Below are 144179 nucleotides of genomic sequence, written 5' to 3' on the forward strand. Positions count from 1 at the left end.
ATTATTCCCATAAAGTTCACATGATTAAAAAAAAAGTTTTGCAGCTGTGCCAACTCAAAATGCATAGTACCTGCCTTTCATTTTCTCTGGATTTATTTTTGGTATTAAAGACCAATATTCACTTTGGCAAACAGAGCATTTGCTAAATTGAAAACTTCCTTAAAACACTTGAAACTTTTGACATAGATTGCCAAAATCTCATGGTATTTTTGTTAATCTCACAAAACTTTCTTTGTTCTTTCTGGCTTCATCAAGAGTAAGACATTTCTCGATTTACCTCCAATCCCATCATAATCTTAAATATTGTTGAGCTAGAAGGCACTGCAATATTAATTAAAAATACAGTCTAATTATTTACCCTAGTTGGTTCATACAAACCTCTATAGTATAATCAGTGGACTCCCTTAAGGGGTTTCATGATATTTCAGAGTGAAGTGGGAACGTCTGCTACTGACTTACTCTTGGCTGGCGAGTGTAATTAAGTGTAACCTACAATTCACCTTTCGGTCACTAGATCAAATGGAACTTACCTGGGCAATGTCCAAAGGTATGTGCTGATATTGACTGAATGCCGGTGGGTGGCAGATGTAAATGAGAAGACCTTTTCATTTACCTCCAGGAGTCTTGGAGAACATTCTGCGTGTTTCTGAGAGACAGAGGGAAAGCAGAGGGCAGCCAAATAGGTCATTAGTTTTAGATAGACTCCAAGACAAGGCACCCTAAGCCAAGCTTGGGAACAGCTCAGATGGCTGCAGGTGTTTGGTGACAATCTCTTCTCACCTCTGGCCTTAGCACTGACCTAGTGTTACTGGGTGTGCCTGGGGCTGAATCTTCAGGGGCAGCTGCTCTTTGTAAGCAAAGCAGAGACACCCTTCCTGGTCCAGCATGGGGCTCAGGTTTTTTAAAACTCTTTGGGGCCCAGAGTGCAGCTCAGTGATAGAGCACTTGCCTAACATGTGCAAAATCTGGGTTCTATCCCCAGTCTCGCAAACAAAACATCACAGAACCTTATGTTCTTGGATTTAGCTGGCATAATGAGGGAGAACATTCTTTCTAAAGAAGACTCAAAGGGTCCATAGGCATCCCCCACAAAGATGTTTTGAAAAAAGTGACAGTAACCAAACTGGCTTAAAGGCAGTTTTAGGACTGGAGCCTGCTTTAAAATAAAAGCCTGTGTCTGAAAGTTCCCCTCAATGTGCATCATGGGAAGAAGTAAGCCCCACAGGAACAACCCCATAAGGGAGCAAAAGAGTTTGAGCAATGGCAAACAGTAGTGAAAATAAAATGGTGTATGATTTTTGACTGAGAGTGACTGAGCTGTATGCTTATTGAGGGATAGTGTAGAGTGTATGAAGAAAAAGGTAACTTGGGCTATGTCTTTGGATACCTCGAGTGTTCTTTTAAAAAGCAGAAATCCCCTGGCACAGTTTTTACATATGCAGGCAATTCCATAGCTCACTCACCCTCTCTCCTCCACACCTTGTTCTGTGTTTCCACTGCTCACATTCCCAGCAGCTACAGCAAGTATCTCCCTTCTCGGACACCTCATTGGACTGTGAGCTCCCTGGGTCCAGGGCATGTCTGGTTTTGCTGACCCAGTCAGTGAAATTGACTTCTGTGCGTTTTCATCCAGCATCCTCATAGGACTTTCTGGAAGCCTAATATCTCCCTACTGCCCATATAGATAGGGTTTTCCAACAACCTTAGAAAATTGACTAGGGCACAAGAAACTGCTGTGAAGATCAACTGGAGGAATAGAAATGGATCAAGAGATGATGTTTTCCAGTTGAGTTTAGAATCTCCGTTTCACAACTGCATTGTCTAGTATCTCTTCTTGAGCTCCTTTGCAGAGCAACATAGGCCCCTCCTCGGAATGGTCCCTGTCGATCTACTCTATTAATGCCTGTGAGTTTTGCACAGCATCATTTCCCAAAGTGGTTGCACTGAATGCCAGTTTAATGAGATTTCAGGTGCCAGAAAAAAAGTGAAGGGGAGATAGAAGAATAAATTTGTAAATAAATTTGTAAAACATAGAATATCCTTGCTCTCATTGTGATTCATAATGCAGCTGACCTCACTAAAAGCTCCAAGGCCTGCAAGAATTTGTTTAACTTAACACTTTTCAAGCATGATAAATGCCATTCTCTTTTCTGTACATAACCCTGGTCATCTTGTTAAATAGTTTGGGAAATCCTGCATTGGCTAAACCCAAAACTTTTGCCAGGTTTAGTCAACTTAACCACAAATGTGCCTTTTGAATTTCTGTCATGGCTTTCTCTCTCTGCTGTTTCTCCCTTTGGACAAATGATAATTAGTTTCTCTATCCTTCCAAGTTCATCCAACTCATATGTTACATCCTTTGTGAAGTCCACTTTGACTATTCCAATTCAGATTGGTGCTACATTTTCTCCTAGGTTTTTAGGCAATTTTCAGCTAGTCCATGGGGTATTTATTTACTGCTTTATCATTTTTTAGTATTCGTTTACTACTGAATTGCTATTTTTTTTTTTACCATTTGTGTTTACAATGTTATTCCTTCTGTCTTTACAGTAATGCAATGAACTTTTAAGTTTCTCAGAGGGATTGATGATTTTAACTTTCACCTTAGGAGGTAGTCATGAAAGAATACAATTTTAGAATAAAACAAATGGGTATTCAGCTGCACTTTAACCAACCAGCTGCAAAACTTGGGGTAAGTTACTCAATAGCATCAGTTTTCTCTTCTGTTAAAAAGGAATAGTAAGTTATCCACCTAATAAAAGTGTTGTGAAGATTAAATGAATCTAAACATAGTGTCTGACATATTTAAACAATTGATATATTTCAGTAGCTATTGTTATTATCATCATTACTTCTAATGTTTCTGTAAAAATCTCCTTTATGTTATGATGACTATAGATGCTCAATACTTAGGATATCAAACTTCTGAGGATTCTGATCTTTTGGTATCCAAAGAGGCTGCCTGTTTCTCTGCAAAGGCAGAGAGAGATAAGTCAAATGTATCATTGCCTGGAAAGGAATGGTTGGTCTCTCAGACCAAGGGCTATGGCTGTGCCAGTCACCATCTCTGGACTTTCTGGTTCATCCAGATTGCAATAGTAAAACCCACGTGCAAATCAGGGATTAGTCCAAATGTATCCTGACTTCTAGTTGCTGTGACTTGCATGGAAGGGATGTGATTCCTGTGGGGGCTGACTTGTATGCCTGCTGTACAGAACCTGGATGTGAGGGGATATGCAGCCATAAACCACAGGCTGGAGAGAGCCAGACTTTTAGTTGTTTTAGGTTAGTTCTCTTGCTTAAATCCATGTGATTGCCTATGCTGTGACAGTTCAGCAAAATCAGGTGTCAAGAGTTCTTTTATTTTTATATAATAAATACACATGAATGAATAAAAATTACTGTTCATTCACTAAATGTTTATTGAGAGCTGGGCACAGTTATAGACAGTTATATAATAGAAAACAAAAGACAGACCTCCCTATCGCAGTGAAGTTTAATTTTAGTGGAAAAAATCGGAAAACAACCAAGGAATCCAACAAATATAATATATCAAGTGGTGGTACGTACTAGGAGAAAATTCAAGAAGGGTATGGCCAATACAGAGTTGGGAAGGTCAGGGAAGGTCTCTTGGATAAGATAACATTTAAGTAAAGGGACAAAGGGAATGTGGGAAGAATGTGGAGTATGGGTCACCTAATAGGCAAGAGAAGAAACCAAGATAAAGGGAAAGAGTGGCTTGAAGCGAGCTCAAGAAACATGTCAAATATTCCAGCTAAGTCAGCATATTTTGTCTGTAAAAGGATTGGGAAGCCATCAGTGATTTTAAAGGAGAGGAGTGAGGAGTGGGTTGACAGAATAAAGTCGAAGTGGAGAGATGGCCTGGGAGGTCTAGCAGTAACTTAGGTAAAAGATAATGCTAGCTTTGATTAGAACAGGGTAATTCATTGTTAGATTAGCTGGATAATTCTTATTGTGGAACTTTCTGTAAAATGTTTAGCAACATCTCTGGACTCTACTGAGATGCCAATAGTATCTTCTGTCTCCAGTGTGACATGTCCAGACCAATGAGTATTGCTGACCTATATTGTTGGCAGAGATGAACAGAAGAGGTCAGATTTGAATAATTAGGTAATCGAGTTAATGAGAGGTGGTGGGTTAGGGTGACAATGAAGGAAAGGAAGAGGATGGGGAAGAAGCCCAGGTGACTGCCTGGTTTACTGCAGGAAAACCAGTTGAGTGGTTCTGGAGGAGGAGCAGGCTTGCTGGGGAAGATGCTCATGTAGATCAGTCTTTAGAAGTACACAGTTGGGGCAACCCATGAGACCCCTCCAGTGGAGAATGGAGCAATGAGTTGAATTTTCTGTTCTGGAGTAGAGAAGAGAGACTGCATGGAGGGACAGGATTTAAAATTAATGGCCCATGGACATTGCCTGGGGTCATGATGGAAAATTATGGGATTGATTAAGGACCTCCTTAAGAGTGAGAAAGGAGAGAAGAGGGCTGAGGATAGTGCCATAATTATCCTGAAGATCCAAGACTTGAAGAAAATGCCAGAAAGAAATTAAAAAAACACCCTGCAGCCTGTGATAGCCTGAATATGAGATGGCATGGTAACCACAAGTAGGGGCTCTGGAGTCCAGTGGCTTGGCTTGGAATCCGGATTCCACCACTGAAACTTATATGACTTTGGCCACATTTCTTAACTTGTCTAAGCATTGCATTATTGTTGGGAGGGATTAAATGCAGTATTGTGTTTAAAATCTTAAGCACAGTGCCTGTGTTGTGGTAGGTGCTGTATAAAATGGTAAATGTAGGAAGAGAGGTGGAGAGGCACATCCTATAGAGGTAAATAGAGATGGAGATATTCTATAAACACGTTCAACTGGAAGCCCTTGGCAGTGTTAACAGAAGGAGCAGAAGCATCTCATCTAGCATGCTTGAATAGGATCTGCTGTAACTCTACACAGCCCAAAGCCTGTCATGCCCTTGGGTAATGTAATGAAAGGTGTGTTTCTCCCTTCGGGACAGGCGCTCAACTGATACAATTTAGAGTCTCAAATTCCAGAGCTTAATTGTTTGTTCTACATATAAGTTAGCCCAGCTCAGAACACCTGTGGACTAAGTTCTTTTGATGCACCAAAGCCTGTCTTTTATTAAGCTCTTTGCAAGCAGTCAAAATAAGACCAAACTTCCATGTGTCACTGTTGATACACATGGACACGAGCCATGTGGGAACTGCACAGTAAGTGCTTAAAATAGCAAGTGAATCCTTGGGCTCTGGAAAATATGGCTATGTGATTAATGTAACCAGAGTTAGATATGAAATAAAATTAAATATTTTATATATAGAGAAACTTGCCTACACACACATAAAATTCCCTATTAGTTGTACATGAGGTTTAGCCATGTTGAATAGATAAAAAATGATTTAGAACGGATGGTCTTCAACAGCTGGTTGCGCTTTCAGTCTTCCATAAAGAAGTTAAAATTAATTTTAATATGTTGATGGTGCTTATTGATGATAATATTCATAATAAATATCCATTGGAAAAATCCTCTGGCACATCCATGTGACAGAGAGGTCAAGAATGTTAATGACGATCACCAGTACAAAACGCAATTCAGTCAATTACTTTAATTAAATCTAAAGCTACTTTATGTCTTCTCATTTATATAGTAAACTGATAGTGGGGAGAAGGGCATCATCTTCCTGTGGCTCATTCTAGAGTCTGAAGATGTGGTACTGCGATTATGTTTTAACATTTGTAACTTTTACATCCTTGATATTCCTTGTGGAATAGTTAAAGTAATTGTGGTCTTATACGTACATAATAAATGCTCTTTCTTTTATAAGGGGAGGAAGAAGCGAGGATTTCCCTTTAAATGTGCGTTTCTAGAAAGAGAACTTTCCCTCCACCGATGCTAATCTTGTATTTATAGACTGGGTTATATCGGCTGGAGCCAACATTCCAGGTAAATGGAAGAAATGTCTACATTTCAGTGAATTCTTTTGCATTCCATTGTTTGGGATCAGAAGAAAAAGAACACAGCTATTTGAACTTCTCAGTACCGCATGGGTACAAGTGTTTATAACTCACTCAGTCACTATCACCATATAAAATGCTCTTTTGTGGATTGTGCTGTCATATAAAACTTTATATTCCTTATGTATTTATGTTGTTAAACTTGGAGAATATAAAGGTGAGCATTTTAGAAAATAAATCTATCAATTAAAATTCATTCGCTTTTTCAACAAATTGCTACTTAGTGCCTATTATGCTCCAGGTTGTAGTATAGGCATGTGTACATGGAGGGGTCTTACATTCTAGTTTGAAGGAACTGAGGAAACAAATGAAAAAGTAAATTAAATAATAAGAGTAGTAAGAAAATAAGCAGGATGGTAATAGGTGTCCAAATTTTCCTGTTTTCCCCAGACTGTCCTTATTTTAGAATACAAAATCTTTCAATCTTATCCCGGACATTGGGACAATTTGTTACCCAGTACAGGTTGATAGTTCTCTTCTGAAAATTTGAAATCCAAAATGCTCCAAAATCTGAACACTACACCACAAGTGGAAATTTTTACATTTGACCTCATGTGATAGGTTACAGCAAAAAATGCAGGTATGCTAAATACATTGCATAAAATTACCTTCAGTCTATGTGCATAAGGTTGATATAAAACAAATTATTTTTTCTTTAGACTTGCGTCCCATCCCCAAGATATTCCATTATGTATATGCAAATTTTAGTACAGATGAAAAAAAATCTGAAATCTGAAACACATCTGGTCCCAAGTACTTGGGTAAAGAATGCTAAATTTGTAATGGGAAAAAGAATAACTGGGAGTCAGGGTTGCTTTGGGTGGTCAAGGACAAATTTTCTGGAAAGGTGATATTTGAGTTAAGAGTGATGCAAGAGTTGTCTTCACATAGGCATCAGAATGAGACACATGCCCCACTGGAAGTATTCCCAAGGAAGGAATCCATGCTTCGAGAAGAATAAAAATATATGGGATATTTTCTGTGAGCCAGAAAATGGAAATATCTTATTTCATTTAATTCCTATAACTTCTAGTGGTGGGCATTATTAATCTCACTTCACATGTCAGACTTAAACTGATTAATATCTTCTAAAGTCTAAACTAATATAGAATGAGGGTAAGACATTTACATCCTGAATTCAAAGTCCTCATTAGGAATATAATGTGAATTTAAACTATGTCTGAAAAAAAGAATCACTTCATCAGAGTCAAACTATTGAAAGACAAAAAAAAAAAGAATCTTGAAAGCAGCATGGAAATTATGGTATCCTCAATAAGATTAACAACTGACTTCTTATCAGAAACCATGAAGGCCAAAAACCAATGGTTCACATATTCAAAAGGATGACTGAAAGATGATCGACACAGAATTCTATAACCTGTGAAAATATCTTCCAAAACGAAAAATAAATGAAATCATCTTCATATACATATATATAAACACAGATTGTGGCTCCAGATCTACTGTCTAAGAAGTACTAAAGGAAGCCCTTCATGCTGAAATGAAAGGACCCAAGACAGTAACTGGGAAATGAAATCATATAAGTAAATATAAAAGGTAGTACAAATAAATTTTTGCTTGAAAATATTTTCCTTTCTTGTTTTATTTAATAGTCAATTGATTAAAGCAAGAATTATAAAACTGTGTTGGTGGGCTTATATTGTATAAATATATAGGTTATATGGCAATGATTTTACAAAGGATGGAGAGGAAACGAAGCTATGTTGGAGAAAAGTTTTGGCATATGATTAAAACTAAGTTAATATTAATCCAAACTAAATTGCTATAATGTTAGGATGTTGATTATAATACCCAGGGAAACCACTGAAAAAACAACAACAACAACAAAAATAGTAAAACAAACAGCAAAGTCATTAAAAGAGCATAGTATAAAATTTTTATTTACCACAAAAGAAGGAGTAAAGGACAAGCAGAGAAACAGAAAAAGACATAAAATATATAGAAAGCATAGCAAAGCAGCATATATAGATCTAACCTTATCACTTCAGTTAAAAGGCAGAGACACTGGCAAAGTGGATTAGCAAAAACAGGATTAAGCTCTATGCTCTCTACAAAAGACTAACTTTAGATTCAAAGGCAAAAATATGTTGAGAGTAAAAAGAGAGTGAAAGTGACTCTATGAATTCAAGTGAAATAGACTTTAAGACAAAAATGCTGCTTGAGACAATGAGGGATATTTTATAAGGTCAACCTACCAGGAAGACACTACAGCTATTTATATATATATATATATATATATATATATATATATATATATATATATATATATATATATCCAGACTGGAAAAGAAAAATTAAAACTCTGTTTGAAGATGACATGATTTTATTCATAGAAAATTCCAAGGAATCCATTAAGAATTTGTTAGAGGTAATTGGTAGATAAGTTTAGCAAGGTTGCAGAATGGATGGTCAATGTACAAAAAAATCAGTTCTATTTTTATACAACAGCAATAAACAAGGACCTAAAAATAAAATTAAGAAATCAATTCCATTTTTCTGGGCATGGTGGTGGCACAGGCCTATAATCCCAGCTACTCAGGAGACTAAAGCAAGAGGATCACAAGTTCAAGGCCACTCTTGGTAACTTAGTGAGGCCCTAAGCAACTTAGTGAGACCCTGTCTCAAAATAAAAAAATAAAAAGGGCTGGAGATGTGACTTAGTGGTAAAGGGACTCTGGGTTCAATGAAATTTTAAAAAAAGGAGAAAGAAAGAAAAAGAATATCATTTTAACAGCATCAAAAAGAATAAAATGTTATTATTTAGGAATAGATAAATATAACAAGATAAATGTAAGTATTACACATGAAAAGCTATGCTGACATCACTGAGACCTAAAAAGCTGAAAAGATATCTCTTATTCACTCATTGGACAACTTAGTGTCATTCAGATATCAATACTTGACAAAATTATCTACAGATTCAATATAGTTCTTTCAAAATCTCAGCTGTATTTTTTTCTTCCACTAATCAACAAGTTATTTCTAAAAATTAAAAGGTAATACAGGAGACCGAAAACAGTGAAAACAAAGCAATCTTGAAAGAGAACATTTACCAATTTGAAAACTATAAAGGTAGAATAATCAGGAAAACATGGTTTTGGAATAAAGATAAATATTTAGATCAATAGAATAGAATTGAGAATTCAGTAATAAACCCTTATATGTAGAAATAATTTTTATTTTTGTTTTGTGGTGCTGGGGATTGAACAGTCAATTGATTTTTGATAAGGCTGCCAAGGCAAATCAATGGAGGAAAGCATTATCTCAAAGTAAAAAGCTGGGACACTGGACATCTGCTTGTAAAAGTGTGGACCACCATCCTCAATCCCACACCATGTCCTAAAAATCACCTCAAATAGAACTAAATGCAATAGCAAAAACCATAAAATTGAATGAGTTATTTTGTTGCCTAGTATTAACACCAAATGTTGGGGACCGCAAAACAAGTCAAGATGGCACCTGGCAGTTGCCAGGAGGAGTGGTTTGTTAGGCAACGCCACCAAGCCATTAAGATGGTGGGGATTCCTTGTTGGCTGACTGCTGTATCTAGATGATGCTAATTGAGTCAAACTCTGTTGTTCCGTAATAAAGCAGTTCCCGCTTCAACCTTCAAGTTGCTTGTCACTTCTCGGTTATTTTGCCCAGCCGGACTGTGGCAACCAAGAGTGAGAGCAACTAAAGGAAAAACATAAGTAAATTTGACTTTATTAATGCTAATAAAACCTTTTGTACTTCAAAAACACCATCAAGAAAGCAAATACACAACTTGCAAAAATGTGAAGAATTATTTTCAAATCATGTATTCAATGAGGAACTTGTATCCAAAATACAAAAAAAAAAAAAAATTACTCTTGCAATTGAACGATAAGAGGACAAATCTTTAATTAAAAATGGGCAAAGAATAGGAGTAGACATTTCTTTTTTCTGAGGAAAACACACAAATGGCCTATAAGTACATGAAAAGATGCTTGATATCATCAGTCTTTAGGAAAATTAAAATCAAAATTACAGATTTCATTGCACACAGTCACTAGGGCCGCTAAGAAGAAAGACTGACAATAATAAGTGTAGGTGAATATGTGGAAAAGTTTGAATTCTCAGGTATTGAGTTGATGGAATAGTCAAATACCACTTCAGACAATGGTTTGGCAGTTTCTCTAAATGTAAAACATAGTGTTTCCATATGATACGGTAATTCCAAACTTAAGTATATTTCAGGAGATTGGAAACATGTCCACATAAAAACTTCTTTAGGAATATTCTGAGCCACTTCATTCAAATAGCAAAAAAGTAAAACAATTCAAACACCCATCAACTGGTAACTGGATAAACAAAATGAAATATATCCATTATATGGATATCATTTGTCTTTAAAAGGAATAAAATATTGATAGATGATATAACACAGATTAACCTTTAAAACATTGCCCTAAGCAAAGGAAGCCTGGTACCTAAAACCAAATATTGTGTAACTCCATTTTTTTTGGTGGGTGATACTGGAGATTGAACGCAGGGGTACTCGCCCACTAAGCCACATCCCCAGCCCTATTTTGTATTTTATTTAGAGACAGGGTCTCACTGAGTTGCTTAGTGCTTTGCCATTTCTGAGGCTGGCTTTGAACTTTCAGTCCTCCTGTCTCAGGCGCCTGATATAATTCCATTTTTATGAAATGTTCAGAACAAGCAAATTCATAGGGGCAGAAATTATATTAGTGCTTTTCATGAATTGGGAGGAGAGAATAGATACTCACTGCTAATGGGCACAGGATTTCTTTTGGGGGCCATGAAAATGCTCTGAATGTAGATAACAGTGATGGTCATGCCATTCTGACTAAACTAAAGCCACTGAATTGTATATTTAAAAGGTTACATTTTATGTATGTAAATTGTATCTCAGCTGCATAAAAACACTAAAACACTTTGCAGGAAAAAGTCTGGTTAATTTTCCTAAGATAAAAAAAACTGTGGCAGGGAATCAGAATTGCTTTCTCATGAGGTGGTCATAAGGCCATTTCACTGGCCTATGTTTCCCAGTCATCTGTCCCTGTAGATGAAACCATTTGACTTAATTATGGCCTACAGCGTAAGAATAAACTGTTACGTGAAACTGCTCTTTTGCGGCCTTAAGAGGAAGTTTCTGGCTCCCTTTCTCCTCCTTGCCATTTTGTTCAGGCTGAGACACGCCCATGAGGCATTCAACCATCTTTGAATAGGCTGTCCAGAGCAATACCCTAGGAAGCTGGGTTGCTGGGCCAACTGGAGGAGCAGAGCCTTTGGAATCTGTCAAATGCAGAGAGAAATAAACTCTCTACCCTATATTGGTCATTGTTATTTTGGCCACTTTTAAAATGTCCAACCAATCTTTTAATTTATAGAATAACATCTTTGGAATCATGATAATTTTTTTTAAAGATTTTTTTTTTCTTTCCATGCTCTATGCTCAAATGGTTTCAAATGAACCACTGTGAGGGTATAAGGATTAAATGAGTACAGTCCTTATCTCTTAGAACTTGAAAGTATAGTGGAGGAATCTGTCACACGCATAAATAGCTAATAGAAAATATGATAAATATGACAGCAGAAATTCAAATAGTACTGTGTAAAAAAACATTTGAAGTTGTAGAGAGTGAAGGAGGGTTGGAAGGAGACTTAGAGAATGGGGGTGGGTCTGGAACCCCTATCCCCACCTGAAGGGTAGTAAAGAGTTTCAACAGGCAGGTGGGTATGAGTGTGGGGGGGAAGCATTAGTTAAAGTTGGAATGTTGCAGAGTAAATAAAGAGAAAAATCTTTTGAGATTATGCTGAGCTCTTTGGGTTGACTGGTATTGCAGATGTTTATAGATTGAAGCTCAAGACAGAAGTGCAACTCTGAAATTTGAATTTGGAAATCATCTGCAGAAAGATGGTAATTGAAGGACTAGGAGAGGCTAAAACTTCAAAATCACATAGAATTAGTTCTCTATTTAACTCCCTGTGAGCTGTTTATCTTTTTTAAAAAAATAATTGTTCATTTTATAAAATAAAATAATTAAAATTTATTTTCCATGTTAACAATTTTATAAATAAGACAGTGGTAAAGAGTTCACATCATATATGTATTAATTAGAAATACATATTTTATCAGGAGACAAAAACAGTAGAAAACATAAGAGCATATAAAATTGGAATAAGAAATCATTCCCTTCATCCTTACAAATGTTTTTTCTAACTACTTGATGGCTGGTTAGTTCAAAAAAATCATACTTCGTTTTCTTCAGTAATATTAACTTTGAATCATCTGAATGCCAATGTGGCACAATTTATCAACATTTAAGTAAATTCGTTATTTTCTAAAGGTTTTTATTTTAAAATAATTTTAGGTTTACAAAACAATTCAAAATAGTACAAAGAATTCCATACGCCCCTTCACTAGACTTGCCCTAAGCTTAGCCTCTTGTATAACCATGATACTAAGAAATTAAATACAATGTTATTAAATAAACTCCAGACTTTCCAGACTTCAGCAGTTTTTTTCCCGTTTTATTTTTAATCCATTTAAGGATCTAATCCACGATCTACAATCACCTATGATCTTTTAAAATCCTACTGAGTCAGATTTAGAAAATCTAGGGGTACAGACTGTCTTTCTCATCCATCTGAAGTCAAGAAGACTGGAATGGTAGCTGCAAAGTGTCCAATTGAGACTAGGGTTAGTCATAATGAAAACTTGGGCTTGTCAAGTAGATGGTCATGAGAATCAAACATGAAAACGCTTGGAAAATCATAAGTACTATACTCCTTTAGATCACTTATACATTCATATGCCATTCAGAAAACATTTGCTGAGCACTGGCTGTGTATTAGATACTGTGTTAGGCACAGGGGCCATGCAACAGCCTCTAGTCCTTGCTTGCTGGCTGTTCTAGCCCTGTAAGCTGATCAGTAAGTATTTATCAAATGCCTATCACTGGCCTTATGATACCAATTATTATCTTTCCATTAGAGTGAGCTTGGTGAATTCCATTACAGACCTGAAAGAGTTAATGTGCTTCAACTGTCTCCCCCATGCCTGAGGAATTCTGCACCAAATCTGTCCAGACTGCCCATGCATTAAGCTCCAAGTATGTATTTTCTTTTCCCCTCTGTTTATATCTCTGTTTTCTGTAAAGTCTTCTAAACTACAGCAGTATCTTCCAAGTTCTCTGACAATGTTATAAATTTCATTAAGAAGATGAAGCCTTATGGGGCAATTAACTCCAAAAGTGGTACAAAGCAATAGCAAGGAGATACTGGCCTGTAGTACTTAGCACTTAGCTCTGAAATTGAGATAAGCCCTATCAACCCGGGGTTGTGTTTAATGTTCACTGCCGCTTCCATACCACAGCTACAACCCAGCGGTCACCGTGTTAACACTCCCCAATATCTATTACAATTAGTTTTTGATTAAGAGGCCTAACATGGCTTTTGAAGCTTTTTATGTTGTGTCAAATGGCTAGTGATGGAGTGAGGTGCCCAGACACCTCCCTGTAACAAAGCGTATTGTAAAAGGTTTCAAGTGAACTATTTTATCATCCTAATGGAAACCAGATGACTCTAACTCCCCCCTTAATTTCAACTATTTACTGAAGAGTCCTTGTTTTGAATTACTGAAAGATTTATTCTTAAATGACTACCTCATGCATTAAGAATTGCTAATAACGAAGCCATTGGAAATTTAGGAAAGCTTTTAAAGATGACTGAAGCAATTTTTCACAGAGGAGAAGTTTTATTTTATTCTTTCTTTAGATTTTTAAAAGTGCACATGTCTTTGCCCTTTTCTGGTATTTAATTATTATTTTAATTATTGTTTATGGATCCTTTCTCTGTCGAGTTCTGCTTTTCTTTACTAAGGTTTTGGTCAATGAGAGTGGGCTCATTGGTATTCTGTGAGGAAAGAGAGACCTTGGTTTTTTATTTTATGTGAACTGAAAAATATATGCTATTCTTATAAAAGTTTAGATGAAACAAAGTGTAATCATTTAAAAAATTTATGCATTATATAATATACTTATAAATTTAATGAAAAAGGCATATAAAATATGTCATAACTTGTGAATGTGAAACATTCACTTTTTGAAGATATTTTAAGCATTTTAGCTGATACATAATTGCATGTATTCATGGGCTGTGGTGTAATATTTTAATACATGTATACAATGTGCAATGATTAATCATATATCCATCCCCTAAAACATTTATCATTTCTTTGTCTTGAGAGGATTCAAAATCATACTAGCTATTTTGAAATATACAATTAATTGTTGCCAACCACAGTGCTGTAGTTTGGATATTGAATGTCCCCAAAGGCCCATATGTTAAAGATTTGGTCTTCATCGTGGTGCTATTGGGAGGAGCTGGAAACTTTAGGAGGTGGGGTCTACTGGGAGGTCCTGAGGTCATTGGAGGCTTGTCTTTGAAGGGATTGTGGCACCCTACTCTCTTCCTCTTCCATGTTGGCTTCCAGGCCCTGAAGTAAGACGTTTGCTCTTTATAAGTTAATTATATGAGGTATTTCATTATAGTGACAGGAAATTGCCTAAAACATTTATGCAACTGTGCTATACAATGTTACAAGTTATTTCTCCTTTCTACCTCACCCTTGTACCCATTAGCCATCCACTCTTCATCTACTCCCATCCCCCCTTTCCCATCCTGTGATAACTAATATTCTTCTCTCTACTTCTCTGAGATCAACTGTTTCAGATTCCACGAGTGACATCACATGATATTTTTCTTTCTGTGTTTTCTTATTTCAGTTAACATAATGTCTTCTAGTTTCATCCAGGTTGCACAAGTGACAGAATTTCTTCCATTTACCTGTTATGCATACGTTGGTGGATTCCTTATCTTGGCCATCATAAATAGTAAGCCTTTTTTTTACTTGTTTTTGTTTTTGTTTTACTACCTCTCTTTTGTGTAAACTTACTTTAAAAAACAACTTTCTCTGGCCTTGGTTATCAGAGGGTTGGACTAGTTACTGAATTTGTTCACCTTTAGAATTTTTCAACATTGCGATGTCAGATGTGCTAGGGATTTATTAGCTTCTGGAGCACAGGGTCTTGTCATGGGGAGGCAGTGTGGTGTGCTGGGTCAGAGAGTTACCTCTGCCCATGATTAACTGTGTGTCCTTTGGCATCATACCTGATCCTTGAAAATAAGATTCTTTCTATGTAAACTAAGGGCAATGGTACTTCATAAGTGTATAGGAAATCACTTATGAAATAAATAAAACCAGGCATATAAAGTACTGAGTAAATGACAGCCTCTCAATAGTTTCTCTCTTCTTCTTTTCCTCCATGTTCTGTGTTATTTAGTGGTGCCTAGCATAATTTTCATGAACGAAATTACTATGATGTTTCTCATGTTCATTGTAATATTATAAACATTTAGTGAGCATTGCTATGTGGTGGGTATTGTGCTAGGTCTGGGAATCCTGAAACTAGAGTCAGGGTTCCTGCTCACACACAAACTGATTCAAAGACAGTAAGTAGAGAATTTTCACAGATTCTGACAATCAGACATGAGCAGAGGAGGCATTGTTGAGGAGGGTCGGCCACTCTCTCCAGATTGCAGTTGGGGATTTACACTTTACAGATGATTCTTCTCATATATGATCACACGCAACATTTCAAGTAGTCTTCTCAGCTGCCTCAAGCCTAGCAAGGTAAGCGTTATCATCTCTCATTAGAGGTGAGGAAGCTGGCGAACAGAATCATTACTACGTTTATTACTATTATTAAGAATATCTGTTTGATATAAAACTTGCTATTAGAAATGTAGTCATAGTGAGCATGTGCAGAAGTTCAGATGAAAGAAAAGCTAGATAGGTGAATTCCCTAATATTTTATTTAGTATTTGCTTTTCTGAATATTATTGCTTGGAGGTCTATTCATAGGCAGTCATACAATATTAATGTGCTGTTTTCTAAGCACAGGTGTTATGGTTTGAATATGGTTTGCCCCTTCCAAAACTCATGAGAAGTTTGGTGCCCATGGTCCTAGCACTTCGAGATGGGACATAGTTGGAAGTGATCACTTCATGGGAAGGGAGCCCTCATGAACAGATTAACACTTATCTCTCAGTTTGGGTTTAGCTATCATTGGAGTTCAGTCCTATTTTCTCTTTTGCATTTGCCCACTTGCCCTTCTGTTTTCTGCCATGAATTGAAGCAGCAAAAGTCCTTACCAGATATACCTCCTGATCTTGGGCTTCCCAGCCTCCAGAAACCTGAGCCAAAATAAACCTATGTTTTTATAAATCACTCAGTCTTCAAATTATGTTGTAGCAAGAGAAGAAGGACTAGGTCCTGGGGAGAGATGACTTGTCCACCCTGATTGTGGTTCAGAGGTGCATACTAGACTAGAAGTTGGCAGAGGAGCCTGAGGAAACCAGAGGCAGGCCCCCCTCTGGGCACTTGGACACTTGGAGAGTGTCTAGGTGAGAGGCTCGGGGAGAGGAAACATATGTACTCAGCTGAATTAAAGAGGGACTTGCCTGGGTCAAAAGCGAGGGTGAGGGACTGGGAATGCAGCTCAAGGATAGAGCATGTGTTCAGCACGCAGGAGGCCCTGGGTCCATTCCCCAGTACACCTGCCCTTGCCAAAAATGAATGAAGGTGATGTGGAGAAGGGTTTTAGGTGAAGAAAGGAGAGGACAGATGGGAAAGCTGTCTCATTGGACCTACTGTCCATCATGAGAGGCAGCCCCTGTGGTGGGGATATGGCTGGGGAGAAACAGGGAAGGACCAATGCCTCTCATTCAGCAACAGTTCAGAAACAATTCCCATGCACCCTCTGCCATTTGTGTATGTTAAATTCTGCCCCATGTTTAGCTAGTAAACAAGCCTTGTGTCTTGTTTCCTCCTACCCCCTCGCAAGCCATCTCATTTGCTGCCTCTGGCTAGTCTGGTTTTATCGTCCACCTTAGCAGTTGGTTAGAGGCTGTTATTAGTATAACCAACCTTAAATAATTTGATTTTCAGGTTGGGTACGTCACAATGTCTCCTGTGGGCTGGATAGTCAAACTACACATTTATTGTAAAAATTGGTTTCTTCACATTATATTTGAAAGCAGTGCTACTCACTCATCTGTAAGCCATTAGGCCACACATATAAAAGTGTTTCATCTGAGTTTTATTCACACAGTTCTGAGGTTCAGTTTTAAGTCCTTGCATATATTCTAGTTCTCTATTAAGTCTATTGTCATATTTTGATAGTTTTCTAAAACATTCTAATAGAGGACTATAGGAATGTATTTAAAGGAAAGAGAAGTTGTACAATAAGTTTTGAAGATAGACTCTCCTTTTCCTTTTTTCAAGGATTTTTTGTTGTTATTTTTATTTATTTCTTTTTAATGCAGGAAAGACATTTAAATTGACCTGATGTGGCCTACATTAGATGCATGTTATTTTGTTCAAGCAGTGTTTCAATGAGTTGTGAATGTCTAAAGTCCAGAAAGGTAGATATTTCATGTAAAATCTGGCTTCTTTAAAAACATCAAAAGATATGATGCCCCAGCTCCTAAGGTGACACTGCATGGGACTCAGGGACATTTACTCCCAGGTTTACATAGTCCCTGGGGGAATCCCTTTTTCTCACCAAGTTTCCCTGGCTGGCCTCATGCCTTTGCCTTCATATCTACAGATCTGAATTTGACCCCCCTGACCCCCCCCAAAAAAACTGGGGTGAATGCCAATCAGCATGAGCAAAATGTAATCCTCTCAGCTCAGAGGTACAGGCAACATGATGAAATGAGAAGCTAATATTTTTAGAGAGACATTGTAGGTTAGTGATCAATTTCCTGAGCAATCCATGTTAGACCAAGTGTAATTGATCAAAGAAATGGTTATACAGAAGTTTTTCCTCCATTATTCCACTTATTTACTTATATTTTTTTTATCATGACCATCTCAAAACTGTTTTAGTTGTGTTTGGTTTGGTAAGAATATGAGAAATGTAAATATGGAAAAGTGAGTTTTCTACTCTCTAGCTACCAGAAGTCACTTCTGAATTTTTCTAGTTCTCCTCTGGGGTTTCCTTGTGGGAACCCACTTTCCTGAGCTTGGTTAAAAGTGCTGGTTTCTCCTGCTGTTAATTATTAATGTGACCTGTTTATGTACCAGTTATCCAGCTAACCATTAATATCTGTTTACTCATTGATGACCTCTGCATTGTGTACCCAGCTCCTGGCTGTAAATGTCACCTTTCATTTAATTTTTTTTTTCATATGCTCAGGAATTTCCTCCTATCTACTCAGTACCCAAAACAACTCCTTAAGAAAGTGAAATAATATCAAACAATACAAATATAACCTTTATGTATGTGGAAAGAAAGACAAGCACTGTTGTTTTCAGAAGATTAATACACAACTTTCCTTTCTGTAATGAGCAAGAGATGTACACAAATGGCAAATGAAAACGGTCCCTGGGGGGCAAGATTAAAAAAAAAAAATTGACAAAGAAAAAGTTCTTTCACTTCTGGGTTTAGGTGGGGGAAAAACAAGGAAGGAAGGGACTCAGAGCTCGTCTTGGGGAATGGAACCCAATTTTCCTTTTTCAAAATGTCAGTGTTAAGCACTTGCCCATTCAAGCAAGCCTGCAGGATTTATCTCTAGTTACCCAGTCAGTCTACATTAACCCCAACACTAGCAAGACATTTCCATTCCACACAGTTGTAATGGCTAAAACCGAGATTAAGCAGTGCAGCTGGATTAGGGCTGCAACTGGTGACCTTAATTTTACCCATCATTGGAGCCTGTGTGTATTTGACTCTTCTTAATTGCATTTGCCTAACTTAAACAGACAATAACAGCCTAGGACATCCCCCCCCCCCCCATAATAAAAAAAAGGAAGAAGAGCTTTTTCTTAGAAATGAACCACAGGACAGTTTGCTGTGACTGCTGCTTGGGTAACAAAAGCAGTGTTTTTATTTTTTACATTTTCTTGCCCCATTAACATACTGGCACAGGGAAGGACCCATTGAAATATTATTATCTTTGCATAACAATACAATTTTAAAGTCTCACAGCGCTTCTTTAGTGAAATCTTTTAAAAATATTAATATTATCCAGGCCATAAATAACCATTATGGCTTTCATAGAGATTAAAGTTTTGAGATATGCCCTAGGTGTACATTCACATTTTCTCGTTCATTGAGTTCTAACTTCAGTAAAATTAGTTTTTTTAGATAGAGCTCTGAACACTTGCTGTGACTGTCACTTCGTGTTGAATTTATCATATAGAATTTAAGGCGGAAGACTGGGGAGCAATCTGTCACAAACGATTGTATTGGTAATCTTTGAGGGTTGGCATGGGGGCTGGGGAGTTGATAAGCATTCTAGAACCGCTCTTGCTGCCCACCCCTTTCATTCAGCCCCAGTCACTTCTGTGGCGAGGGGATTTGCGTAGGCCGGGTGTGTAATGTGTTTCCTTCCAGCCTGCCTCGGTGTCTACGGCTGCGTCGCACGTCATGCACATAAATGCCTCTCAGGTTTTCTCCGCTAAATGATAACTCAGCTTGTCTCTCCCAGTGAATGCAGTAATAAATAAATATATGGGCTAGATGTGGGTTGTTCTGACTTAGGTTGATTCTCTCGTGTCCTAGAATAGACAAGTGGACTCAATCATCATGCTAGCAAGAAAATACTGCTTTCCAAGGAAACACAGGGACTGGGGGTTTATGCTAAGTTTATCATGAGATGAACTGAAAAGCAATCCGGAGTCAAGGTTGGCATTGCAAGCTCCTTCAGTCTAGTGCATCTCTTGGGAGTGGGCTGTGGGGAGTCAAATTGCACATTATTTTCTTTAAAAAAAATGAATTTCTATTAGGGGAATTTGGAATGATGGGGAACTAGAACAGTTGAGTTGCTTCTCAGTCTCATTGAATTTGTACATTTTGCCTTGGGGACTAAGTATTTCCCAATACTGCTCTTCTAGGCTGTATTTTCCTCCTTTTGATGTGCCAAACAGGCATTTCTTCTCAACCTCTGGGTTTTGGAAGTCGAGTACGTATACTTAATGGCTTGCAGATCTCTATCTGGGTATCAGGATCGGAGGTTTTTGAACTTTGCCAATCAGAATCCCACATTTACATTTCCTTTTTATGTCACGTGGTCAATGAGCTTTATTGATACATGGAAAATTTCCTTTACACATCTCATTCAAGGCAACACTGGAAATTTGGGTTTGTGGAATGCACCAACAGCCCTGAGGTCTCTTGGCTTTTCCTCTGCTGGCTTGGTGCAGGGCCCAGAATGATGCAAGTTATGCGTAGCTCAGAATTCTCAAATTTGCTGTCAGGGCAGTGTTTGGAGAATGCTTGGGTCTAGCAGCCATTCCTGTTGGTTGGAAAGGGAATAGGAATAGTTGGTTAGAAAAGGCCCTAGCTCTTCCCTCATGGTGAAGTAGAGGTTACTGCTGTTTGCAAAGACTTGGATTTCTGCAGGAAAACTGCCCTCATTTCCATCCTGCAGTATGATTAGGGGCCCTTATCCTGGGCCCCTGTAGGATACTGCATTATTCCAGTTATAGCACTTATCCTTTAGCACTGAGGCCATCTCTTCAGGTAGCTATCATCTAACTAGACTCTGGATGGCTGGGCAGCTTATCTCCAGTGTCTGATATACAGAGTTACTCAATAAAGCAGCCAGAGAAGCTGGGCAGGCTATAGAATTAAGCACAGGATGACAATAATCATAATTGTAGCTCCCAGTGATCACCCAATCACTGATAATTCTAACAGCTGTGCTAGGTGATCCCTTTATCTCCATTTTAAAGACGAGAAAAGAAAGACTTAGCAGATCAGACAATGTTCACAGGGTAAATCAGGAAGCCAGGGAACTGAAGCAGAACTGGAACTCCAAGCCACCTTTGCTGGATTCTTTGTGCCCTCAACATATGCACTTCTGCTTCACAATATTTCCATTCTCACTGCACACTGGAGCTGCAGTCACAGCTCTGGTGTCAATCTAGAAAGACTCCAGGCCTGGCTGCAGGTGCACAGTGTGCTTTATATTTTTCATTTTCAGTGTTGTTATTTTATTTTGTTTATTTCATGCCATGCAGCATTTCATTAACTTTTACAGTAAACCGATGCCTTCTTTCAGTCTGTCTGACTTCACCACATGCTCGCTGTGTGATCTTGGACAAGGTGCCTCTGTGGGACTCAGTTTCCCCTCTGTGTACACAGGATCTGGGCTGTCTTGAGGAGTAGCTCTTCTTATCCTTGCATGGACCCTGCAACAGGGTTTGGCACATCCTGAGCAGGCAACAGATGTTCCTATTATAATTTACAGTTTTACTCTGTCCCTGGCTTTGGCTTTCCACAGTACTGTCAGTATGAGCATCCCTATCCCCTGGCTCTCTGCCCATGGGTACATTGGATGCTGGAAAAGTCTGATGAAATGTTTGTTGAGTCTGGAGGCCTGGGTTCAGAGGCCAGTGGTCTGGACTCCCCTAAAAGTCTTCGCTGGGGGAATTAAGTCCATGGTAGTGGTCTGGCCCTCTGGCTGCTGCTCCTTTTCCATCTACCTAAACCCCTTTCCCATCTCCCCTCCCCCTCTCTCTGTCCCTGTTCTTAAGGCCCATGAGCTTGTGTCCTCTTTCCCCCTGCTGGCATTATCTCCCCCCCAGGATTTACACTTTGGGGAAACAAAAGCCAGGTGTCTTGTCTTTGGTCTCTTAAAACAAACCTCCCCTGAGGCAGGGGCACAGAAAGTCCTGGCTTCCTTTGTAGAGCTGAGAGCCAGCAAACACTGAGATAAAAACACAAATTAATATATCAGTAAATTATCCTGCCACACTGACATGCCCTCTAATCAGGAAGACAGTGAAAACATGGGAGCATGCCAGAGAAGAATCTGGAGGAGGAAGGAGGAGCCCCAGGGGCCGCGGTAGAGGGAGGGGCAGTCCTCTGGATGCTTCACAGTCTGAATTTTTCCCCTGAGGTTTTTCTGGGTATGTGGGAAGCAGGAGCTCCCGGCACCACTGGGGGTGACAGGAGGACAGAGATGGCTGAAAGAGATGGAAAATGGAGGAGCCAAAGAAGAAGAAGGAGTCAAAAGCAGAAAGGCAGGTAGTGTCTTCTTGTGCCAGGCTGCATGTCTTTGCCTCTCCTACACTCACCACGACCTCCTTGGGGAGTGACCATGCTATCATCCCCATTTTAAAGATGAGGACACTGAGGAAATAAAGGTTAAGTGGACTTCCCAAATTCCCTACACCGAGTAGGTGAAGAAGCCAGGTTTTCAGCCAGAATGTTGGAGGTTCCGGGGGTGAGGATCCCTACTGACAAGCCCACATTCTGATGGATCTGGGCAGCTTGGTGGAGGTGGGTGGAGAAGTAGCAAATACCTGTTAGGACCAGAAGAGATTAAGAATATAAAAAAGAATGAAGCTCTCCTCCTAGTATTTCAATATGAACAAAGTTTCCCAGTGAAGGAATGAAGCTGTCACATACTAAAAATGATGAAGAGGGGGAACAAATGTGGCCTCGGTGGCTCCAACCAACCCTGCAAGATCTATCAGGCTGAGGGCATAAGAGATGCAGAAACTGAAGCTCAGGAAACTCGCTGAATAAGAGATGGGGCTCAATATTGAACATAGCTCTACTGGCTAGAAATCAGCAGTGATGAGATGGTGGGCATTCTTTGTCAAGAGGGCCCATAGCCTGTAGGGTTGGCCAGAGAAGGCAACTAAAGCAATCTTCCTTCACTCCACGCAGGCTGGTGGGTTCAGGCAGGAAAAATGCATGAGGAAGATAAAGTGGCAGAGATTGTATGGATTGGGAGACAATAGGGATTTTCAGGTGGCTTTCAGCGTAAGCACTAGATTTGGCAGAACAAGAGAGGTAACTGGGATTCAAGATACGAAGTAAACATGCTAGAGGGAAATAAGAGCAGCAGAAATTGCAAAGCTGTGAGATAAAGAGGAAATGCAGGAAGGATTTAAAAGTGGAATCCAGGCAGAGAATGGTTGGCATTCAATTTGGAGAGGAAAGACATGGGAAGAGAAAGTAGGAAGTGAAAGTTAAGGGGAAGGGAACACATGGATGATTGGGACATTGTCCTCAGAAACCAGAAATGTTGTTTGGAATTTGGACAAAACAAAAGAGAATATAAAGTTTGGGACAGGAAACATCTGTCTAAAAAAGAGTGTGGGAGAATCCAGAGAGCCACATCTACACCAGAAGATTCAGGAAGATTGATGAATATCATTATGATGAGAATAGAAAACAGTATATATAAGTTTAAGTTAGAAAAAAATAAAAAGTGAAATGGGAAAAAGGAATACCAAGAAAACCAATGTTTTAGAATTTGCTAGAATCACAATAGGAATGTTGAAGCATGACCAGACCAATATTTCGTAAACCTATGAGAAAATTAATCCTCCTCTTCTTTACTTTTAAAGACTGTCTTTAGCATCTTGAGGAACTACAATTTTAGGAACAGTGTGTGCAAAATGGTATCTTGGTGCCTGTATCAATAGGCTTTGCATCACTGTGGCAAAATATTTGAGAAAATCAACTTAAAAGGAGTAAAGGGTTATTTTGGCTCTTGGTTTCAATCCAGGGTTACTTAATTGAATTGCTCCAGGACTGAAGCAAGTGAGTTCATCATGGCAGCAGGATCACTGTAGCAAGGAAAGACTGTATACTTTGTGGAGGCTGAGAAACAAAGAGCAAGAAAGAGGAAGGGGCTGGGGTTTCAATATCCCCCTAGGGCATGTCCCCAATGACCCAACTTCCTCCCAGCAGGCCCGCCTTCTACAATTCTTACCACCTCCGAATAGCACCTCAAGCTGGTAGCCAAGCTTTCAACACATGGGCCTGTGGGCAGGGGTGGGGGGCATGTATAGTCCATTTTGGGTTTGGAATGATGGCCACTAGTTCTTCTGACTTTTGCTGTTTTCACCATGTCTGTCTATATGCAATCTAATCTCTCTTAGGATCTAAACTGGAGATCTTGGCTTGTTAGAATGTTGCCTAATTAAGTGTGATAGGATTTTAAGTGTTGGCTTTAGAGACTCTTCCATGAGTAAAGGCAGAAGTGTTGCGCCTTGATGCTTTCACAGCTATTTTGACTGCTCTCGGGGTTTTTCTTGCTTACTTCCTTGATTCTTAGCTTCCATTCAGAAAACTGAACTTTCCAGCTAATTGAACTCCAAATAGTTGAAGCATGATTGTGTTATTGCTACTAATAATATTGGCATTGCATAAAAGCAACAGAATCAGCCTGCAGATTATACACTGCAGAGACCCTTTAAAGAAACAGTTAATCCACAGATTAGGCTGCATATTTTGAGGACTTTTTCAAATTTTTATCATGCACACACACTCAACTGATGTTTGTAACAGTGGCAGGCACATTGTGTGTCAAACGATAGAAACCTCAACATGAGAAATACATGACAACCTCTGGTGAGGTTAAAAAGGCCTGGAATTCAGCTGTGATCAAACACATTCCTCTTCCTTCTGTGCATTCATGAGACAAGAGTGCAAACTTACTTGTGGAATTTTATTGTTTTCCACAAGTGGATTTTGTGGAGGCATCTCAGTGAGGCTGTTTCTGTGTCTGTCATCATCTGTACTCTTTTATGATAAGACTTAAAACGGAAAGACGAGAATTGTTTTTTGTTTTTGTTTTTTTGCCATGGAGTTAGATTCTATTATATATACTCCCATCTCTAGTCCCAGCGGTTACTCCCAAGATGTCCCTTTGGTTAAGTCTAAGGTAGGATACTTTAGGATCTAATTGATCACATTAAAGGAAAAGAAAAGCTGACATGAAAATGGCCAGGGAAAGGGCATAATTGAGTCACTTTGTGCTGCATTTAGAGGAGTTTGCTTCATATCCATTCCTGAAGGTTCTAATTTGGGAGCAGCATTAGTTGAGCATTTCTAAAATAATAGTACGATATATTATGAGCTCACTTTTTAAAAATGTCATTGAAGTATCATTGATATACATAAACCACACATGTTTAAAGCATGCAATTTAATAAGTTTTGACATAGGTATATACCTGTGGAAATATTGCCAGTTTCAAGATGGTAAAGATAGAAGATTTATTTTGAAAAATAAATTTTACTATGGCAAAATTTAAACTTAGAAGTTGAAAAAATTAGACAGTGAACTCATGTACACCCATCTACTTTCCACAGTGAATATTTTACTCTTCTTACTTTACTATGCATCTTGCCATCCGTCAATCGCTCTATCCAGTCATTCAACCATCTTGAATTTTAGCTGAAGCATTTCAATGTAAGTTGCAGGGATTGATACCACTAAACATTTCCTCATGCTGGCCATTAGCTAAATTATTTATTACTATTTATAGCTTTATTTAAGAGGGTTTTTTTTTGAGACAGATATAGTATGATGTACAAAATCTATGCGTGAATTTTGATGAATTATGGTATGTGTATACAATATGTCACTTAAACAATTCTCAAAATCTGAAGTGTTTCTATAAACTCAGGAGATTCCTGTAGGCCCATCCCAGGCAACTACTCTTCCATTTTCTCAAAATAACCATTATTCTGATATATGTATATCAGAATATATATATATATATATATATATATATATATATATATATATATATTTTAACCACAGGTTTGTCTCATCAATTTTACAATTTTGTATTTGTACAAGTACACAGTGAGAACACATTGACACATTGTGCTAGGCTTTTCCCCCTCAGCATAATGGTTTGGGGATTCATCTTGTTGTTGTGACTCAATAATGTATTCCCTTTTTATTGCTCAGTAATATTCCACAGCATGAATGTAGCACTGAGTGCTATTTTAAGGGGATAGAATATGTCTCATCAAAGAAATGCCAGGTAAGAGTTTCCAGGATGATGAGATGATGACAGGTTGGGAGGAATGAGATATTTTACCACAAAAAGTAGTGCATGTAGGAAAGGATATGAGAACTACCTTCAGCTACTTCAAGCTGGTGTTAATAAACATTTTTGGTAATGGGCCAGGGAGTAAATGTTTTAGGTTTTGCTATGCTACATCATCTTTGTTGCAATTATTTAATTCTGACCTTGAAATAGAGTGAAAGCAGCCATAGATAATATGTAAATGAAGTATGACTGTGTTCCAATAAAACTTCATTTATGGACACTGAGATTTGAATTTCATAGGATTCTCATGTGTCACAAAATATTCTCTTCTTTTGATTTTTCTTTCTCCTAACCATTTGAAAATTTGATATCCATTCTTAGCTCACTGCCCATACAAAAACAGATGGTGGGCCAGATTTGGCCCATAAGCCATAGCTTGCCAATCTCTGATATAAAGGAGTAGCAAACTGAAGAAGGAATATTTATTATTCTCTTTAAAGATAGTGGGCAACATGAAGACTCAAGGAGAAAGCTTTTGCTCAGAAAACTGAAGATATTTCTATTAATTAGGATAGTGTTCAAATGAACTCTAATTCCTTACCTTGTATCATTACTGGTAGCACAAGGTAAAAGGGGCAGGTTGCAGGGCCGATCTGGATAGTTCAATTCTCTAACATCTCTCTGTCTAGTATGATATTGTATATGCAATTTAACTCCTTTGTGTTTCTATTGATTCATCTTTAAAATAAGAGTAATAATTGAACCTACTTCCTACAGGCATTTTCAAGATTTAATAAGTTAGTGTATATAAAGTCTTATAAGCAGAGCTGATTCACAACCCATACTTAGTATGGTGTCTGACACATGGTAAGTGTGAAAGACATGTTTATCATTATCCTCATCATTCGTGTTCTCGATCTTATCACTGTGAGGCTGGACAGAGATGTGTGTTAGCTTTTGTCACTGTGGCAAAAATACCTTAGACATCAACTTTTTAGGAGGAAATATTTATTTTGGCTCGTGGTTTCAGAAGATTTCATCCATGATCCACGCGGTCCCGTTTCTTTAGTTTTGTGGTAGCATAGTCCATCATGGTGGGGAGCCCATGGTGGAGACAAATGAAGAGAGAGCTGAGCTTTCAAAATCCCCTTCAAAGGCACCTCACTAATGACTTGAAGACTTCCCAACTAGGCCTGATCTCTTAAAGGTTCCACCACCTCCCGATAATACCACAGGCTGATGACAGATCCTTTAACTTAGAGAAGGACACTTAAGATCCAAACTTTAGCAGCATGTGTGAGAATTTGGTTGAAAGAATTCCTCTTCTTATGAACTGGACTAATAGCTTTACTTAGATGCTTTATTATTCCAATAATCAGCATTATTTCTAAGTTAGTTTCCAATGCTTCAAACTGATGACTCACTGTTGATGAAATCTCAGAAGAAATGCACCATATTTCTACTCATTGATATCAGCATAGCCTACATCATAAGGCAAAGTATTCTGTTTCCACTTGATCTCTCTTGATCTCAGATCTTAGACTGACCTCTAGGGTATCTTGTTAACTATTAAGCCTTATGTAGATGCTGCTAATTGTAATGCTGCTTCTTTCCTCCATTGGAGAAAGTGAGGGGAGAAGGGACTTTGATTTTGAAAGGGAAATGTGTCAGATTAAAAGCATTGAGCTGGACAAGGTTGTTCCCACAGGCTGCATTCACCTATTAGGTGATGCTGAATAACTGGATGGCTTTGGGAGCATTAGGTAATTGCATCCCAGTGTCATGTGATGATATGTGGATGGTGCTCTGAACCCATGGTGATTGCTATTGTGCATCAGAAAGAGAGGAATTAAGGTAGAATTGACTTGGGAAGATCTCTGTTCATGCCTCCTCATCTCCTGGTTATAACACATACTACATTGTATGTTTGCTCGGTCTCTGGCATTTGTTTACCCAAGCCTGTTCTTCTTTACTGGTGCTTTTAATTATGTCATCTTTTTCTCCATTAGGTGGCTAGAATGACAGCCATGGTATCTAGGCATGATAAGCACAATATGAAGTCACAAAATAGCACTAGACCTGTGGAACAATTTATGGGGATATTTTCATTTTCCACACGAGAAGCCAAGGCACAGATATGATGGAACCTCATGCCTCTAGTCCAGTGCTCTTTTTATTACACCACATTAGTCTTTGTCTATAAACAGGACTTGATGTGAGGGTGTGTTGCAGAGGATGACAGGAAGGACAGATGGACCCGAGCCCTGCCTTCATGACTAAAAGGTAGAGTTTTGACATTATTTCCAAATAGAAATACATAACTGGAATAATATTCTCTATTCTATTGCCTATTTCCTGATATCATTAATAAATATTAGGTATTAAATGTGAGTCCATTTTTAAACTGTGCTTGGGGATGTCTTTATGTTTTAATATTGCAATCTCAAAATGTGGCATTGGGAAAGGGGAACACACTGGAGAATAAATACTGGCCCAATTATATTATTATAGTGCATGTAGGTCTGAATGTATAACAATGAATCCTGCTGTTATGTATAATTATAGTATACCAATAAAAATATGGAAAGAAAAAAAATGTGGCTTTGGACTCAGCTTTTCTATAATTCCAAAATGCCCTATTGATAAGAATGCAAAACCACAGTATTTAAGTGGACAAATTTAATACCTAGGTATTCATGTGAACAGATAATTCTAAGAAGTGCCTGTAGGGGAACAGAGCAATATCTATATAAACTTTGACTAACATTAAATTGGAAGTTTAAAAAAAAACATGTCAACATGGAAGCAAAGAAAGAATAAGAGAAAGGTAGAGATGTTAGCTAGGGGGAAAGGAAGGAGGTGATACAACTCAGCAATTCCAGGAAGTTAAGGTGAAGAGGAAAGTTCACAGCTGTTTGGTGAAGGTGAGGCTCTTTGCCTTTTGACAATAGAAATGAGAGTGTTCCTGTTCCCCCATCACTTAAGGAAGACTTTTTAAATGTCTTATGTGTTTTAAACAAGACATGAATTGATTCTTATCATTTTTCAGTTTGACTTTGTAAAATTATCCTATTAGCCATGTCATGGAAATTATTAATTTGTGAAGTAAAGGTGATTGCTTCCTAATTGACTTTCAGAACTCTTTGGATTTCCTAAATATAGCTTTGAATGCAAATATGTGCTCTACATATTTAAAAAATGCTTTTTGAGACCATAATATAAAATAACACACTGACAAGAGCTAAATCCATGATTGACCCAAATTCTTTAAAAAATATTCCATCTATAAAATTGGAAAACTGTTTCACCTCTTTGTATAATGACTACTCTAATGCCTTACTCATTCATTTAAAGAAAAAAAAATCCTTGAATGAATCTGCTGCAAAAACAAGTTGAAGGTTTAAAACTTTTTTATTGCAGAGAAGTCTCCAAGATCACACATGTCCATTAGAAGTATTCAGTGTGGGGTCACAGAAGGGTCTACACGAGACAGCCACTTAGATGTCTGTTTTTCCTTTCAAAGTCCTTTTCCTTCACCCTCTTCAAAACACCCTTAAGTAGACATAAATATTATGAGGTTAAAAAAAAAGGAAAGGGGGGAAAAACTAAGAACAATGAGAGCTTTCTTTTATTACCCAATAGTCATATGCATCTTAAATACCCATCATTATCAAGAGAAAAATGAAGCCAAATGTCTGATAAGAAGATGGGTCACAAGGTAGAATAATATTCCATTTTGTCAAGACTTAGGCAGGAAAAGGGAGTGAAATAGCTGGTTTCCCACTGTGGAAGAAAGACGGCTTCAAAGTTGCAGCCAGGGTATTTGTTTAGAGTGGGGAGGATCAAGACTTTCTGGTATTTACAGCGAAACAACAACAACCACCCCGTCTATCTTTTAGGAAAGGAATGCATAGTTAAATTGGCTCGGCCCGTCCTTAGCAACCTGAACTCAGAGGCCACATTTTTTCCTCTCTAAGAAGCAAGTGGGAACTTGAAAAGTATGTAGCATGTCGTGAAAAGGGAGCAGTGAACTTTGCCCAGGTCTGCAGCCAACTCTGAAATCTGAACCTTCAGAAGTTCCAGGACTGGTGCTTTCCCTCCCCCTCCTTCCTTTTTAATCCTGTGCATCTAGTGGTTTAGCAAACTCCCTGTGCCTGCAATCAGAGGAGTCTGTCTCACTGCTTAGAGAAAACCTGTTCTCTGATGTCATTAAAAGGAAGTACCAAACACACACACACACACACACATTAAACCCAACTTTATTATTATTATATTCAGTCTCACTTCATACGACTGAGGGACATGTAGAAAGATTTTTTTTTTTCTTTTTTGCATTGGTTTTAAAGTTAACTTTCAAAGTTTTGAGGTACAGCTATTAGCATTGGAAAGATTTCCCTTACCTTTTTGGGGAGGGAGGAGAAATTACTAAAAGTCCAGGGCTGAGGCTGCTTTCAGCATGAATCTTTCCACAGTAGCAAGTTACTTGGTAACTTGAGCTGTGCTCGGTCCTGAGATTCTTCCGCATAATTGAAGATTAATTTGATTCCCCAGATTGTTGAGGGTGGCTGACAGTGGGGGGCTGGGTGGGTGGAAATAGATTATTCAAATCACAAAGAAGTAGGTGTGCCCTAAGTGACTGCTCCATTACTGCTCATAAATGTTTTCCTTCCCAAGTATTCATCAAACTCGGTGCTGCCTGATCCTGGGGCGGGAGGAGACTGCCCTGCCAACAGTCAGATAGCAGGTGAACCTTAGAGAAACTTAAATATTTTGTAAAGAGAGTTATATGTGGTAATGGCTACTCCAGAGTCCATTAACGCCGAAACAAGCTAACTCAAGGGCTTTGGCTTTCTCAAGTGTCTAATGTAAACAATATGAAAGTCAATAGTGGGGGACATTCCAAGATAGTATTAACACGATTGATTTATTGATGGTTACACAATGGGAGGTTATCTTTTGTTAATTGACTCAGTAAATAAGCTCACAGGCGTCAGTGCTGGTGGGGAGGCAATCAGTGAAGGGAAAGGTGAGTTACCTGAATTATAATTATTATTTTTTTTTCAATTTAAGCCCATCTTGGTAAATTCCAGGCCGCTTTCTCTGCCAAGCTCAAACACAGTTTAGGAATGTTAATTCTGCCCAGAACTTGGCATTTGTCCTCCAAAAAGGGAAGGCTCAAAAGTTCTGTATTTCTGTCAAACACTATATATATGTGTGTGTTTTTTAAAACTTTTGCTACCAGAAGATAGAGAGAGGCGGGGTAGGGGGAGAATAATTTACAAATATAGAAATAGTGGGGAAGATGCATGCTCAGCCTGGGTGACCCTGAGTAGTGACTGAACCTCGTGGAAAAGGCACTGTTGGCTGTGGACAGCACTTCAGGTTTCATGTAAGTGTTAGGGTTATGGTTAGTGTTAAATTTAGGGTAAAGGTTAGGGTTAGTGTTAGGGTTAGGTTTAGGGTTAGGGTTAGTATTAGGGTTACGTTTAGGGTTCCTGTTATAGGCTACTATAACTTGATAGCTCTTAGTGGGAGAACAGAGGGAGAGAAAAATAAAACAACTTTATAAATTCTGGACGATTTTGAGCATGACATCATTACAAACTTCTCTAGATGGATTGCTTTCTGGACTTTTCCACTTTCATCAGGGATAGCTTAAAAATTAAAAATTTCTCGCTGTTCATCCCGTTGTGTCTTCCAGAATATTTGAGAAACATCAACTTCTCTTTTCAAGCTGGCCTCCCCTGACCCCTGACAGCTCTTCTTGTTTGACCTCAGTGTTTTGCGTGCTCTGATCATCCCTTTTCTCTTTCCTCTGTCAACTCTCCCAGACCTTTTCCAGCTACTGGCGGTGTTCACTGCAGGACAGTGCAGAGTGTGTATCACACCTGCGCCAACTCCAGTTCCCTCTCCACCTGTGAACTTGCAGTTGGCCACCCCTTAGCCTTCTCTCTACCTGATTTTTCTCTGAGCATAAACCTGTCCCTTCACACCCCATTCCGCCCTCGTTTATAGCCCCAACATGGGAGTCCACCTGACTTCTTCACTTCCTTTTTGGTACATCCTGTAAGTTCCCAAGCCCTACAGATTCTGCTTCGTTTATTTATAGTTCAGAGGCTCTGTGTTGTGTCTCCCAACTAAAATAAACTGGCCCCGCGGATTGGCACACTGTAAGGACGCAGGCAACATGGGTTGAATGAAGTCATGACCTCACCTTTAATCAGGTTTCTGATCCAAAAATAATCCTACCTATCTTCATTCACTCCTGTGTTCTTCTTCGTGACACTCATTTCTGGTCACATCATTTCATGGCTCAGAAGCTTTCAATAACCATGATATTTCTGAATCTAGTGTAATGGCTCTTTTTTTTTTTTCCAATACCACCATAATTTATGTTTCTTGGACTCTCTTCCTTCAAACTCCTAAATATCCTATGCTCCATACGAAGTACAGGCAATCGCTGACTGAGGATGGTTTGACTTATGATTTTTTTTTTTTCAACTCCATGATGATATCAAAGGGATATTTTGGTAGAAAGTACTTGGAGTTTTAAAGTTTGCTCTTCCCAGACTAGCAGTGTGTGGTGCATGCTCTCTCATGGTGCCTAACAGTAGCAAGTCACACCTCTGTCAGCCACATGATCAGGAGGGGAAAGAAACCTCTTTGTTGTGTTGCCAATATATTTTTTTTGATACTTGTATTTAATAAGTTACATGAGACATCAACACTTTATTATTAAATAGGCTTTGTGTTAGATGATTCTGCTTAACTGTAGGCAAAAGCAATTTCCGAGCATGTTTAAGGTAGACGAAGCTAAGTGTTGGTGTTAGTAGGTTAGGGGTATTAAATGTGTTTTTAATATTTTTGATTTACCTTGGGCTTATTGGGATATAAACCCATCTTAAATCCAGGAGCACTTCCAAATTCTTTATATCTCTCTGCTTCCATATCTTAGCTTATCTTCATTTCTTCAACCAGAAGTCTTACTCAACTATTTTTTTTTAATATTTATTTTTTAGTTATAGGTGGACACAATGTCTTTATTTTATGTAGTGCTGGAGATCAAACCCAGTGCCTCACACATGCTAGGCGAGCATGCTAACTCTGTGCCCACAACCCCAGCCCTCAACTGTCTTTTAAAGTTGGATTTTTACTGGCTTTTTAAGGTTCATCTCAAATCATACTCTATCTATGGAACTATTTTTTGTTCCATAGTTCTTTCTCAGCTAAGTTGGATGTTTTCTTCTTCATGGGACATTTATTATATTCAGTCTGTTCTATAGCTGTTTCTATAGTTGGTTTATTCTTTCCTGGAAGGAAGTGAATACTAGGGAGACATGAGCTAAATTTTCTTTTTATTTCTGCTTGGACCCTTAATGCCCCCACATAATACGCATACCAAAAGCTATGGTTGAGTTACCTCCATTTTTGTTTCTTTGTCATCATTACAAGATTTTTAGTTTCTCTGTTATTTTTTTTTAAATATTTTGTTTAGTTGTAAATGGACACAATATCTTTATTTCGTTTATTTATTTGTATGTGGTGCTGAGGATGGCATCCAGTGTCTCATATGTGTGAGGCAAGCGCTCTACCTCTGAGCCCCAGCCCCAACCCATATTTTCTCTGTTATTGCATATTGGTGTTCAGCAGTGTGTGTGTGTGTGTGTGTGTGTGTGTGTGTGTAAGCGCGAACGCCTTTCCCCATTGACTAACCCACTTAGCTCCTTTGATCTTGAAGTATACATTTATTAACCTTTATCTTAAAGTATTCTCCGGGATGAACCAAGGAATGGGAGGAAAGCTACTTCAGTTTGGATCCACTTTGAATTTACCCGGCTTCATGTTCTCCCTCTGCCCCTTTTAATGTCTAGGAATTAGTTATACTAAAGTTCCACTGCACACGGAGTTGTTTTTGCAACTCGAGATGCAAACTCCAACACTATGGAAAACCTTTTAAAAGTATGTGATCATTCAAGGAACAAGGGTACTCCTATTTCCTCTTCTCAATAACAATTAAGACATTAGGTTACTAGAATCTTTAAGTTTTTGAATGATGCTTGAAGAATAGTTTGTGTTTGCTTAAACACAAAAGAATACTGTCTGAACCGAACCCTAAAAGTCACCCAAGAAGAGAGAGAAAGCTTATGAATCCATGTTTGTGCGGGTAGATTTTTGGAGAATAGCAGTGTGTTCTGGCTTTGGAGCTATTGGTATGGTAGTACTCTGTGATTTACTCTGGAGAGTCATTTCCTGGTCAAGGAATCCCCTGTCTTCAAGGGGCAGGTCATTAGGAGAGGAAAGGAAATTGGGGTGGAACATTGGAGAATGGCTTCTCAGTTCACATTCTAGCATTCACTTAATGAGTGTAATGTTCTTGCTAATGGGATTTAACCACAATACCTATGCCTAACCTTGTCACCAAAAAGGTAGTCTACATGCCCCTTTTTTTCAATACAGTCTGCCTGGTGACTGTGTAGATGTCTGTTCTCCCAATTTTCGAAGTGGTAATCCTAGAATTATCTTGGCTCGGAAATAAATGAAGAACTCATGTACAGGACTCAAATTTCCCTACCAGGGTTGTAACTGAAACAAGGATTAAGTGCCAGTGTACAAAACCTCTCAAGCAATGGACAACATGTCAATTGCTGGACATTCTATCATAGAAGGCCCTCAGTTCTTCTCTTTTATAAAGCTAGAGATCAAGTTTTGGTGGGAAGTAAAATGAAAGGCAATTTAGCTCCTTAAAAGGGTTGCTAGTTGGGAAGGAGAGAGCTATATTTAGCTTCATGCTTGTCTCTCCAGGAAGCTAGAACAACTAGGCAATTAAATGGTGAATGGTATGTGTGTAGAGAGGTGTGCAGAGGAGGCTGGGTGGGGAGGAGATAATCAGGCCTTAGAAAAGAGTCTGTTCAGGACAAAAAATTTTTAAACAGTTGCATAGCACCACGGAGATAAAACTGCCTATCGACTGACTGACTACCTGTTGCATGTATTTATTTTGATGTGTCACAGAATCCCAATGACTTTAAGTTAGCTAATCACACCCCAGGCTCCTTATTTAGAAATGGTAGTAATAAACTAGTGTGATTAATCGAGTATCTACTATATACCGGCTACATGTTTCACTTCCATTATGTCATTTAATTTTGACAACTGTGCTCTGAGCAGACAACAAGAGGATTTTGCCTAAGATTACCTGCTATTTGGCTGAAGTAGATTTGAATCTAGTTCTCTTTCTGACTTCTTTTAGTTACTTTTATATTTTTACTTCTCTTATTATTCCCGACTGCTCTGAAATTGCATGAGTTTACATTCATGCACTGTGACCTTTTGAAGAAAGGCATGAAATACACACACACACACACACATACACACACACTCATGATATATTTATACATAAACATATGTGAGTACACATCAATCTACATTTAAATCTACTTTTTAAGTGGAATAGTATCACTGAAATGGAAATAATAAAGCTGGGTGCACTGGTGCACACTTATAATGCTAGCTGTTTGGCAGGAGGATTACAAGTTCAAGGCCTGCCTTGGCAATTTAGGAGACATTATCTCAAAAATTAAAAACAATAAATAGAATTTTAAAAAGAGCTGGTATTGTAGCTCAGTGGTGGAGTCCCCCTGGGTTCAACCTTTACTACTGCAAGGAAAAAAAAAGAGAGAGAGAAAGAAGAAAGAAAAAAATAACCAGGGACTTTATTCACATTTTAATTTATATTCAGATTTCCTGGAACTATAACTTGTACTTCTCTGTTTAAAAAAAAAATCCCCTTTCTTTTCTTTTATGTACTATAATCCGGAGATTGTTCTGTGCCTATGTCTAAGATGTGGGATCATGGGGAAGGGCAGATATCAGCAAGATCGAAAAGTCTTAGAAAAAATAAACCAAATAGCTCTTGGTGTTCATTTTTCTTCCATTTTGTATGGCAAAACTAAAGGGTTTTCAAATTCGCATTTCTGTATTTAAACCCTGTGCACACCAGGTACGTGGCAGCCAATGATCCCAGCTGGAAACTGCAAATTTGTAGGAAGGCAAAGCATTTGACCTAATCTAAACATAAAGTTCTTTTTCTAAGAATGGAGTTTGAAATCTCAGGGCATTTCAGGGCAAAGTGATTTTTCCTTTACATATTTATCCTCTTATTGAGATAAGTGGGAATCAAAGATTGCCTCTTTTGAAAGAGTAATTAACATTCCTTCTGAGAAATAAAAACTATATAATTAAGTACATTTCCTTAAGTAATATTGTTATGGTTTGGATGTGAGATGTCACCCAAAAGCTCATGTGTGAGACAGTGCAAGGTTTGGAGGAGAAATGATTGGGTTATAACCTTAGCCTCATCAGTGAATTAATCTCTGATGGAATTAATTGAGTGGTAACTGGAGGCAGGTGGGGTGTGGCTGGAGGAAGTGGTTCATTGGAAGCCTGGCTCTGGGGTATAGGAGTTTGTATCTGGAGAGAGGAGTCTGTCTCTCTGCTTCTTAATCACCAAGTGAGCTGCTTCCCTCTGCTACACTCTTCCACCGCGATGTCCTGCCTCACCTCCAGCCCTGAGGAATGGAGCCTGCTGTCTACCTCTGAAACAGTGAGCTCTTAAGTAAATTTTTCCTCCTCTATAATCATGCTGGTCAGGTCTTTTAGTCACAGTAGTGAAGAAGCTGACTAAAACAGATAAAATCAAGTATTTAATGCCTTATATGAAGCAGGGATTCAATAATTGTTTAGAAAATCGAATTTAGAAATGAACATTCATAGATGGAGGACCTGTCAGTGCTTTTCTCAAAGTAGGCAAAGGGATACTTCCAATCTTATTGAACCTCTTTGGACAAGATCCTGTCTCAGGGACTGTTGAGTTTTAATGGTCTATGAATCAAGAACAAGCAAATTTCCTTTCATATCTAAGCCCATTCCTTGAGGGATCAGGATAAAGTCGTCAAAGATACCAGAATCAGCTGTTGAGCCCTGATGTAGTTGTAGATATAAAACAGAATCTCCTCCTGCCAAATCAAAGGGAAAGAATTCTTAGATCTGGTCAAGTTTGAAGTAGGTAAAGAGGAGGATGAATACCCAGCATCAAAAATCATGTTGAATATAAAAACTTAGGCTTATTACAGAGACCTGGGAAGCAATTCTCAAGGAATGGTCCTGCTGCCAGTTACCTGGGATTATTTAATTACAGGGAACTCATGATTATCTGTGGAGAGAGATGGAGTGGAAAACTCAAGCAATGGGTGTTGCAAAATTATATCAATTGACTTGGGGATATTCTGTATGAATTTCCCCCTTAGAAATGTGCCTTCCTAATTATGTTTTGCTTAGTCCAATATTAAAAATTAGTTGGTTTCCCCAGAGTTCTGAAGTTAAACTGAGGAGGGAGTTGGTTCCAGAGTATGCCAATTGGAATATGGAGGATGAAACGTTTTCTGGCACTAACGTAACAAAAAAAAAAAAAGAAGTTATTTTAGTCTTAAAGGAAAGCATAATCTTGTAAGCTTTACCAGCCTTCCCATACTGCCTGAAAGGCTGTAAACATTTGTAATGATTATGCAAATGAGATAATTTTTACTTAGATGTGTGTATTTTCACCTGAGATGGTTGTGTTCTAATCTCCATCCCTCTTGGCAGCTGTAGCAAATAATAAACCAAATCTCTCTGTTTTAAGCATAGTGCCTAGAAGATTATGGGGTCAGAAATACTTGTTGAGTAAATAAATAATCTTGCTTAGAAGGGGCTCATGTAGTCGTAACATGGAAGCAATAGATTAGACTAGATTTGAAATAGTTAGTCGAGGAATCTTGGGTCCAAAAGCTATAAGTTTTTGTCATGGGGATTCTTGATTGAACTTGTCTGTTTTTCCTTCCTTCTTTCCTTTTTCCTTCCTCCTTTCCCACCTTCCTCTCTGTCTCCCTCCCTCTCTCCCTTTTCACATCTTTTCCTTTTCTAAATTTATTTCATTTCTGATGTTCCTTAAGTATATACAGACTCAAAAGTAGGCCTACACAACTCTTAAGCCATGGCTCTTATGCAACTGTGAATCCAAAACAAATTTACAGACTCAGTTCAAACAAAAGGACAAACTCAACATCCAAATTCACAACACTGATTGAATGTGATGCATGATGGTTTGCTAGCATCTTGTTGCCACCGGTGGCACAAGAGTACTGTTCCGACTGGTAAACTGAAGATTCTCTGATTTTATCATACCTATCTGTCCCTGTGATGTTAAGATAATTGTAGCACAGCACTGCAAAACTTTGGCCCACATAGTGTGTGCTGGGACATCATTTTACTTTCATTTAGTGTGAATTCATAATTCATTTACTGTGGTGGGTTCAGGTTTTGTGGGGCTTGATGAATATATAATTTCAAGGACTATTTTAATTAAAAAATTAAAGATTGTAAAAACAGGATTGGTAGAGCCCTTCTTAGGACATGGGGAGAAATCTGTGGACAGAAATACTGAAGATCAGTCTTCGTTATTTTTCCAATAAATTTATCTGATTCATGGACCAAGCTCAACTTCACTTTTATCTTATTACTAATAAAAGTGTATAGCCCAGCAACAATAAGCGGTAGTATTTTTTTTTCATTTTAGGGATATAACTTCAAATTATTTATTAGTACTTTTAAATATGATTTTTCAAAGAAAAATAGAAAATTAAATATTTTCATGAACATATAAATTGTTGAGAAATATCTTTGTATCAATTTTTTTTTCATGTTACATTTCCTAGGAGGAGGTCTGGGAAAAAAGTTTTAGGGCTCTTGTCATATATTTTGTTACATTAGATTTACAGAGGTCAAAATCTGGAGTGGAAATAGAAAGGTTAGCAACGTGTCAGAACATCTTTCCCCAGTCTGCCTTATGTCTTAAAGTTTGATCCTGGTCACAGCTGCTAGGAATGCACAGCCCCTGGATCCGGATCTTGCCTGGCTTCTGGCCTAATGACCAAATTGTAAGAACCCATGGCCAGGTAGGGCCAAAGTGAACCTCAGGCTAATATTTCTCTGAGAGCCAGAGGGACAAACAGAAGGCAGAGGTCAGAACCTGCCTGGGGGGCAACATCTCAGAGTCCAGTACTTGCAATCAGGTGTGTTGTAAGTCAGAGCTGGGAGGCAAACATCAGGCACAGGGGATATTGAAGGTCAGATAGGCAACAGAAACCACAATCAGGACACATTCAGAGCTATGATATCAGTTGGCAGGGCAGGGAAGATATAAATATCACCATCAAGCAAAATGCATTCTTTGAGACCCAAGGTCTTTCTGCCTTCCTTTTCCTGGTAGCTATCACATGTATGAGACCGCTCCTGAGCTCACGGATACTGGCTCTGAAACCATATATGGAGACAGCAAATGGGTGTTGCTCTTCCCAGTAAAGGAGAGTCTGAAATTATTTTTATCAAAGTAGATTGAGAATAAAGTAAGACAATCAAGATCCAACCTGCTCTCAGGCTGTTTTCCATCTGAGACAGGAGAATTCTTACAAGAGGGCTTCTGCAGTGTCGGCTTTAGGATACATGTTCTGATTGGAGCTGAGTTCTCAGAAAATGTTTTATCTTGTGACAGTTTGAGGCGTGCCATCAAAGATCTTTAACTTTCTAACCACTTACCTTATGGGGTTACTGTGAATTTCAAGTGAGATTATACGTTATGTTCAATCATGTATGTAGACATATGCTTTCTAAATGGTGAAGAGCTAACATATACCAGGTTATTAGATCCCCCTTTCTTTCCATTGGAGATGCTGATTTTCATCCTACCTGAAAATTGTTCTCAACTGAAATTTTCTCTCACCTGATAAATACCAGCCCGCTGCTGTTTTGTGGCAACAAATGATTCCATTGGAGATTTTATATGAGAAGAAATGTTTTCAGGCAAGGGAGGGTTTCTCAGATTTAGGAGACCCTTTCTCTAAAACCCAGAGCTGTTATTGCTACTAGGTAAACCTTTTTGTCTAATCAATCAGGTCTTTAATATAATACATTCAACTGATGTTTGGGAAGAATACAAATTCCCAGTCACATGAGGTCTCATGAGTTAAAATACTGAAACAGAATTAGCCATTTGGTTTTGATAAGATGATACCTATGGGCTCATTCATTTTTCTAGAAATATTTGGAGGATTTGAAAGCTTAAGAAGTAAACAGGTTGTTTTGTTTGGGGGAAACCTTCTCTGAAAGAGTTAGCAGGGTTCATCTGATGACATTAGCTTTGCCAGTCATTTCCATGATGTCAAGGGCACACTGGAGATTAAAGGGGATTAAGTCCTACTTGCACAGTCAAAGCATCACAGTAAATTGACTTGACTTGGCAGGCGGCACCTCAGGTTGGCACCTTTTCACCACCTAATCATACACAATCCAGGTTTGTGGTGTTAGCAGGGTTCTTTTCACAGAGGCCAAGAAATGCTCAGCAGGCAAGGTGGGAGGCGGAAGAGGCTGTGAAGGAGGGGTAGGCGCCCAGGAGAATACTCCAGACCCACCTGCCCAGGAGGATCAAGACATTAAGGAAAAACAAGTTTTTCATTCTGTTTTTTTCAATCATGTTTTAAAAATGAGTTTCATTTTCTGTTTACCATCCTTCTTCCACTCCCAGGTTTTCTAGATATGCCTTTCTCTTAAAACCTTTTAAATCCCTCATGTTATCAACTCTTCAGCAAAAGGAGTCCACTTTGCCCAGGAACTTCACTGAATAAAGATGAGTTTACATTTTAAAACGGAAACAGCTGGATGGCCAAAGCCAGGCTGGGAGGCAGCTCTTGTTTCATTAGCAAAGGGAAACTCAAGGGCCCAGAGAGAACAACTGGGCCGGCGGCCATGGCGGGGAGAAGAAAAGGAAACACACGATCATAAAGAACTAATCATGAAAAATGGAAAGTGAGAAAGAGCCAAGAACAACAAGCAATAAATAGATTTGGAAGGGGGAAAAGGGCCAAGAGGAATGCAAAGCTCTGCTCGGGAAAGGGGTAGCAAGATCATGTGTGTTTCTTAGGAAAAAAATTTAATAATTCTGAAAATCATTAGAAAGTTCTACAGAAATATTTCAAGATAATTCTTCAGACCCAGGTTTTAATTCTCTATGTCATTTCAGAGCCTATTTCAGTGCATGGGGAAAAAGAAATAAAAAACCTAAATGGAACTAGGGGAGAAATTTAATGTAAAGTGTGCCAGAGAGGTTGGTTTCATTCTTTCTGCTTTTTAAAAACAAATTTAATTTCAGGCTGATGATGGGGAAAGGAAGCAGTTAGTTTGGCTCTAGACGTTCAAAGACTACATCTCAATGGATAGATCATGGTTTTCTAAGAGTAGTTTGTATAATTCTACCTTTAATTAGAAATGCTGTCTACATTTTTAGCTGTGCAGTAATTATCTAATGTCCGGTCTGTTTGTCTGTCTGGTCTGTTTGTTTGTCACAAGGTGGTGATGGTTCAGGACTCCCAAGTATACCTCTAAATATTTTCACATGAAATTAGCATTGATTTAAGAAGGACCTAAGAAGAAAACCAGACCCTAGTCTGTCACTCATCTTGAAATCTGCTCAACATAATAAAATTTACAAACAACACCAACAGTTCAAGTCATCCTAGAAAGAAGGGCTTTTAAGAAATTATTTGAAGTTTTATATCAGTTGTAGATAATACCTTACCATGAGATGGTACTGACCTTTCATTGGGGAGGGGATGCTTATTAGCTTTTTTTTTTTAAATTAGTTTTTAATAGCAGCATTTGTTTAAGGAGGAGAAAAATGCTTGGTGATGCCTTCTGGAATGTACATTAATCTTGTTAATGACAACACAGTTCATGGTTGGCAGAACAGGACTTTCAAATCAACTTTTTTTTTTTTGGTAGTTATGCTTGAGAAATAAAGCCAGGGTACTAAAGATACATGAAAAGTACATGAAGACAGGATACAGGATTTCCTATGATTTTATGTTGTTCTTAATTAGGAAGCATATTGGCAACAAAAGCTAACATGTGTTAGGATGTTTAGTTGTAGCCAAATAAATGTTTTCTATTACAACTCTGAATTCCATGCCTAGTCGGAAACCATGCTGTTCTGCTCATGGCTTATAGAATCCTTGTACAAGTCATCTCAAGGGCCAATTTTCTGTTGGCTCACAAAGCAAAACTACTTTTGCCACATGTTTTCCTGAAGGGTCATCAACAACTCCAGGTGGAAGTCAAAGATTGGAAGAGGATGACCTCTGATCTTGGAACTTCAGTGCTTGGTGATAATGAGTGGTCCTTAAATCGTCACACTCAATTTGAACCTGGAGTAGGAAATGAGAGTCAACAAGCCAAGGCAGCATCCTCTTGGCTGTTTATTTCTGTCTTGGTGGAGGACAAGCCAAGAGAAGAAAATGGAAAAAAAAAAAACTAGCCAAAAAAAGTGATGAGGTAAGCTATCTGCATTAGAGAAATATATACCCATGTACACAAGTCACAGTGTACAAGTATATTCATTTACATCATTATTTGCAAGATTGAATATTTGGAAATGAGCTAAATATTCACCAAAAGGGAATGAATAAATATGTCAGGCAAAATGGAAGACTCAAGAACAATGAAAAGAAAGGAGTTGGGACTATTTGTAATATTGTTTGTAACATTATTAAGACTATTTATATCTATGATAGCTTTTAATAATGTTGCCCAAGGGAAAGTAATTATACTTCAAAATACAAGATGCATTATGATGTCATTTGATTATTAAAAAAACAATAAAACAAGTGTATATATTTTCTAGGGTGTATGTAAGAATTTCCCATAAATTCTGGAAAGCCATGTATCTAAAATTATTCCATCTCTGAGGAGCTAGAGAAGGAACCAAGGCAGATAATAAGGTCAAAGAGAATCTTTTATTTTTAATAGTACACGATTTTAAAGAGAAAATATTTATTTTCTACTTCTAAAGTTAATTAAAAAAGAAAAAGTGAATGGTGATGAAGTTGTTGCCTAGAATTCAATACCAAAGCACCATCTCTGTTCTGGGATCTCACATTGTAAACTGACTATCATATCTGCCATGCATTTAAGGATATTGGTGCATAGATCATTCTGTGTCTTAGAAAGTCTTTTTTTCTTTTAAGATTTCTATCAGTGTCTTTTTCACTGCTGGGTCACAGAAATTGTGTACAGTCTCCTATGCACAGCTGCAATGAGGCAGGAACTCCCCATACCTGCTTCTTGGCAAGAAACCACTCTCATCTTTTAATACCAGTAAATCCATGAAATGTAGGTTTTAAGGCAATCTTGGGTTGTCCATTCTCCATGCTGTGACTACATTGCAATTCAGCTTTTTCTTACTTTGGAGTCTACATATTCCCTGGCCTCAGTAAGGTCTTTGCTCTAATGTTCCCCCTCTCAAAGTTTTCCCTCATCTCTCCATCATTCTCTTCCCTATTTTCTTATTTTTTTATTTCCCATCCTCTCCTGTAAGACATGCATTTCAAGAGGAAGGGATTTACCCCCACCCCCATTCCTATGCCTCATTTCTTAAGACTGTGTAAAGAGCATATAGGGTGCTCAATTAGTAATTCATTCACTGAAATAACAGTCCTTGGGTGTTATTTCTTATACACCTATAAGAAACATTATAACATTGAAACATTCTCAGAGCCTTGAGCTATTTAATAATTTCTCTGCATTTTATACATTATTCTTAAAAAGATACAGCCCATAGACTTCAACAGCCTTTGCCTTATCCCACTCAGCATATGCCACCCCCCAACAAAAAAAATTAATAAAAAAATTGAGGATGTGCAAAGCAGCATTTGGGTATTGAAAGGTGATGGGTTTTTTTCCCCCTATATTCTTAAATGAAGGCTTTTTAAAAACCTGTATATCAGATCTTTTGTAAACCATGAAATGAAATGACTGGCTATCAAAACTAACTTTGAAAGAAAAACTGTCATTTCCAAAGCATTAAAATCTCTATACAATTGTGTAAACTAATTACTAGGTTAAGTAAAATCGCTGAATACATCAGGACCATCTTATGTCTCCAGGGCAGATATAATACATTAATTCTCCAAGAGTCACTCTGGAAAGATTCTGTAATGGGCGAGATGAAGTCATTGTAATAGTCTCACTTAGTTTTGGTCCTGAGACTTATAAAGGGAATATTGATGGCAGATCACAGCACAGAAGAGATGCCTGTTAATTTCACATGATACCAGTTGGCCTTTCCAGGTCCTGAGCTCAGAGGAGCGCAGATGGGGAGTGCACACATGAGTATTCAGCTCAGACAATGGATACAAAACTTAAAACCCACTCAGATATTTCTCCTCACTTCTTTCCATCAAAGGAAGTGAAAAATATTTTCATAGTATTTTTTATTTTAGGTTATTTAAATGCCCTTGTGTTGGAAGACTATATGTTTCCTTGGATTACTAAAAAGCACTATATTATAGGAAGGCACATTGATAATCCAAAGTAAATTATAGCAATTGGGTCAACTCATTGGAATATTGAATGTTTGTTGGTTTATTTTTTGTGGTGCTGGGGATTAAACCCAGGACCTTGAGCATGCTAGGTGAGTGCTTTACCACTGAGTTACATCCTCTGCCCTGAATGTTTATTTTATATATATATATATATATATATATATATATATATATATATGACATTATTTTCTCAATATCAGTCTTAGAATCAACATGGAAGATGGTCATAGCTAGTTACTCTAGAATACAATTTACTGTTTGTAATATGTCTTTCTCATGAGATTTATCTACTCCGAAGAGAAGGACTTCACCTCATTTGCTTTATTCCCCGGTATCCGGTGTGTTGAATTGATGAATAACCCTTAAAAGAGACCTCTTAGTGGTTCCCTCACTTCTACCTTTTTTCAGAGGTATAAATTAACCATAGATATATGTTCAAAGTATTGCTGTTTCTTGGAAATATATAATTTTGCTAGAGATAGAAGTTGATTTCCTCATACTCTGTTATGGTTATTTCCTCCCTGGCTCAGGGCTATGATGCATAAAGAGTGGTGAGTTCTAGGCCCCAAGCTCAGGGGATAATCCACACAGAGTAAAATTGAGAGGTCACATGAGCATTTATTTCTCCAAATGGCTTCTGCATTAAAAACTGAGGTCCTCCCCTGCTCCAATTAATGCAGAGGGATATTTCTGAGCTGGTTCCGTTCTTTCCTCTGTCTGAGCCTGCCATTGCCTGGTTGGGCTGTGTGTCCCTTTGGAATTGATAATGAGGTTCAGGAGTGAGGTACAGCCCTCACTAAGCATGTCACCCCTATTTAGCACCTTTTTCAGGATGGCAGCCACTATTGTTTTATTATGTCCCTGATCAGCTGTCACTATTCATAAAGTAATCACTGCCATTAACACATCACGCCTCAAGCCATCTGCTGCAGGATGGCACACACCAAGCTGCTGGCTGCAAGCAAAGCAGGTGTCACCTAAGAATGGCAGTACCCTGTAAAGGTGGGAAGTCACCATGGTGAAAGAGGATATGTCTTGTCAAATAATTCTATTTTTCAGGTTTATTAGTGCAATAGGCAACATTTTTTCTTGCCCAACTTGCAGATGGCTAAAAGGAAAGGTTCTTCTTTGGGATATCTTATTTTTATATTGGTCAGTTATGGAGACAAAAAATGTCATGATTACAACGTCTTGATTGTGAATGGAATGGACAATTGCATTAAATTTGTAGTAGAGTTTAAAGCATTTTTGCAAAAACCTTCTGATCCATTGAATCATCTTCTGACAAGCATTTACTGAGCATGTACTTAGTCTCACTGCCATCTGGTTTTATCTGTCAAAATGTAAAATTGCTACTTAAATATTGTCAAGTAATGCATGGGGTGGAGACTCTCGATGCCCACTATGCTGCTGACCCTCCTTCTGTCCCTCACATCATTCTCAATTTTTGGACAATTTAAAGTTCACTGTTAACTTGCCAAGTTGATTGGATTTAATGTGGACAATGAGCTTGAATTGGAAATATGATTTAATACCATTTATTAAGTCTGTATATGTCACATAGGATAATCAGTTATTCCTACCACCCTCATAATGAAAGAGATTTATAGTTATGCAACTGAGAAAGGAGTCAGAAATTTAATTGAGGATTTGAAGTGCTGTTAGAAAGTGAAAGACATGCTGGGTGCAGTGGCCCATGCCTGTCATCCCAGTGGCTTGAGAGGCTGAGGCAGGAGGCTCAAGAGTTCAATGCCAGCCCACCAAAAGCGAGGTGCTAAGCAACTTAGTGAGATCCTGTCTCTAAATAAAATATAAAAAGGGCTGGGGATGTGGCTTAGTGGTTGAGTGCCCCTGAGTTCAATACCTGGTACCAGAAATAAGTAAGTAAGTAAGTAAGTAAATAAATAAATAAATAGAAAAAATAAAAATAAAAAAGAAAGTGAAATATGTGATCATGCTTGGATCCAAGTAATCTTCCAGCCCCCTTTCCTCCTGCATATACAGTAGAACTGCATTCTAGTTAACTTTGGAAATATGACCTATTTGAGGATGTCCCCACTCCATTCTCAACAGAGGAATATAAAAACATAACTAGGGTAGCTAATTCTGCCCTCCACTACATTCCATGAGTTTTACTTTTTCCTGGGAGCAAGAAGTCTTAGATGAAAGTTTGGATATGTCAGGTGCTCAGTTATTCTTAGCAATGCTCCCACCCTTCCCTTGCTCCTGGGGCAAATAGATGGCTGTGTGAGTTGTGACTCTATGCACAAAAATGCACCATTCAAACATCCTATGTGCTGATGGTGTAAGGGATTTTCAAAGGCAAAGTTGACTTTATGTTTAGAATCTAACCTCTAGAGTGATATGTTAATCAAGTAAATACCAAAATTATGAAAGGTTACACAATCTCCAAAGTCTATAGAAAGAGAAGATACCTATCTTCTATATCAAGATTTCTCAATTGCTTTTGAACCTGACATCCTTTGAAAGATGTGGGAAATCTCAAGCTCAATTCCTAACCTTGAAGTTGTATAGATCTATTGTAACAAAAGCAATACAACCATGATTTATTTTTGTAGTTTAAGAAAAATACGTTTTTTTAATTTTGAAATCTAGGATTATGATCTCTCTCTATATATGTGCTTTGCAAAAGGAGTCCTCCTTTCTCTTGGAGATTATGATACCCTTTGCTCTTCAGTCTTCCTGAGCCCCGAATCATGCCCTGAGAATCTTGGGTATGGGTTTCAAAAGGGAAATAGAAAAGTTTCACTAGAGAACAGTCACTCAGTTAACCAAAAACAAGGGCCATTTTAAATTTAAGAGTAAAATTTCAGAATCTGAAATTTGTGCTTTTAAGATAAAAGGGAGGAATCAGAGGATGAGCAGGAGTATTATTTCTAGTGTCTGACTGCCTATTTCTAAGGAGATGAAGTGTGGTATATCTGTGATTATTGTCTGTATTGATAACTTTATATCTTAGGAGTATTATATAATGATTTTTAAAGTTTTATTCATCCCAAACCAACTTCTCTATTCTCCTCTTATTATTTTTTTACATTTTTCCACTTGTTTTTAATTGGTGCAGATTACAGTTGTACATAATCATGGGATTTGTTGTTACATATTCATACATGTACATAATATAACAATATAATTTCACTATCACTCCTAGGATTTTCCCTGCCTTGCTTCTTCTCATCTCTTTGTCTCTGTCTTCCATTTTACTGATCTCCCTTTGATTTTCATGAGATCCCCCTGCCCACACAACTTTCTTTTCCTTTTTCCTCTCTAGCTTCCACATATGTAAGAAAACATACGACCTTGACTTTCAGAGTTTGGGTTATTTTGCATAACATAATGGTCTCAAGTTCCATTCATTTTCCTGCAAAAGACATAATTTCATCTTTTTTTATGGCTGAATAAATCTCCAATGTGTATATATCTATTCCCTTTATCTACTCATTCATTGATGGACACGTAAGGGTTGGTTTCATAGTTGGGCTATTGTGAATTGTCCTTGTGATACAAATCTGGATATGCGTATATTAATATAATATGATGACTTTAATTCTTTAGTATAAATATTGGAGTAGTATAGCTGAGTCATGTGGGGGTTCCATGCCTAGTCTTTTGAGGAAATTCCGTACTGAGTTCCATAGTGTTTGTACTAATTTACAATCCCACCAACAGTGTAAGTGTTCCATTTTCTCTACATCCTCTCCAGCATTTATTATCATTTGTATTCTTGATGACTGCCAATTTGACAAAAATGCACCGTTCAAATATCCTATGTGCTGAAGGTGTACAGGATCTTCAATGACAAAGTTGACTTTATGTTTAGAATCTAACCTCTAGAGTGGTATGTTAATCAAGTAAATACCAAAATTATGAAAGGTTACACAATCTCCAAAGTCTATAGAAAGAGAAGATATCCATCTTCTATATCAGGATTTCTCAATTGCTTTTGAACTTGACATCCTTTGAAAGATGTGGGAAATCTCAAGCTCAATTCTTAACCTTAGAGTATTATTTCTGGTGTCTAATGCCCATTTTGGCTGTGTGAGTTATGGCTCTGTGCACAAAAATGCACCATTCAAACATCCTATGTGCTTATGGTGTAAAATTGCAAAATCATATTAAGCATTTTTTATGGTTTATATATTAGCTGAAATCTCAGTGTAGTTTTGATTTGCATCTCCCTAATTGCTAATGATGCTGAACATTTTTTTTTCATGGCCATTTGTGTTTCTGCTTTTGTGAAGAGTCTATTAATTCATTAGCCCATTTGTTAATTGGGCTATTCTTTTTGGTGTTAAGTTTTCTAGATATTAATTCTCTGTCTGAAGAGTTGCTAGCAAAGATTTTCTTCCATTCTGGAGGTTCTCTATTCACATTCTTAATTGCTTTCCTGTGCTGTGCAGAAGCTTTCTCATTTGATGCCTTCCCATTTATTAACTCATGGCATTATTTTCTGAGTTTAGGGGTCCTATTGATAAAGTCGTTGCCTATGTCTATATGCTGAAATGTTAACTCTACTTTTTCTTCTAGGATTTGCATTGTTCTTGGCCTCTCCTTATTATTGACCCAGCTTTTTTTTTTTTTTTTTTCCTTCAGTGCTAGGGACTGAACCCAGGGTTGCTCAGCCACTGAGCTAAATCTCCAGCCCTTTTTGATTCTTATTTTGAGACATGGTCTTGCCAAGTTGCCCAGGCTGGCCACAAACTTGCAATCCCCCTACCTCAGTCTCCCAAGTTTTGAGGATATTGGGTGTGTGCCACTGGTCCCAGCTAATGATCTACTTATATTTAATTAATTATTCCTTTTTTTCTCTTCTCTTTTCTTTTTTTTTTAAAAAAAATAAAAATAAAAAAACTTATGGGGAATGGAAATGGAGGGAAGACAGGGAGAGGAAGCATACAATTAGAAAATATTGTATAGAACTTCTGGATAATTTTTTATGAAAAAATGAAATTTGAGACCTCAGAGTCTAAAATTAATTTGCAAGAGACTCATCACTTTATTAGAAAAAGAATCAGAGTAAGTCTGCTTTTCTGTCAGACTTAGTAAGTATCCATTGGTTTTGTTTGTCATCCATTTTTGCATTTAGGAGGGGTGCCCCAAATTTTCATTGGGGAGCCACCCTGCTTGGTCTTAGTCCACTAACCCCTTTAGTTCCATACCAGGCAATGGGTAGAGTCTAAGCTCAGCCTCTCGGTGTCTCTCTTTTGGGAAGCTACATTTTGAGTGGAAAGACACAAAAATGGGAATATGTCTGGAAGTAATTGTTCTCATGACAGCATCCAGCAGAGATTGTTTATTAATTCCTACTACCTGGAGCCTGAAGCTCTCTGGTTCTCTCCTCTGTCCTACTATCACTCAAGTGCCCAGATTTTTGGTTTTATGAGCTGCTTTACAGCCTTCTGATAATTTTCTCCTTTTTTCTTGCTTAATTTAGTCAGAGTCTAACTGATAGACAAAGGGAACAACAAAAAATCCAAACACAGGAAGGATATCAATAGATGACTGAGCTCAGATTCCTAGAGAACATTTTCTCATCGAACACACATTTGCAAACAAAATGGTAGGCCCCAGACATTGTTTTGGGAACCCGATTCAGCAACAAATAAAAGCAAATATTGAGACTAATAGAGGTTATACCATATATGTCAAAAACTAAATTAATAGGTCAATGACATCCATTCAACCCTGTTTGAGTCAATTTTTTTTTTCTGCTGTGACCAAAACACCCAACATAAACAACATAGAGGAAAAAAAATTTATTTGGTTCTCTCAGTTTCAGAGGTCTTAGTCCATAGATGGCTAATTCTACTTCTCCAGGATTAAGGTAAGGCAGGACATTATTTGGAAGGGCATGGTGAAGGAAAGCAGCTAGACATGGCACCAGGCAGGGGAGGGAGAGTGAGAAAGGGAGAGCTACTTCACTCAACAGCTCTCACAACCCAATCATTTCACCTCTAAACGTTCTTGCATTGTCTCACACATGAGCTTTGGGGGAGATCTAATATATAAATCATAAAAAATGCTTAAGATAATTTTGTATATGATCTTCTGTAAGAACTTCTAATAAATATTTTACAAAGATAGTAAGAATATTAACAATAATGCAGGTGAATCTTTTAGAAAAGAGTTTTTTTTCCCCCGTGTGGAAAAGCAAGTAGAGTGTTGATTTAAATTTCTCAATGATCAGAGTGTTTAAGTAATATGTTTTGAAAAGAGCCATCTATAAAACATATCCATATAAACAACAAAACTTGTAAGTGTGTAATGGGCAAAAAAATAAAACTATTGGAATAATGCATTTTCTTCATACTCTATCCATTATTTTTTTACAGTTTTCTGGCATGTAACATTACCCTTCATAAAAATGATATTTTAAAATGAGATGGGGTTGGTAAAAGAAACAACGGGTAGTTAATGGAAGGAGGATTGCAAAGCTGTGCTCCGCTGGAAGAGGGAGAAGAGAAAATAGAATTCATCTGGGCTTTTTCTGAGCCACAGGCCATGGTCCATAGCCTTTAAAGGGGTGAGCAATGCTCAGAGCCAAAGATTTTTATATCCCTATTTTGGTTATTTGTTTCTTTTCTCTGAAAGAAATCAAGTGCAAGCTATTTGAAATAATGAAACTCACTTCAATATAATACTTCATAAGCAGAGTTGTGAATCTTGCATGTATTAAGCATTTAAAAATTCTTCATAAATTCTTGGATGTTTATATTCTCTCTAAATACAACACCGTTTTTGCATGATACATCTTGATGTAGTCAGAAGAACATGAATTTCCATTCCATGATCAGAGCTCTAGTCCTGATTTTGCTATATTCCTGCAGCCACGTGACCTTTGGCAAGTTATGTGACTGCCATTTGAGTAAAGAGAGGTTACAGTTTCTAGCAGCAAGTGGTAGGTACTTATTTCCTTCCCTCACTTCTATTCTTGATTCTGGTAGTCCTTCTAATTAAGAGAACAGCTTACTTATAATTAGTAATAGTTATAGAATTATTAAATACAAGGGAGACTGTTAGAAGGAAAGAGATAGGGAAGGGTAGAGAAGGGAAGGAAGGGTAGATATGATCAAGGTATGTTATATGCACATATACATGTACCACAATAAAAACTATCATTCTGTGTAATTAATATACACTCATGAAAAAAAATCACACTTGGAATCCACTGATATTACATTTCAATTAAGAAAAAAGACACATGCTTTCAAGTCCTAAAAAAAAAAAAGGGAGGGGGGAGTTTTAAATTTTTATACTTGTGTTAAAATGCAAATATATGCTATCACAAAATTTTAGAAAAGGGAATCATTTGGGATATAAATTTTTATTTTCCCATTTATTCAATAGACATGGAGTACCTATTCAGTGTGTGTGCTCTGTGCTAGGCATTTAGAATGCAAAGATTTATGATCCCGAACTTCAAGGAGCTGGAGTCCAGGGTGAAGCTTACATGCAGAGCATCACACACAGAAATGTAGAGGGGAGCACAGAATAGGGGAATATCCTTCCCGAGAGTATGGTGGACAGTGACAGGGGATGCTTTCCAGGGGAGGAGGTGATAACATCAACTCAGTCTCTAAGGCTTTAAGTAGATATTATCTATGCAGACTAGAAGGGGATACTGGAGTGAGTAATATGACATTTCAGTCAGAGAGGGGCAAGACTATCACAGGCAAGAGAGATGAACCCACATGGTGTATGGATGAGGTGTGTGTGTGTGTGTGTGTGTGTGTTTAAGGGACTACTCGCAATTAGTGCCATGGTGCACAGAGCTGGGAGGGAGGTCTAATGAGACTGATGCTATTGGAGTGGAAAATGGGTACCTGATCATGGCCAAGTTGCTTAAGATTTATGCAGAAGAACAAAAGGAGCCATGGGCTGAGTGGAAATGTCTTTGCTGAACCCTGTGAGAACAGCAGCGAGGGTGGGGAAGCCCATGCTGTGGTCTGTGGCACACAGATAGTGTTTAAGGGTTTGAACAAGGTCAATTGCAAAGGGACAAAGAAAAGTGGGACGTACTGAGTGCTTGGTCCCCAGTCCATGATTCTAATGGGGGTGATGGTGGAATCTTTAGAAGGTGGGACTTCATGGAAAGACGTTAAGTCATTGGGGCTGTGTCCATAATCGGGATATTGAAGCCTTGACACCCTCCATTCTCATGCTTTACTTCCTGGCTTTCCTGAGGTGAACAGCCTCCTTTGCTACATACCAGAATGTACTGTGCCTCTACAAGCCCCAGCTACAGGGAGGAGCAACTATGGACAGAAACAAGAGGCAGTATAAGCCATTTCTCCTTATAAGTTGATTATCTCAGCTATTTTGTCACAGTAACAGAAGCTTCCTAATACCACAGGCCTGGGATTTGGGCTAGGAATTTTGGCTGTGTAGACTTCCTGTCACACATGGAGATAATAAGTAGATTTGACAGATAATATTTAAGTGAAAAAAATTAATTCATTAGAAATCACTAGATGTGTATCTCCTTTTCCATTTATTTATTTTGACAAAATTGTTTCCTCTACTGTGCATAAGTTTTCCTTTCCTTAATATTTGAGGCTTTTATATTTGATCCTACAGAGGGCTTTCCTAACTCTTACAAATATTCTTAGCTCCTTGTCAGATATGCTTGCAACTGTTTGATGTAGAGAATAATCTAAAAAAAAATATTTTCCCAATATTAAAATGTACCTCTTGGAAGCAAATATCAGCTCTTAACCAGAGCTTTCCTAGAAGCAGTGTAGACCCACAAATCTTCAGCTCCCTTCCCTCCTGGGTAAACTGCCTGATCAAAACAGCAAGCCACTTGCAGAGCAGAAGGTTCTGATATGAAAGAACGTGCTAGAAGTATAACAATGTGTTTTTCAAATTTGCACGAATACCAAAAACTATATTGACTTAATACACTTAATGGCTTTCAAAGAGCCATTAGGCTCAACTAGGTGAATATTATGTGTATTACCAAATACATACAACGTATGTCAAAATAGGCTTTGACTTGTACACATAATGGGACAAGTGAATTTATCTTTGAATTCTTTACTCCTTTTTGCCAAGTTACTTTGTTAGCTCCTTTTAGAGCAAAGCCCCACATTTTCCCAAGGTTGAGCTGTTTGCTTTGTTTTAAAGTTCAAGGAATAACTAAAGAGTGCATTTATCTGTTGTTGAGTGGGCCAAGTGAGGGCCATTCTACCAAGCTGAGACCTGCTAGAGTTTCCTTATTAACACAGTGTAAAAAACTTAAGGAAATTAATGTAAAATGTCTACAGGTCAGAGTAGTTGCTTGAAAAAACAAAACAATAAAATGTCCTCTATCAATTACAGCTTGAGGAACTTTAACTTGACAAGCTCCATATTTAGATTGGGTGTCTTTCCAGTTGCTCTCTGTTACCATAAGTAACTTTATACCATAAGTGAAGGAATTAATAAGTATTGACATTTTTTTCTTTAACAAGCAATTTTATTGCAGAAGTAGAAGTTGAACGTGGAACATTCACAATCAGAATGAAAGGGCAGGCAGGATGGCAGGTCTGGAAAACTCATGAGAAAATTCTCATGGATTTTAGAAAGATCAAAGAAAAGACCTTATTTTATAGTTGGGAAAATATTTAACTTTGATTTTTAAGTACAAGTTACCAAACATTCAAAATCCACATATAATGCTTTGGGGAAATGGAACAATGCCTCCATTTGATAATGGAAAGGAAAGCTTTATCTTTGACAATACCTTATGTAGTATTTATAAGACTAGTTGATTTTTCAAGAAGTCACTATGAAATTTAATGTGTTGACTTTTATTTCTGAAGAACTGTGTTGTTTACCTGGTTCTCTTAGAAGCTATTATAGTATTTGGTATCCTTTCCCTGTCGTGGTTCAATCAGCCAATGTGTCCCCTTCTGAAAATTTCCGATTCTTACCTGGACACTCCCAGTAGTAGAGCATCACTCACGGGTGGCATACTACAGTAGAAAGACCGTTGGACTTGGAATGAGAAGATAGAATTCCAAGTTTCAACTTTTTCACTTAAAAAAAAAGTCCTGGGGAAATAGCTCATTCCCAAATGTACTATAAAACAAAGTCATCTGATGAGTTCTCTATATACATATACCTGGATCATACTCCTGAGTTTCTGGTTCATGAGTTTAGTGACTGGTCCTTATTGTTTAAAGAATTTGGGATCCACAACTACTGATAAATCCATTGAATTCTAATGTTCACATTTGTGAAGTAGGAATAGCATTCTCTGTCCATCATGCAGGATTATTGGCGAGATTAAATACAGTGATGTATTCATGGTATATGCGCAATGCTCAGAGGAGATTATCTTATTTTCTTCTCCCAATTGGACCTGATTGTCCTAGGTCAGGGATCCCAAAAGTAGATTCTAGGGAACAATAGCCCCATGGGATGCTCTATGGAAAAGATGTACACTGGCCAACTGCACTAGGCACATTATGCTCCTTTCCAGACTATAAATGGGGTCCTTAAAGGGAACCATTAGAACATTAAAGTTTCTGAAAGTACTATAAAATAATGACCTGGCTACATCTGTGGTATTCACTGTTTGCTGATGTTGACTATTCTTTTATTCCAATTGCCATATACAATGGAACATGAATTAAGGAATACTTTTTTTTTCAATGACACCCAGTGTTCTGCCTTTTTATATCCTCTCTCAGGGAATTAACTGATTGCTTTGGTCTGATTGAGACCAAGCCTTTCTGATCATCCTAATCCATATCTGCTCTTTTTTTTTAAGAGAGAGAGAGAGAGAGAGAGAGAGAGAGAGAGAGAGAGAGAATTTTTTAATATTTATTTTTTAGTTCTCAGCGGACACAACATCTTTGTTTGTATGTGGTCCTGAGGATCGAACCCGGGCCGCACGCATGCCAGGCGAGCGTGCTACCACTTGAGCCACATCCCCAGCCCCATATCTGCTCTTTTTTTGAACTGCTAGTTTAAGTGGACTCTTATATTGGAAATGATTCTATTTAACTACCATAGTTTTTACTTTAACTGCCTGAACTTATGAAGGCAGAACACAAATGATTTAGAAAGTAATTAAACCATAAATTCAGAAATAAAATTAATAACTAAACAGTAGAAACTCACAAGTCCATGGTTGTTAAAATAAAGGAAAGAGATCATACCTTAGTCTTGAATCCAGTAGATGAGGTAAAATTAGAAGTGCATGTTTTGTTTAGAATTCAATTAATCCAATAGTCAAAAATAAACTTGGTGGAAATTTATAGAGATGCATTAAAAATAAAGTGAGTATTGGAGAATTGCCCTATTGCCCTTAAGTCAATGATTACTTTTCATTTTTCTTATTAATGCTATCCATGGAAGACTGAGCCTCAGAAATATGCCCTAGTAGTCCCCTAGTTGGGGGAACAGAATATGATTATGTAGGGTTTTTGTCTAATATCATTTGCTGATCTGTACTCTTAGACTACGTAGAATATTTACAATCTAAAACATCTTTGTGGGAATGTCAAAGTGTATTTCCAACTGAGGTGTATTTGTAAAAGAATCACCTACTCTACTCATTCCATGCAGCATATGCCTACCTGAACTCATGGTCTTTGGAAGGATGAGTGGACAACATGAGAATGAATGGATGTAAAGTGTAAGTCAGGTCAGGCAGAGTTTGCAGTAAAAATTTTCTCCAGATAACTACTCAAAAAAATATGCTTTTTTTTTTTTTTTTTTTGCAAGCATCTTGCTTTTGCAGGTTTGGTATGAAAATCTCAGAAGAACAGCTTTGCCTGTGAGCTTTCCGATATTTCCACTCTGGTCCTGGCCAGAAACACTGTGAGAACACCCTTTCATTTGGTATTTGAGCCCTTATGCCTCTGTTCCTGGCGGCAGACCAAAGGGAACAAACGCAACTGAACATTTCAGAACCTCAAAATAGTAAACCCAAAATGGTTTGCTCTGCTTTTGGTTCTAAAAATGATTGACCCGAGTGCCTTGTTCCAAACGATCTGCTTGATCCATCTCTAGTGTAGATTACTGGATTTTAGAAACCTTTGGAGACCATTTTTAAAAATAGATAACTGAAAGCAAAGAAAATAGTCAACATTATTATGATACAGTTATTCATCGCCACTGCAGAGACTAGATTTTATAAGTGTACTTTATGTTCCAGTGGGAAGTACTTTGAGGAAGAAGGGGATTGGAATTTAGAGTGGGATATCTGGGCTTGAATGTGGACTTGGTCCATTACTATTTCACTACTAGGGTATATTTCTGAGGCTCAGTCTCCCATGGATAACATTAATAATAAAAATGAAAAGTAATCATGCCCATTTTAATTGAGTCACCCTGAAGAGTAAGGTATTTTTTTAACCTTTATTCTTTTATTTTTATGTGGTGCTAAGGATTGAACTCAGTGCCACGCACATGCAAGACATGCACTCTACCAATTGTCTATATCCAGCCCCAAGAGCAAGGTATTTTTAAGAATATTTTTAAAATTACAATGCCTGAGATTTTAGGAATGACAGTAAATCACAGTGACTAGAACTATCAAGCACATCTTGGTTCAAATCTGTGCTCCTCTACTTTTTAACTCTGTGACTTGTGCCTGTCACTAAAAATATTGATCATCAATTTTCTTATATGTGAAATGAGGATAAGTTTGTTGGGAGATGTAAACAAAATAATGTGTACAAAATATTTGGCACAAAGTTAATGATGGAAAAATTTCTGGCTATTAATAAATGCATAAAATGATGACGATGATTATATACTAATAATTCTAGGTGCTAATCAAAATACAAACAGAGCATCTGAGAACTCTCTGAACCCTTCTTTCATAAAGTTGCATACTCTTACAGAATCTTATTGGGTGAATTGACATAGGAGCAGTGCCAATATCAGTCCAGGGCAGCTTAATTGATAAGATCCAATACATGAGTTGGACTCAACATAGTTTCTCTCAAGGAGAAAGGAGAAAACTTTTGCTAGGCTAATACCAAGCATGAAGCTGTACTGACTTTGGCAATATTTAGGATTCAAATTTCACCTATTAGAAGAGAAAGGTGAAAAGGTGTAAGTACATGCAAAGGCCATAATAAAATTGTTATGGAATTAGAACATTAAACCCATGGTCTCTTAATTCCAATATAGTAGTATATTGTTTTTAAGAGTACTGAATTAAAGATAGGATGTCTCAAAAGCAAGCATTTACTTGTCTCAAAAGCAAGCATTTACTGCCAAAAACGTGACTGGCCCAAAATGTGACTGCAGATTATGTTATATTTCCTATACATATTAAATACTGAGCTTAGTAGATATTAGATTTGATTAAATATTAAATATCATATTCTTCATCCAATTAAGTCTGTACTGAAGGAATGACTAGCTTGCTGCCCCTATATGGCATTAGTTATGTGGTATTGTGTCTTCTTCCCTTCGTAGTTCAATTTCTTGAGAGAATATTCTCTTTGACAACACTTTTTCATAGAGTTTTGAATCTCCAGGACTCTCCACCCCTGGAGACTGAGGTTGTGTTCTTCATGGACACATTTGACTTCCTGAGGGCCATATCAAATGACAGTTTGTGAATGATCCTGCTCCTTTGCTGTTTGGCATCATTGACTATTTTGAAACCCCCTTACTTTCCTTCTGTAGCACTTTTCTTGTTTTCTTCTCAAGGTTGGTGAATCTTTTTTCTGTTGTCTTAAGGTGCTGCTCAGAATTCTGTCCTTTGTCATCTTCTCTTTGCCTGATACTTTATCTTTAAGCAAACCCATCCATTCTTGATACTCCAGTTATCTCCTCTGCTTACAGGTCTGGCCCACCATAATGTTTCTCCTGAGTGTGTCTTATCTCCACCGGGATGTCTTCAAGCTCAGTATATCAAGCCTGAAGCTCATCAATTGTCTCTGTAAGTCAGCTCTCCTATCCCTTCCCCTATGTTTCAGCCATTTTGTTTGTATATAGGAATAAACTCTTCCTTGTGTTAAAACCTCAAAACTTCAGCATTATCTTGGTCCCAAGGTTCTTGTTTGACCCCCAGGAAACTCCCAAGTCTAATTGTAAGCCCTATCAATTTTGTCTTACCATGTCTGCCATCACTTACACACTAGACAGGCTGATGTAAAGGTCTGAAAGACTCTCAGTGATGCTCATTCTTGCATTCTCAAAAGAGTGGCTGAAACTCCAGTCCTGCTTATGTGCACTTTAGGACAGAAAGGAGGGAGATCACAGGACCAAAGGGCATCTGCCACCTGTATCTGCCACCCTTCAAGGGGAGCTTTCCTGAAACTGCCACCCCAAAATCTTTGCTTATGACATTGAATTAACTAGACAGTGCTGCACCCTAATCAACCAGGGAGGCAGAGGAATGAACTTTGGAAACTCTGGATGCATTGCTGCTCCAATAAATTAAGAGTTCAAGAATGTGAAAAGTGATACTAGGTAGGTAATCAACAATCTCTACAAACCTGTTCTTACTTCCCTGTTTTTTTAAAGTGCCACTGAGTCTTGTAGTATGGAAGAGACTTCCATTCTTCTTTCCCACCATTGTCATCTTATGTCACAGCCTCACCCTCCTTTTGATTACATCATAATGTCCCTACTCATCAATCCATTCATTGAATATGAAAGTATTGGAGATGGGTACTGTGCTGAACTTTTCCTTGATTTGATCATTATATGTTATGGACATGTCTCAAATTATCATGCTGTTTCCAATAAGCATGTCCAATTATTATGTATCAATTCAAAATAAATAAATAAGAAGCCCAGACCTTTGTCTTCAGGGGCTTACGGTTCCACTGGGGTGAACAAGGTGGCACCCTGATTCTACTGCAACATAAAAGGTGACATAATAGAGATGGATGAAAGGAATTGTAGAAACAGAAAATCCTGAGTTACTCAATGGGGAATGGCTGAGAAGACTTTATGGAGGAGGTGATTTTGTCAGCTAAGTTGCATAGTACTAAGGGTTTCTCAGGCTAACTCGAAGAGAAATAATAAATTTTCTGTGTTTATAAGCTATTACCAATGAAAAACAAAGTGGTTATATACTTGACCTCACTCTGAATTTAACTTTTTAAGAAAGTAATCATAAGTGAAGGCAATTTAAAATATAACATTATAGGGTGCAGTGTTGATAAATGAGGGGAAAACGGATTCTTAAAGAGTGTACCACTCACTTACCGTGCCCTGAAATTAACTAAGAACTCATTTGTCAAGGGTGTACCTACCCTACAGAAAATTCTTCCAATTAACATCAAAAGCGATCATTCTTAACCTTTCATGCATTAAGAAAATCTTGTCTGCACCCAATGTTCTGTTCATAATCAATGGAGCCCTTTATGTATGCTATTTCAAATTTATCACTCTGTATATGCTGTAGGTCCTGAAGCCAGATTCATGTGTTTTCTCCTGCTTCTTTTGGGATTTTTCTTTGGTCTTGGAGGCATTTCACTCTGCAGTTTCTCATAGTTAGGGATATTTGGTAGCTATTGACAGCATGTGTTGGTATTCAAAGACCAACAATGGCTAGATCAGAAAGTACTTTTTTGTGAGGTGGGGGATTAGCTATGTTCTGAAAATGTCCTTCATAGAACTATCAAGTTATGCTAAGAAAGTAATGCCAGTGTTTTGTCACATCAGTTCTAACAATAATGTATTATTATAAAAAGCATGCATCAAGGTGCACTAAGTAATATTTGATGCTTTTGTGCTTATAGGAAGATTAATATTCATAAACTTTGGGAGTGAAATAGTGCAAAATTCTTGGTGGCCATTATCATAATAAGAAATTACAATAGATTAGGATATTGTCTCTAAAATATGATGTCTAATTTCATCCAAGAATCTACCTATAGATATAATTTAAAATTTAAAATTATAGGTAAGACTTGAAGTAGAGGGGCTGGGATGTGGCTCAAGCGGTAGCACGCTCGCCTGGCATGCGTGTGGCCCGGGTTCGATCCTCAGCACCACATACAAACAAAGATGTTGTGTCCTCCAAACACAACACACACACAAAAAAAGACTTGATGTAGAAGGATGGCCATCAGAGCAACAAATAAGGTGCCAAAGAGCTCAAATGTTATGTAGTCAACAGAATTTGTGTCTTCACGTAATTTTTTACTAAATGAAAAAGTCAGTCAAAATAAGGTCTCAGCCCTAGATATGGAGATATATATCATAAATGCATACATACTTATCTTTCAAATGATTTGTATCAGAATGTTAACAGTGATCTAAGTTTATTATCTTTAGAATTCTCTGAATTTTCTATATTGAGACTTGTGAGTTTCATAATCAGGAATAAAAAAGGAAATCTTCAAAGAAAAATTAAACAAAGATCATGGAGTAGAAGATGAAGGATTATTCTTCTTCATGCAGTAGAAGTAGAAGTAGGATTATTCATTGGCCTTTTTTATATGTATTCTGTCTACACTGATAATTCTCAGGCTCACATCTAGGGTGAGGTCAACTTCACCAGGAGGCTTAATTCAGATTCTGGTGGGGGTGGGTGCTCTAGTCCCTGAGCATGACTCCCTGCTGCCCCTCAGCACCCTGTCCTCTACAATGCTAATAAATATTTCTTTCTAAGCCCAGCTATTGTGACGTTATTCCCTCTCTTGAAGCATCATTAAACCTTCCTGATGGCTCACAGACTAGCCTCTGCTTGCTGCAGTCTGATACCCTTGGGTCTCCTCATCTTCCTACACTCCAACCCAACAGACAGCTGGTTACCTTGATGATCCTTCAGCTTGCCTGCCCCACCACTTTATCCTCATTTTTTTGCTTTGTCCTACTTATTCTTCAAAGCCCTGCATATATTTCCAGAATGTTCATTCTGAGTTCATCTTTCCCCCATTTTTTTCCTCTTGGCACTTTATTGATCTATTTTTATACATTTATCAGGATTTTAATTGTGTAATAGTTACTTCTATCTTTCTGTTCTTGTATTGATTTTTAGTACCCCCAAATTATGTCACCTTTGGTGATATTTCCAGATGATTCTCAAATGTTAGCATACATGACAATTATCTAAGGGTTTGTTGAAATGGAAGTTTTGGACTGCATCGCTGATTTGTCTGGTGCAGTGCACCTGGGGGTAGGCATGAAGATGTGCATTTATTTATTTATTTTTCTTTTTTGTTTCCAGAGATTGAACCCAGGGGCTCTTAAGCACTGAACTACATTCCCAGCCCTTTATATATATATAAAGGGCTGGGAATATATATATATATATATAATATATATATATTTAATTTAGAGACAGGCTTCACTAAGTTGCTTAGGGCCCCAATAAGTTGCTGAGGCCGGCTTTGAACTTGTGATTCTCCTTGATCAGCCTCCTGAGCTGCTGGGACTTCAGACATGGACTACCATACCTAACTGAAAATGTGCATTTCTGAAAAATTTTCAGGTGATGTTGCTTCTAGCATGTGCACCAAACTTTAAAAACCACTGCTTTTCAAAAATGAGGAGAAATGAACAAGTACAAATGAGCATTCACCTTGCTGTGGTAGCTAGGACATAGAAAGTCAAAGTGTAATGTTTAGACTGAAAGTCCTGGCTTTAGATTCTAGTTCTGCCACTTGATGCCTGAACGAATTACTCAACCCTTATGACCCTGCACTTTCTTGCCAGACATCGGGGATATTATTACCTTTTACTCAGGTCTGTCCTGAAGGTTATGTGAGATCATGTGTGCGAAGTGACAGATAACTGGTGGCTACTCTTATTAATACATTTATAATACACAATAATTTTAGAAGATAGATTTTTGCCCTCATTGGCATCACCACATCTCAAAATGTCTTCTAACTAAAGAGTATTTCCATTGTGGTGAGTACAAGAATAATTTCTATTTTATTTTAAGAGGCTGTAAGAATTAAGAAATCAAGCACATCAAAGTAATTATTAAAGAAAGAGCTGGCATCTTAAAGCCTCAACTTATATAAAGTTGCTGAAGCAAAATGTCATCTTACAATGCTTTGCGACTTCATGGCTTTAGTAGTTTCAGGAGCATTATAAAATGTAGTTCAATTTTCTTTATTGTTGCTTTTCTTGGGGGGGTAGAAGTATTTTTTATTATAGATTTTATGATAAATAACTTGGCTTCAACGGCACTTTTGAATTTGCTAGACATTAAAACAATAGAGAAAGACCATTTTATAAATTGAAAATTCACATGTGTGAACACTAAATGCTGGGATTTGATTTCTTTGTTTCTATAGAAACAAAAGAAAATTGAGATTAAAATAAGCTAAAATGGAATTATGTTTTATGAAACAGATAAAGGAGCTTATTTTACTTGTTTCCAGTGTAGTATGGTAAAATAAAATTTTTATTTAAAACCCGAGCTGTCGGTGGGTACTTCTGCCTTCTAAGGAAAAGTTCCCATGGAGCTGGGGGAGGGGGCAGCTGGCATTGTGGTGCTTGGCAAGATTCATATCAATAGAAAATCCAATTTCTTTGTTTTTTTTTTCCTTGCAATTAAAGAAATTGCTGGTGATGGTTTGGAGGGATAGGGAAAAATATGAGTCTTTTAAATGCAAAATCTCATGCCATCCTCTCTGTGTTGTTCCAATAGTGAGACAGTTTAGTAAAGATATTTTATGACCTTGCGAGGAAGAGGAAGATGGCGGCGAGGGAAGTGCATTGCCCCCGTGTGCTGCTTCACTGTGTGGGAGTATGACAAGTCAGGACGGCTAAAGGCTATCTTGTTAGGAATTTCCAGCAATAGTGGGGTGCTCCGGAACCTGGAGGAAGGATTTCCATCGCACGAGGATCGGCTACATGAAAAAATGCTCACCATCTCTAGCTGTCAGAGAAATGCAAATCAAAACCACCCTAAGATACCATCTCACTCCAGTAAGATTGGCAGCCATTATGAAGTCAAACAACGACAAGTGCTGGCGAGGATGTGGGGAAAAGGGTACACTTGTACATTGCTGGTGGGACTGCAGATTGGTGCAGCCAATTTGGAAAGCAGTATGGAGATTTCTTGGAAAGCTGGGAATGGAGCCACCATTTGACCCAGCTATTCCCCTTCTCGGTCTATTCCCTAAAGACCTAAAAAGAGCATGCTACAGGGACACTGCTACATCGATGTTCATAGCAGCACAATTCACAATAGCAAGACTGTGGAACCAACCTAGATGCCCTTCAATAGATGAATGGATAAAAAAAATGTGGCATTTATACACAATGGAGTATTACTCTGCATTAAAAAATGACAAAATCATAGAATTTGCAGGGAAATGGATGGCATTAGAGCAGATTATGCTAAGTGAAGCTAGCCAATCCCTAAAAAACAAATGCCAAATGTCTTCTTTGATATAAGGAGAGTAACTAAGAACAGAGTAGGGACGAAGAGCATGAGAAGAAGATTAACATTTAACAGGGATGAGAGGTGGGAGGGAAAGGGAGAGAGAAGGGAAATTGCTTGGAAATGGAAGGAGACCCTCAGGGTTATACAGTGGAGGGGGTAGAGAGAGAGGTGGGGAGGGGGGATGGTGGAGGATGGGAAAGGCATCGGAGCACAACAGACACTAGTATGGCAATATGTAAATCAATGGATGTGTAACTGATGTGATTCTGCAATCTGTGTATGGGGTGAAGGTGGGAGTTCATAACCCACTTGAATCAAAGTGTGGAATATGATATGTCAAGAAATTTGTAATGTTTTGAACAACCAACAATAAAAAATTAAAAAAAAAAGATATTATATGAATCTGTCTTGAGTAGTAGCTAAAGGTAGGCTAGCAGCTGAATAGGTCAAAGAACCAACATTTCCTGTGACAATGTGAGGGAAGCTGAAGCATGTGTGGTCCCCAGCCAAAGAGGAGGCAAACACTCTTAAGAGGCCAAGGTCTAGCCCAAGGAGAGGGACTGTAGAGGGAAGACCATCCTAGTTCCATGGGGCTGAAGAGCTAACAAAGCAGATGCCTCACACACATCATTGACTTGTGTTGCTTCCATGTAAGACTGAGATATTTAGCAAAATTGGACACATTCTAATACCTGTGTGACTGGTGTTATAGGAATCACGGAAAAGGAGCTAGATTTCAATTATAGTATTGGTATAGATCAAGTGAAAAATGTGATTTTTATAATGCATCAGATGTGGGTGTTTGAGGATTATAGGCTGGAGAAATAGACATTCTGATTAAAAAGTCACATGAGTCTCTATAGGAATTTACAGAAATATTGAGAAGGGCTGTGTTAGTCAGCTTTCCATCACTAATAACAAAGTACCTAAATAATTAACTTATAAAAAGAAAAGTATTACTTGGGCTCAAATGGGCACTGGGTGTCCAACACTGTACTGATGGGAGGTGAGGCTTCCATAGGAAGACAAAACTCACATGAGAAAGGAATACCAAGTGGAAATGAAGCCATTTTGGAAAGAAACTTGTCTAACTGAATGTTGACAAAAAAAAAAAAAGTTGATAAAAATATGTTTGGAAGCCAAAGAAAATGCTAATACAAATGGCTTTAATAATTGGAAAATGTATTATCTAATACAAGAAAAAGTCAGGGGGTAGAGTGATAACTCTGAGTTTGGTTCCTTTAGCAATTCAATGGCATCATCAACAATCCAAAATTTTCCATTTATTTGTTCTACCATTCTGAGTATGATGGTCATGGCTCCATGCTTCACACCATCCCAGTATGTTGTTACAGGGCTGCTGCAATCCCAAGCCTTACAACTCCCAAGCTTTGTTAAAACAGGAAAAAGGAGAGAGAATACATGTTTGTCTGGAGGGCCTTGATTTTTTTTTTTTTTTTTTTTTTTTTTGCTTTAAAATCTGGTAGCCAAGGAGTAGAACTTCTGGAATGAATTTACTCCCAGATCTGAGGGATCCAGCCTCCCCTAAAAGATTTAGGTACTCAATACCTGAAGAAAAACAAAGTTTTATAAGCAAGGAAAACAGGAGGATGGCAGGAGAAAAGAAAACTGTGACAGTAGCGAGATCTGATAAGACATTTGTATTTTATGAAATTTTAAAATGATCTCACACTATGGAATATATAGTTTCCCTGATTTGGATGCCTGATTATTGAAACATGGCCTTTCTTATAATGATATTTTCTTATGTCTAAACTATATCAAAGAAATCAAATAGAGTTCCCAGATTTTAACACAGAGGAAATAGAAATTCTAAATAGAACATTCCTCTTGGAATCCACTTAACCTCCTGGGTTTTGTATTATTGCATTTGGTTCAGTCATAGGGTCTGGTATGAGATTGTTTTATTTGGCTTGGCTAAGTCCACTGCATGGTTCCACTCATTCGGTCTGTTCTCTATTTGTTTGATTTTATAATCTACAAATTCATATCCTGAATATTGATTTTTTTCATTTAGTAAATGAATAAACTTATTTTGAAATTATATTACACATTTTTGAAACTTCCAAAAAAAATTTAAACTGCATTTGCTGTATAAGGGAGTCATTTGAGATATAATTCAAATCAGGAAATACTTTATTTAAGACAGATTCACCTTAAACATTTTTGGTAATGCTCCATAAGGGAAATGTAAAATTGTACTGGTTAGTGGGCTCTTCACAAGAAATAGAAAGCTAAGCAGCTTTCTTTGTGACATTTTAAAAGCATGGTGTAAGTAAATCTGGTCAAGATAGATTTAGGTTCAAATCATGGATTAAGTATCATGCATTTCACTCATATTATCAGGTTGCTGAAATGCCCATATCACATTTTGGGTATTTTCACTCACATTATCTATTATGAGTTACGTGGTTTTATGGAAGTTATAAATGTTTCAGAAGCTAAGTTCTAGCATAGGATTGATAAATACTTATAAGCAAATGGTGATATTTAAAGATTTTTCAACCATCCTCCATGCATTGCTAAGGATTGGATAGCTGTTTTACAGGCAGAAGGTTTTGATGATCTTGACAACTGCATTTCAGACTTTCTTTTTAGTCCTTTGGTATTCAGTGGAACTATAGGATAAGCATAAATAACATTTACCAATAAAAATTCTATGACAAACCATGTTGTTTTTTGTTTATGGATAATTTAAAGTATTTTTAAAAAGTGGAATTTTAATATTCTCAAATCCAATAAAATTAAAATAGAGAGTGACATCTTCCCCTCTGTACCCTGAGTTTGGTGCAGCAAACTCATTTAACTTTGGTATCTTTCTAAATTTTCGTATAAGATTTTGGACTCAAAATGTTAGCTTTATAAATATTTGCCAAGTGAACAAGTGAACATACAAAAATTAATTTCTTTTATTATGATAATATCTGGGCAAGGTGGGATATGCAACCCCAAGTATTTTGAACACGAATTAGGCTTATCCTACAACAAAATAGACATTTTAATGGTAAATCATTAAGGACATCAATATGAAATGCTCCTTAATTACAAGGAACCCCTCTGAAAGGTGTGTCTGCAGTGGTATCTTCCTGTTGGCATCTAAGAAGTACAAGCCAGCAATATCAATTTTTTTCTTCCTGCTTGTTGCATAGAATATAAAACATTAAATTCTTTTGTTTTGCATTAAAAAATGGCAACACACAATGGCTATTCTTCATAGAAAAGACATTTTCCAGTATATCAATTACGAGGCCAAAGGCCCTTGTTGCCTACTTTTGATCATGCCATTCTTCCTAGCACCTGCATCCTGGTGGAGGTGGACCCTGGAGCCAGCCATTGAGTCTGTTTCCTTCTGGCAGTGGCACCCATGGGTTGAGATGTTGGTGTATGGCAAGGAACAAGAACATTGACAGAAGAGACCATATTCTTCAGGATCTGATTGAGACAAATATGTCTCGGGCTCTGGATGTCAAGTATGCATTGGTGAGTGTAAGAGACAAAGGAGGGGCAGGTTTCTGAGACTCTGCCTTCTTAACAAGTGCCAAAGGTCTTCTGGTGTGGGTGGTCCAAAATCTCCACAGAAACTTCAGTGGAGATAGTTGAAGGTGACAGTGACTAAATGAAGACCAGGTCTTCAGGCCACTGCAGTTGGATGATACCACCTCATGCATAAGTTTGCTAAGCTGGTATAGTGGTATAAATGTCAGAGTACTGGGTTTGAATTCTAGCCCCTTCACTTACCAATATGTGCTCCCAGGAAAGTTACTTAACTTCTTCTTTTTCCCTGGCCTTCCCAACTGTTGAGTAGGGATGATAATAGTTGATACTTTTTATAATTTTGACAGAACTAAATACATGTGAAGTACTTGGAACAGTGTATGGCACTACACAACTGTCACATGTCTACTCTGACTCCATTAATTCCAGGTCATCAAAGTCAGCTTCCTCCTCTGTCAAGGTCATGCCCCATTTTGTAGGACTGTTTCTTATGGGATAAAATGCTTGTATCTGTTTAGGAGTATGGGTGAGAGTAAATGAAGACACTGATGATTTCTTCTCTGTCATGGAAATCTCTCCAGATAAAGAACAAGATATTGATTAGGAATTTATTAATTCATGTCAAGTAAAGACAGAGATGGAAATGGATGCTAAAGGACATATTATCAGAATTCAGGATACAGATGGAGAATTTATGTGATTCTGTACAGTTTTAAATTTAGAGTTGTTTTATTCCAAAGACTAAGACAAGAGGAAGGAAAAAATTTGGCCTTGGATAGTTATATTGATATAAGGAGTCTTCCCTATTTTCAAAACTTAATTGTGGGTAGCTATTGGATTATTCACTGAATTTGTCATTTCTCTCAACCCATTTTCTGACTTTTACCCTTAACTACTCTCTTTTAGTGATTATTTTTAAAAGTCTGTGCTTTGAGACTATTTTTTTTTAAGGGCGAAGAGAAGAATTGGAGTGGGAGAAAACAAGAGTTGTCATGGGAACCAGAGCCTGCAATCAGAGGAACAGTGTGCAGGGTAAGGGATCCCACAGGTGCCAGGTGTCCCTGGGACCTCAGGGACAACTACCCCCAGGCCTCATCTTTTACTGTGGCTGACCATCTTCTTGAAGTACAATGGCTATTAGAAGCTTTTTCTCCTTCTCCTTCTTTTTCTCCTTCTTCTTCTTCCTTCTCCTCCTTCTCTTCCTCCTACTCGTTCTTATCACATGGGGAGAAATATGGATGGAAATTCCACAGCTATTGTTCATGAGGTCAGAGTGGATAAGAAATTCTAAGTTAAATGAGAAACCTCTACATTGGAGGATATATTTTATCTCTTTTTTGTTTTGTTTTGTTTTTCTTGTCATGGCTTAAGAGTTTCACCATGGAAATGCACAGAAGGTTTAACAATAAGCATGCTAAAGAAATAGCTACATATAATCTGTTCAGTGGAATAGAAGCAATATGATCAGGGCCTGATGGACCTAAATTAACTCATTTAAAAACAGTATTTTTAAAATTTGGTTAAGAATTTCCTTACTTTTGTTGGTGAGCTAGTAAGTGTTTATCAACTGTCTCTTTTAGAAATAAACCCCTGATTTATGGTGTTGACTGATTTCCATAATTCTTCCACCATAGGCAATATTGAGCCACCATCATTATCCCAGTGAACAGAGTTAAGAAGCAGGGTGGACAGTGGGAGCCTAGGAGTCTGTTTAAGCCAGTAACAGCCAAACACTATTTACATCCCAGAAAATATGAGAAAGAGGCCAACCAAAAGGACTGTGCTGAGAACTGGCACATCTAAAAAAGCTCCATAGCTTTTGTAGAAAATGATGAGACACTGCCGTCATGCAGGCAAATCAGATTGACATGGAGTAACTGCATAGCATTGAAAAATCCACCCAAAATTCATTGTTATACTAGTTTTCTGAATTAACTGAATTAGGAAAATGTTTAGTTATTCTTACAGGTATTAATTGCATTATGTTAAAAAAAAACCTCTAAAAAACTGTTTTCTATGTGTTATGGAATATAGCAATGATCAAGTATGAAATGATTAATTATAAGAGCTGTGACCTAATTGGTGAACTGATACATTTGATGAATTAATAATTTGACTGGATTATAGGGTATAACTGTAACAGGTGAGGCATGGCTGGAGGAAGTAGTTTCTTGGGGTCTGCCCCTGAGGTTATATATCTTGTCCTTGGCTCCTTTTTCTCTATGTTCCCTAGCTGACATGAGTGGAGCAGCTTTCTTCCACAATGATGTTCTACCTCACCGTGGGCCCAGAGCACTGGAGTCATCTGACCATGAGCTGAACCTCTGATATCATGAGCCAAAATAAACTTTTCCTCCTCTATGTTGCTTTTGTCAGGTGTTTTGGTAACAGTGACGAAAGTCTGACAAATACACTATGGTATATTTATCTTTCCTTCTCTAAAAGCTTATTACTATGTCACTTGATTTCATTTTATGTCAGAAGACTTTGCCTTGGAGTACAAAATTCTTATATTTCCTATGCTATGGAGAGATGTGCTGTATATTTATTTCCCCCTGATGTTCTGTATGATGCCTGTCTCTAATGGATGAAGTAAAGTCCTAGAGAACAATAGCTTTCTGTCACTGTCCAGACCCAGGTATATACAGATCTATCACACTGAAATGTAAGAACATGTATGTAAAAATTGTTAAAAGGGAAAAGTAGGGCTAAAAAGAATGTACAGGTGGTTCTGATAGAGGATAGAGGGAGTGGTCAGTGGACAGAGATGGTTGCCCGGAGCAAGTAGTGGTTGCACTGAGATTTGAAGGATGAGCCAGGACCCTGTATGAAGTGAGTCAGGGATGAGGTGGGTCAATATCTTGGTCAAAGCGGACAGCTCATACTGTTCCTGTGTTGGTACGAAGTACCGCATTTTGAAGCTGCTGCAGAGACGTGCCTCCTGCAGGATGGGATGGGAGTAGGTGTGCAAGGGGCTAGTATCCAAGTGCTAAGATTTTGTGTCTGGGTCCTTGGGTTGGGAATAGGGATCAGCTGGGATAAATGGCTAGATAAGGTGTCATCAGCAAGGGGGCGAGAACTACTCAGGGGGTGATTTCATGAGGAATTTTGTTCAATTTAGTGAACAGTGTTGCTCTAGGATATGATTGACCTGGAATCAAGAAAGGAGACTTTCCCCACTTCTGGGCATTCTACAGAGGAACCAACAACCATATAATCATGACTAAAGAAGTCATGATATATCCCAAGGATTTGGCAGGCTTGAAATCCCAGGAGGGGAACCCCCAGAGAGGGAGAGTCCTGCATTCCAAGGCAGGGGTGGCCGCCACACCTTGGAAAAGCATGTCCTGTAAGTGATTTGGAGGCAGCAGGCTGTCAGGCATGGTTTTGTAATTTGCATAGTTGGCACAGGTAATCAACAGGGAGCAGGTACAGGAGTGGGGTAGGGGAACTTTCATCCTGCACTCTCTCAGTGCTCCCTGTCTTCAGGGCAAGAGACCTGAGGTGGGGCTTTCTTGTTATGCTCACTCAGGTTTTAGGCCAGTGAGATGTTGCCTTGAAATAACTTGGGAAGAGAGATTTTTCTGGGGATAGTGAGAAGTTTCTCCAGTTCCTTGTCAGCTAGGAGGAGTTTGGAACATGAAAAAAAGTAGAGTTCATGTATTTCATTTGTGTTGGGCAGTAATTGATTATATACTATATGGTTGTTTATGATAACCTATGTACATATATGACTATATATGTTCCAACATGTACATGCATATTTAGGTGGTGACGATATGTCTTAAATATATTCGTATTCTTTCTTTTCCCCCTTCCCTGGTGCATGATTTCCTGCTTACCTCCCTACAACTACCACCACTCACCCACTTTTCCAAAGCATTCTCTTGCCCCAAGAAGGGTGAAATATTTCTACTGGGATTACAGAAAGAAAGAAGAATGTTGTTATGATTTAGATATGAAGTGTCTCCCAAAAGCTCATGTGTAAGAAAAATGAAAGTTTCGAAGTGAAATGATTGGATTATGAGAGCTTTAGCCTAATTAGTGCATTAATCCACTGACATGAATTAACTGGGCTATAACTGTAGGAAGGTGGGGAGTGGCTGAAGGAGGTGCGTCACTGTGGTGTGTCTTTGGGGTTTGTATTTTGTCCCTGGTGAGGGGAGCTCTCTCTGCTTTCTGTTGCCATGTCCCAAGCTGCTTTCCTCTGCCATGCCCTTCCACCATGAGATCTCTAAAATTGTGAGGGCTAAATAAGTTTTTCCTTCTCTAAAATTCTGCTCGTTGGATCTTTCGGTCCCAGGGATAAAAAATCTGACTAAAATAGATACAACATTCAGTTTATAACATCAGGTATAGGATTTTGTTGAGTCTGTAGTAAGTTAGCATTTATTGGAAAATAAACTACTGAATTTCTTTAGTTCTCGTTAATTCATTAGGAGTCAGGCCTGGAGGATGAGATCATATATGACTTTTTTGGTGCATATTAGCTATACAGAATAATGGGTTTAATGGTGATATACATGCCTGTGACATCTTGATCAATTACACTCCCCAATGCCTCATCTTAACCTTCCCTTCCCTCCTCCCTGATCCCCTTTCTCTACATTAATGGTCTCCCTTCTATTAGACTATCTGTCTTTGAGAGGAGAGCTCTCACCTCTTGAACAGGGTTCTTCAAGCAGGCAATGTCTCTAGAAGTCAGAAAGATGAAGAGGAAATTCCTTTTCAACTTAGGTAAACCTCGGTGAGAGGAGGAAGACAGGAGATGTGGCAGGATCAGACTGCATGCTGAGGGATAGGAAATCTGAGCAATGATTGAAACAAGGTAGAGATTTCTTCTCCCCTGTGTGATTGCCTAGAGAAGGAAAGTTAAGGGTGGGCTAGCACTCCTCACTATAAAGGACTCAAGATCCACCCATCTTTCTACTTCCTCAGCATCCACATTCCCAAGCTTCCTCATGATTCAAGATTGCTGCTCTGGCTATGCGTCCTCATCTGCACGCCAGCCATTATAGAGAAAAGGGATCAAGAAGGCCATATTCCAAGTTTGACCCCTTAATTTATATTCCATTAGTAAGAGTTTGGTCATTTGACCCCTTAGATACAAGGAAAGGTGAGAAATGTGATTGTTTTTGATGGAAACCAAGTGGACAGCCAAAATTCTGGTGTGTTGCTGATGAAAGGAAAAAAGAGAATCAATATTGGGGGCAGGTGGAGAGTAGGCTGATGAGATCTGGGTGTGTGTTGGGAACAACCAGATTTGTTTAAGGGTGTCAAGAGGCCAGAAAGATGAAGAGCCTTGCCCACACCTGTGGCACAGCCTGGGGAGCCACCATGAAAGTCACCACTTTCTTAATGTGGGCACCACAAGATGCCATCTGGGCTTGACAGAGTTGCACCTGAGGCTGTACTGCTTCTGTGCACAGTGTGTGGCCTGTTGGGGTTCACAAGTTCCCACAGTCCTCAAGGAGATGCGGGTGTGTTGGGTTGAGCTGTGTGGTAGCAAAGATCTGGAGCTAGAGTAAAATACATGGAGTCTTTGAGATTAGAGGTTTGGCATATTTGGTAGTGAGAGAGGACACCTTGCCTGTCAAGGCACAGGCCACAATAGCCTGGCCTTCTCAGACACCAGATGTACCTAGAGTCACCACCCCTTCTTACTCCCCTGAAGACACAGGAAGCTCCCTCATACCCAGTTACCAACTTAGGCAGGAGCAGGGGGAGAACTGCACATTCATCTGAGAGAAGTTTGGTTACCACAAAACGATGAGGTCCATTGGAGATGTCTCTCATTCTGAAACTTCGCAAGGTAAGTTTTTTTCCCCTTTTTCCCATAGGACCTAGTGGGCTGTATAGGGGTGGTGTACATGGGAAGAAAGGCTCCTGAGAACACTTAGCTGAGCTCTGCAAATAAAGAAGCCAATTTTTTCATTAAGCGTCTGCGTAGCATGTGAATGAATTTGCTATCCTGCATATGTTAAGTAAAATCAAACTTGCAATGCCAAATCATTTGCTCTTGAGTTCACCCTCGTAAGAGTGAAAAATGAACTCAAAATTCAAATTAGAGAATTTAGGGGTATATCAGGCTAAAGACATTAGAGATATGCCATTTATACATAAGATCTTGGCAGCAAGATCTTTTAAAATTGAAACCAGGAAAGAGAAAGTTGAATGTATCAGAGAATTGATCTTACACAACTCGGGTGTCTTCCAGTTATTCAGGTATGCAACATCTATGCAAATGCTTTCAGATCCCCTTATGAAGTACCAGATAAAAAGTATGGCTACAGGACCTTAAACATTTCAGTTATACAAAGGTCCCTCTTTATCAGCCAGGGTATTCAAATGTACTTCGGATATGGTGATTCCTGAAGTGACCAAAAGAACTTGTTTTCTCCTAACATTAACTTAAACCCAGACTTACTGACTCCAGACAGAGAGCAATTATATGGGGATATTGTATTGCTATTGCCTGCAATTTAGATAAAACAAGGGAACCCATGGTGTACACACACACACACACACACACTGTGAATTCCTATATGCATGCAGACTCCACAAAACTAGTCCAACAACTTGTGGAAGCTTTTCACTAAAATGAAGTGAGAGGCTTTGCTTCTAAAATGCTATAACTGAAATAAATTAGTTTGTTGATTTAGCAAATTGTTGAGACCAACTTTTCGAGGGACTCATGGAGTTCAGGTTGTGCAGGTGACACCTCTATAGTACTTTAAATATTGAAAGTGCGTGTTGCTCAACTTCTGATATCATGTGTAAGGAAATACACAAGGAAAAACTGTTCTCTGTTTTGTTTGTTCCTTTTGCCTTAAAAAGCATTTTAAAATTGACATGATCTTTTAATTAGGTAAGGATTTTTCTCCATTGCTTTTCTTCTTGTGCCCAACCCCACTCACTGGGCTAGTTGTCCCCATCACCTGGTGTTGACACAGATTGGCAGCATGAACCTTAAACTGTTGTAAACACTTATAAAATGTGGCCTTCCTCACATGGTCAGTGATGAGGCCTTGACAGCATGACACTTGTCATCTGATAAGCTGGGGTCACGAGTCATTCTACTGCTCTGCCTTTTCTTTGGATATCAAAGAGACAAAAACTTTTAATGTTTTAATAAGGAAATTACCCAAACATGTACAGTCCTGTTGCATGTTTTAACTCAACAGAGGCCAAAGTGAACTGGGAGGGCCCCTGGAAAGGTCAGGGGCTGTTCACCTGGTGTGTCATAACAGGGAGACCAGGTTTTGGTAAGAATCTGAGACTGATTTTGGATAATATGTGTTCTGCAAAGGTGGCATGATCCAGCAAGTAACAAGAGGGCCCAATTTTACATGAATAGTTGGATGTCTTTTCAAACGCTGACAATGCCTATTTTCAGGGGAGAAACTTACCAGTGGGGCTTTGATGAAGAAAGAATATTTTTCTTGAAGCCAAATAAAGTTTAATGATTAAGTTAACTTTGCAATTTACCTTCTTATGTGTAGGTGTATATACATATGACTATTATGTGGTATATATGTGTGTGTATGTGTGTGTAAATATAATGGGATACATATATGTTACACACAGAGTCTGTTTTATAATGTCTTGGGGATGATTGAGGTGTCCATATGTTCTTCATGCCACTTTTCGGAATTCAGTGAGACCAGGTGGCTAGGCAAAAGAACAATAAATTACAGCAAGCATGCTCTGTAGCCACCATGTGGAAGATGATTTGTTCAATGAGTCACCAAGTCATGGATAGAAATGCTATGGTAAAGGGAAATTGTAATCAACACTAATAAATGTTATTCTCTTCCAGGTCTCTCTTATACCGCTGAGCCTGGGATGGGGAATGGTGTGTGAAACAAAGATTCTAGTATGTTGGGTAAAGTACCGTGGGAACACAGAGGAAGGGGTGGCCCTTGGTTGTAGGCCATTCTCCTGTTTTCCTCCTCACATTTCAATCAATGTGTGTGAGTAGGTGGGGAAGCATTGGCAGGACAATTTTAGGACTTTTGGAAATAGCTGTCTATTTCCAACCTTAAGATTCTGCATTTATGTAGGTCACTTAAAAAATATACTCCTCAAAGATTTTGTACCAAATCATTGCACTTCTGTCTTGATCTGATCATATTCTTAACTCCAAATTTGGTATTGCAGGTATTCATAATGGTAGTGGGGATTCAGTTCACCAGACTCAAAAACATGATTTCTCTTTGCAAATACACATTCAAATTCAACAATTAGTAATTTATGGATACTTCCAGGCTGAACCTTATAGACCTTACAGATCTCTCTCTCTCTCTCTCACACACACACACACACACACACACACACACACACACACACACCAGTGAGAAAGTAAAATAAATATTTGAGTAACATCCAACCCAAGTAAGCCCAGTCTATAGGAGGCAAGTAATTCCAAAAAAATTGTCTCATTTCTTTTTCATTTTAGACTCTATTAGAGACCCAAATTTGTGATCAGGCAAACAAATCATTGATTTTTAATTTATCTAACATTTCAGGATTGTCTTATTAAGCAGAGGAGATGTTAGTTTTTATCTTTAACACTCTTCCCTAATACTAGTGAGTGACATTATCCAATTCCTGGCTCTGATTTCCTCTTCAAACTTTGGTTTCATTTATTATTATATATTATTATTATAAATCCTTTCTCATCCTAACCACAATTCCAGCTAAGCAAGAATTTTTTTTTACTTCAAATCCACTTTTTAATGAATGTACAATAAAATCCCTTTATTGTGTAAGATGGGTACTGTCTCCATATTTCATAGTACATTTGTATGGGTCACCAAATTATAACTGAACATAATTCAGCGATTCACTTCCATGAATAATTTAACCATCTAAAGGTCTAGAGTCATGGAATCTTGAGATAATCATGAGGTAGTACAACAAATATGGGATTTGATCTGGACCCCAATAGCCTATATGATCTTCCATCTGCATAAATCAAACTGCAAAGGAATGTTTCTCCAACTGTTTTTCCCCAGATTTACTCATAGAATATATTTTTCCTACAGGAATATCCAGTATCATCTAAGTGAATAATTAACATTCAAGGTGCTAAGAGCATGTCCACAAGATGAAAAGTGTTTTGGAAAGGAATAAATGAGTATATCATAATGAAAGACTGTTTTCCTTTGCAAAAAGTCACTGAATTATGCCATCTAGACAGCCCACTGTCCGATAATGCATTGATAAATGGAAGGATAGACAATCACATTAAGAATATCAGAACATCATTTACAATTCTCAAAGTCAGTATTCAGACTCAACAAGCAATGAACTTTCTCTCAAAATTAGAGGTAATAGCCCACCCAACTGAATGGCAACAATGTGCTCATTTGGAGATAGTAGTCTTTCATTTCTCTTTCTTTTTCCTCTCTAATCTCAAGAGGTTTTAGTGCAGGGAAGTATTTTTCAAACTATGTTGACTGAGACCCCTCATTAAGAAATAGATTTCATCTTTAAACACCAATGCAATGCAATGTATACCTGAGACAGAAGTTTCCAAAGTAATGCTTATTTTACTATCAAAATGTATACTGTATATTTTCGACCACATTCTATTTCACTTTAAAAATAAATACTAGATGCAAACCAAGAAATTGATATCTCTAAAAGAGACCACGATCCACAGTTTGCACACCAATGATTTAGTAGTAATTACTCTTCATTTTTTATGACCGTGACGAATGGACCAAGAACCTTTCAATGAAAATGTGTATTCATAAGCAGGTAGATAAAAAAAATCACCTTAAGTACACACAGTGACAAATGATAGGGACTCAATAAAAATATGATGAACTAGTTAATGGAATATTGTAAGAAAAAAATAAACTTCCACATATAAACCATAGCAGATGAACAGATAAATCATTTGAATAAAGCTTAAGCAACTAGAGAAAGGCAAAGATTTTTGACTGATTACAAAGAAAAATGGCAAGTGGTGTGGCTGTGTTAAACATTTTTGTAAAATATAGCTGTTCAGGAAAGTTTAAAACTTTTTGTGACAAATGGATGTAGATCTCACTGCCAGATTTTCTACTTACCAGTTTTGTACATATGAGCACATTCTCCAATAGATTGGCCCTAGTTTTGTGGTTAACATTAAGTTTTGGGGTGATAACTGTCTATCCAGTTTATGCTAAAAATTTCTAATAATGTATATAAACAACAAAACAAGACCTAATCGGTGGCACTTGTTTAAGGCATATTATTTTGCAAGTCAGATATTGGTTAAGTTTATAGACCATTGTTTTCTTTTGCACAACATCTGAATTTAGCATTTTATTGAGCTGAATGGAGCCACCTTTCAAAAAGTTTCTTTAGGAGAGGTCAGTTTCGCTGGCCAGTTTGTTAAATAGAAGGTAACTATCAGTATGGTTCCATCTTTGTTTCTGACTGATGAACCTAGTGATTCCTGTAAGACTGATGGTTAAAGAGAAGATGAAGACAGCACATTTGGATCCAGCTCTTGTAGATGTGACAGGAAGAAGATAAACTTGATCAACTTAAAGCCCTTGGTTATCATTAGTAGCACTTTTACAACACATGGTTTGGGAGCTGTGTGTTCAGGGAAACGGGAGGAAAAAAATTGAGACTACTGGAGGTGCCAGGTTTGGAACTGCATGGAAGTGACATGATGCCAGGTTTTTGTGAGTTCAGTGGCAAGTTTAGAGACAGGAAGCTCTGGACAGCTGGGGCTTTGGTTCTTTCAATAGTGCTTGTTCATCAGGATCTAAACTGGACACCCTCCACTAGCTTTAGGTCTTTCTTCTCTCTTAGTTATTTCCTGTTTTTCAGGAGAATTTTTAAAGTTAGAAAATATACATCTTTAACTATAAACGAGTATACTCTACTCAGTTATATTTTCTTTTTTTTGCCCCAGCTATATTGAGGTATAACTGATAATAAAAATTGCATGATTACGTTGACAACATGGTATTTTGATATGTGCATACATTGTGAAATGATTACCACCATCAAGCTAATTAACATGTCCATCATCTTATAGAGTTACCTATTTTTGTATGGAGAGAACACACAAAAATCAACTCTCTTAGCAACTTTTTTTTTTTTTTTTTAATTTCTGGTCCTCGGGATTGAACTCTGGGCATCACACATGCTAAGCACACTCTACCACTGAGCTAGACCTCTACCAGCAAGTTTCAAATAAAATATTAAGTATAGTCACCATGCTATGAATTAGGTCTCCAGAACATATTCATCTCATAAGGGTAACTATCTATTCTTTGCCCCAAATCTCCCATTCCCCGACTCACTCCCCACCCCGGCGGTAACTGCCATTCTACTCTCTGCTAATGAGTTTAGTTTCCATGAATTTCAAAGTATAAATAAACTCATGCAGTATATTTTGTGTGTATATGTTTCATTTGATGTAATATCTTCCAGTTCATCCTTGTTGTGGCAAATGGCAGGATTTTCTTTTTAAAGATTGAGTAGCCGGGCTGGGGTTGTGGCTCAGGGGTAGAATGTTTGCCTAGCACATGTGAGGCACTGGGTTCCATCCTCAGCACCACAAAAATAAATAAATAAATAAATAAATAAATAAATAAATAAATAAATAAATAAAATAAAGGTATTGTGTCCATCTACAACTAAAAAAATAAATATTAAAAAAGATGGCATAGTATTTCATTATTCCAATATTAGCTATATCCATGTGTGTGTGTGTGTGTGTGTAATATATGAACATGTATCTGGGTGATATCTTAATGAAACTTTTAGAACTAAAGATTTTTTTTTAATAAGATGGTTCTCTATTTATACTAATTATACATAATATTCTGTATTACATTGACACTTATTAAGTTGTAAGTCTCATTGCATAATGTTGAGGATATCAATATGCCCAAGGAATTTGTTTTTTAATTTAACTTGTGAGAAAACAATATTTCTAGTCATAGAAATTCACTAGATTGGAACAGGAGTATTTAACATATTCTTACCAACTGATTTCTATATATTTGCAATTCCTTATAATAAAAAGTAAAGAATAAAGAAGTTTCATTAAAGGTTTCCAAAGAACATGCCTTTGCTACAGTTAGAATTTCAAGAAAAAAAAATGATGAAAGCACAGAAGTGTCTAGAATAGTTCTCAGAATAGTCAATACAATTTCACTCTTAATGTAAATAAGACAAGCCTATAAATTAATAATATAGGACAAGTTGTCATCATTTGATAATGATGGCATATATACTGTTTCTCAAATTTTGGTCCATGTTAAATTTACTCAGGGTACTTGTTAGGGACATGGGTTTTGGGTATGTCCCTCAGAGAGAGTTTGACTCTGAAGGTGTGAAATGAGTCCCAGGTGTTGTCGATGAGTGCTGCAGTCCATTTTTCTGGCACACTTTGAGAAGCTCGTCTAGGATACTTCAGATAAATTTTGTTTTTGTCTTCTCCTACTTAGATACAACCAAAGTAGTACACATGCAATAGTTACTCTAAGCACATGGATGTAGAAATTTGAGGCAACTTTCTAGACTACTATTCCAATTTTGCTTTCCATTTGTATTGTACATCTTTAACAAACACCCTACTTGCCTTTATTGAACCTTCTGGAGCACTTCTGCATTCCTTGTATGCCCGTAACTGAATGTCCCTATGTGCACATAATTGTTTGGAGTTCCATTGCTTAAACTAAATTTTGAATAACCCTCATTTTTTAAGTGCCGGGAGAATTACTAAGAATTACTCTTACATGATAAGAACCAATTTATGGTTGCAGTCAACACACTTCCAACATTATTAATGAGACACTAGCACCTTGGACACACAAGGGAATCTAGATTCAGTCATTAAATAGTTATAGGATCTATGCAATAAGGGGATATTTTCAGTCATCCCCAAGTAGATGTTTATAATGGTCCTTCCATTAGACTTTTGCTTCTGAAAAGTCTGCCCATGGGAAGAAAGTGGCTTAACTAGGACTGTTCCTGGTCTTCTCTCTTCTTCATCTCTTACTCCCAGTCCTAGAAGCATCATCAGAACATTCTGGGTTTCTTTTTTGTCTTCATTCCTGCACCAGCCTGCTCAGCAGAGCCCATGTCCTTGGATAAAATGCTAAAGGAAGTCTGAAGATGGCTTACATTAGAAATGGATTGTTGAAAACAATAAGATTTACCTTTCAGCAAATCTTATTGTCTTCAACAATAAGATTTACCTTTCACACACCTGTGGTGTTTTTGCTTCTAAAACTGACAAACATCCGAAATCTTGCATAACTTCTGTGCCTAAGATAAGTGAGTTTATGTCTGTAAAATGCTTTGTAACCTATAGAACTGTAAGTAAGTAAAACCAGGCATCATTGCTGTTTTTTGTTATTCTTATTCTGCTTTGTGAACAGTGTTAATCCTAGGAGTTTCAGAGGGCTGAATGCTACATTCATGCCAGGAGACCAAGAGAAATGTGGCACAGGGCCGCAGTGCACTCCATGGTGGGCCTTGGGAAGCTGAGACTTCAAGTCACCCTGCTGCAGAGGGACTGAGTTAGGGAGCAGAGTCCTGGCTTTTGGTCCAGCATCAAGATATGCCTGGTGGTCCAGACTGGATAGCTCGGTGGCCTTGGGGCCGCCCTCCCTTTTGCTTAGGGAGTTCAATCCAGGGCACTCTTTCTAAGTAAGTCTCCATTCTTCTCACTCTTCTCCCCCAGCATTATTAAATGACGAAGGAGGCCAGGGATCAGGAGGTCACTCTCCCAAGTGTTAATTATAAAGAGGAAAGGAAGTGGGGGGAGAAAAAGAAGAGAAGACCCTCATTTCTGGCTGCTTAATACAGTTTCCTGAAAACCTGTACTATGTGCTAAGTTTCAGTTTGAACAATCATAGTCTCCAAGCTGTGTATGGGTTATGGATCTTGAAACCCCACAATTATGGGTATTTTTTTTAAGTGTGAAAACACATTATGAGATTAAAGTCAACAACTTAATAACAAATGTTTAGGACTTTACCCTATTGAGGACTATATTTCTCTTGGATAGTACTATAATCTCATGGGCAGCAATTCTGACATCCCATTGAAGAAGAGCATGAAGCAATGAGGAAAACATCCTGAAACTACAGGAATCGTTTTAATGCCAAGACAGAGAAGCAACAAACATTGTAAGGATAAAATCCAGCAAACTGCCAAATATGTAGGAAATGTCTCACGCATGAAGCTTGACTCCTGAGAAAGAACAGACCCTCTTAATGACCATTCTTAGGGATGGCTTCTTTGGCTTTGTCAAAAATTTTAATTATCATGTCCTTAAAAATGTACCTCATTAAAAATATCAAAATAATCTTTATTATCTTATTCTTGTTTCTTAGCCACACATAATCAGTGAAGAAATATTAGAAAAATGAAGTGTATAAAAGGAAAATATGATGAATTACAGAGCTCATTCTAACATTTTGGGGAGCACATACGAATACACCACACATATTTCAAAGATATGATGAGTCATATTGAAACATGGTAATATAATCTGCTTTCTAACTTTAAATATATTACAAATATCTTTCCTTGTCATCTTTGCTGTAATAATTAAAGTAAATATGTTTAGTATTTTATTTTATGGCTGATTGTATTTTATTTAACTAATCCCCCATTTTGACATTTAGATCATTGTAACATTTTCACAAATCCATAATTTGTTTTACTCAGGCACATTTATTTCTTGTAGATGTGAAGTTTATCAGCTATTTAAATTGCTTGAGCAAGGCTTGTGAGTTTAGTTTTCTGAATCTACTGGTTCAACCGCGTTGCCTAGACAATTTAGACAATACAATTCTGGAACACCTGATTATTTCTGTCAATTGGAAGAAACAACTGGTCAATCCAGGGCATGATGCTATCTTTTTTTTTTTTTTTCCTCTTCTGACATGGGAAGACACATTAAATTCTTAGGATAACTTACAATCTCACACCGCCTTATATGACACAGAAAGTGTTAGCTGACAAAAGAACCCAGTCAACAGCAGGCTTTCATTTCTCAAATTCCAAATGAGAAAGAATTCCTTGTATTCGTTTTCTTAGAGGAGTCCACAGTTTTCCATTAATTCATCAATTGAGTCCACTTAAGGGCTAAAATAATTGGCTCCTCTATTATCCCGATTGATAAGTCATTAGCAGAGACAGAAACCAATATAATATTACCTATACCAGATGAGCAATGAAAATTTGGTGGATGGCCTCAAAAACAAAACTGCATTTCAGTAGCTTTATAGAATCATTCTTCAGCAAGAGCAAACTGATAGAACTACTGGTCGAAATTAATTCAGCTAAATTAGCTTCCAAATGTGCTGAATTTTTTGACTCTTCAGCCACCTGTGCCACCCTTTTAACGATGGATTTATATGATGAAAAATAGTGAATGGAAATTAGGAAAGGTGAAATGAAGAGTTATTCAAATCCAGGATTGTAAACAAATGTTTATAGATGCTATAAAGGACAGTTTTCTATAGATCTCATCGGACTAGATATGAATCTATACATAGCATAGATCTGTTTATATTCACATTAAAGGGGGAGGAAAAGCAGGCACAGCACCAGCTGTTTAATTTGTAGCCATCATTATTTTCCCATTAGCACCTGTTGCATTAGAGATACTAGCACCAGTTGATTTTGCCCGTGCCTCATTTCAGTGATGTGTTTTTAAACGTGAACACTCTAGCATAATGTGCCATATTAATGGATCATGATGAATATAAAATAAGTGGTCCTCACTAGAGGTTTTTGACAATCGTAGGACCTCAGAACAACTTTAGGATGAAGGCATCAGGATGAATAATTTTAGCACGAAGCCTGATGAAAGCAAGAAGTGGTTACTTACCATTGTGTCTTGTGCATCCTGGGCCTGTAACCAGCATGGCTAATCCTGGGCAATGTTCCTGGGTGATTTCATGGCCACAGAGACTACCACAAGAGAAAGCATTTTTGTACAATTAATATATGATAATAATCACAATCAAAACATACATAAAAATAAAACCGTGTGGATAGTTACAAAATTCTTAAAACTTGTACTTTTTAGGTGTACATGACAGTATATTTTGACATATATACATGGAGTATAACTTATTTTAATTAAGGATTTCATTCTTGTGGTTTGTACATGATGTGGGTTTATGCTGGCATGTATTCACATATGAACACAGAAAAGTCATGTCCAATGCATTCTAGAGTCTTTTCAATTCCCAAGCCCCCTCCCTTCTCTTCCTTCCCCTTTGTCTAGTCCAATGAACTTCTATTCCACCTCCTTCTTGCAAAATTTACTCTTTAAAATGTCTTTTTATCATATTCTTGTATTTTAGCACAAAATCTCCAGAGAACTTAGCTTGATTTTTTTGGCTGTGATGGAGGATTGTGGGTGTTGTTGGTTATTAAAATTTGTATCTGCAAACTTTGAACTTAAAGCAAATTTTGTTTTTTATATGTGTTCCCACAGCCAGCAAGTTTATTATTTGGAATGGGTAATTAAAATGTTTATAAAACAATAAATATCAGAAGTCCCATCAAGTGCAGGTAACTTTTGAATAAAGAACTTGAAAAAATAATAAAGTTTATGTCTATTCTAAGTCATTTCCCTTACTTTTGGTTTCCTCATTAATAATATCAATATGACAACTTTAGAGCAAAATGCTTTTGATCATCTCTGACTTACGTAATAAGATGCAAAAGAGAAATTTCCTTTCAAATAGGAAATTTTTTTTTCCTTCCTACTCAGGCACTATCAGAGTTTTTGATGCCACATTGAATTCAGGAGACAGAAAATAGAAAGTCAACACTCTTTTGATAAAATCCTAAGCATTTTATTTATGGTGGTGTGTGAAATATTTCCAAATGATTGTGAAAACATTCCTTGTGACAGAAACAATAAGTAAACTTTTTTCTCTATCCATCTTGGGATGGTTGGCTTCACACTAAATTTGAGGGTGGTGCCTGTCTTAGCTTCTTTTTTCCTATATATATCTCAGCAGCATCACAAAGCTGAGTAGCAGTAGTGGAACAGAAATAAATACTTAGTGGCTCTAAAACACAGGTGTCACCCTGTGCTCTCACTCATATGGAAGCTGAAAAGCTGACCTCAAAGAAAAGAATAAAAGAGCGCTTACTGGAGGTTAGGATGGGGAGTGGGGAGAAGGGACAGAGGCAGACTGGATAACAGCCACCAAAATCCAGTTAGAGAGGAGGAATAGGTTCTAGTGTTCTATAGCACAGCAGGATGACTATGGTTCACAGCAACCTTTTATGTAGTTCCTAAAGAACAAGAAGAGAAGAAGTCAAAGGCCCCAAAGATAAAGATATGATAAGGAAATAGAAATACCAACTACTCTTCTTTGGTCTTTACATATTGTGTACTTGTATTGAATTATCACACTGTGTCCTAGAAAGATGTACAGTTATTATGTGTCCATTAAAATTAAAAATTTCAAAATAAAATTAAACGGTGCTAGGACAGCCTCAGAATCCCTAATTTAGCAGCAGTTTGGGGGTGACCGAAGAATCTGCATTTTTAATAAGTGTTCAGGTGATGCTGATGTTTCTAGTCCTGGAACCACATGTGGAGAACCACTGATTTAAAGAGTCAGTTTTATTATATTTTTCTCTTACTTGCCTTATTCCATTCAAACCATGTGTAGCAACCACATAGTTTTAAGATTAAGCTCATAGAGCAGAAGGAAGAAATCACGGTTGCTCACCAAGATGCTCATTTTCTCCGTGAAGTTACAAATTCCTGATCTATATCACTCCTGAAAGTATTTTGATTGATATCCAGCCATTTCTTTGAACGATTACATGGGAAATTTATGTGTGATAATAAAGCATCATTAAATATAATTTGAGAAAGGGCCTTGCTAAGTTGCTGAGGCTAGCTTTGAACTTGCAATCCTCCTTCCTCAGCCTCCCCGGCCACTGGGATAACAGGCATTCATTGCCACACCCAGCACAATCAAGAATCTTAAACACCTGTTGGAGCCCAATCTCACCCTGCAGCACCCATCGGCCACTCTCTTTGCAGGAACAAAACCAGAGCAGAGAACGGGGAGAAGCTTAGAGGCTTGCCACTTGCTGAGTACCCATGCCTCATCTCTTCCATCCTCATTGTGTGGCTACCTTTCTTGCCTATTATCTGATGGTTTCCTACTGTTTCTGCCTGTGTCTTAAAGCTGAGTCTACTATCTTGAAGACTGGACCACTTGATCTACAACTAAAGCTTAGAGACACAGTCTGGCCAGCTTCATTAGAATTCACACTGGGCCTAGAAGGCAACTCGACAAATATTTATAGAAGGCCAGAAGACAAAACTAGGTCATTGATTATTTCACATCCAATATTCAAAAATTATTTTGTGTGCCTACCATTTGGTGAGTACAACGATGCTACTATGTATTGGGGATGTGCTGGTGAAGGTAATTATCTATTTCTTTCAGGCATTTTTAGGAAGGAATGTAGACGATTAAACAAATGATTGCCATGCATGCAATGGTATGAGATCCAACAGATGAGAAGCTCTTAGTGCCTCCAGGCTCTGTCTTATACAGAATCACAGAAGAAGCCCTCCTGTTCAGCTCACTTTGCAATCTGGACTTTTGTCTTCATTGTCTTGTGTTAACTAAGAATTCACTGCTCTTCCCCACCTCTTGCTCTAGCTAGCTTTCTCCCTGGATTCCTTAGGTCCTGGGTATAGAGTGAGCTTGCCTCTTGGCATATTGCGAATCCCTTGGTAGTGACATCAGCATTGCTGGGTGTCTGTTGCAAAAATCTAGACCTAAACTAAATTTAAAAGTATACAAATCTAAATTAAAACTGTGGTTCTAAACTGAAAACCTGGGACATAGCAGTGGATTTTCCATTTCTGACACTTACTAGCCATTTCTTTGAAGAAACCTGGATTTGCAGCCTCCTTTCTATCTTTTGGAACAGAAGGCAGGAGAGAGATGGAGTGTTCTAAGGTTCAATTAAAATTGTCCATATGTGGAAGGGAGAATTTGAAAGGGCTATCGAAGTTGTTGAGTGCACAGGAATTGTAGGGTCTGGACGCTCAACTAATTGTTCCTTTTCTCAATTTTCAAAAGAAATTTGTCAATCTAAAAAGAGCAGTGGTGAAGAACATGCTAATTAACCTAGTCATGTTTGGTTAAGGCAAAATGTTAGAGAACATTTTTTTTTCCCTGAGTAAAATCACACACTTTGGAAATGGCTGAGTCACAGAAGCATCTGGGGGCACTTTTTGGCATGAATAAGAAGTTTGGCCCTTAATGCAAGGTTAATTTACTTGGGATGAAACCATAGCTGGTTCAGCTTCGAATCACGCTCCTCAGAAAGCCCTGCAGCCTGGGGTCCTCCAGGCAAAGCTCATTTACATTTTTTATCTCCCTCTAGTCAGTCCTGAAATTCCAGTGGTCATGTTCAGACATAACTTACCAGAGGAGTCATTTCATTCAGAAACATCTTAATTTTCAATGACATTTTGAGTCTCTGTATCTGGGCTATGGAGATTTCTCTATTTTGACATGTTCATTCTGGTTGAGTAAATTTCATGTTTAGGAAGCCAATTTGAAAGTTAAAAACTATGGATTTTTTTTTTCCATAGACTTCCTCTGTCTAGGCAAGGAGGGCTCCTTCTTTCATTACTCTTTTTGATTGTATAGACTTTTCCACTTCAGGTGCTTGTAAACTGCAAATGGAAAAATGTGTCTTCTTCTGAGCCTGAATGGGAAATGAAGTTTGAGAGAAGGTTGGAAACATTGGCAAAGATCCCACCAAGGTGCACACCAATAGGGTCTATTCCCTTGTTGGGGGTGAGCCGTATGGTGGGAAGAGCCCCAGGTGGGAAGCTGCTGGACTTGTGTTTAGAGCCCAGCTCTGCTACTTATTCATTGAGTGATTAGCCTCTCCACTGAGAGGGGGATTATATGGTCTTTCTCCTTGCTCTGTGAAGATTAGAGTCTGTGAAGGGTTTAGCACAGTGCCTGGCCCATTGTAAAGGGCAGATAAATGGAAGTGATTATTGTCACCACTCTCTGTTGGCAAACCCATCTGGGATAGGTTTGACTGGATTCACCTGGATTCTGTGTTGAGACACAAGGTGCTCCAGAGGACCCATCCTTTAAGGAAGTGCTTGCACAATGCTGACTGGTTCATAGTATTGGGTCACTGGGTGAAATGCATTTTCTACTTGGACAGTCAAGTGCTGCTTAGGATTCTAAATAGTGGGAGTGAGAGGGAGGAAACAAACCAGAGAGCAAAATCTCACAGGAAACAAAACAGCCCAGAGAAGCAAAGGCTGGATCTAAAACCAAAGAGGCAATCTTTCAATTCAGTAAATATTTAATTACTTGATGTGTGCTGGACTCTGTGAGATGTATGCAGACAGTGACTGTAAGTGAGGTTGTAGCTCAGTGGTACAAGTAATTGTTCCTTTAATGTTAAGAGCATTTGCCTGGCACATGTGAGGCACTAGGTTCGATCCTCAGCACCATATAAAAATATATAAATAAATAAAGGTATTGTGTCCATCTACAACTAAAAAATATTTTTTTTAAAAAAGAGCTTCTACTGAAAATTTTTGTTCCTTGCCTGTAACTGAGCATTTTTTTTTTTTTCATAGAAGCTCCTGTTTCTTCTCTGTGGCTAGAAAGTGAGTGTTATATCTAGCTTCTGAAACCAAGTTTATGTCCTAAAGCTCACTTGGTCCTAAAGCTCACATTGCCACTTCTGCTTTATTAAGTAACTTCTAATTCACTCAGACTGTGTGCAGGGGATGCCTAAGGCACCTTGTCCAGATTCATGAAAATGGACTCTGACCTTTGTAGACAACACTGAGGTCTGGTTCCATCTGATCTTTAAATGAAGATGCTGACCCTTATTGCACAGGCTGCAGAAGTGTTTCTGGTAGAGATCTTGGACTCTAGATCTTCCAGCATTATTAATGCATAGTTACACTCTAGCCTAGTAATCTGGCTGGGAACATACTTAGTCCCCAGCATGGAAGAACAAAGCATCTTCTTGAGCCTCATATGCAGGAAATATTTGATGCCACTAATAAAGGTGGAGCATGAGAATAATGGGTTTGAGATGTTCATTGGATCTTTAATTGTACGCAACTGCCATTCTTCTAAAATGTAGCCTGAACCTCTAGAGAAAAGCCAGAAGTGGGAAGAGAATATTTGAGAAGTATGTTAGTCAGTTTCCTGATACTATAACAAAACCCTGAGATAAGCACCTTTTAAAAAGAAAATTTTTATTTTGGTTCACAACTTTGGAGTTTCAGTCCAGGATTGGTTGAGTTTCTTGCTTTTGGGCCTGTGGCAAGATAGTAGATCATGGCAATAGAGTATAGAAAAATCATTCACTCATGGCTGGGACATGAATGAAAGGAAGAAACTGGGGTCTTATATTCCCTTCAAAAGCACTCCCTTCATGATCAGAAGACCTTCACTAGGCCACACTTCTTCAGTGTTCCACCACTTCCCAGTAATGCCATAGGCTGGACACCAAGCCTTTAACACATACAGTTTTGGAGGACACTTATTCAAAGCATGGCAGGGAGCAATCTGTTCAGTGATAGTATCTGAAGCTGCAAGGCCAGAGGAGGTCCCCAGTCTCCACAGTGAAGGGAGGGAATCACTTCCCATGTGCAGGTTCAGCTCTTTCCAGAATGTGCAGCTTGATCCACCAGGAGGAATGGGAGTGATTTCCCCTACATATTTTTGCTTTCTCTTGTTCTTGGCAGCAGGGTTTACATGAGTTATTCATCCATGTCTACTCCTATCTGATACTCTTCCCCACATAAAGTGGAAGGTTTTGGGAAAGGGACCAGCAGTGCCCTGGGAACTTGGGTGACCTTGATGACTGAGGACTATCTATCTATGGTGCCTGGGAGCATTTGGTAATCTAATCATCAGAAATAGATGAAGCATTTCAAGTTCAAAATCCAAATTCATAAAAGAGAGGAGGAGCAAAAAAACAAATCCAAGAGGGCTCAGAACTGTGACCTGACATATAGTTGAGAGGTTGAGTGGTAGATAGAGAGGAGGGAGCCATATAGAGGTGGTTTTTTTGTATGTTTTCTTCATCTGGTTGCTTGGGGTCACCCTGAGACAGATACTCTTGCTTAAATATTGGCTTAAAAGCTGGGGATGTAGCTCAATGTTAAGAGTGTTTGCTTACTATGTGCAAGGCCTTGGATTTTACTCTTAGCTTTACTAAGAGAGAGGGAGAGAGAGAGAGAGAGAGAGAGAGAGAGAGAGAGAGAGAGAGAGAGAGAGAGAGAGAGAGAGACTGGCTTCATGGCCTAATTTTTAACCAAATTCTGGGATACCTTGATTCCCCCATATCTCAGTTTCCTCTAGGGATCATGAAACTCTGACCCCTGTGATGATTTCTGGCCCTTCTTTCCAGATCCTTCTGATCAATTACTGCCTGCTAGGCTTTCACATTGGTCTACACTACCTTCTCTTGAACCCTGCTTAGTCCTATCTGTTGGATTTTCATTGTCATTGACTCCCCTGGGCCTAATTTCTGCTTCCGAGACATCTTCTGAAATGGCGGTCCTGGCTCTGTCTATGTAGCTCATCTTCTGGTGCTTGCTGCATGAATTTAGACTTAATATTCTGCTGGGTGTTTGGAAGTCCTGTCAGTCAAGGGCACGTACTTTTGTTGCAAACTACTGGGTGCAAATGCATCCTCTCTCAAACACTTCCAAAACAGACTTGTAATCCTTATTTTACAGCCTACAAAAGAAGGCTCAGAGAAGTTCAGAAGCTTGCCTAAGGTCACAAAATGAAAAGTGGCAGATGCTAGGATTAACTATCAGATGGGTTTGGTTCCAAAGCATATTGTCTTTCCATAACTCTAATTGGGTTCCAAGGAGGTACGGGGAAGTTCAAAAAGTGAAGATGACTGTGGTCAAAGAGAGCAGGCCAGGGATTTTATTTTATTTTATTTTTTTATGGTGGCCATTTTGTGAGTGATTAATCTCAGAGGACTGGGCTTGCTAATGAATGGGGTGAAGACCAAGGTCATAAGTATGTAGGAAGTTAAGGGGCATTCTGATCTTTGTTTCAGAGGAGCTGAGACTTAGAAGCTGATCATAATCAACTCACTATCCTCTTCTGGATTGAATATCAGGATGACATGTTGTGTTTCCCCTGGAAGTGGGTGTTGTGACTGAATCATCATTGCAATGATGATTGCTAATTCACCTGACCTCCAGACACAATGCTGTCATTTCCATACATGTTGTCTATGTTTATTACAAATTGGCCCATATTCTTGGTCCAGTAATCTTGCCCACAACCTCCAGGAAGTACGAATTTAACATTTGTGAGAAAGGCACAAATGTTGCTTTCTGGTTGACTATAAATAGAAATGGCTACACTTCCCTCTATGTTCCTGATGAAATCCAAACTACAGCACCCCCACCTCCATCAAGTATTGCAGAATAGCTAACATTCTTCCTTTTCCTCTTAGAAGGCGGATTAGTACCACCTGTCTCAGCTAACATTCGTGGGATTCAGCAGGAAAAACAGTATTAGGAGGGGAAAGCTCCTTTGAATGCTTTATTTTAGGATTATTTCTTTGGTTGCTAAACTGCTACCTTTGTATTCAGAGGTGATGAGACATTTTCTGGCTGAGAGACAGAGACATCCCAGAAAGGTGTCAAGTTCAAAGAGGGCTGATGAAAAGATTTGAACCAAAGTTGTTGGAGGAGGGTGAGCGATTGATTGCAGGGGTTGCTTACATTTTCTTCTCAATATTACAGTTGAGGGAAGGATTGTGGTCATCACCCTGCTGCCCCATCCAACCCCTTCTTCTATGGAAGGTATTAATCTGGTCCCTCATTCCAACTGGATCTTTGCCAGCCAGCTTGGGCAGCTCAATGGCTTTCTCTGTACACAGTGCCTCAGGTTCAAAGAGCTGTCTGAGCTGTGAGTCTTGAAACTTGCTTTTGGATTTGGCATTCTAAAGGGATGGCATTGTGGACTGGGCATTTAACCTTTTGCTGTCTTCAATTTTCCCCTTTTCTGAAATGGAAATAATAAAATTCTCCTGCAGGAGTGTTGGGAAGATTAATGAGTTAATGTTTGGTGAAGTGCTTTGAGATTCTCAGATGAAAGGTGCTACATAATAATTATAATAACACTTTGTTCTTATGTAGTGCCTTTCTTCCAGGGAGCTCAAACTGCTTTATAAAAATTATTTCATTAATCCTCACAGCATCCCTCTATGGCAGGCTGCAATTACTATCCCCTGTTCTTATATCAGGAAATCTGGAACACATACAGGTGAAATGACCTGGCCAAGGTTACACAGCAGGTCATTGGACAAGTCATCAGCTGAATCTAGATCTGATTCTTTTTTTCATTCATTCATTCATTCATTCCCTCATTAAATATTTACCCATAATTTTATGCCAGACAGTTGAGTTACTGAGTAGGGGAGGACAAGATGGAAAATCAAGTAAAATACATTCTTTGCTATGGGAGAGATTGAATTTGTCCAGAAAAAAAAAGAAATGAAAAGAAATAAGTAATTTGGGTTTTACCAACAGTATCGTACAAGTGAGCTCTTTTTTGAGTAATGAGTCCACCATCAAGCAAATAGAAATAAGAAAATGGGGAAACATATCTCAAAGAGATATGAAAGAGCATGATAAATCTGGGGGTGAGATCCATTTGGCATGGTGGGAGCAAAGGGATTTTTAGAAAAGAAGTGGGTGAAGAAATTTGAACTTTATGCACAAAGCGGTTGAGAAGTATTTCAGATTATTCAAGTATTAGTCATTCAAGTATAAATAATACAGTCGTCTTTAGAGTAGTCCTCCCTTATCTGAAGTTCTACTTTCTGTGGCTTCAGTTTTCTACAGTCAAACATAGTCTGAAAATAGTAAATGGAAATTTCCAGAAAGAAACAATCATAAGCTTTAAGTTGCATGCCTTTCTGAGAAATATGATGAAATTTTGCATCATCCTGCTCTGTCCCATGAGGGACATGAATTACCTCTTTGCCTGTAGTATCTAAGCTGTATGCACTACCTGCCTGTTAGTTACTCACTGAACACCTTGGTTATTAGATCAACTGTCATGACATTGCTGTGCTTGTGTACAAGTAATCCTCGTTTTATTTAATAAGTACAAGAAAAGTGATGCTGGCAACTTGGACATGCAAAAAATAAACCACAGATACTTCCTTTAAATATCATCTCACATCATCACAAGAAGAAACATAAATAATGAGATATTCTGAGAGAGAGGGGGAGACTTGCATAACTTTTATTATAATTTATTGCTATTTTTAATTTTATTATTAGTTATTTTTGTTGATGTCTTACTGTACCTAATTTACAAATTAACCTTTATCATAAGTATGTATATACATAAAAACAGAATACATAAGTCCCAGTATTCTCCTTGGTTTCAGGCATCAACTGGAGAAGTGTTATTGAAACAATCCTTGTGGATAAAGGAGGATCAGTGATATTTAAAAAGTTAGCTTTGGTGGTCAAGTATTAGAAAGTTTGGACATTAAAAAAAAGTAAGTCCAGAAAGTAGGAAAATAGTTCTCTAACACAAAGTCCAAACCAGTCACCGGGTCATTCTCTGCAGTAGTTTTATGTGCTAGAGAGCCAATGTTGTTTCACAGTTCTACAGGTGAAACCTCAAGAAAACAGCTATAACAATGCACTTTCACAGCTAGTATGTTTGCTTAGTTTAAGAGCATACAACTGCTTTTTAAAGAAAACACAAAATGATCTATAACACAGATTTTCAATGATAGTACAGTGAATGACTGTCACTCTTCTGCTTTGAAATCTATCAGGCAAAATGGCTAAGTCTATGCCAATTACTTTTTATAATATAAAGTAAGCCTTTGTTATACTATTTGTTAAGTATCTCTTCAAATTAGATACAAGAGAATGATTTTCAATGCCAAGGAGGGTTCATTTTAATTTCACGTGATTAACTATTCTGTGATTAGACATATTTATTTATATTTTTACCCATGATTATAACTATAGAGTCAATTTAAGAATGGTTTCCTGATCACTTGTATTTTTTTCTTGTCAAAATCTCTTTTAAGCTTCTGACAGAGAAAATTAAAAAAAAATCTCTTTGCTATATTAGAGGCTCTTCAAACATTTTTTTAGGTATGAATGGATGCAGATCCATAAACTATATGTAGGGTGGAAGAAGTAGGTGCACTTGGTGCCAGAATGACAGCTACTCTATATCACATCTCTTTATCTTCATTATTCTTGGAAAGCAATGAGCTGGGAAGTCAAAAATTCAAAATATTCTGCAAAATTCAAATCCTGACGCATGACTTGTTAAATAATTTGATATAGTTTTGATATGCAATAAACGCTTTTTGATGTATTTGCTTGGTGATTAATTTATTTAGGCTGAATCTATTTTCTGAGTAATATTTGCTTTGTATCTTATTTGTGCTTAAATATAATGAGTGTATCAGTTAGGATAGGTAAGGTTAAGCTGCAGTAAGAAACATCTCTAGGTGTTAGTAGCTAATAATAAAGATTTAATTCTGATTCATGCATAGTTCATTGCAGAGCTGAATAACTTTCCAGAGTGCTGTCCTCTAGGGGACAGTTGTGAAATTCACCTTCTCATCAACATATATTTTAGTGACTGCCAAAACAGAGTAAGAAAGAATTTAAGTATGGCAATTAAAAGCTTCCAAGAACTTCCACTCTTTGTGTCTACTCACATTTCATTAGCCAAAGCAAGTCACATGGTCATGTCTAATTTCAAGGGGATGAGAATTATAATCCTTCCATGTATCCACAAAAGGGGAACCAGATATCAGTTTACAATATATTTCACAGAGGTCTTTGCTAGTACTCTTTGAAGATAATATTTTTTTTCTTTGAAAAAAAGAACATATTTGCACTTAAGAAACATGTGTCTTAATAACAGAAAACCAAATTTATTCTTTGGGACATTACTGGAAGACCTACTGGTATTGTAAATGGTATGGTTTAAATATGGCCCACAGTATGAAACCATTTATTGGTTAGTGTCCCTCACCTAATTTGAACTTTTTAATAGTATGGATGAGGTCCTTTTTTCTACACTTCCACCATCTAGAAGGAGCAAACACTAAAAACCTCCCATATATTGTAACATTAATAACTTTTTATTTCATATGCATTCAGAAAAAGAGGCAAATGGAATTGCCTTTAAAAAGAAAAGTATCCTATTTTATCACATTAGTAAGTACTAAAAAATTTCCATAGTTGGTCTTCTAATGTGTTTTCTAATTACATATTAAGAAAAAGAATGAAAAATGACTATAAGGAAACATTTTTCTAATTTTGGGAAAAACTTTGGTTAGGGCGTGGTGAAATTCAGGGTGTGTAATGTTGTGGGGAGTTTCCATAGAAATCCTGCTTTGTAAATGGGCTCAGGTAACCCTGCATGTGGTACGCTGCATGTGGAGGAGCACATTCCAATTCATTATTTCTTAAGAATCATCTATGAATCTATCTTTCAGTATGTCCTTAAGTGTCTTAAGTCCATGAAAAGGCTAAACTATAATAAAATTCTTAAGATTTAGCTCGCTTCTTTTCTCCTTAAATTTTATTCTCCCATTCCTAGTAATTCCTTCTAGTATATTTAAAATAGCTCCCATTCTCATTGGTGAGGCTGTCCTTGGAAGGCTTTCAACATGTTCATTCCTACTAGCTGCAATCCCTACTTGATGTCTGTGTTCTTCCTTCTTGTGCCCATTGCCCTATTCCATGGCCTCCTGGTCACCAACCAAGGCATCTGAATTACACAGAGGCAATGATTCCTTGATACAGAGGCAGTTAATCACACACTTGCGTGATTTTCACTTAAGGTTCTTAATATGAAGCATGAATAAAATTTTACTTTTAGCCACTTTGCACTTCAGCATCTTAAATTCTTTGGGTTCACCTATATCTGGTGAACTGGTTTACTATGAATCTTGCTATTTGGAAGGAATCACTGTTGTGGATTCTTATGATTAATGGGTTCCCTCTTTGGTACATCTGGGGCACCAGGAAATTTTCCTTGTACCTTTTCCCTCCTGGACTATGCTATCTGGCAAAGGATCATGGCAGGAAGTAGAAGACAAGTAGAAACAAACTACCTTTAAGTAAGCATCAAAGAAAAGGGGTGAATTCACATATTCCAGGGATACCATTGTTAGGTGATATCTGTTTTTCCTGCCCTTTGCTTTGTAAGTGGCAATATGTGTAGTTCAGCTAACAGCAGGCTAGAGAGAACGTCAAGTGCAAGAGGGCAGAAGCCCTAAACTGTAAGGTGTTTGCTGGTTTAACTTTTTTTTTGAACACGTTACCAAGGTTGTTGACATGGGAGTAGAAGTGGAGGTGAAAGGGAGGAGAGAACAGTCTTAAGAAGTTATGAGCAATCAGGAGGCCCCTGCTTGTAGCCTGGAAGGTTGGCAGATGCTGCCTGAAGGGTATCTTATTTAGAAACAGCTTTGGCAGAGTCATTTTAGAGTCATCTCAGAAGTTCTTTTGGGTGTGAGATAGATAAGCGTGGGGAAATAGAAGAGACTAAAGTTTCAGGGCTTCTAAATTGTTTTCACTGTTTTATAAAAAAAGACATTTGTTTTTCCAAATTAAGGTATGTTTGAAAGGCAGTTTCCAGCTGGAGAACTCTGGATTTTGTTTAATGAGCATCCGTGTATTTGATGTGCTATTGGCATGCACAGGTTGTATGCTCCGCCTTTTGTTTCACTCCATGCGAGTTCATATATTTTGCACATCAATAATGTTCATGCACATGTCTGTTTTAATAGGTTGGTGTCATATTTAGTTAAGCTACTGCATTTGAGTTGGCTTGTATGTAAGTTTTCAGATTTGGAGATATTTCTGATTTTAAAGCTTGCACACATTTACATAATGTAATGTAAAGTGTTTACTTTGGTGTCTAAATTAGATATTGGCTAAGGGTTGCCCTCTTTTCCTTCCTCTTGGTTCCTAGATGGATGCAGCCCCCAAACTTTGAGATTTCTGACTCCCAATGCTCATCTCCAAAACGATCAATCCCAGGAAGGTGATTTTCATGTAATAATTTTCTGTTCATAGTTTTAACCTCTTTTGGTGCATTTCTATTATTTCTTTGTCCTTACTGGTGGTTACACCAGCTCCCAGTTTAATATCATTTGCACATTTCATTAATATGTGGCTTACTCCCTCTTCGAGATCCTTAATAAAGATGTTAAATTAGATTGTATCTGACATTGACCCCTGGGGCACTGCAATGCTTTAACGATATCCCGTTTTCCTGCCTGCAGTCTTCAGGGTTCTTGCGGAATGCACGAGGTGCAGCTTCAACCTGGGATAAATCTTCAATTTTAATTCTAAAGCTGAAGTCAAGTCATGTGGTTTGGGATAACTTGACATTGCCAGAACATACTTGTAGTTGCTTGGAAGTCATATTTTAGCAATTAAGTACAGGTTTGCCAGAATTATATGTCAGATTGCCAATCTGCTGACAATTATAAGAGATAGTCTCTCTGTCCTGCTTAATGCAAGTTCAGTCAAACTGAAAAGGGTCTTGTTTTTTAAAATGAAACTAGTCTTTTTTACTTCCAGGCTAGCAATCACCTTTCACCAGCTTTTAAACAGCAGGCGTCTTCTGTGTTTCAAAGCAGATTTATTAAAGAAACACTTGTACCAATACACCGATGAAGACACAAATCGGGAAAATGCACCAATGTCCCAACTGTGATCCAGAAGTGAAACCAGTTTCAGGTTTCAAGAATTTACAACAAATTCTTCTTCCAAAATAGAAACGTTTAATTTTTTTTAATAGAGAAGGTATAATACCATATGATATTCTTGGCATGAAATTTAACTCATATTATTTGGTTTAATCAGAGAAATCTATGTATTTCATCAAATGCAAAATTTCTCCAAGTAAGTTATAGAATAATATATTTAAAATTAGGTTATGCTACCAAGTCAACAAGAATTTCTATGAAGCTCAATTGACTACAGCTAAATAGAATATGTTCTTTAATCATAAATCTGCAAATAGTGCCAAACGACAAAGTATTTTAAAAGCCTAATATTAGACATTATCATCAACTTTTCTTATTATTAAACTTCCTTAGTTTTGTGAAGTTTTTCTAGTTGCTGTTAGGCATACCCATAAAGATAATTCTTTAGTTTCTCACAGAAAAGGAATGATTGAAAAATGAACATAACCAGAACTTGAAAATGACCTTGTAAATACAATTTCTTTTTGGATTGTATGCAAAATTGAAAATGCATTTCAGCATCAATTACAGATGCATCTACCAGGTGACAGAAAGAGAAATGCTCTGTTCTTGTGGTTGTTCACGCTTCCAAAGGATTTTTCAAAGAAGGAATGATTCATTATTTCTTGAAAAGGTGAATTTTCACCCAAGTGTTTCACTGCATTTGGGAACCTGAACTCTGGAATATCCTAGTGAAGTCTCACCCGCTGTCCCCTCATTGTCCTGCACCCCTACCCCATCCCACTAAATGATGACTGGCTGTACCCACTTTAAGAGATAGACAATGATAAGGCAACTCAATCAACAAAACAAAATAATAAATTTGTGTAGTAGATATTTAAATCTCTGCTGTTTGATGGGGCTGGACATTGATGGTAGAAGTTAGAAAATTCCCTCAATTCCTAGCTATATTTTGTGTGAATAATTTACATTCTTCTGATTCTTAAGTATCTAACAGCTTACCTGGCAAGGTAAGATTTGTCTGTAAGAAGAATTAGCATGGCATGCAATGATGTCTGACTTCATCCTAAGACAAAAGGGAGAAGGGTCCAATGTGAAGAACGTTGATGCTCCCCAAGGACTCGCATTTGCTTCTTGGATCTCCTCCTTTTGTACCTTTTTACTGGCTTCTAAGTCTGTATGTTTTTCTAGAGTCCTTCCCTTTGACCTCTCTGTTCTTTTATCCAGTTGTCTACTAAACAATGCCATCTTGGAACCCGGGAAGCCACAAGGGTTCAAACTACCTGTTTTACTCTGCTGCTTAACAAGTTTCAGTAGGTCATTCAGCTTTGGTGTACCCAAACCAGCTAGTCTGCAACTGTGACAATCGTTGTTCCAGCTTCTGTTTGTTGTTGTGTCTTTGGCTAATTAGCTTAGCCAAAGCCCTTTTGATTAAGTTTGTAAGGCAAGGTGTAAATTGCCAGCAGAGCTAGAATCACTGCAGAGATCATGACGCTTAGTTGCTCTTTTCAGTAATTCCACTTAGAAAAATGAGATTTCCCTGCTGTGATTTTTTAATTCTTCCTTTTTTTTAGTTTTAGTTTTTTTGGAACTTCAAATGGGAGGTCAGAATATTTCATTCTAGTTCCTAGAAGTGGAATCAAATGCTAGGGAAGAATGCCCAGAACTGGTCATTTATTGAGCATATGGGTCAAATAATTGGAGGAACCAAAGAAGAAAGAAGCAGAGTATCATTCCGCTACTTTTGTATAAACTACAATGGGCTTTTTTTCTTTTGTGTGGTGCTTTCTCACTCATTAAAACTGAGCAGAATATTGTAAATCATATTTTTCTCAGATTTTATGTTGATACTACTTCAATTCAGGAAACTTTACTTATAATGTGTATCAGTTTGGTTTTTATTGCTGTGACCAAAGTACTTGACAAGAACAACTTAGAGGAGGAAAAGTTTATTTGGGCTCACAGAAGTTTTAGTCCACGACTGGCCAAGTCCATAGCTCTGGGCCAGAGGTTAGGCAGAGCATCATGGCAGAAGGATGTGACAGAAGAAAGCAGCTCAGCTCATGGCAGTCAGAAAACACAAAGAGAGGGAGGAATCAGTGGATAAAATATAATCTCCAAGGGCACCCAGTACTTAGTCCTTTCAAATTATTAATCCATGAAGTGAATTAATCTACTGATCAGATCACAGCTCTCATAATTAATCATTTCATTTGTGAACATTAGCACAAGAGCTTTGGGGGCGAGACCTCCCATCCAAACTATAACATAATTATTATTTAGTGTGCAATCAAGTTATTTAATATGGAAAATATGATGTGATTATGATAGTCTAATCTGTTTTAAGAATAAATAGTGCTAATACTTCATGCCATTCTCTTCTTTGAGCTGAAATGCTCACAAAATTATGCAAAAAAATCCTTAAATAATAATTTCTTGACATCTAGTAGGCACACATTAAAAAGATGTTACTAAAAATAACTTTTCTGTTAGGCTTCTTTGGTTTACAAACTACCTAACATACATCTTCCCCACCTTGGCATTGACATAAAATGAAAAGCACTATAGTGATATTCAACACGTGCAGTAGTGGACACAGAACTATGGTGGAAATAGAACAGAATTCTGCACATACTTGAACACACACTATGCCTGCAGGCATGGCACATACCAACTCTTGCACATCCTTTTCTTGCCAAGGAACTACATTATGAGATCTCAATTTCTCCATTTGTTTAGTGAGTTTATTATACTTTGTGTACGTCCTAGTTTCCATGTTGTCTGTAAGTCATGAAATCAGGTTTTTTTTTTTTTTTTTTTTTTTTTTTTTTTTTTTATCTCCTTGCATTGAACCTCCCCCTGAATCTGTTTTATGGCTTTCCCCAAGTCCTTGAACCAAAAGCATGTCCTTATAATGACTTCACAACTTTGCATAATCTGTTCTAATTTCTTTGCTAACCTCCTCTCTTATAATCCTCTTGATAATGACTTCATTTTAGCCCCATTGTATTTCTTTAAGCACCTTGAATTCGTCTTGACATACTTTTCCCTGACATCTTATGCCAGGTTTATGCATGCGCCCCCACCATCACCCTGAGTCTGTGCTGGCCTGCCCCCAAAGAGCCATCCCTAGGTTTCATTTCCCCTGCCATGTGATAGAAGATTCTCCTTCCTAGGACTCATCTAAGATGTAACTTAATTCTTTATATGCATAAATGATATTAGATTAGGATTGATTTTTTTTTTTGGTAGACTCTTATCTCCACAGACAGGGATAAAGTCTGACTCAACAGCCCTTCTGAACTCAGCAGGGTAATCTAGTCTGCTCATATTCATTGGATATATGCTCAAATACTCTCAGTGAATTCCTGAAACTTTAATATGGAATCTTATATGAACTATGTTTTTTCCATATGTGTGTGTGTGTGTGTGTGTGTGTGTGTGTGTGTATTTGAGAAAGTCAAGAACTTTCACATTTTCACTTATGGATGGGAAATAATTTACAACTTTTTTTTTTTTAGCACATCCAAATTTCTAGCATCACTACTCTTGTACTTGCCACTATTAAGTAAAATAAGAGTAACATGAAGGTAAGCACTGTGATAATGCAACAGTCAACCTGATAACCAAGATGACTACTGAGTGGCTAACAGGAGAGTAGTATATGCAGCATGGATACACTGGACAAGGAGATGCTTCACATTCCAGATAGGATGGAGCTGAATGGGGAGAGATTTCATCATACTACTCATGATAGTATACAATTTAAAACATCTGAATTTTTCATTTTCAGAAATTTCAACTTATTTGGACCATAGTGGACCACAGAGAACTGAAACCACAAAAATGGAAAAGTGCAAATAAGTGGGGAGTTACTGTATTTGACACAGGATATTTCTTAAGTGAGTGAAGGGAAAAAATTAGGTGATGTTGGTGAGATCCAGTTTGAAACTTTGAAATGTTACTTGCACATAAGATATGTATTCATGTATGTGAACTAACTCATCACAGAAGCAAAAGTATGAATACTATTTGTAAAAATATCCTCAAAAGTGGAGACCAACTCTTGGACTATCTAAAAGATTCTCTCAGGCAATATGCTAATGCACCATCCTCCAGAATTTGGAATATTGTTATCTTTTTAATATTAGTGCTTCAATGTTCTATTGCCAAGGATATTCATCAATCACAGTGCCTAAAATGAAAAATTTATTAATGAAACTAAAACTCAAGTAATACATGTTTGCTATCACAGTAGTTACCGTCCTTATTTTATGATCAAAAGCTTTTTCCAACTCTGAATTAAACATTTAAACATTATGTTTATTTGCTTCTTGATTGCAATTAACATCTTAAAGATTATGTAGAATTGTTTTAGCTGATAAATATTGAATGAAACTCTGAGAAACTTTTGTTTTTTTTTTTTTTAATCTGATCTTAATACTGGTGAATCTTTTTAGGCTTTAGGGCAAATGAAATTCCCATGTATTACAGAGAAAGATTAGAAGACATGACTTTTTAATCTCTGTAATAATTTTTGAATTTTTAAGATTTGTCTAAAACTCATTTGGCAAAAATCAGTTTAAAATTCCATTCTAAAATTTTCTTTAAAAATAAATATTCAGCAAAGCAAAATTCTAAAGCAGAATAAGAATTTTTTTAGTTTATGGATGAAAGTTGTTCTTATTAAACTCAAGTTTTCTCACTGGGGCTTTTATTATAAACCTATCTCACTGGAAAAATGAGTGCAAAATAACCTTGGCAAGCATGTCTATACATATATATGAAGTTGTTTGTATGGGATGACAGTGGAAAAAAGAAAATAAGGCATTAAGTTTTAAGCATTGAGCCAAGTTTAAAGATGATATCAGTCAGAATTTACAGCTGAAGTTTAGGCTGTTTTAGAGGAAAGCCATACATTTTATACACAAGACTTTTTTTTTTTCCCTTAATAAGTGGTAAGTTTGTGCAACAAGTAAACCAGAATAATTTCAGAAGTAAACAGGGAAGAAAGGAGATGTTCATGTATTTATTTATTTATTTATTTTTTTACTTTCTGTAAAGTTCAGATCATGCATCATCTCTAATGAGCTTGATAAAGCATAGCAAGGCAAATGTGCCATAATTCATCATGTTTCCCATTTCAAAAGTGACAGGCAATCTACAGGAAAAAGTCTTTATTTTATAACAATAGTAATTTTTAAAAGGCGAAATAATCAGATTTAAAATGGTATCTTAAAAAAAACAGCAAACCTTAAAATCCACATCAAATGTGAAACATTGTCTAATGTTGAGGTTTCATTTGGTTAATGCTGTACCACAACTTCCTGTTAGTGCTTGTAAGGAAACACTTGTGTTTTATATGATGTTGAAATCTGGAAGAAAATTTTTAAAATATTTTCTTAATTTGATGGATAATGTGTTTTTATTGTGAGAAACAGTAATGTTTGGAGTTGTTAGAAAGGCATCATTAGCTTTCATGCCATCCCGTTAAATACTGTGACACAAAATGTTGAAAGGTCTAAATGAAATTCATTCTCTAAAGAACCATAATGTACTTATAGTAATTTTCTGAGGATGTTTGCTTTATTTCTGGAAATTATTCAACAAAATAACATCCCACCCAAAATGCATTTCTTTTCGCTGCAAGTATTCCCTTTGGAAATCAATCACTTTTTCTTATAATATGGACCCAAGCATCTTAGACCTCACACAGAGACAAGAAGTGAGAACCAACGAAATATGTGGGACGTAAGCACATCTTTAATGCCTCAAGTTATTCTGCCTTATCTGCAAGTAAGCAAGGGGGGAATGAGACATGATTTGGTCACTCAAAGAAAAATGCAAGCCACTGTCGGAAAGAAACGTTGATTTTTACAATGTCTTGAAACTAAAAACCCCCACGTAATCACAAAATGTATTGTTTTTTATAGTGGCTGAAGAAGGTAATTTGTCTTTATTAAGAAGCTTAAGGATCATGTTTATTTAAAGTTATAATCTGCACAGTCATGAACAAATAACAGGAATGCTATGCAGGCACAGTAGCTTTTTTGTTTGTTTGTTTGTTTAGAATACTAGAAGTATATTTCCAGAAAGATTTAAAATAGAGAAACACATTTGGTTCTAAATCATTACAATTAATAAAGAACTTGAATCTTCACATTGAGGTGCTGGAGGTCAAGGGTTCCAGGGTTAAGATGGAAAGTTCTCTACAGCTTTCTTTGCACATTAGAACACATTATATTGGGTGGGTTTCAGGGAAAAAAGTCCTGTGGGACTTATAGTAATTGATTTTATATGGTATGAATAGACGCATACTTGAAAAGCAAATGCCATCATTGTTATGTCTTATCATTGGCTTTTTGTTTAATGGCATTCCAGTGGCAAACGGCCCAATCTCTTGCCTCTGAATTACTAATATGGCAAGGCATATTTTAAGCGAACTTTGTTTCTCTGGGTATTCAAAAAGAGCTTTTTTTCTACTCCCTTTGATTTTCCTAACAGAAGATAAAATGAAAAATATGATGATTTAAATCCATCTAGTCAACCTGAATTTATTGAATATCATGAAACACCAAATAGAGGTTTCCTCACTAAAGTTATTCTTCTGTGTTATTGCCCAAAGTGGCATTACTTTAAGGATGGGGCACTGATTTTGTTCTTCCCTTCTCTGTCAAATACAGGAGGTTCAATTTCTTTCCAATATTCCCTTTTTTGGCAGTCAGGAGATGTGAATAGAAGAACTTTGCTAACAAAGATGGGCTCATAGTTAAAAATGGTAAGTTTTACCCAAGAGAACTAGTCAAAAATGAGCCATCCTTATCCCAGGGACTGGGGATATTTGCCCTTATTGCAATCCCCTGCCTGATAAGTTTGTTAGTGCTCAATTCCAAGGTAGACATTTGGCTGACCACAGTATATGTGTTCAAATGAGTTCTAATTCACAACATTTTCCCTTTTCCTCTGGTTTCCTGTCCTGTCCAGAGACTACTGTGCTCTTTCTTTTAGGAAAAGAAGTTTTTTTTTTTTTTAAATTTCAATCCAAGTTTCATTAATTTAATAATTAGTTTTTTATTTTTTTCTGATACCCTAAAATCTTACATTTTCTGATACTGGTACCTTTCCACAAGTGTTTATCTTGTTATCCCTTCCTACTTATTCTTCAGTTAAGTCTGATGATTTTTTTTTTTAATTCTTAATGAACCAGTGATTTCAACCATTGCTTTTTCTTACCTTTATATTTTCGCCAAAGTCCTCTAAATTGTACGGAGCTGCAAAATGATTTTGAATGGGCACCTCCAAATCCTCATAGAACTTGAACTACAATTTACAATCCAGGGTTTAAAAAAGAAGGGGGAAAACAATACTCTGAGTTTTTCATTCTATTCAATGATGTTCAGTTTAAAACTAATTGTAACTAACATGAAAGTTTAACCACCACCAAAGAAAGATCCAATTGGGTGGGCACAGGTGAGAACAGTCCTGGAGACCATAGATTGGAAAGCTCAGGACTTCCTATATTTCTTTGTCAGTTGGGCTGAATGGACAAGGTGGCAGGTTCTTCAGAATTTAACTAAAGGCTATTTGGTATTCTGGAAAGAGGAAAGAAAGGTTGGGGAGAGGCACACTGCACAGTAACACAATCCATTAGTGGAAGATTTTATTATCTGGCCTCTGCTGGTTTAATCATGGGTACAAGGCCTTTGTTTAATGTTACTGTCTGTCTTTCGTTTTTCCTTTCTTCTTCTTTCTTTCTTTCTTTTTTTTTCTTTCTTCTTTTTTTTTTTTTTAATTATTAAGGCTTTCTCAGTCAGCTTTATTGTCAGCCAGTCAAAGAAAATCTGTGGCCCAATAAGGATGTCATCGGTGAGGGCTCTGGCCCTTGCCTCTCTTTCCCCACCTTGTTAACTTCATCACTCTTTGAGGGATGCCCAGCAGTTGCTGAAGGGCATGTTTTTTAAGCTCAAAGTCAGTGGCCTTTGGACTGAGACAGCCAAGCTTGGAAACATCAACTGGGGTTTAGTTGGGAGGCATCTTGCACAGACTGCATGGTTACCAGCTGCTGATCTCTGAATTGTCCCTGAGAAGAGCCTTCAAGGGCTCCCACCTCTCCTCCTTTCATGCTTCAACTGGCAGTTAGAAAAGTACAGAGCAAATGACTATGGGTTGGTCTATAAGGAAGAAAAGGAAGAAGATGACCAACCTGCCTTTCTGGCCTTAAAACTTGGGGAATTACCAAATATTTCAGCTTTTAACTAATTCAGATGGTGAAACTAATAATCTAGTGAAGTATTTCTGTTATTTAGCTAAGACAAATGCTCTGGCTGTGATACCCAGTCAGGAATGTATCATACTCGGTCCAGGCAATAAACATCCTTTAAATGATTGTGGGAAGAAATGGAGGCCAACCAGAGTGTTGTAAAATAAAAATATTTTAAATTTTCCTTTTTTTTCTTTAAAAAATTGTGTGAAAGCGAAATTTGTTTGATGTTCCTAGAAGAAGCACAGGAAAATCGAAATGTGTTGGCCTAAAGTGATGAAACCGTGGGAGTGGTAGTCAAGTAACTTTCTTTAAATATGCTTATATTTCAGCTTGGACACAAACTTCTCTTAAAAACTTTTTTCTTTCTTACTTCGATTTCTGCACCTTCTCCTACCCAGATGGATAGTGGAAAGAACTCATGTTTGGGCCTGCTGAGGAAGGGGAATATTTGGCCCAGCCATTTAAAACAACTGTATTTTTTTTTTTTTTTTTTTTTGCCATTGGAACGTAGGAAACCTAATTCCAGCCTGGCAAATTCTCTTTAGTCTACCAAACACAGAAAAAACAGTGACAGAAATTGAAAGGCCGAAAAAGAGAAAAGAGTCTCTAAGACCTAATGAATCCAAACTAAACACCTCTCCACAGAAATGTCAAACATTTCTCTTAGCACAAAACAAGGCTTAAAGAATTCCCTGCTTTTGTCTCTGGCCTAATTCCTTAAGCAGAGAGGGGGATTTTCCTCTGGGAGTGTTATTTCACAAAGAACGAAACAGCAAATAAACAAAAGACTCTCAAAGAGAGAGAGAGTATAAATAAAATTCATGACTCCTTAAAGAGTTTACACTGAAAGAATGTGGAGGATTATTTACAATTAAAGCATAGGCTGCAGAAGAGTTATTATATATATAGACAGAGAGATAGCAAAAGACAGAGAGTTCATTTCATGTTGTTCACAAGAAAAGTGCACCTGGATACTTTCAGTTTGCAAAACAATCAGGAAAATTTCATTTTCTAACTATCTTTTGGTTGTCGTTTCTGTTGCCTGTACATTTAAAACATAACTCTGTATTTTCTAATTAATTTATACTTCATTATTTTAAAAAATGAAGGTGATATGTGTCGCCGTTTGACTAAAAAATTATAAATAAACCTAAAATGTAAAGTTCCAAGACAAAGGTCCCTGTGTGTGTATATAAAAATAATTTCCGACATCTAATGAATCTTTTAAAATGAGCATTTTCAGTGGTAGAAATATTCTTTCAGTTGAACAAAAGAAAAGGTTGAAACAATCTATTAAGAAAAGAAGTTTCAAGTTAACAGAAACGGAGAAGGGACAAATTTAGAACTACCTAGTTTCCTGGCAAAACATAGCCTATCACAATGGGGTAGTTAACAGAAACCAAGGGAGAATGGATGTGACACAAATGTAAGATCTTGGTATTAATGTAATAGGCAGGCAGAAATAAATGGTTATTAAGATAAAGACGCAAGGCTAAGGAAAGCACTTGATTATAAATTATAGAGCAATTAGTCCTCTTTTCAAGAGTGCACGTGTGTTTACTGGGCATCTGAATTCTACTCTGAGTGTGACTTAAAATAACGTCGATAACGACATTAAGAGCCGCGGTGCAGGGCCATATAGACAAGTGGAGTTTAAAGGTGGAGTCCTGGTAAAAGCCTGGCCTTCCAGAGGCTTAAGTTCTGTGCCTGGGAGATGGGGCAAGGATTTAAGCGCTTGCAGAGTTTACAGCAAAGTTTAGATTGAGTCTTATCCTGACGTGCCTGTCTCAGTGAAATATCTGAAACATTTGGCCCCACGAGATTAAAAGAACAGTGCTTATATTTAGCATCTGCTGCCCCCATCTCCAACTTTGCTACTAATAAAATTCAGCTCTATGGAAAAGAATTTGAATTCCAGCTGGGCAGTTTTCAAAATAAGATGAAAAGTTAAGCAGGCAATTGGTGTGTATTTAGGGCTCAAAACACCTTGCCCCCTAAGAAGACTTGAAGGAGTTAATCCCTTCTCAAGATAATCCACTAAAGAGCATCCTTCATTATGATGTTAAAAGCAAGGATCAGTGCTGGGGAGTCTAACAATAGGACAGGGGGCTTTTCAGTCCCAATCACATTCTTCCCAGGTTAGAAACAGAAACTGCTGTGATTCCAGTTGAAAAGTAGAGCAGGACTTTTCTCTTAAGTTAAATATTCAGATGGAAGGGAGGGAGGGGGAACTACCATATTAACTAAATTCCTCATTGGATAGTTTTTCTTGGCCACTAATCTTTTCAATTTCTTAAAAATGATTGAACCATCGTGAAAGAAACAGTTTATAACACAATAGTTATAGAATTTAAAATCACTTTCAGTTTTATAGAAAAGTAATTTTTTATTAAAGTGTATTCAATGATCCCTCCCTCATAATAAATTCAATGGACACTAAACTCACCATAAACTTTTATCAAAGTTGTTTGCTAAAGTTATTTGGCTAAAATTTTACCTTTATGGGCAGAATTTATTTTTAAAAAGATCCTTAATCATTTCCATTAATAATCAGACAAAATATTTCATTTGTAAGCAAATTAATCTGAAACACCTGATTTGAAATCTTGTGTTTTGTTTTTTTTTATAATGTCACTGGGCATAGTAAAACAATAAACTGGGCGTTGCATTGGTTATTTAATTTACTGTTTGAAAATAATTGAATGTTTTTACTACCAAATACTTTTATAAAAAGGTAGTTTTAAAAATTAAAAAAAGAGATTCATGTAAAAATCTTAAGGATAAACTCAAATATTAAGTAAATCAGGATGGCAAAAGCTGGAAATCTTTTTTTAAAATTTTTATTAAAATGTAAATTCATTTTTTGGAAATGTATATTTGCTTTTAAGGAACTTTATTCTTATCCAACTGAAGAAAGTTTTTTTTTTTTTTTCCTAGAAGTGTTTTCCAAGTGGAATCACTGAGATTCTTAATCGTATGTTTGTCTTCTTTGCTTCACATGATCTCTTTTGTGTTCTTCTGATGTTCTAGGCAGCTGGGCTTTGAAGCACCCTGAGCTGTGGTTACAGCCCTCAAGAAGCTGAAGGTGGATCAGCACAATTCTAGAGAGTTTGTTTTTTGGCATGTGGTAGAATGATAGTAAATCACTGGAACTAGAAGGATTTTGCTAAAATAATAAAAAAATAACTTATTTATATGGACACATTGTCTTCTTTTCATTTATTCCATACTTATGCTGTTGGGCAGAGCAAATCAATGGATAGTTAAAAGTAGTCATTTTCTAGAATTTTGGACCCTCAGAACTGTGGGTGTTACAGCCAAGTGGTTCAGTATTCCATCTCCTCCCTCCTTCCTCAATGTTTACTCAGGACCCAGCCTCTTTTCCTTTCCATTCTGGAAAAATTTAAGTAACTTCAAAGAGGGCTTCTGCTAATTCAGGGATAAAACTTGCCTCTGACTTAAATTTTATTCATTCCTCATTTATTTCTTGAGCTGTATTTATCGTGAAAACAAAGCAGGGTTTACAGACAATTCCTTTTATTTATTCCATTTAATCCTCTCACTCTTCCTGTAAAACATTATTCTCAGTTTTTATCTTAATAGATGAAGAAATTATAAATATATTATAAATAGATTATAAATGTGCCCAAGGACATCGAGCGCCTGAGTAAGAGGTAAAGCCAGAATTGAAGTTTCCAGCCTCCTGCTCCAGGTATCTTCTCCCAGTGTGCAGAGACAGCATCAGGGTCTTCTGCCAACTGATTCTCCCAGTCTGATAACCCAGAAATTTTAGGAATTTCATGTTGGTTTGGACCCTCTATTCTCCTAGCCACTTTGTGGATGAAATTCCCAACTTGTACCATAATTCTATGAATCTGACTCTGTTGGGGCTGAGAGCTATCCCCACTAATTGACTTTCTCAAGGAGAGACTGGTGGGGCTGAAGAATTCTAAAAAGGATCTACACACACTAAATGTGCAAATGCCATAGAAGAGAAAGCCCTAGAAGTGAATGACCTTGATTTCTATCTTGAGGAGAGAGTGTGGTGGAGTTGGAAGGATGCCTCGACTTTGTTCAGGAAAACTGTTCTCTGATACACAGGCCAAAGCTGAATCTGAATATTTTTCACCTTCATAGAGTACCATGCATTGGATAAGTGTTCAATAACTACTAATTGAATTGAATTCATTTGACAAAATTTTAAAAAAGTACAGGTCACAAAATTTTCTTAGGTTAAGAAGCAATCTTGAATTCACAGCTTAATCAATAATGATTTGCAGATTCATTATTCCCCATCTCTCAGCCTGTACTTCTGGCTGCTTAGTTATTTTTAAACCTTTACTAGGTACATAAATACTTTCCTCTTTAATGAGAATGAAGCTGGGCAGTCTGCACTTTATCATCAAGTTCCTTTTTACTTGCAAATGTTTCAGTTTCTGGATAGCCCACATTAGAAGCCATTCATTTATTATGCCTTTTTCTTATCTTAAAAAAAAAAAAACATAAAGGAAAATAGTAAGAAGATTTTTTTAGCCAGAAGAGAAAATACATTTCCATCAGTTGGACCAATCATTTAATTTGCTAATTCTGACAATTTTAAAGGTCAACTGGGGGCAGGTGAACTTGCCCAACACTGGGTTCCATTTGCCATCTAATCACAGATTTGACTTTCAGCTATGGGAATCTGGAATCATTGGTGCAATATGGAAAATATTTTACAGATATTATAAAATGGGACTTTGATAGTTATCAGAAAACTTACATGCAATTGCATGTTTGTGTACATGCATTTTAAATGTGTTCTTTAAAAAAATAATAGAGATTTTCCCTCAAAGTGCCTTTTCTAATCAATAATAGAACATTTATATGCCATAACAACTATCACTCACATCTATATTGTGAGGCAAAATTAGAGTTAAAATGCAGTAATAGCCATATTTTAAGAGGTGTTTTTATTTTCTAAAAATATAGGTAGATCATGTGCTTGGTTAAAGTGTGTACACATAAGCCTGTCTGCCCATTAAGATGTATTAAATTCAATGAAATATTAAATAACAAAAGATACAAAGGTGCTTTGCTGGTTCTTCTTTAAACATCTAGCAAACTTAAATGTTTTTAATAATTATAGAAATATTCAAATCAGATCAAACTAATTTAACTAAGAAAATTAATTATTTAAAATGGAAGGTTATTAAACCAAATCAAACTGTTTATTCCACAATTTTGTGGACCTGAAGAAAACATTTCCCATCATGCCCAGAAACATCTTTCTTGAAAAGACACCCTGATAGACATGTGTCAGATGATTATCCACCTTCAACCTCAGTCTCACTGTGGCAGAAAGACAATAATTTGACCCCAAATGATCCCTGCCTCCTGGTATTTGCACTCTCGGGTGGTCCCCTCTCTGTGAGAGTGAACCTGAGACTGACTTTTAACAAGATTGCATCAAAGGTGAGGGGATGCCACTTCTGGGACGTTACATAAGATTGTATCTTCCATCTTAAAAACGATGAGGCAAGGAACCATGCCAAAGAGTTCCATGTGGCAAAGAACTGAGGTCTGTAGGAACTAAGTCCAACAGCCAGGTAGAAACTAAGCCCCCTAGTCTGACAACCAGAAAGAAACCAAGTCCAGGCAATAGATAACCATGTAAGTAAGTTTGGAAATGATTCCTTTTTCGGTTCTTGTGAGACCCCAACCCTAATCAACTTTCTGCCTGCAGACTTTGACAGACTCTAGAGCAAAAGAAAAACTCAGTTTAGCTGTACCTTTATTCTTAGTCCACAGACTCTGCGGTAATAAATGTGTGCTGAGTAAATTGCTTAATTTGCAGTAATTTTGTTTTACAGCAATAGACCTCTAATACACACACACACACGCACATACACATGCACACACACATGCACACACACACACACATACACACACATTTGGGTTTCATAGTGAGGAGAGCACAAGGGAAAAACCCATTTAATATGGATGTAACAGCAGGCCACTCACTTTTTTTTGTCATGACCCATCCTTGTGACCCTCAGTTTCTTTTTCAGGCCTTTGCTCTGAGTATGTGAAGAGGAGCCAAATGATGAAATTATGTCAGGCCATATGGATGCCATTTCATCTTCATATCCCTTGACATAAAAGTCATTCTAGAATTTATCCTAAAGACATAATCTAACAAGAGAATTTCCTTTATAATATTGTCTATCAACACAAAACGAGGAACAACCTGAATGCTGCTCCCGCCAAAGAGTAATCCAATAATACTGGTATACCTAGCCAATAAAAACAAGGAGATAAAACTAAGATTGTATTTTCCATCGTGCAAGCCAACTAAACTATTTAATAAAATGCAAGAGAATAAAATAAAGACCTTTATTCATGGAAAGTTGTTTAAAATCTATTATTAAATCCTAAAAAGAAGTTAAACATTTCTTTAAAAAACTTAAAAATAAGTAGTTCAAAAGCTACTCAGTCTATATTTGTTATGTATACATGTGTATGCATTTTTAAATAGGACCATTTCTTTAAGCACACTTATTAAAATTGTATTTGTTTTCTATGGATGAAATAAAATCATGTAAGTAAAAATAAAGTAGCTCTGATTTTTATATTTTGTTTAATGGTCATGTCCCTGGATGGATGCTTCCAGGACTTTAAAATATCCACATTATCTTCATAGGTTGAGATGAATGGAAATTTTTTCCTAGAGGACTTAAAATATGTGCCAATACTACCCGTTGAGTCTTTCTGCATCTTCAAGTGCAGTTTTGTGAATTCCTTCTTGATGCCAGTTCTTTTTTGAATAATAATAATAATAATAATAAAATTTCAGTTTCATTTTCTTACATTCTATTTCAGAAGGGGAGTAGTCAGGAGATTCATACCTCACCCTGCCATGTAAGACACAGGGACTCAGAATTTATGCAGGATTTACTTTAATTTACCTAAAACTTAAATTTAATCCAGCTGAAATTTACTGGTGGCATCAAATTATCTCTGATGGTTAAAGAGCATTATCTCCTATGCTATGTGCTCTCTTTCACATAGCTACCTATATCTGAACTAGTGTTCTACTAGAATTTAACCAGGAGATTGAATCTGTGGTTAATTCCCAACACTTTTCTGATGAAATGATGTCAGGCCATATGGATGCTATTTCATCTTCATATCCCTTGACATAAAAGTCATTCTAGAATTTATCCTAATTTTTTTTCTAGTAAAGTTTTAATTGTTGTATAGGGGAAAATTCAAAGGTGTATGATTCCTTGACATGAATTAAACCATGTACACATCTCCATTCATTCATTCAGTAATGACAATGCCATCTTGATCATGATGTTTAACTAGAAGGTGAGCTATGCCAATTAAGCAAGCTGTCTACTGCACGCAGGAAATATACACACCTTCACCAACTCTCAGACACATGCTGTTAAACAAGCCACCTATGCAGCATCCTTTGAAAACTACCAACTGGTAACCATTGCTCTTGATTCTAAAACCCATTGCTCAAAAAAGTCCAGTTACTATACACAAACACTCACACATTACTTCACCAATCCTAATATTTGCTTTGATTTTTTAGAATAGTTGCATGTGATTAAGGCCAATTTTAGGTTTATCCTTAAGCCAATCTGGTTTCTCTATTTGGCAGAAACACACATGGTGCCAACCCAGTTGCATGTTCACTTCTTTACAGGGTTGAAAGGCACAAAAAGCAGACATGATGAGAAATTTAATTATAAAATGTTACTAACATGAGGCTCCTCAGATGAGCCTTATTTCCATGCAAGGGAATATTCTGCATATTCCATGGTGTTGCTGATATGGCCTGATATCTTAACTATGCCATCCTCCCACCCTTAGAATAGATTACACTTGTCTCCAGTGACTTAGATTTTGTTAATCCCAAGGAAAAGGCTTGCATTTATGAGCTCAGACACTTCAGTGGAGAAAGTACCCATGTGCTTCTGGGAGAACCTTTTTTTTATCAGGACACTGGTCACATTCCTGGCCATTCACTGAATATTTTTACCAAGGAAGCATCCAGACCACTGTGCCTGTAAAATGGAGGCTTTCCACAACCACTTCAGAATTAAGTGACAAGAGTTTCATTAGTCAGGGAGATATCTGCTGACCAAAAGCAACAGTGATTTTATTGTTGCCTAAGTGGGAAATCTGATTATTTATGAATTTGTTTTTTAATCATTTGTGGTACTTGGGTGGTATAAAAATGTAAAGATAAATTTGTTTTGAAAAGTTCAAATGATTATTTTAAAACATTTAAATAAAGCAACAAAAAATAAGTGCATTGTTTATGTAGCCTATCTTGAAAAGCTTATCGATGATGCAAGAGATTCTTCTTATTAATTATTAATAACAATCACTACTCATTATATCCTTTAATCTGGAAGGGAAAACAAAAGACCTGACATTCACTATAAACAATCCTCTTTGTCCACTTGAGTTTTTGCAGAGAAGATCCATCAGGGATACCGAAGTTTGTTTTTTCTTATATGAATCTGTCATATAACAGCAGTGTGGACAGAGAAGAAGGTCTTGGTGACATCTTGTGTTCAGAATATCATTGAACAACTCAGTGAGTCTTTTCAAGTATTGTCCGAAATGACCAATTTCTTTTCTTCCCCCAAATCCACAATGTTTGTTAATCAACAACTTTTGAGGCATCTCACTCGATGCTAATTATCTCTAAGTCTTAACACTGTCTCTTTGGTACTCTGCATACATATCATTTCAAGTTTCAGTTCTCAAGTCTGATAAAACTAATAAACCCACACTGCCAGAGGTGGCACATTAAGCTGGTAAAATGGTTTTCATCTTAATTGGATATGAGCACTGTTATCGCTAATAACCCCAGGATACTTCTAATTGGAGTCTCTCTTTCTCTCTCTCTTTTTTATTTTTGAAACACTAATCTCATTGACCAGCCTTAATTCCTCCATCCCCCGCTCCTCCAATCCAAACCTAGAAATGCAATATGGAAATATTCTAATTTCAGGGGGTTATTGCTGTATTATTTCCTTCGACTAAGTCAAAAAAGGTAAATCGTTACACAAAAATTCATGCTTCCTTTCTAAGATTTCAGAAAAAAATTGTAATTAAAATGGTTATTGACATTGCAATAATGTCTCGAATTTATAGTCTAATTGGTTGCCAGCTCCACCTAAGAACATTAAATTCTCAAATTTTAGTTATTTTAAAAAGACAATGATTCTCTACTGACTTATTATTGTAATTTGAGTGTGAGCTATATACAAGAATGCTATTTTAAAAGTTACCACACGTATAAATATTAGAGTTTTTTCATCATGACTTTACATATACTGGTGAATGTATATGAAAATTACAGAAAATTGGTTGTTGACATTTTATTTAAGACATGAAAAGATGTGACTGATCTTTATCCACAGATAGCTATAATTTGGTTGCTGGTCTATATGCACTGAAAGATATACTATGAAATTAACACTTGAATCAGGCATCACTTTTAAAACTAAATTTGGACATAGAAAATCAACTCCAATTTTTCTTTTTACTTGTCTTTTAGAATCAGTAGACACATGCTTGGCACTAAATGAATGGTTAATAAGTGAAAGTCTTAGAGGGATTTAAAAAAGAGTAGAAAGTATAGGCCTTTATAATTATTATCACTATTCCCATGTAATTAAAAGCCTTTATGTAGATATATCATTAAATATTTATGGGTATGCAAAAGAAATGCTAAACCATTTCTACAATCCATAAAATGACAATTGGAAAAACTTCTCGTTACTTTATATTTATTCTGTGGCAATTAAATTAGCAATGCCTGGACCACTGATAAAGGTAGGTCAAAGGGTTTTCACGGAAAGAGACTTCTGCATTATTACCAAAGCTATAGAGATATCACATAAGCCTTTTATTCTGATGTAGAAATTTATATGTTGTTGTAACTAAAATATAGTCAAACTCTCAGTCTTTCAATTGTGTTCATGTGTATAATACAGATTATCTATCATCTCTCTCCAAAAATTTGTTCATATTCACACACACAGTGAAACACAAAAGCATGTGTTTGTGGATACATGTGATATATAAGTCATATACAGATAAAAGGCTATATGTATGTTATATAATATACACATATTTACTGGTACACATACACATGATGACCATTTTGATGGTTTTATAGCTTGCAAGATTTAATTTATTCTGGGACTCATCCTTGGTTTTCTTCAGTTTGAAGGACTGAAATTATCAGATTTCCTCATGAAATTTTTGAAATGTAGAAGCACTTCCAAATCCCACCTTAAGAAAGGGCACACTTGTTCCATTATTTTGAAGGCCAAGTCCTGTTTCTCCCTCTTACAGTGTGGGGTATGCTGGAGAACAAGGTTGTTCTAAGTTTTCAGGCAACTGAAACTGATCACACACTGATAGGCAGAATAAAACATATATGAGACATGGCCTCTGCCATTCCTAAGTGCATAAATTAAGTGCAGTAAGAACTATCCAATCAGTGAAAAAATATGATGAAAATATAAGGCAGCAGATAGGGTTACATATCATTAGCATCAGTCATATCTAAAACTTTGACCAAAAGCCTTATCAATAAGAAACAAAGAGCTACTGCTGCATACTGTAGTCTTGTTTTATGTATATACATATTGTACACATGTGCTACTATGATAAAATATTATGCATATAAAACATAAACAAAATAGCCACAAAAAGAATGAGATAAAACCCAACATTAATAGCTTTTCTAATCTCTTTCTGTTCACCCACTGGGATCATTTGCTTACTCTTAAGACTACTGACACAGACAATGTGTAGGTTGAGTCATTGTGACTGGATTCACAGATGTGATGAGCCAGAGCACTGCATGCTAATACAAGGGTACGAGACATCTAAAGCATTTCCAAACATCAAAGAGTATCTATTTCCCCCATAACTGCAGGGTTCTATCATTTCTCAAGCTGTAGTGACTTTCATCTCCACATGTCTTTCTCACCACCTATATACCAAAGTTTTACTCCTGATATATGGGACTCTATTTCCCCCATTTTTCCCCTTCCCCAAAGACTTTCCCTTTGCTAAACCCTCCCCCCCCCTCCGCTTTTAAAAATCTCTGTTATATTTTCAAGTTTGGTTTTCAGTGTCATGAAAGATACTGTATTCAGCTTCCTACCTAAACTCCAAATTCAAGGTAAGGAAAAGTGAAATAATTCATCCAAAGTCCAAAGCAAACTGTGATGAGAAAGATAATATCTTGTATTTCCTCTCCTGCATACCATCTTCAAATTAGGACTGTTGTGGTAGGGGTATTTACAGGTATTTACTCGGTGGGTGACTGATGGGTAATTTGTTTTAGAACAGGGCTGTGCAGACACTCTGGTAAATAAGATGGCCACATTACTGTAGAAAGGAAAGTCATATTCTAAAGGTCTGGCAGTAGGTACAACTCCTGGACTTATCTAGCAGGAACACACATTTCTTGTCTTAAAGTTGAAATAAGTTCCACTTTCCCAGATTGAAAAATGGTTCAGTTAAACATATCCAGACTCTATATGGTGTTTACTGTGTGGGTGATATAAATTCTCCAGAGGTCTTAAAGGATTCTGGCTACGCAAACAAATAAATGACACATTTACTGCACATGTACTATGCACTGTGAACATTTGCAGCTACTTATATGAATGATTTCATTTAAGCATCACTAAAAGCAACTACTATAATGGCTTTGGTGGGGCAAACTTGAGAGTATTTGCACATCTGAAAGAGTAGGTGTCCCCCACTGTATAGTTCCTCTGTGAAAAGGGGTTGTAGGGTGTTAATTTGGTATATCATCTTTGATTTTTAAATATGAAAATTTTGGATTTTAAAGATGTACAAAATATGTGTATATACAATATATTATACATATTTATTTTGTGTACACATATTTTGAGGTTATATTATATTAATTATATTATAATCATAGCACATACAAATTGGCTGGTTGTAACCTCTGGGCTCAGTGAACCACTTCTGATGTCTATAGCCTACTCAGTCAGGGTGGGCGAGAAGATCTCAGAGTTTTGGTAGCTGTTATATGACAGGGCATCTAGTTCTTCATTTCCTTGTCCGATGAAGTCCTATGTTGAGATAGAAGCTAGTGGTACACTACCTAAATAATCATGCTCCTCCAGACTTCAGCTGTGAATCTCTAGAGTTTATGTAACATTAGGGACTGTTATTTAGTTGTTTTTGTTTTTGCTTATTTCATGCTGGGATTGAACCTATGACCTAATGTATACTAAGCACATGCTCTACCACTGAGCTATACTCCCAGCCCTCAATCCTATAAAACTGAACAATGAGCTAAACCCTCAGTAAGGGACATAGGATCCAGACAATTCTCCTCCTACTCCTACCCCTGCTGGAAGCACCTGAGACAGCTCAAGGATGAATTTATTATTTATGTAATAACCACAGGCTTCCTATCTGTATCTTTATTCTCACTGAGTATAAATGAGAGAAACATAAGTTGGGTATTCTTGAAAGGATATTTGCATGTTGGCAGGGAACAGTGTCTTTCAGTAGCTTTGATAAGACATTCTTCTGAGCCCGGGCATGATATGAGAGTGAGAGATGTTACATCCTCCTTTCATTCACAGCAGCTCAACAATCTTCCCTGATTGTCTTTGACTTATGCAAACACTGTGAATAATAAATTTCTTTTTTTTAAACAGGGATTCTGTGGCAATGCAGAAAGTATCTGGAAAAATTGAATGTTTATGGTCAAGTTTTAAGCATCTATTATGCTTTCTTAATTTCCTGAAATAACTTGTGGTGTTTTTCTCACTCACAAATAAATCCTAGAAAAATGAAAAGATGAGAAGTTTTGGGGTAAGCACATTTTTTTTCCAGGCATGGAACTATATGATCAAAACTTCTCAGCTGGAATTCTGGGATGGGAAGCCTCCCCTAAACTATGAACATGATGCACATACTGTTTTCCTGGCAGGATGGCTTTGTGCCCATCTGCTCAGGAACACCATGCCAATGGAATGGGGTGTTGCTGGAGAGCCAGTGGCACTGGGAGTCAGCGCTAAGATCCCTCCTGTGCCAAGCAGTCCCTGAGTCAGAGCACATGCTGATTACAAGAGATCACATTTGTTGATAATATAGATAAAGAACAATCAGCAAACATCCAGATCGTGTGCCCCATTTCTCAATTCATCTCCCTTTCAGGAGTCAGCAAACTGATTATATGGTCTTAGCTTACTAGGAGATCCTGGGACTTCCCTGTTTGCTTATTCTGTGTTAGTTGGCTTTTCCTTTACTGAGACCAAAATACCCAATAAGAAAAACTTAAAGGAGGAAAGTTTGTTTCAGAGGTTTGAACCCATGATTGTCTGACCCCATTGCTCTGGGCCCAAGATGAGTCAAAACATCATGGCGGAAGGGCATGATGGAAAAGAGTTGTTCTGTTCATGGTGACCAGGAAGCAGCTGTAGAGAAGATGAAAACTTCCAGGGCATGTCCCCAGTGACCCATCTCCTTTAGTCATGCTCCACCTGTCTATAGTTACCACCCAGTCAGTCCATTCAAACTATGAATGGACTGATTTGGTTATAGTTCTCATAACCCAGTCATTTCACCTCCAAACATTCCTACATTAACACAGTAATTTCTGGGGAACACCTCATATTCAAGCCATAACATATCCTATTTTGAAAAAGAACCAACTGGTTTCTTTTTCTTCCTCACTTGCAAGGTAGAGAAACCTTTTCTTCCAGCCCCATACCAAATCTCCTTACTGTGCAATAGAATCTTGGTGTTTTATTAAGTTATTATTAGGATAGATGAACAGGGGATTTAGTGTCATAAAGCTAAAGAGAAGAGAATGTCTGAATGATTGTTAGGATTTCATTTCTTTTTCTGTCTCTTTTTTCTTTTCTACTTCTTTACCTTTGATTTCTGTTAAGGTTATTTAATGGAAATCTGAGAACCAGGTAGCTTCAATTAAACACATGCATTCTCTTGAAGGGAGTGGCTATAGACCCCAGACAGAACTACAGGTTAAATAGTCACTGACCCTGGGAAGCTGGGTAATATGCATGTACGTGCACACATACAAACACTAATACACTTGCCAGTGTGGCCATGTCAAATGTGTGCGTTGAAGCACGGGTTCTACCATGGTTATTCAGAGAAGGCTGTAAGCTATCGTACAAATGTTTCCAACTTTTTAGTTTTTAAATCAAGGGCCCCTTTCATTATTTGGTTGGACACCCCACGAATATCATTAATTGAAGGATACCTCACTACACTTAAGTACATTGTGTAGCTTAATTGATTTTCAGTATGGGGGTTCTTAGGTTTTTCAAACTGTGGGAATGAACCAGTGTTTCCATTACTCCCTTGGAAATTCTGAAGGGCTACAAGGACATGATTTGCTGGCTTCTGCTATGACCGACAGTCTGCTGGAAAAGAAACCCAGGGATCCAGGTTCTGGTGGAGCCCCAGCTAGAGGCCTGTTTTCAGAACCTCTGTTTTCTCATTGGTAAAGTGAAGTACAAGAAGCAACTGCAGGGGGCTGGGGTTGCGGCTCAGAAGGAGAATGCTTGCTTAGCACATGCCAGGCGCTGGGTTGGATCCTCCATACCACATAAATAAATAAATAAATAAATTTAATAAAGGTATTGTGTCCAACTACAACTAAATATATATATGTATGTATGTATATATATATATATGTGTGTGTGTGTGTGTGTGTGTGTGTGTGTGTGTGTGTGTATATAGAAGCAATTGCAATCCAAAGCTGTAGCTGGACTCCCAGTGTTGCATATCCTGGGTCTGAGCACTGGGGGGGATGTGGGGGTAGATGTCTATCATGTGGCAGTGGTTAGAATGAGTGTGTATTTTTTTTCCTCTGTTGTGAATGTGCAGTTTTTTCCCCATCCTCCCTATCCTACATGGAAGAGCCCTGGAAAATCTTAAAAAGAGTTCCCAGAGGCTTGTGGGAGGGAATCCAGGACAGAAATAAGATCCGCTTGGCAAAATTAAATTCATTTCATCTTAAATTGAGTAGGCTCAGTAGGTTTTGCCAACATGGAGAAGTGGTGAGGAACATTCACATTTCTGTGAACTCACATTTCTGTGGAGTAGAGCTCATTAGGATTAAATGGCTTTTAAAATAGGTACATCAAAGGCAAACAAACCAGGGTGTGGGACTGTGCTGTGAGTCTATGATACCTGTTATCATGACTTAAGTATTTCTTAAAACATGGTATTGAGTCCAAGAGACTACTCAGTTATTATGAAACTAAAAACATGTTACATTCCAAAGATATTTTGGAAACAATAGATTTTGAAATTCACTGGTGGCTTCCATCATTTCCACAAACTTGTATTTAGTGAGCAGGTGGTGTCTGCGAGCCTGAACTACAAAACTGGTGTTTAGTGGTGGAGCTGATAATTCTCCCACTTGTTTACAAGATTGAACCAAGGGAAGAGATTTCTCCTAAGCATGTCTTCTGCCAGAAGCCAGAGAAATGCAAAAACTTGTAAAATTTTGTGACGCGGATACAATATGCGTAATGTATAATGATGTTAACTGTCTCTACCTGGGTAGAAATACACAACCATCGAATGTGTTATATATCATCGCATGTATATCAAATATAACCTCATGAAATATAGTGTAAAATGCCTTCTAAAGGGAAGACTAAATATTAACCAGCTAGATCACTCTTACAGGAACCAATAGTATGAATCTAATAGTTTTTTTTTCCCAAAAAACTCTGAACTCTGATTCTACAGAGACCAAATTAAGATAAAGTTAAATTGGATATGGATGAATGGTGTAGTCCTTGTTAGGAGTGAATCAGTTTTGGCCTTAAGACACAGCATTTCATGTTCAATTCATGTCTCAGAAAAGAAGATCTAATTCTAACTACTGGAAATGAAATAATGAGTACAGTTGTATGCCATTACAGGTGTAGCTAGTAGATGAAGAACGATTAACAAGAAGAGCAACACATTCTAGTCCTTTCTTGGATGGACCTTGGCAGGGTGGAACCCTCCTCCTTTGATGGAGTGAGGTCAGGTGGAAAGGGAGCCCGGGGCTTGCTTCTGGCTCCATTCTTCAGTCCTAATCACAAGGACTTTTAGCATAATCAGCAAATCAGTGCTTTATGTTAGAGGAACACAGCTGGGCCAACATCATCACTGTGATGTTAACGAGCTACTCCATCTCTCTAAATTTTCTAAGTACTCTGTGAGTCTTTCTGTGAGAATTAAATGAGATGATATGTGCAAAATGTCTGACACATCATATGTATTTGAGAAACACTTGCTGTATTATCACCATTTATTTATTGTATTTGCTTCTCTTGAAACTAAAGAAAAGGCTACTTGAACACTTTATTAAAAAGTTGCCTCATGAATTCAAAGTATCACTGGTGATAAAACTATTTTTCTTTCTCAAATTAAAACTTTTCAAAACATCAATGAGAAGATAGAAAATCTCTAAGGGCTTGAAACCTTAAGTTATTATTTTTGACATATCTTAGGCCTGTTTATTTTTCAGTTTTTTTTTAAATACATGTGACCATCAGGGACTTGGAAAAAGGATTAGACTGCCTAAAAATAATATGGGATTTATAGTCCACTTTGTTTGAGAATTATTTTCTGAGGCAACTGGCCTTTCCAAAATAAATTTGCAAACTATCCCTTATGAAAAAATTTAGAACTTGGCGATGCAAAAGAATTTGGGCCATGTCAACTCTGTCATTCTGAATTTTAAAATATTTAATCTTACTTCAAGACAAACAGGAACAATAGGATTTAAGTAACCAAAACCAAAACAAAACAAATTACAGCTTTTGAAAAGGTACAAATAACTAGATGTTTTTAAAAATGGCACCAGAAATGTGATTATTATTAATATATTCTAAACTAAACAGTGGTTATAGATTATATTTGCTTCTAAGGGTAAAGTAACCCTGCCTGAGGACTGTCTAGTTTTGGAGTAGATGTTTAGCATGCACACACACTTGGGAGCCATGGATAGCAAACTTTTGATAAGGCGGCCAAGAGCATATGCTTTGGGATAATCAGGATAGCTTAGCAAAAAAGGGTAAGATTTGAACAGAGTCTTCAAGGATGCTTAAATGGTATTCTCCAGAGGAATAGAACCAGAAGAATGTATACATCATCATAAGAAGGATTTATATTGGATTGGCTCACATGATCAGAGGCTGAAAGTCTCACAATGGCCATCCACAAGAAGCTGGAAGAGTCAGAATAGAGGGACCAAAATGCAGCCCCAGGCCAAGACTGAAGGCCTAAGGCCCCTGGAGAGTCACTAGCTCAAGTCTACATTCAAAGGCTGAAGAATCTGGAGTCTAATGCCTTGAGGCCATGACAGTGTCAAGAAAACACATGCTCAAGAAGAGCTGAGCAGGCATGCAAGTGTGGAGAGGACTATCTCCATTTTTCTATTTTTGTTCCATCAGCTCCCTGCCTATTGGACAGTGCTACCCACATTCAGTGTGGATCCTCCTGCTTGCTGACCACCATGTCAAATCAATCATTTCTGAAAACAACCTCACAGACACACTCAGAAGTGTGCTTTTCCAATATTCTAAGTATCTGTCAAGCCAGTGATATTGAAATGAAAGCTAACCATCATAGATGTGATTATACTACTCCTTCTACTACAATGATATCTTTGTTTCTTCTCCTCGCCACCTTTGCTATGGCACAGTTTCCATAAACTTAGAGGCTTGAAGTGAGGAGGCAATGGAATTCATAGGAAACTAGTGATCATAGGAAAATTTTAGTTGATTGATGAATAGCTTTGATGGGAGAGAGAAGTGCAAGCAAAACCAGTGCTGAAGGGGAGACTGAGACCAATGATGATTTTGTGAGTTGACTTTGTCTTCTTCAGGATACTGATATGCTATTGAGTAATTTGAAATACAGTTCTGGTGTGAGGCTGGAATTCCAATCTCTCCACCACGACATGATACTCACCCTCCCAAGTTGCTTAGATTGCAGGCATGCGTCACCTTGCCCAACTGCAAAAATTTATTTAAAAATAAAATTAGTTCCCAGGTTTACTGCAGCATAATTCACAATTTCCAAGAAGTGGAAACAACCTAAGTTTCTATCGACTGACAAGTGTACAAAGAAAATGTGGGTACATATACACCATGGAACACTATTCAGCCACAAACAGGGTTGAAACTCCATCATTTGCAATATCATGAATAGAACCAGAGATCATTACATTGAGTAAAATAAACTAGGCACAGATAGTCAAAACAGCACATGATCTCACTTTATGTGGAACCTAAAAAAGCTGATCTCATAGAAACTGAAAGTAGAATGGTGGTTATCACTGGATTATGCCGCAGTCTGGCTGGGCACAAAATAACCGGGAGGTCACGAACCACTTGTAGGTTCAAACAGGAACTACTTTATTGCCAGAACCCCACGGGAATTCTCCAGAACTCCACGGAAACTCCATGAGAACCAATGGGAATTCAACGGGAACTCCGCGCGAGAACTCAAAAGTAGCGGGCACCCGCGGCAGCAGGAGCTGCCCCACTGCAGGACAGCAGAGGTCCACATACACAACTGAATACACAGCTTGCCCCAATCCAGCATCATCCAGTTACAGCAATCAGTCACCATCCCAATAATTATACACAGCTTAACTTAATCACCATCATCCCAATGGCTCGCTGGCGTTACTTCTCAACCACTCCTTCTGGCAAAATGCCAGGCACCATCCCAACTTGGCTATGGCTCTCAGCAGGGTTACCAATGGCCAGGGAAAATAGTGGGGAGGAAAGCCTGGGATAGTTTATCAAGGAGTACTAAGTTAGAAGTAAAAAGTTCTGGTGTGTGGCTGCACAGTAGGGTGATCTCATATAGCAATAATGCATGTATGTTTCAGAAAACTATAAGAAAGGATTCTGAATGTTTTTACTATGAAGAAATGGCCAATGTTAAAAGAAACATGTGAACTCTGACTTGAAATTTACATGACGTATGTATGCATTGAAACATTAGGTGGCACCTCATCAATATATACAATTTTTATGTTTCTACGTATCACATAAAACTTAAAAATTTAAAAATATCAAAATAGATACATACATAAATAGAAATATCTTTTACTTGGCTGTTTTACTTTCTATTTCCCTCAGGGATTATGTAAATATAAAAGTACTGACATTTCTGATATCATATAGATATTAGTAGCTAAGTTAAAATATCTACTTCTTAGGATCTATAGATACCCTGATATAGAGTCAGAACTTCATCAAAGTAAGAAAAAACAAGATAATACTTAAGTGGCTTTTTTCTTTTGAGCATCTAAGATTTCAGTAGTAGTAGTTGTTGTTATTTTTATTGACAAACAATGAGATTTTTCTAGAAACTGGTCCATAAGGCTGAGCATATGATGTAGGTTGGGCTAATCACATTCCTTGAGCCACAGCGGTGGTTGATACAGAGATGAGCATGTGGCATAAGCTGGGCCAAGCAGAATTCTTCCCTGGATTTTTGTTTTACTGAAAACAGCAGGGAATATAATCTGTAATTGATACGGATGTGACCCCAAAACTCCAGGTATGCAATAACGGATTAACATTGACCAACCAAAGGTTTGACATTTTGCTCAGAGCTCCAGAGAACTCATCCTGGAGCTCTTGAAATATCCTGCTTGACAGTAGTCTTTGTTTACCTGGGTGCCTTGAGGCATATCTGATTCTCTATACTAACAATGTAATTTAGGGTAGGGGTTTGGGTCTCATGGTACCACTCAGGCTGTAGAGGAGATAGAGTCTAAGATTAGTCACATAAGTGATCAGTGTATCTACATGGCCAACTCCCAATTAAAAATCTTGACAACAAAGATTGGGTGAGCATCCATGGTAAGTAATATTCCATGTGTGTTGTTATACATTTTTTTCTGGGAGAAATATGTGTTATCCACATTATTTCACCAGGAGTGGACAACTGGAAGCCTTGCTGTGGTCTGTCCTGGACCCTGTCCTATGCATTTTGCTTCATTGCTTGTTTTAGTTTTATCCTTTCACCATGATAAATGTTACCATGAGTATAATGGCATTTCTGAGTTCTGTGAGTTGTACTAGTGAATTTTTGAAACAGGGTGGACTTGGGGAAATTCCAAGCATTTTACAGGGCATGTGTTCCTCACTTCTACAAAGGATCAGAGAGAGAAGCAGAGATGAAAGATGGGATACACAAATGGAAGGAGAGAAAGAGAAGAGAATAGCATCATGGTCTGACTCTAATCCTTGACACCCAGGAAGACACACTATTTCCTTAGTTATTGCTTTGACTCTGTGAATTATCCAAGGATATTTCCAACAACTCTCTGTCTCCTTCAGATATTTTGTTACATTTATGAAAGGCCTTTAACTATTACATGTCATTTTTCAATTTCATTTATGTTAAAAAACATATTGTTCCTTCTTAGAGAAGTGGTTGGTTGGGTTAATTCCCCACCCCAATAAAATCTTGCGTATACTTTGTATTTATCAATAAAGTTATTAAAAATATACTCATTTGAAGTAAATTAATCTTGAAATGTGAAGGTCACTCTTACAGGCCACTTTAACCCCCTAGTTGTATTTGAAATGCTGTCAGAATAAGAGATTTGAAACCTGAGCTCAGTATAGATCTGCTAGTTTAATACTTTCTGTAAATGTGTTCTAGTATAAAATTTTCTAAATTTTGAGCTTTCAGCACAAAATTTTACTTTTGTTACACAGATGATGGAGTCCTAACACTCTAGGGAAATAAAGCTAAATAAACACTTGCAATGCTGCCCAAAGAGATTAATTTAAAACCAAAGTGATCACTATTTTTATAGAAAGTGGAGTATTCTTCTACCACTTAACCTCAAACTTCAGGCCCCAGATGATCAACTAGCAAGTATATCCTCTACAAAGTCTATGAATATCAGATTAATGTGACATTTACCTTATTAATGTTTATCATTCCACTGATGGAAAATTGAACCACATTCATTACACACCTAATACCAGTCAAGAGATAACAACTAGATTTCCAAAAAATGTATCAGAATTCCTTGGATATTTTGGTTTGAATTTGGAATGTTTCTCAAGCTCTCATGTGTTGTAGATTTGGTCCCCAACACAGCAATGTTCAGAGGTGGGTATTCTGGAAAATAATTGGATCATGAGGACTGAATTCATCAGTGGATGAATCCATTGAAGCCAAGTGGAATACTGGGAAAATGTGGTAACTGTCAGAGGTGGGGCATGGTTGGAGGAAGTGGGTCACTGGGGCATGCCTTTGGGGAATATATCTTTTTCCTGTCCCCTTCCTTCTTTCCTTCCTCTTCCCCTCATTAGCCTTCTCCTCTACCCCTTCCATCCCCCCACCCCCCATCCCCACTCCTTCCTGGTTGCAATGAGCTGAGCAGGTTTTCTCTGCCACACTCTTCCATCATGAGGTTCTGCCTCATCTCAGGCCTAAGGCAATGGAACCAGTTGACCATAGACTAAAAACCTCTGAAACTGAGCCAAAATAAATCTTTCTTCCTTTATGTGGTTTATGTACCATATTTTGGTCACAGGGACAAAATGTTGACATTATACATTGGGCTTTTTAGAAACAAAAAAGAACTTTCTTAGTTAGCAAGTATCTAAAAACACTTAAAAGATCATATTTGATGCTGAAATATAAGAAACATTTTCTATAAAATGAGGAATAAGCAAGTTCCTTTTGCTGAATCTAGGTCCTAGACAATGTGGTATATAATGAAAGGAAATATGAACCATTGGTAGTAGAATAAGATATATCATTACTATAGATAGTGTAATTTTGGGTAGACAATACCAAAGTGTTTCAGAAATTTTATAGATACAAGGTCAATACATAAATATCAGCACATGTAATTAATTGCATCCCTGAATATCAGCAATGACCAATGAGAAATGTAATCTTTAAGGGATTCCATATCAATATTCATCAAGTATCTAAGAATAAACCTAAGAAGTAGATGACCTGTATGGGGAATATTGTATAATAGTACCAAAAGGACACAAAAAAGACTTGCTTAAATGGATATATTTCATATATAGGAAGATTTATTTTCCTAAAGAGATCAATTTTCCCAAAACTAATCTAAATTTTTAATTAAAACCTCAACAGTTGGTTTTTTTTTTTTTTCCCCACAGAACTAGAACTAGTTGATTTATCTGGAAGAGTCAAGGAATCAAAATAGTTCCAGTGATTTTGAAAAGGAAGAGTAAAGAAGCAGCACACATCTAGCTAAAGAATGAATTATTTTACAGCTATTGTATTCAAAACACTATGTTGTTGGTACATTGGTGGTAGGATAAAGATCCCAGAAAAAGATCCATATATATATATGGGGAGTGGATAAGAGGTGGTCTTATGAAGCAGTAGAGAAAAATGTGCTTTATTTATGAAAAAAGTAGGTCCAAGTATCTTTTTATATAAACAAAAATAAAATTCAGATAGTAAAATTTGGAAACAGTTTTAAAACTGTTAGATGAAAATGGAAGGTACTATGTTAATAATATCATGATAAGAGATACCTTTTGAATATATCAAAATTGCAAATCATAGATTAATATATTTGAATAAACCAAATTAAAACTCTTTTATTAAAACTCTTCCCTTTAAGTATACCCTAAAATATTTTAAAATTCTACAGTCTGAAATAACATTGCATTACTCAAAACAGAACTCATATCAAGAATATGTAAAGAAGTCCTATGAGTGAGTCAAAGGCAAATAGTCCAATAAAAATGTGAGTAAAAGTTATGAAAGACAAATCATGAAAGAGGAAACTTGAATAAACAATAAATGGTTGAAAAAACATGCACCATACCCTCTTGCTTTGTAATCAGGCAAAAACAGATTAAAATAATGAAGACAGATTATTTCCAATCCATCACATCAGCAAAAAATAAAAGCAATAAAAAGAATCCAGTAGTACCAAATACTGGAGAAAAGGTGAGGAAAAGAGAGTTTTTATAGGTGCTATAAATTACAGCAATCACCCTGAAGAATAATTTGAGAATATATAACAAAGTTGCTCAGTGTTATGGTTTAGATATGAGGTGTCCCCAAAAACTCATAGGTAAGATAATTTAAGAGGGTTTAGAGATGAAATGTTTGGGTTATGAGAGCTTTAACCTAATCCATGCATTAATCAGCTGATAGAGATTAACTGGGTGGTACCTATGAGCAGATAAAATGTGACGGAAGGTGGATCACTGGGAGCGTGTCTTTGGGGTTTGTATTTTGTCTCTGGTAGGGAAATTTCTCTCTGCTTCCTGTATCATCTTCTGATCTGTTTTCCTCCTCCATATCCTTCCACCATGATGTTCTGCTTCATTTTGGGCAAAGAACAATAGAGTTGCCTGTCTATGGACTAAGATCTCTGAAACCGTGAGGCCCAAATAAACTTTTCTTCCTCTGAAATTGTTCTTTTCTGGTCTTTTGGTCTAAGAAGAGAAAAAAACTGACTAAAACACTCATTATATATACATACATACATAGATATGTGTGTGTGTGTGTGTGTGTGTGTGTGTGTATAAAATCAGAGAAAACTTTACCAAGTGCATCATAGTTTATGATACATTAATAATTGGAAACAACCTAAATGTATGTGAATAAAGGTATTAATGAGTTCAGTATTTTCCTATAAGGAAGACTATATTAATGAAAATTAACGAAGCAGACCTGTAAGTAGTTCATTGGTTTGTAATATTCTCCATTCTGTTCTCCATCCTTTGCAGACTTTCACTTGGGGTTCCCTCTCTCTCTGGAATATTCTTTTTCCCCCCTTACGTTTGTGTCTTATTTCTGAGCTTTGTTTTCTGCTTTCATGTCACCTCCTTGGGAAGATCTGTGCTAAAACAATATAGAACATTGTACCTCCCCAATCCTCCTCACCTCTTGATCTTCTATATTTGTTCTTTGGTATTTTCTTTTCCCTACAATGACATAAGCTTCTTGTGGGTAACACTTTGTTTTGTTCATTACCTTGTCCCTAGGTCCTAGAAGGGCATCTGGCACTCAGGTGATGCTGGACATATATTTGTTAAAACAATACAAAGATACCTGCACAACTTTGAAAGTTTATGAAGTTCCATATATATATAATCTCTGTAATCTCTCACAGTCAGATATTCTTGCATAAAAGATAGACCCAGGGGATCCCTTTTCATTCTGCAATCTTCTCCCAGTACTAGATGAACAAGAGGATTGAGGTGTACCAGGGCAACCTGTGAGCCCTTCAGTTTCCTGGATTCCTCATTTCTTGCTCTATTGGATAAGTGGTCTATCAGGGTGTGTCCAGCTGGGGAGCACTGGAGGTCCCTTCTGAGGGGCCTGTCATAGGCACCATTGTTTGAGCAAAAGAAAAAAAAACTGTGCTCAGATTTCAGTGAACTTATCTGTTTCTCTTGAGCTTTTTGCAATATTGTCTATGCTGGAAAAGATCATTTAAAGCCACAGTCTAGCATAATGTTTACATCCTGAGGGTTGGAAATGGAGGGTCATTAAGTCTTCCAGACAACAAGGTAATGTTCAACTGCTGCTCTTCTAGGTAGGGGTGACATTTAGCACGCTGCAGGGTGCTGATACAAACCGCATCTTGGGAGCCAGAAAGCCTTAGGTTCCTTTCTTCTGACCTAGGGTTCACCTTGTCTTCTCAGGGGTAGGTTGGAAATTTGATCTCCTCATTTCCTTAAGTGAAATAGCTAATTTTATTTTCTTGAATTACATGTGCTAGTGAAAATAATAAGGGATTTGGGATCATAAAGGCCTGGAATTGAACTGTGGACATTTTACTTTCTAGCCACATGACCAATTTCTATTGGTCCTCCCTTTCAAACTAAGTCAAAGATGTTATAATATATCTCCTACCTCTGTGTTTTTGGATTGATTTAATGGAATAGCAGTTGTAAGGCTCCATGATGCTCCAACGTGAGCAAAAGGCACAGGCCCCGAGAAAACTTTTTGGCTTAGATTAAGACTACCTCTCTGTGGATGTATTTAGAAATTCTCTTTAGTACAAATCACAATAATCAAGAAATACATTTTTTGTCTCTCAACCTGAATTTGTAAGTGGTTTCTCTTTTCTCATTTGGTGGAGTGGGGTAGTTGACAAAGAAAAACAATAGTTAGCAGTAATAACTGATACTGCTCATGGCTTCATGGAGATCCTCTTGTAACCAGATAACTTCCTTCCAGACACATGAAGGAGCTAAATTTAAAATTATAGAAGAGCTAGGACTGAAGCAGATGGGAGAAGAGCCTGCCTCTGGATGTTGAATATTCTTACCTGGCAGAATCTTAAACAAAATTAAGGTTTCATTTTGAGGAATTACCCCATAGCCAGTATTCAGAATAATATCTCTATCTTTCTATGAATCTTCACCCAGTCCAGAGAATCCTAACTCAGTGATCACCTAACATCTAAATCAAAGAAACCATAGCTCACTTATATTGATAAATAAGGATGTCCATAATATCTGAAAGTCAATTTGAAGGAAGAGGGAACAAACATTTATTCTACATCCCCAGAGTCTCTGTAGAAAGAATAAGCATATTTACTATGTTTCTTAAGCTGGCTCTGTTCTCTTTTACCTAGAATTTCCTCTGCCATGCAGCAGGGTAAGAAGAACACACAGGGGATTGGAATATTTGGACCTGACACTTAATTGATGCATGACACCACCTATATCCACTCACATCACAGTTTAGAAACTGAGGCCCAAGGAAATTAATACTGGCCTTGGAATTAAACCAGGTATCGTCTGCAAAAGATCTTCGACATAGGAGGTGTCAATTCAAGAACAAGACGCTGCTATTATTGTTATCATGTTATCAATGACTTACTCTCTCCAGAAAAGGTTGAAGGAAGCTATCATCCTCTGCCTCTCTCTTGATGTTAGAGAACCTGAACAACCTAACACTGACACACTATGCCAAGGACTATGGAGACCCCAGGAATTAGAGCTCTGAAGAAAGTTTTTATTTTTAAATGTTCTTGAGGAATGGTAAAGTTTTAGCTTGGTAAACAGGTTGGTTGCTTAACACTTCAGTCTTAATTCCTGATTACTGCCTTTCCTTGTACTTTCAATGTTAGACTTTGAATTTGCTCTTCTCCATTCACATCTTTTTACTTGCACAATATCTTCTTCCTTCTTTGACTAACTCAAGTTCCTTATCTACAGATGCTGAAATCTAGCATTCTCAAGATACTTTTCCATGGTTTAATCATTCCTAAACACTGGTTCTTAAATGGGAACTTTTTCCTTTGCTCTTCCTCCTCTTTGTTCTCCTCCTCTTCCTCCTTTTTTTTTCTTCACTTTTTATGTTTTACTTTTTTGCCCCCAGGGGATATTTGGCAATGTCTGGAGACATTTTTGTCCTTACAACTTGGTGGGGAAATTGTTAGCAGCACATAGTAAATATAGGTCCTGCAATGTAAAAGACAGCTCTCATAACTAACAATCACTCAGCTTAAACTGTTAATATTGCCAAGATTGAGAAATATAACTGAGGGTAACTACAGACTTTTTCAATCAACCCCGGACATTATGGAGAGTGAAAGCAGCATGATTAACAATTAACCGGACACAGCCTGCATAAACTGGGACTCTTACTAACATATAGGTATCTGTAGTTCTCTGTCCCAAGTTCATTTTCTTTTGGGTGCTGAGATATTGTCCATAAGTGTAATTTTAATTTGCATTCTTATGTTGCTTATAGCCTTTTTCAAAGACACATGGCCTAACTTCTACATTCTTCCCTCGTCCCCATTGTGCCTTTATACAGAGTATGTCTTGATAAACCTTCTTGATTGATTGTGCTTATTTATAATCTCTTCATAGTTGGATCTTTGACAAAAATCTACTATTACCTTTTCAACCATCAATTATATTATACATAAAAATGTGAGCGAAATGATGAATTCAACAAGTACCATAGCTAATAATGTAAAGAAGATTCTACCTCTTATGTTCAGTAATTTGATGAAATGTGCTAAGCAAGGTACATCCTCTTAATTGCTATTCATTTAAATTACTCATGTTTACTGTAAATGCTCTTATTGCACAAGTGTGCTTCTATTGAATTAGATAAAATTTTATTGTTGAAAGAGTGGTTTATACAGGTAAAGTGAGCAAAAATAAATAAGCTTTCCCAAATCCTCCTCAAGCCATAGATATATAATAAACATTAGTTCCATTTGCTTTCTCATTACATGGAACACTTTCAAAATAATTTAAAGCCACTTACACTGGTTTAATAAGTTTTGAAGTATTGATTTGAGGGGATATATAAAGTCACTGAGATGGTTAAAATTGGTTGGTGTACTATTAGTTTGCTAGAGACTTTTTAAACAATCACAGACTAGATAGCTTAGATATCAATTTATTTATCATAGTTCTGGAGGTAGAAGTTTGAAATTCAGTGATCTGCAGCACCAGTTTCTTCTAAGACTGTGAAGGAGAATCTGTTCCAAGAATCTCCTTGACTTACAGATGGCCATTTTCTCCTTGTGTCTCTTTACATGCCTGTCTGTATCCAAATTTCTTTCTTTTTTTTTTTTTTTAATTAAGGACATTGGTTATTCTGGCATAGGCCCATCCTAATGAACTCATTTAACATGTTTACCTCTGTAAAGTCCCTGTCCCAAATAAGGTTCCATTCTGAAATACTGGGTTTTAGGTCTTCCACGTAGGGATCCTTCAACCCCCACATAGTTGGTAGTTAAGAAATTGCCATAAGGGTTAACTAGGTTATTAACATGTTAAAATGCTATGTAGACGGAGTTGTGGAGTCATTACTGTTTGGAAATGTGAATGATGAACTTTGCATTATTGTAGGACTCTGGAAAGTAAATTATAGTAGTTTATCTTCAATAAATATAAAATAACTTTTTCTAAGAAAATCACATGAATCAAAAATGTGAAAAAATTTTCCCCCTCTCAAAATCTCTTGAGATAAACAAGGGACACATGCATCAGGTGACAAAGGAGAGTTGAAAGGAAGCAAGATCATTTGTTTCACACCATCTACTCTTTCCTTAAAACAGAAATAAATTTGTTCTCTGCCTTTGCTTTATTGGAGGCGTGCCTGCTTGACTGGTTAGAGCATGAAAGAGATTATGGGATTCCAGGTTTGTTGGTCTTTAAAGGGACTGTATTCACCAATTAATCAGGGTGGAGGTAGGTCTTGAGGGAAGCCCAGAGATCTACCAGGCTGGGCTTGAACCACATTGAGGGCTTTGGCATCTCCTCCAGCATAAAAAAGCTGCTGCTGCTCCATCAAAATGGGGAGAGGAAATTTAAAGAAATATTTGTCTGTCTGAAAAGAATGGTGGACAGGGAGCTGAGTTCCAGCCACTAAACTTGCCAAGTGACTTTAGTCAAGTCCCTGAACCTGCTGGGCATCTGTTTTCTCAGCTGTACAACCAGAATGTTAGCCGGGGTACTGGGCAATTCCCCTATGACACTAAAATCTTATGAAGGAGATGGTTTCAAATATAAAAGTGATTTTTATGTGGGTGATACTAATGATGAGTTGGCCCTTGAAGAACTGTGATCCTGTAACCTGTTCCTGACATGTTAGCTACCTCTGTAAGACTTGCTGGGGTGGGGGCAGGGAATTGTCAGTGTTTTTAAAACAAGAGGAAGAGTTCTTCAAGATGCCTGCAGCTGACCTTCTGACCTGGCCCAGCAGCTGCCCTTTCTCTGCAGCCCTGCTCCTCCCCCTCCAGTCTCCCCTCCTGGAATTGCCATCAGCTCTGGATGGAACATTGAGGGCTTGTATACCACCAACTCAAAAGTTGGGGAGCAAAAACCTCTGCACCCAGAATTTTCCTCTTCTGAACAGTTAACTTAACTCTTACATGAAGGCCAGTTACAGAATGGGGTGGAAGCCTGGGTTGTTTAAACAGGGGCCTCTTTATCTGCTTCACCCTCTACTGCAGGGCAGCCTCGCAAGTTATCAGAGTGTCATTAACGGGGACAGCTGCTGGTAAACAAGAAGGATGTCGACACCAGCGCCTCAGTCAACAGGAATGTAACTTTAATCTGTCCCTCATTTAAAGAACCACCCCTCTCCTTTCTCTCTTCACTGTGCATCATTTATTTATCTCCGTCAACTTTCAGATAGAAGGCTGGCCCTGAATCAGGAAAACCCGCTGGGATAGAAAATTAATAAGGTGCTAGGGACATTCACCTTAGGTCAATTCACGGGGACGCTGGGAGAGAAAGGGAACTTGCCCAGGAGTTCCCTACTTAGCTGGAAACCGATCCTACATATTTATAAAGGTGAAACTGGAGAGCTGCCAAGCGCCTGCATTTAAGTGATTAACAAATGTTTCTCTTTAAGTGGACACCTCTTGTTCTAAATATATTTGACAAGAATGCAAAGAGTCATCTGGTGGGCAGAGAGGGCCCAGCTCGGGCCTTCTCTTGCGAGGTAGGCAGGCTGGCAGGCCCGGCTCTGCCTGCGCCTCTGCCGCACAATGCCAGCCGAGTTCACGTCGCTGGTGGGCAGGCTGCCAGCGCCAGCGGCTCCCCGCTGTTTAATGACAATGGATTTACTGCTTCTCTGCATATTGGTGTTATTCTGTATAAACAAGGTTAACACTCCTTTTAAATTAAATGCACCACCTGGTGACTGAATGGGTGACCTTGCCAGCTCTTTTCACCTGGCTCAGAAAAGCCCGGGACTCTCTCACTCTCGGATTTCAACCTGTAGCTCTCCTTGGAATCTCCTTTGCTTTTCATTTAAATAGAGCTCCTGGAGGGAGTTGGCTGATCCCTTGTCCTGTGACCCCGCTGTGGGGGACAAGAACTGATCTAGGTACTAGATGAAGCGCCCCGAGTATGAGCCGGTGTCTGACCGCATTTCACGTGGCGCGCGGGTCTCGGCGCAAGGCTGTGCCCAGGGACCTCGAGGCAGCTGCCAGCACGGGGGAGCCCCGGGGACCGCCCTGCTAGGACAGCCGGTGTCACAAGAGAGTGACAGACGGTCGTGCGGGGCCCTGCCAAGGTTGCCCCAAAATAGCGATCTCCAGAGGAGGCAGCACCGTAAAAAAGGTTCTTTGTGTTTCACTCTAGCGTGGTATTATTGCTCTAATATAGGGCTCTGTGCTTCCCCCACCCTCTAGGAATTTGAACACCTGGAAAAATTCTCCTGGCTTTACATTTGAGGAAATTTAATGGTGTAAACAAACTCAGCAGGAAGTCCCCTTTGATATGAGGAGGCAGTGTGATCTGCGGTGCTGAGCCAAAGGGGCTTGGAAACGACTTCGCCTGGGAATGTCCATTCCAAAAACACTTTGATGGCTTGGACTTGTTTAAGGAAAATTTAGGTAGACAGCACCACTTTGGAAGAATCTAGAAACTTGTCTACCAACTTCAAGCAAAATAGACTTCAATTACTCGCTCTCCTCCCCTTTGCTATTTGCCAATTCCGGAATAGGGCAGAATTATTCGTCTTTGCTGTGTCAGGTTAGCTGGAGGTATTCTAGACCGGTTTGTCAGCCTTATTGCTATGCAAATAAGGAAGTCAGACCTGGAGAGGTGAAGTGGCCTCCTCAGGGTCACCTGATCCAGAATCCTCAGGCCCTAACTTCAATGTCCCGGGCACTGTTACTGCTGTTTTTTCTATGGAGTTCTGTTCTATCTACCCAGAAAGTACATCGCTGTCTACAGGTGTTAAAAAATAATGGTTTTATTCTTAGCAGCATAGAGATAACTGGGCAAATAGTTTCTGCTTAAAGTTTTGTTGAGCAGCTCAAATCGGAATAATGGAAATGTCTCCCTAAACAAAGTAATTCTAGTTAGCAATATAGTTTTAATTGCTAGAATCCTAACAATTTTATTAAGGTAAATTTGAATACGGATTTACTAATAATACCTTTCAGATTTGGAGATAAAATGTGCCCTTTCTGGGCTGGGATTGTGGCTCAGCAGTAGTGCATTTGCCTGGCAGGGGTGAGGCACTGGATTCCACACATAAATAAATAAGATAAAGGAATATCAATAACTAAAAAAAAATTTAAAAAATAAATGTGACCTTTCTTCCCAAATTTTCCTACAGGGTACGTTTTGTTGTGGTTGGGGAAATCCTGAAACAATCGAAAATAAATAAAATCTATTGTCCATGTGTAGTAAGTGTTGTAACCTGTTTCTGAAGACATGGACTGTTTACTGTGGACACCCAGAGTGCTCAGTTTGGGGGACATTAAGATAAATAAGACATAAGGAGATTGGCTAAGGACAGAGAAAATGAAATGTGGGCAGAGGGAGAAGAGGGTAGGAGGCTCCACCCGCATCCAAGGCGACTTTGCAGAGCAAGTAATGCTGCACCCCAGGCAGTTTCTTTTGTGTGATTGCAATGCAGGTCAGGATGGAATGACTTTTAACTGTGCTTATGTCATAATTACCGTTGGCCTGGCCTTGTCCTAAAGGCCAGGCATAGTTGGTGTAAGGAAGTTATGAGGCAGAACTACTATCAGCTCCACTTTACACATGGAGAAACTGAGGTAACTTGACCAAGTTTTCACAAAGAAGGATTTAAAATCCAAGCAGTCTGACTTAAGCCCACAGGGATATTTTGCTTCTCTGAGGTTCTATGGTCACTGAGTTGGTATTGTTACATATTATTTTTTTTCCTTTTAAATACCTTGTCTTCTAGGTACTAACTATCTCCTTAGAACTTATATATATATTTTTTAAATGATTCACTGCTAGACATTGTTAGGGACTTTCTATACAATTATCCTATTGTTTTTGTCTTCCCCAAACCTGGGAAATCCATATTATTTTCTCATTTTATAGATACCAAATCTGAGCCATTTGTCATCGCTGTCATCAGCAGCACGATCAACTTTCTCTTCATCATATTAAATAAATTTACATAAACTAAACCCTTACAGGTATCAGATTTTCAAGGGCAGTAACAATTTCTTTTTTCTTTTCTTTTTTTTTAAAGAGAGAGAGAGAGAGAGAGAGAGAGAGAGAGAGAGAATTTTTTTAATATTTATTTTTTAGTTTTCGGTGGACACAACATCTTTGTATGTGGTGCTGAGGATCCAACCCAGGCCGCACGCATGCCAGGCAAGCGTGCTACCGCTTGAGCCACATCCCCAGCCCAACAATTTCAAATATACTTTTCTGCTGAAGACTAAATTCCCAGGGTTTTTGTTAGGAAGTAGAAGATTCAGAGGATAAGATGGAAAATACAGTCAAGAAGATTGGCCCATAAGAAGTGAACATCTTCCCAGAACAAGGTTTGCAGAGACTGTATCAGGGAATACTGGTTGAGAACTGGGGTCATCAAGAATACAAGAGGTAAATTCTAGCTAATCCTAAAGCAGACCTACTTTAAAATACATTGTTTTTTTATCTTTAAAAATTTTTAATTTTTTGATTTGTCTTTTTCAATATACATGACCATAGAGTGTATTTTGACATATTATACATACATGGAGTATAACTTATTGTAGTTAGGATCCCATTCTTGTGGTTGTACAGGATGTGGTTGTGTATAGAACACACAGGCTTTGTTACTTCTGGCAGATGTTCTCCAAATATGTGGCAATTTTTTCCACAATAAAAGATTTTCTTTCCTAGACTATTATCCACTGTGCACCCCCAATCTCCACTCTATAGTGCTTTTGCAAGCTCAGCCCTTTATTTCCCCAGGAAACATACCTGAAGATCAGAAGAGCAAACCACTTGTTTATTTTTATCTTTTAAACTTTTATTGGTGTATCACGATTATTCATAATAGTGGGATCCATAATGCCATATTCATACATGTAAATAACAATTTCATCTCAATCTCCTTCCCTAGTACCTTCCCTTTCTTCCCCCTACTTCTTCCTCCCACTGAGCAAACCACTTCTGCAAACCTGAACCAAGTTAAGAAATCAGAGAAGGTGTCTAACTATTGCTAGATTTGGTTCTTTGTAAGTCATATCTATTGGTTTCTCTAGTTATTTAATGATAATATTATATATTATATATCCTTCTATAATATGTATTATGCCATGAAGTATGATCTTCATATAATTTTATAATACAATAATTTGAATGCATAATATATAAAATCTAAATACATTAGAGTACATAATGCCATTATGTATTATATATATAATATATAAAATGTCCTTACATATGCTATTATACATTATATAATTTAAAACAATAAAGAAAATTGAGGAAACTATGAATAAGAAAATAAAAAGTCACTGAAAAATCACATTTTAAAAAGTGATTTTGTTTTTTTCCCCAGTCTTTTTAAAACATATGAATTTTAAGGAAAAAAAAATGCACAAATACATGATTTAGGATCACTGCTATGCAGTTTTGAATGCTTCTTTTTCACTTCATAAACATGTCTCTACTATCAAATATTTTTTCACATTTTAATTTTAATGATTGCATCATTTTATTACGTTTTTTATAGTTTTACCTCACACAAATTAATAAGTCTCCTATTTTTAGACATTTATATTATTTTAAATTGCTCATATTATAATAAACTCGCATATATATTTTGGATGTCTATGTCTATATGGCTTTTCTTTCTTCAGTGAATTCCTCAGAAGTAATGTTACTGGATAAAAATTATTTATTTTTGTTGTTTCACCAGGATAACAAATATTCATAGCATGAGTGGGTTACAAGAGGTTAGGATAAGAATGAAAAGTTGAAGTATTCATATTCTGTGGCCATTCTGGTTAATTGTGAAAAAAAGTGTGTGTGTGCATATATATACACACACAAATACTATGTAAATATACATACATACATTACATATATATACTTTTTTTTTCAAAAACTGGAAAGTATGCTGAATCTTCTTCTTTATCTCACTCTGAAATTTACATTGTATCTTATGTCACTGCCACTAGGAAAGGAATTCTGTCTGTTGAGGTAGGGAAAGAACATGGTAGGGATGCCAGGAATTTAACCTACTGTTGTTTGTCATTACCCTAAGGGAATTTAGGTATTTCTGTTGTCAATTATCCAGTGCCATTTTCGAGAATGTAGGTTATAGAGACCATAATGCAATGCTTTCACAAGAATTTATAAATCTGGAATAACAACGGTACATGGTACATTCTAATGACCAAAGTTAAACATGAGTTTTTAAGACATCTAACTTCTTCTTGCTTTATGCCTGGATGAATTTGCATTTCTATTTTAAATTGAAGTTATGTTTGACAGTGTTCATTGTAACTTCTTCCAGCATGGAAGAAAAATTACAGACCACCTGCTGTTAGAGACTATGGATCACCCCCTACTTCCTGCTTACCTGTATTGGACAAAGATGGTGCCTCTGATGTGCTTACCTGTTTGTTACCTCAACTACTGGCCTGAACCTCTGTCTGCTTTCTGCTCCCCACTGAGCCTGATACCCCTTGCTGCCTGCCTGTACCTCTGTCCATTGGCCATGATTGGGTCATCTCAGACTTCCACTTGGACCTGCTGAAGGTCACTACACATCTCACCTCTGTGTTTCTGGATCTAATCTTGTACTCCTAGGCAAAAGTAACATTTGAGTGGAAAGCTATTCTACTTAATGATGTCATAGTTCAACAGATTTTGCTTTAATGAGATGAAATGAAACCTGAATTTATCGGGAAGTATATGGCATCAGCAGAAGAAAGTAAGTATACCTTGGGGAAGTGGAAAACCATTGTGTATGATTCAGCTTTTTTCAATACCGGGCCATGAGTGTAAAGAACATTGTCAGTCTGACTGAAAGATCCATGTTCAAAGGGCACCAGGTTCCCACTGAGAAAACTGAAGCCTGTTTTGGCCCAAATAGAGTAGTTTCTCATAATTCCACGATCCTGATTCCTACTAGCATGCCATACTGGGAATTACAGGATATAGTTCACCCAGCATAGCTTCAGCCCCTTCTATGGGGAAACAGACAGTACCTGTATGGAGGGGGCTAGCATACAATTACAGTCCGCTATAGTTTGGTTCTGAAATGGCTCCCAAAGGTCCAAGTGGTAAAGGCTTTGTTCCCCTGTAGTACCAACATGAGATTATGGAAACTTTTAGTTGGAGCCTTGATAGAGGAAGTCAGGTCATTGTGAACGTGTACTTGAAGGTATACTGGGATCTGGCCACTTCTCTTTCTCTCTTTGCTTTCCAGTCACCATGGTGTGAACAGCTTTGCTTCACCACATGCTCCCTGTCATGACATTCTGCCCTATCACAGGTCCAAAGGCAACAGAGCCAACTCACCATAGACTGAAACCATTAGAACAATGAGCTAAAAGACACCTTTTCTTTATTAAGTTGTTTATCACAGGCATTTTGTGACAATTATACAAAGCTGACTAACACACAGTCCACTAGAGAAACAGCTGCAAGAAAAGAGGAAGTATATGAATTCCCTGTATTTACCTTTTCTGTCTGTTTTGTTCAGGGTTATAAGTTGGTAACAACATCCCCTCTACTCGGGTTAGTTTAAGCAGAAAAGTGATTTAATAAAGGAAATGAGGTAGCTCGTGTAGTTGTTAGGTGACTGGAGAAACAGATTTGAGGTTAAGCTTCTAGAAACACATCCTGATTCATGCCACAAAATTGCAGGAGCAGTAGTTGCCATTGACGCTTTATTGAACAGAGAGTCTGAAAATTTTTTGTAGCTGCTGCTGCTGCTTAAACTGATGAATGCTAAGCTTGCATGGTGAACTTAGCCTTGCAAGCCTAAACTGGAGACTTATCAAAATGAAAGCTCAAAGAGAATCTAAATCCAATTCTCATGTGAGTGTGTCTCATGGAAAGTGGCACCTTGGGAATTCAAGTGAGTCCTATTTCTACATTGGAGCTGTGGGTCACAATGCAGATTTCCTTTGCTGCTTTCTCACATACACAAACATTTTGCAGGAAGAGGTCTTCCTGTCTCTAGACATGAACATATGATCTAGAAAGTGGTTAAAAACATGGGCTGCACAATTTGTCAGATGTCATGTTGCTATCTGGATGACTGTGGGCATGTCACTTCCCCTCTCTCTCATCTGTACTTTTCCTTCCTTCCTTCCTTCCTTCCTTCCTTCCTTCCTTCCTTCCTTCTTTCCTTCCTGCATTGAAGATTGAATCCAGCTACATTACCATTAAGCTACATCTCCAGTCATTTTTATTTTATCTATTTATTTTTTATTTTGAGACAGGGTCTCACTAAATTGCTGAGAATCTTGGGAATTAAAAGAGGCTGGCCTCAAACTTGCAATCCTCCTGTCTCAACCTCCCAAATTGCTGAGATTACAGTCATGTATTACCATGCCTGACACTTTATTTTTTCATCTATAGTATCTAGATATTACCATGCATTCAGAGGCATATGACAATAATTTAACCAAGTACATACATTAAACCCATCATATGGAGCTTTTATAGTATAGAGAGCATTCATTATATGGGAACTCTCATTGAATTACTAGTAATAAAGCCAAAAGTATGTGGTCTATGAAAGAAAAAAAAATAGTTAGAACCAAACACACTTCCAATAGCAGTAGTAGTAGTAGTAATAATAATAATAATAATCCTATTAACAACAAACCAGTCTTGACCCAAGCTATCCTGGTTGATGTTTAGGGTTCTTATATTTCAATTCCTACAATGGGTTATGTATGGCAATAGCTAAATGGTGGGAAAGTCGAGGTTGATGTTTCCCCAGCTGTTTCCAAAATAAACAGCTAAAGGAAACTCACTGCCCTGAGCTTTAAAGCATGGGGGACACGAAGTAGACTGTTACTTTAAGATTAGCACAGAAGGTGTGGGAGCAGATCAATATGTGGCTAAGTGTTTTAGTTGCATTTTTATTATGCTTGACAGCGATGACAACATAGTATGGACCAAGCAGAATGACTAATGCATACACTTCTCCCTTTCACACATACTGCTTCTATTTTTTGAACTTCCCGAGAGTGAAAGGTACTCATACAAAAAGCATGCTGAGTGGGAGTTGCGATTGGACAGGGCCAAAATTGCCCATGGATTCCAGATTTCCAGAGTCACAGAGGGGGAACCTAACTATACAAAGCAGGAAGAACAAAAAAGGCAGCATGTCCAGCAGTTAATAGAGGAACTGGGAGAAGCCTGCCTGGCCACACAGCTGTATGTCTTCATCATCAATCTGTGGCTAAACTTTTTTTTTATTTAATGCTTTATTCAACCAACTTCCCCAATCATATTTAGATGCCATCCAGTTCTATCTCTTTGCTGACACCCAGCTGTTTCCACTTGGATTTGAGGCCCCAGCAGGCAGCATCCAGATGTTCTGAGGGGGCAGAGGAAGTTCTTTCATTTGTGGCAAATTTGAGATGTGAAGATTCATTGATTCATGTAATACTAATCTTCCTACATAAGGAAATTGGAGCCAAGCTGCTTGCCCACTTTCCTGGTTTTGTGTGGGGTCATACAACTGGGGTGGGCAGTGGGGAGCCCCTTTGGCTGGGATTTTATAGAGATGGCATTGAGTTCCAAAATACCACTGTTTCTGATTAGCCCGACACAACCTGCTCTTTTCTCATAAAGACCATTTGGTGGAGAAGGAGGAAACTGCAGACCTTTCTAGAGGTATTTCCTTGCCATTCTGGTCAAGCCATCACTACCAGCTCGCACTTGAACTCCTCTCTTAAGTATGTGCTCTGGAATGCTGCTGCTCACTTAGGAGAAGCTGCATGACTTTTCAGCTCCTGTACCACAGGAGCCTTGACAAAACAGATTTTTCCACTAGTTTCACATTCTTTTTCCTAATTAACTCTGACTCAGTTTCCTTTCATCTGCTTGGGCTCCCAACTTGCTCTCCTACTTTCTTCCTCTGCTCCAGGAACTACCTCTACTATATTCAAAAAGGCTTGGTGTTCTCCTGCCTGGAAGAGCAGGCAGGTAGTTGAGAGGGTGAGATCATCCAAAATGGTCTTCCCTGGACAGTCCCAGGGCTCTCACATTTTTCATTCAGGTCTCTCAGCCCAACTTCTTGTAAAAACCTTCTTTTTCCACCTTAGGTAAAAATATCAAAGCCCTACCAGTTTCCTCATTTAATTTTCTCTTGGATACCATTTTATATCACCACTTGACATACCAAATAATTATTTGCTTAATTGAATAATTATTTGCTTAATTGATCTTGTCTGTCTTTCTCTAGTGGAATCTAAATTTTTTAAAGGTAGGGGTTGTGTCTGTTTTGCTTCTTCTTAACTATCCAGGGTCTAGAACCATATTGAATATAAACTGGACACTGAATCAATGAATACTTGGATAAATGAACACAATTATTATTGTTGTTTATATTTTCATATGGTTTATAAAAGATGTGCTTATACCCCGTAAGGACATTGGTGAGACCCTTACTTTATTGCTTATAGTACTTGTTTTCATGAAGGATTAGTTGAGGAATGGACGGAACAAACTGAGAAACTGAATCCTAAACTTTTGTCAGAGCAAACATTCAAATAGTACAACAGAATCAAGGGCTTTGCTTCTTCTTGCTGCTTCTTTGAAAGGAAAAATAGGTCCTTAGGTAGCCATCTTGTTTAAAATGGTCATTAGTAGAGATGTTGATCTCCATGGTTTGAAGTGATCTTTTTATGCCCTCTGATTTGGTTATGAGCTGAGCTTACAAGGAAGGTTGAGAGCCTTTCTGTTCCCCCAACTCCACTTGTCTGCCTTGCTGGATGTGACTTTGTACATGTAGGCTCTACCCTGGAAACCTCCCATTAAACTCTCATTTTTAAAACTTGATCCGTTTTGGATGTTTAATTTAAAAATGTAAAGAATTTAAATTCCTTTACTCGTTCCACT

General features: G+C 37.6%; 2 long non-coding RNA genes across 5 annotated transcripts; one reads left to right on the forward strand and one right to left on the reverse strand.

Moving 5' to 3' along the window:
• Positions 1-22041: 22041 nt before the first annotated feature.
• LOC124088941 (uncharacterized) lies at positions 22042-69995 on the forward strand. 4 transcript variants are annotated; one of them, XR_006850519.2, is made up of 5 exons: positions 22042-22156; positions 58217-58313; positions 67050-67235; positions 68202-68282; positions 69484-69995. It is a non-coding gene; the product is annotated as an uncharacterized LOC124088941 (long non-coding RNA). The 4 variants fall into 4 exon arrangements; XR_006850518.2 differs by lacking the exon at positions 22042-22156 and adding an exon at positions 30616-30678; XR_006850522.2 differs by lacking the exon at positions 22042-22156 and adding an exon at positions 56182-56874.
• LOC124088948 (uncharacterized) lies at positions 29327-30625 on the reverse strand. The gene is made up of 2 exons (XR_006850524.1): positions 30335-30625; positions 29327-29486 (listed from the first exon to the last, which is right to left on the reverse strand). It is a non-coding gene; the product is annotated as an uncharacterized LOC124088948 (long non-coding RNA).
• Positions 69996-144179: the final 74184 nt, after the last annotated feature.

The sequence above is a fragment of the Marmota monax genome, unplaced genomic scaffold, assembly GCF_021218885.2.
Source record: "Marmota monax isolate L192 unplaced genomic scaffold, Marmota_monax_Labrador192_F-V1.1 WCK01_AAM20220418_F8-fsc00005, whole genome shotgun sequence".
Classification (NCBI taxonomy): Eukaryota; Metazoa; Chordata; class Mammalia; order Rodentia; family Sciuridae; genus Marmota; species Marmota monax.